This window comes from Mya arenaria, chromosome 9 (assembly GCF_026914265.1).
Source record: "Mya arenaria isolate MELC-2E11 chromosome 9, ASM2691426v1".
In the NCBI taxonomy this organism is placed as follows: domain Eukaryota; kingdom Metazoa; phylum Mollusca; class Bivalvia; order Myida; family Myidae; genus Mya; species Mya arenaria.
Genome location: NC_069130.1, coordinates 3018162 through 3162340, shown reverse-complemented (window position 1 = coordinate 3162340; position 144179 = coordinate 3018162). Strand labels below are relative to the sequence as shown.

The 144179-nt window shown below is 34.8% G+C and overlaps 6 protein-coding genes across 6 annotated transcripts; 2 read left to right on the top strand and 4 right to left on the bottom strand.

Moving 5' to 3' along the window:
* Positions 1 to 33219: 33219 nt before the first annotated feature.
* Positions 33220 to 60976, bottom strand: LOC128203354 (guanylate-binding protein 2-like). Its single transcript, XM_052904743.1, has 17 exons — positions 60928 to 60976; positions 59906 to 59957; positions 59525 to 59540; positions 55635 to 55683; positions 55466 to 55517; positions 53091 to 53181; positions 51571 to 51619; positions 50965 to 51010; positions 49766 to 49825; positions 48375 to 48577; positions 47429 to 47562; positions 44904 to 45013; positions 43735 to 44156; positions 42833 to 43084; positions 42081 to 42305; positions 37779 to 37875; positions 33220 to 35958 (listed from the first exon to the last, which is right to left on the bottom strand). The coding sequence occupies exons 4-14, from the start codon at positions 55669 to 55671 to the stop codon at positions 43008 to 43010; spliced, it is 1281 nt and encodes a 426-aa protein (XP_052760703.1). The 5' UTR covers positions 55672 to 55683; positions 59525 to 59540; positions 59906 to 59957; positions 60928 to 60976; the 3' UTR covers positions 33220 to 35958; positions 37779 to 37875; positions 42081 to 42305; positions 42833 to 43007.
* Positions 60977 to 67960: 6984 nt separating this feature from the next.
* LOC128202811 (uncharacterized) lies at positions 67961 to 70643 on the bottom strand. Its single transcript, XM_052903961.1, has 2 exons — positions 70284 to 70643; positions 67961 to 69808 (listed from the first exon to the last, which is right to left on the bottom strand). The coding sequence occupies exons 1-2, from the start codon at positions 70641 to 70643 to the stop codon at positions 67961 to 67963; spliced, it is 2208 nt and encodes a 735-aa protein (XP_052759921.1).
* A 628-nt stretch (positions 70644 to 71271) lies between these two features.
* Positions 71272 to 72585, bottom strand: LOC128202809 (T-box transcription factor TBX6-like). Its single transcript, XM_052903960.1, has 2 exons — positions 72070 to 72585; positions 71272 to 71820 (listed from the first exon to the last, which is right to left on the bottom strand). Exons 1-2 carry the CDS (start codon positions 72583 to 72585, stop codon positions 71272 to 71274), a joined length of 1065 nt encoding a protein of 354 aa, XP_052759920.1.
* A 6953-nt stretch (positions 72586 to 79538) lies between these two features.
* On the bottom strand, positions 79539 to 96232 carry LOC128202808 (guanylate-binding protein 2-like). Its single transcript, XM_052903959.1, has 9 exons — positions 96134 to 96232; positions 95704 to 95752; positions 89402 to 89529; positions 87514 to 87623; positions 85073 to 85263; positions 84009 to 84283; positions 82444 to 82668; positions 80817 to 80913; positions 79539 to 79933 (listed from the first exon to the last, which is right to left on the bottom strand). The coding sequence occupies exons 1-9, from the start codon at positions 96230 to 96232 to the stop codon at positions 79539 to 79541; spliced, it is 1569 nt and encodes a 522-aa protein (XP_052759919.1).
* A 13029-nt stretch (positions 96233 to 109261) lies between these two features.
* On the top strand, positions 109262 to 116012 carry LOC128202807 (C-type mannose receptor 2-like). Its single transcript, XM_052903958.1, has 10 exons — positions 109262 to 109345; positions 110107 to 110223; positions 110797 to 110869; positions 111438 to 111608; positions 112784 to 113059; positions 113427 to 113573; positions 113731 to 113817; positions 114009 to 114326; positions 115085 to 115255; positions 115978 to 116012. Exons 1-10 carry the CDS (start codon positions 109310 to 109312, stop codon positions 116010 to 116012), a joined length of 1431 nt encoding a protein of 476 aa, XP_052759918.1. The 5' UTR covers positions 109262 to 109309.
* Positions 116013 to 119453: 3441 nt separating this feature from the next.
* On the top strand, positions 119454 to 121902 carry LOC128202806 (shematrin-like protein 2). The gene is made up of 3 exons (XM_052903957.1): positions 119454 to 119517; positions 120646 to 120756; positions 121664 to 121902. The coding sequence occupies exons 1-3, from the start codon at positions 119454 to 119456 to the stop codon at positions 121900 to 121902; spliced, it is 414 nt and encodes a 137-aa protein (XP_052759917.1).
* The last annotated feature ends 22277 nt before the right edge of the window (positions 121903 to 144179 follow it).

The following is a 144179-nucleotide window of genomic DNA, read 5'->3' as shown; positions in this document are numbered from 1 at the left end:
ACATTTTTTTTGACACTCATGAAATAAATTACGATCTTATACTGAAATCAACAAATATACTTTATATACATTTATTTTTCAATTGACCATAGAAACAGCTTGCATAACATATACACGTGAAAGACTTTAAATGAAACCATTTTTGATGGATGAGTAGTTCCGGATAAGCAAGCCGTACTCATCAACTTTATCTTAAACCAGATTGATGGTGCTATGCGTACAGCACATAGTTTATTACAATTATCAAAATCTTTGATGAATGAAAATGTCAGCTAATAAAATTATGATCATTTGCAACAAAGACACAGTACCGCCCCAAAATGCGATTTCGAACAGTGAGTTTTTCGTCACATCAAATAGCGTAATTTACGGCTTCGATTTAATTGACCGGTTGATTTGAAGCCAATGTAAATTGTACATGTGTTGATCCATTGCACATGTATGAGCCCAACCCTTAAAGGGTTAGTTTAATCCTTCTATAAGTACCCCCCCCAAAAAAAACAAAAACAAAAACAAAACACAGCAACAACAAAAAACAACAACAACAACACCCCCCCCCCCCCCAAAAAAAAAAAAACAAAAAAAAACAACAACAACAAAACAACAACGACAACAACAACAACAAAAATCCGTATATTGTACCCAACTCCTTTGTATTGATCTTAATCTAATTGCCTTATTTTGTTATCAGATCTCCGATCTGAGTATCCTGCTGTGCAGGTTTTATTATAGAAATGGATCCTAAATGGCCCTGAGCCAATAAACAAATAAACAGGAAATTGGCCCCTACTGTGATATCAGTGCAATTAGCAGGAGATGCACAGTAAGGGAATGTCATGTCAAACATTTCTTAAAGGCCTATTTTAAGCCTTCTATAAGTGACCCACCCCCCGAATCGGGGTATAGTACACAACCTCTGTGTATTGATCTTAATTTACTTGCCTTGATCCCTATTATCAGATCTCCAATCTGAGTATCCTGTTGTGCAGTTTTGGAGTTTTCATTATAATATTGGATCCTAAATGACCCTAAACAAAAATACAGATAATTGGCCCCTACTGTGACACAAGTGCATATCCCAGAAGATGCACAGCAGGGGATTATCATGCCAAACTTTCCTTAAACCTTTCCTTTAAACCTTTCCTTTAAACTAGGCCTTTAATAGCCATATGCTCAATCGTTAACGGTGGCAATCGACTTTCTTCGATGTGTAAAGTCGATTGACAAACTGAAGATGCTGCCCTTGATCCGAAATTCAACCAGTGTACTCCTTTTGCAAGTAAACTGAACATTTCAAGTATTTGATGCAGTGAACGATCTAGGCTTTGAATCCGCCCAAACCCGGCAAGCGAATTTCAAATCAAGTGCGACAGTCATACCCTGGCCCCATTTTGTCGAAACTTCTTAAGTTTAACAGGCTTAAGTAGCTTATTTTTATTAGAAAACAACAACCTTATATGTGATTTTTGGTCATGAAAAAAACATTGATTATTGTGATAATCATATAGGTAATTACTATCATAAGTCTACTCGATTACTAACGGTTACAGAAAAATGCATGAAACATCAATATTTGAACTTAAATATAAAAATCTGCGATCTTATTTTTTGTCAGCAGTCTTATATAACTGGTTTCCATGGATTTTCGCAAAACTTGGCTCGTTCCAAGACAAAAAATATAAAGTTGTCAAGACTTTCTATCTGTAAGTGTGCAGCTTTAAAGTGTCGAAAACTAAGTCCATTGTACATACGACAGTCCTCATCTTCATCCATCGGACAGTCTTCATCGCCGTCACAGATCTGTTTGATGTTGATGCATTTCGCCTTCCCCATACACAAGTATTCACGCTCCCCACACTTGCATTCAGCCGCTGTTAAAGCACAGTACATGTACATGTTTATCGGTATGAATGAACGTCTTATCGTTTACATCATGGCGTTTTTAAAGAGCTTTAATTTTTCGTAATCTGCATACAATAACTTATCTTAATAAAAGGTCAAAATACCATTTATAGATGTCTAATAGTTAAAAGTCAAACTATCATTTGTAGATGTGTAATAGTTAAAAGTCAAAATATCATTTGTAGATGTGTAATAGTTAAAAGTCAAAATATCATTTGTAGATGTGTAATAGATAAAAGTCAAAATATCATTTGTAGATGTGTAATAGTTAAAAGTCAAAATAACATTTGTAGATGTGTAATAGTTAAAAGTCAAACTATCATTTGTAGATGTGTAATAGTTAAAAGTCAAACTATCATTTGTAGATGTGTAATAGTTAAAGGTCAAACTATCATTTGTAGATGTGTAATAGTTAAAGGTCAAACTATCATTTGTAGATGTCTAATAGTTAAAAGTCAAACTATCATTTGTAGATGTGTAATAGTTAAAAGTCAAAATGTCATTTGTAGATGTGTAGTAGTTAAAAGTCAAAATATCATTTGTAGATGTGTAATAGTTAAAGGTCAAACTATCATTTGTAGATGTGTAATAGTTAAAGGTCAAACTATCATTTGTAGATGTGTAATAGTTAAAGGTCAAACTATCATTTGTAGATGTGTAATAGTTAAAGGTCAAACTATCATTTGTAGATGTGTAATAGTTAAAAGTCAAACTATCATTTGTAGATGTGTAATAGTTAAAAGTCAAACTATCATTTGTAGATGTGTAATAGTTAAAAGTCAAAATATCGTTTGTAGATGTGTAATAGTTGAAAGTCAAAATATCGTTTGTAGATGTGTAATAGTTAAAAGTCAAACTATCATTTGTAGATGTGTAATAATTAAAGGTCAAAATATCATTTGTAGATGTGTAATAATTAGAAGTCAAAATATCATTTGTAGATGTCTAATAGTCAAAGGTCAAAATATCATTTGTAGATGTGTAATAGTTAAAGGTCAAACTATCATTTGTAGATGTGTAATAGTTAAAAGTCAAACTATCATTTGTAGATGTATAATAGTTAAAGGTCAAAATATCATTTGTAGATGTGTAATAGTTAAAGGTCAAACTATCATTTGTAGATGTGTAATAGTTAAAGGTCAAACTATCATTTGTAGATGTGTAATAGTTAAAAACAAACTATCATTTGTAGATGTGTAATAGTTAAAAATCAAACTATCATTTGTAGATGTGTAATAGTTAAAAGTAAAAATATCATTTGTAGATGTGGAATAGTTAAAAGTTAAAAGTCAAAATATCATTTGTAGATGTGTAAAAGTTAAAAGTCAAAATATCATTTGTAGATGTGTAATAGTTAAAAGTCAAAAAATCATTTGTAGATGTGTAATAGTTAAAGGTCAAAATATCATTTGTAGATGTGTAATAGTTAAAGGTCAAACTATCATTTGTAGATGTGTAATAGTTAAAGGTCAAACTATCATTTGTAGATGTGTAATAGTTAAAAGTCAAACTATCATTTGTAGATGTGTAATAGTTAAAGGTCAAACTATCATTTGTAGATGTGTAATAGTTAAAAGTCAAACTATCATTTGTAGATGTGTAATAGTTAAAGGTCAAACTATCATTTGTAGATGTGTTTTAATTAAAGATCAAAATATCATTTGTAGATGTGTAATAGTTAAAGGTCAAACTATCATTTGTAGATGTGTAATAGTTAAAAGTCAAACTATCATTTGTAGATGTGTAATAGTTAAAGGTCAAACTATCATTTGTAGATGTGTAATAGTTAAAGGTCAAAATATCATTTATAGATGTGTAATAGTTAAAAGTCAAACTATCATTTGTAGATGTGTAATAGTTAAAAGTCAAACTATCATTTGTAGATGTGTAATAGTTAAAAGTCAAAATATCATTTGTATATGTGTAATAGTTCAAAGTCAAACTATCATTTGTAGATGTGTAATAGTTAAAAGTCAAAATATCATTTGTAGATGTGTAATAGTTAAAAGTTAAAAGTCAAAATATCATTTGTAGATGTGTAATAGTTAAAAGTCAAAATATCATTTGTAGATGTCTAATAGTCAAAGGTCAAAATATCATTTGTAGATGTGTAATAGTTAAAAGTCAAAATATCATTTGTAGATGTGTAATAGTTAAAAGTCAAAATATCATTTGTAGATGTGTAATAGTTAAAAGTCAAACTATCATTTGTAGATGTGTAATAGTTAAATGTCAAAATATCATTTGTAGATGTGTAATAGTTAAAGGTCAAAATATCATTTGTAGATGTGTAATAGTTAAAGGTCAAACTATCATTTGTAGATGTGTAATAGTTAAAGGTCAAACTATCATTTGTAGATGTCTAATAGTTAAAAGTCAAACTATCATTTGTAGATGTGTAATAGTTAAAAGTCAAAATATCATTTGTAGATGTGTAATAGTTAAAAGTCAAAATATCATTTGTAGATGTGTAATAGTTAAAGGTCAAACTATCATTTGTAGATGTGTAATAGTTAAAGGTCAAACTATCATTTGTAGATATGTAATAGTTAAAGGTCAAACTATCATTTGTAGATGTGTAATAGTTAAAGGTCAAACTATCATTTGTAGATGTGTAATGGTTAAAAGTCAAACTATCATTTGTAGATGTGTAATAGTTAAAAGTCAAACTATCATTTGTAGATGTGTAATAGTTAAAAGTCAAACTATCATTTGTAGATGTGCAATAGTTAAAAGTCAAAATATCATTTGTAGATGTGTAATGGTTAAAAGTCAAACTATCATTTGTAGATGTGCAATAGTTAAAAGTCAAACTATCATTTGTAGATGTGTAATGGTTAAAAGTCAAACTATCATTTGTAGATGTCTAATAGTTAAAAGTCAAACTATCATTTGTAAATGTGTAATAGTTAAAAGTTAAACTATCATTTGTAGATGTGTAATAATTAAAAGTCAAACTATCATTTGTAGATGTCTAATAGTTAAAAGTCAAACTATCATTTGTAAATGTGTAATAGTTAAAAGTCAAACTATCATTTGTAGATATGTAATAGTTAAAAGTCAAACTATCATTTGTAGATGTGTAATAATTAAAGGTCAAACTATCATTTGTAGATGTGTAATAGTTAAAAGTCAAACTATCATTTGTAGATGTGTAATAGTTAAAGGTCAAAATATCATTTGTAGATGTGTAATAGTTAAAAGTCAAACTATCATTTGTAGATGTGTAATAGTTAAAGGTCAAACTATCATTTGTAGATGTGTAATAGTTAAAAGTCAAACTATCATTTGTAGATGTGTAATAGTTAAAAGTCAAACTATCATTTGTAGATGTGTAATAATTAAAGGTCAAACTATCATTTGTAGATATGTAATAGTTAAAGGTCAAACTATCATTTGTAGATGTGTAATAGTTAAAGGTCAAACTATCATTTGTAGATGTGTAATAGTTAAAAGTCAAACTATCATTTGAAGATGTGTAATAGTTAAAGGTCAAACTATCATTTGTAGATGTGTAATAATTAAAGGTCAAAATATCATTTGTAGATGTGTAATAGTTAAAGGTCAAACTATCATTTATAGATGTGTAATAGTTAAAAGTCAAAATATCATTTGTAGATGTGTAATAGTTAAAAGTCAAACTATCATTTGTAGATGTGTAATAGTTAAAAGTCAAACTATCATTTGTAAATGTGTAATAGTTAAAAGTTAAAAGTCAAAATATCATTTGTAGATGTGTAATAGTTAAAAGTCAAAATATCATTTTTAGATGTGTAATAGTTAAAAGTCAAAATATCATTTGTAGATGTGTAATAGTTAAAAGTCAAACTATCATTTGTAGATGTGTAATGGTTAAAGGTCAAAATATCATTTGTAGATGTGTAATGGTTAAAGGTCAAAATATCATTTGTAGATGTGTAATGGTTAAAGGTCAAAATATCATTTGTAGATGTGTAATTATTAAAGGTCAAAATATCATTTGTAGATGTGTAATTATTAAAGGTCAAAATATCATTTGTAGATGTGTAATAGTTAAAGGTCAAACTATCATTTGTAGATGTGTAATAGTTAAAGGTCAAACTATCATTTGTAGATGTGTAATAGTTAAAGGTCAAACTATCATTTGTAGATATGTAATAATTAAAGGTCAAACTATCATTTGTAGATGTGTAATAGTTAAAGGTCAAAATATCATTTGTAGATGTGTAATAGTTAAAAGTCAAAATATCATTTGTAGATGTGTAATAGTTAAAAGTTAAAAGTCAAAATATCATTTGTAGATGTGTAATAGTTAAAGGTCAAACTATCATTTGTAGATGTGTAATTATTAAAGGTCAAACTATCATTTGTAGATGTGTAATAGTCAAAGGTCAAACTATCATTTGTAGATGTGTAATAATTAAAGGACAAACTATCATTTGTAGATGTGTAATAGTTAAAGGTCAAACTATCATTTGTAGATTTCTAATAGTTAAAAGTCAAAACTATCATTTGTAGATGTCTAATAGTTAAGGGTCAAAATATCATTTGCAGATGTGTAATAGTTAAAGGTCAAAATATCATTTGTAGATGTGTAATAGTTAAAGGTCAAAATATCATTTGTAGATGTGTAATAGTTAAAGGTCAAACTATCATTTGTAGATATGTAATAATTAAAGGTCAAACTATCATTTGTAGATGTGTAATAGTTAAAGGTCAAAATATCATTTGTAGATGTGTAATAGTTAAAGGACAAACTATCATTTGTAGATGTCTAATAGTTAAAGGTCAAAATATCATTTGTAGATGTGTAATAGTTAAAGGTCAAAATATCATTTGTAGATGTGTAATAGTTAAAAATCAAAATATCATTTGTAGATGTGTTATAGTTAAAAGTCAAACTATCATTTGTAGATGTGTAATAGTTAAAGGTCAAAATATCATTTGTAGATGTGTAATAGTTAAAGGACAAACTATCATTTGTAGATGTCTAATAGTTAAAGGTCAAAATATCATTTGTAGATGTGTAATAGTTAAAGGTCAAAATATCATTTGTAGATGTGTAATAGTTAAAAGTCAAAATATCATTTGTAGATGTGTAATAGTTAAAAGTCAAAATATCATTTGTAGATGTCTAATAGTTAAAGGTCAAACTATCATTTGTAGATATGTAATAGTTAAAGGTCAAACAATCATTTGTAGATGTGTAATAGTTCAACGTCAAACTATCATTTGTAGATGTGTAATAGTTAAAAGTCAACTTCTGCTTTGCCCTTTTTAGAATTAATTGCAATGATCATGTATCATTAATATGATTTCTCTCAAAATCATGCTATTGTAGTTAAAAATGCCTTAAATTATAAACTCATAAGGTTGTTTAGTACTGAAACTTTGCATAGACGGACATGATACGTGCAACGTTGTCAACACCCACTAGCAACTGCTGAAGTAGCATACTATGATAGGACATAGAAGGCTCGGCGCAGGACAGTCGAAACGCTCTTAAATGTATGTGTAGTTCAGACTGTCTTGCGGTGAGGTTTAGTCACTTTTATAACCAAACATAACCAGTGCTAAATTGCGTCAAAAATGCTACGTCAGAAGGCAACATTTTGCTTCGAATGAAGACTTTTAACAAAGATAGCTTCACTTTTTCTTCACCATTTTAAATGAAAAATAGTGCGTTCTACGCCGCCTACGGAGCACCGGCATCGGTCTTTTGCAAGAGTTTGATTGAGAGTTTAGTTTCTTAAAACACTTCGACAAACTTAAACTTTTCACAAAACGGCCGTCTTCGGTAATCAAACGAAGGCGGGGCTCTTTAAGCGGCATAAACTGCCCTTTATTTCATTTTAAATGGTGAAATAAAAGAAAAGTTATCTTTCTTTTAAAGTCTTCATTTTAAGCAAAATATTGCCTTCCGACGTAGCTTATATGACGTAATTTGTCACGTGGTATACACACACTGCATAGCCAGGTTCGTGTTTGCTCAATAGTCAATCTATTAATAATAACGTACGGCAATCTTCCTCGTCGTCGCAAGCCGGACAGTCGTTGTTGCCGTCACAGAGTTGCTTCTTCGATATGCAGGTCTTCTTGTCTTTGCACAAGTAGTGATTTATAGGACAGAAGCAGCCGGCAGCTTTTCAAAAGGAAAATTGTCATGACCATTCACACTAACAGAACTATTTTCGATGGTTAATTTATTACAGCCAATGAAAGGAATTAAGAAGTTTTAATATTAAAATAATCATCATGTTAGTATAAGGAATACAAACATACATAAATTATCTTAAATGTACTTTGAATTAAGATGAAAGAAATCTTGCCTATCTGCCTAGTGACTTACTGTGGTCATGAAACATTGCCCAGCCACATCAGAACGTTTATATATCTTATTGTAATGATATGATTTTAGTGAATCAAAACATAACTTAATAATTATATAACATGAATAAAGGTGCTGGGTTTATAACAATAATTTCTTTATTGTTTTTATTTATAAATGATTGAGTTTCTCTGAACACATTCAGCTGAAAATGCAATCTCCTACGCAGTTATCTACCTTAATGAAGATACATAACTGCCATCACGTACGAAAAAAGCTGCATTTAAGCTATTCACGTTATTTTATTTTTTGAATAGTTGTTTTAGACGTAATATTGCATCATTTTATTTAAGTTCTATCAGATGACATTGTTTTTAAAGTTAAAATTTTTTTTTTTTAATCCAAATGCAAAAACATTTAAACGTTGAATGAGGTCATGTGACTACGTTCATAACCACGTGATATGCGTGCTGGCAGTAAACACTGTGCGGCAATGGAAGTAACCGCTGTGTTGGGTTTGTTGAAAATGGTATTCAAAGGATATTTGGAATACAATCTACATTTACAGGCACTAAAATTCCAGATAGGCAATCATTAAGTACTTTGCTTAATCATTAAGAATTTTAACTTTCGTTAAAAGGTCCGCCCACTGTCACTCATCCGCTACACGATCCCTGCATCAGATTTTGCGTTGACAATGTGTCGGCCAATGAGGTTGTATTCTTTATCAGTCAGATAACCTGAATTAAACCTTAATGATTAAGACGGGCTCGTTCGCTATGGACACTCCGCCCATTCCTAAGCATTCAGATTTAAATTCATGTCATCTAACTTTTACATATAAATGTATTGGATGCATGTTGAAATATAAATTTACAATATATTAATGTGTTACTTACGACAGTGTTTTTCGTCGTCCATGCCGCCACAGTCCGGACTTCCATCACACAGCCGGCCGCAATGTTTCCTGTCCTGGCAATTCATCATTCCCATCTTGGCGCACTGGGGAGCTGCAACCAAAATGAATAGAAACATGAACAAAACTTTAAGCTCAACTATTTTCGTGTTCACCCTCGAATAAGGAATACAATAGTTTCACCAGAAGCGCAGTCACGACCGAAGCTTATTTTCTATGATCACATTTTCTATTTCACTGTTTGTTTATATAAAATATCTATAAACTTTATATTTTGCACTCATCTTAAACAAAGCACGTATGTTCTATATCAGACGTTAGTGCGCACATGTATGGGTCGATAGCAACGACAACATTTCCGAAAGCCATTCGTTTATTATTCTGTGCGTACTGTGTTACTGTCATGGAATACCATTCCGTTCTTCAGGTCAAATGAAGCATATAATAAAATAAAATAAAATGTCCGTATAAGTGTACGGTCATAACAAATTCCAACAGTTAATACAATACATAAATATTTCACTCGTGGATACGCATTTTTTTTAGAAAAAGTACGGTGTGTTTATTTCGTCGGCACCATTGGAACTGAGTAGAATAATTAGTATGAACAATTTATCTGTTTATCTGGTTAGACACAGTTGAACTTACGACAGTGCTTTTCGTCGGCTCCGTTACTGCAGTCCATCATGCCATCACATATTTTCTGTTTGTTCACACACTCGGCTTGGCCATTTGAGTTTGCCCAGGAACTTCCGCTGCTGGATGGAGTGTATTTACAGAAAAATTGTCCCACACAGGAATCAACTCCTGAAACAGAGAAATATATTTATGTATCTATCATCCTTGTCCAGATAAAGCATATAACGAACAATCTGTTTTACGTCCTCAAGATTATGATTTCATACATAAAAGACTTACTACATTCGGAAGGTCTTCGGCTATTTTCCATCTAAAACAACTTCGGATGTATATGGACGGTTTTCAATATCAGAAATCTTTACAGTTTAACTGCGCCGCAAGTAGATCGCGTAGTAATTTCAATTAAGCAGTTTAACTTAATGACTCTACTCTTGAGAATCTTAATTATTTATGCAGTAATACACATCACTGGCAATCAATTTAAACTTAGTAATGCAAAATACATGTTAAACACTACTATTAATTAATACTATTATTTGAAATTTAAAACGAACTACTTCTACTGATGTACCGGCATACATCCGAGGTTGTTTTCGAAGGAAAATAGCCAAGGAGTTCCGAATGGACTTACTACTGTTTGCAAAAAATCCATAGTTAAGCTTACTTGTCAATCGGCTGATGAATGCACGGCCATAATGCCTTTTTGTAAGAAATATACAGTTAATCTGTACCATCCCTAAAGCGAGTTTCGGCGATTGAAATGTTATTATTTTAGGAATCGTTTTAATTGGCCGGTTTTTGTGAAACCATATTAAACTGTGCATGTATGAATCCTTTGTGTGTGTATGCGACACATTAATACGTAATATAAATCTCTGACGGTTTAAGTCGGTTTTCGTTATTTTGTGAAGTCAATTGACAAGTTACATATGTAGCACGTGATTCGACATTTACAAGGTGCATTTAGGCAGAGTAATGGCACGATCATTTAAAGCCCCAAAACTTTGAAATGTTAAGTTCCTTCGCAAACAGTGGTATTGAATCTGTCTTCCAAATATATTATTATTTATTCTTTTGTTGACTTTCTGTGTATCGCTAAAATATGATTGGAATATTTTCCTCTTAAATCATACAACTTATATATAACTTATGCGCATTCTTTTTTCATAAAAAATCAAAAACTTACTTTTATGGAAGAATGGATATGGATAATATCCCGGAAACTTGTTTCGGGGACGGCCCAGGCACACGTTGACCACTATCACCAAAACGAGAAGCGTCATCCAACCCATCTGAAAAAAACATACCTTTGTCATCATCATCATCATCATCATCATCATCATCGTCGTCGTCGTCATCATTATCATCATCATCATCATCATCATCATCATCATCATCATCATCATCATCATCTTCTCCTCCTACTCCTCCTCCTCGTCGTCGTCGTTGTCGTCGTCGTCGTCGTTCTCCTCCTCTCCTCCTCCTCATCATCATCATTATCACCATCATCATCATCATCATCATCATCATCATCATCATCATCATCATCATCATCATCATCATCATCATCATCATCATCATCTTCATCATCATCATCTCCTTCTCCTCCTCCTCGTCATCATCATCATCATCATCATCATCATCATCATCATCATCATCATCATCATCATCATCATCATCATCATCATCACAATCATCATCGTCGTCATCATCATCATCATCATCATCATCATCATCATCATCATCATCATCATCATCATCATCATCATCATCATCATCATCATCATCATCATCATCTCCTTATCATCATCATCATCATCATCATCATCATCATCATCATCATCATCATCATCATCATCATCATTATCATCACATCATCATCATCATCAGATAACTAACATATTAGTATACTAATCATGTTATTACTAAACAGTCAACGCCGGTTAAGAAAAAAATAAGTTTCCTTAATTATTTATTTAAATTTTAATCACTAAGTATATTTTGATCATATAGTTATTTCAATTATTTTATTTCCATTTAAGTTCACAATATTGTGTTTGTCGTTTGAGTTTGTTTCTTGTCACGGAGAAACATTTCCAATTTGAGAAGAAAAAACACACACACAGACTTAGAAACTGTTTCTGAAAGTTTTAAAATGAACAAAAAAGTACTAAACTAATTTGCACATTTTAACTGTTCAGTTACCTTGCATCGAATGGCGCAGATTGTAGATTGGCAAGCCGTTTATATATATATATGTGCTAAACCAATACTCTGGACGTGGCAAACATTTTGCATATTTGCATATTGCATATAACGACGATAAATGAACGAATAACGATAAAGGTTACAAATGAACTTGTTACTTATTATGTGTCTTTGCGATATGTGGAGTTATATCTCTTCAACGTGTGCTTGAATGCTCGTACCAAAATCTTACGTACAGATACGATAAAATCGGTGATGGCACAGTTTTTATATATCCGGCGCCGACTAAACGTTTAGAAGGCCAAAATAAATGCAAAATGCCACGCGAATACCTTTTTAACATAACATAACATAACATAACATAACATAACATTTATTCAGCAATAATTGATATAACATTCATAGCCAAAATGCAAAACACATGAAATAAATAATATGAAACAAATCATGATATAGTATACACTATATCGTAGTTTCAAATTCTTATTAACTTCATTAGGTTCTCGATCGTAACAAAGATGCATGCTATAAGTACTAACATTGTGCATAGTTTTTCCGTTGTCTGAAGACAAAAGGGTAATAAATTTTTGTTTTGTTGGTCAATGGCAAAAGTAAGGTTTAAAGAATTGTTTTCGTCGATAATGATATTTTGGTCATACTAAAAGAAAATGATGTTCATTAACGATGGCTTTCATATTAAAAAGGTACATATTCTATCTGTTCTTGGGATGTCTTTTTATTAGCAGTGCTAGAGCTTCAAAATATCTCACGCAATTAAACCAAGTAAAGACATAATGAAACTTCGACCGTTGTTTTCGCTATTTGGCGGTTTATAATCTGCACAATGGACATTTTGCTGTCAGAGCACATGTAAATGATTAACTGAGAATCTGTCGGCGAACCTATTGGCCTGGGCATACGCCTGTAATAAATTTTATTTGCAAGCTATGGGCCCGCATGAGTGTGGTTTGACTTTTGCCACTCAGTATGTCACATTTTTGCTCAGTACATATTTTTCAGTACATATATATCGATGTAATTCAATAAATTCTAAATGATCAATGACATGACCAGACATTGCGCTTGCCACTTCCTCACTTTCATTAAGTTTTATTGGTGAAGTTGATGTAAAATGAAGGTTGATGATCTTTGGTGTTTGTGGAAGTGGTATATTTTACTGATATTTAATTTAAAATACAACTTGAAATTTCCGGGGAAAAGGGCCGTCGACATCGCACACAATTTTGCATTAAGTTTAAGTGATAAGATAACTAGAAATATATTTTTATATAAGCTATTATTCATTACTATGCGAATCGTTCAATATAAATTTTATATAATATGGATGGAGAAAAATGGTAACACATCAATGAATATAGGATGCACAAAATTCACAAATATTTGTCTGATAAGAATATCAATATATATATATATATATTAAATTAAAACTTTAACTTCATCTTTAAACTTTAAATTTTAATACTCATAATTCCGTTTTAAAAAACGAAATCCGAGACTTAAACCTAATACGTTCCTTAGTGCAATTAATCCGAATACTTACAAGCGCAAATTATTAAGTTGTTATTTTCTCCTCGAAAAATTATAATGTCAAAATCAGGGTGAGGGTGGTCTGATAGTAGTGGTGTCCTCTCGCCTAAGAGGTTGTACCAGGTGTACATCTCATGGCTTCTCAAAGTGGGAGCCGGTACTGGTTTTTACCTAGGAAATGAACTCGATAACACTTGATTCTATCAGCTATAACAGTGTGTGTATACCACGTGATAAATAACGTCATAAATGCCACGTTGGAAGGCAATATTTTGCTTCAAATGAAGACTTTAAACAAAGATATACTATTTATTCACCTTATTAAATAAAACATGGCGCAGTCTACGCAGCTTACACAATTTATCGCGGTATACACACACTGTATAGGCTTTCGCCACAATCGAGCCAAGTTTATAAGGCATTTGTTATATCAAATGTCCCTGGTCCATGGTCCCTGGTCCCAAATGTGTCTCTGTCGCAAGGTCCGCTATCTCTTCCAAACTGTCGTTTTAGTTGATGCCAAGGCTGTAAATACTTGTCCCATACCTTGTCCACAATGTAGTGAGTACTATCAAATATGTCTTGATAATTCCCACATACGACGGTTCTAGGGGGAGTTGACAAATGGGGTCCCATCATAGGCCTTTATCAATATTTATGCATGCTTAACATTCCATTCTCTTAACAAGGCTCAGATGGATCAGAGGTAAACGTTGTCACTGATATCAATTGCTACTTCAGGTTTAGTTGTGATTCCGACTAATTTGAATAATTTCAACATTGTCAATAAAAAGTTCCGTCTGTAAATTGTTTCCCAACTTTCAATTACAAATTTCACCAATGCCAATAATAGTTTCACAACTGTCATTGAAACTTTTCACCACTATCAATAAATAAATTCACCACTGAACAGTTTTACCGATGTCAATGAACAGTTTCACCGCTGATAATGAATAGTTTCACCACTGCCAATTGGCAGTTTCATCACTGTCAATAGGAATGACGTCACCATTACGTCATATGTACTTCCGTTGTGTGGAAAATTCTCAATAAAAAAATGTTCTTATGATTGATAGACATGTTTTCACATGCTCAAGACACTGTAAATCAAAAATATCATTATTCCTTGAACTTCTATACCTTAAGTATCTATTCTTGCTTGATTTATCATTTAGAGTAGAGATTAAAGCATAAACCGTTGCCCTATAGTTGAAAGGTCATTTTGGAACAACTGTCATGGCGGACGGTGCAATTTTTAGAGTTTGTTTTTCAAGTGGAGCGATTTTTCTTAGGAAAATCTTGACCCCCCCCCCCCCTTTTTATTGGCTTTAAAGGTAATTTAAAGCTTGTACTTTAAGAATATATATGGTTATCATAGCCTGCATTCGCTCGAAATGCCTTCAAATGTTGTCTAAAAATCATAATTTTACATTGAATTATATAGGGAATAGCAATGGTGGTGTGTAACCTCAATGAACTGTTCAGCACTGTCAATAAACAGTTTCACCACAGCCAATGAACAGTTTCACCGCTGCCAATGAACAGTTTCACCACTGTCAATGAACAGTGTCACAACTGCCAATGAACAGTTTAACCGCTGTCAATGAAAAAGTTCATCACTGTCAATGAACAGTGTCACCACTGTCAATGAACAGTTTCACCACTGTCAATGAATAGTTTCACCACTGCTAATAAATAGTTTCACCACTTTCATTGAACAGTTTCACCACTGTCATTGAAAAGTTTCATCGCTGTCAATGAATATTTTCACCACTGTCAATTAAACAGTTTTACCACTGTCAATGAACAGTTTCACCACTGTCAATGAACAGTTTCACCACTGTCAATGAACAGTTTCACCGCTGCCAATGAACAGTTTCACCGCTGTCAATGAACAGTTCAGCACTGCCAATGAACAGTTTTACCACTGTCAGTGAATAGTTCCACCACTATCAATTGGCAGTTTCACCACTGTTAATGAACAGTTAGCACTGTCAATGAATAGTTTCAACAATGTCAATGAACAGTTTCACCGCTGTCAGTGAATGGTTACACTACTGTCAATGAATAGTTTCACCACTGTCAATGAACAGTTTCACCGCTGTCAATGTATAGTTTCACAATTATCAATGAACAGTTTTACCACTGTCAGTGAACAGTTCAAAGGACAATGAAAGTTTCACCACTGTCAATGAATAGTTCCACCGCTGGCAATGTATAGTTTCACAACTGTCAATGTACAGTTTTACCACTGTCAGTGAACAGTTCAAAGGACAATGAATAGTTTCTACACTGTCAATGAATAGTTCCACCGCTGTCAATGAATAGTTTCACAACTGTCAATGAACAGTTTCACCACTGTCAGTGAACAGTTCAAATAACAATGAATAGTTTCACCACTGTCAATGTATAGTTTCACAACTGTCAATGAACAGTTTTACCACTGTCAGTGAACAGTTCAAAGGACAATGAATAGTTTCACCACTGTCAATGAATAATACCACCGCTGTCAGTGTATAGTTTCACAACTGTCAATGAACAGTTTTACTACTGTCAGTGAACAGTTCAAAGGACAATGAATAGTTTCACCACTGTCAATGAACAGTTTCACCACTGTCAATGTATAGTTTCACAACTGTCAATGAACAGTTTCACCACTCTCAATGAACAGTTCAAAGGACAATGAATAGTTTCTTCACTGTCAATGAATAGTTCCACCGCTGTCAATGAATAGTTTCACCACTGTCAATGAATATTTCACCAGTGTCAATGAACAGTTTCACCACTGTCAATGAATAGTTTCACCACTGCCAATTGACAGTTTCCCCACTGTCAATGAATAGTGTCACAACTGTCAATGAATAGTTTCATTACTGCTAATTGACAGATTCAGTTTCACCACTGTCAATCGATAGTTTCACCATACTTATTGGGTACGTATGCTGAACGGTTTAAGTGTCACCACTATCAATGAACAGTTTCATTTTCACCACTTTCATTCAACAGTTTCGTTAAAGTCCATCAATAAATTAACCACTGCCAATGAATAATTTCACCATTGTAAATGAATTGATTCATTTCTGTCATTGTACAATTTCGCCACTGTAAATGAACAGTTTCACCACTGTCAATGAACAGTTTCACCACTGTCAATGAACAGTTTCACCACTGTCAATGAATGGTTTCACCACTGTAAATGAACAGTTTCACCACTTTCAATTGACAGTTTCAGGTTCACCACTGTCAATGCACTGTCAATGAATTATTTCACCACTGTCAATGAATAGTTTCAGTTTCACCACTGTCAATGAATAGTTTCACCACTGTCAATAAATAGTTTCACCACTGTTAATGAACAGTTTCAGTTTCACCACTGTCAATGAATAGTTTAACCACTGTCAATGAATAGTTTAACCACTGTCAATGAATAGTTTCACCACTGTCAATGAATAGTTTCAGTTTCACCACTGTCAATGAATAGTTTAACCACTGTCAATGAATAGTTTCACCACTGTCAATGAACAGTTTCACCACTGTCAATGAATAGTTTCACCACTGTCAATGAATAGTTTTACATCTGTCAATGAACAGTTTCACCACTGTCAATTGAATAGTTTCACCACTGTCAATGAATAGTTTCAGGTTCACCACTGTAAATAAATAGTGTCACCACTGTCAATGAATAGTTTCACCACTGTCAATGAATAGTTCCACCACTGTCAATGAATAGTTTCACCACTGTCAATAAATAGTTTCAGTTTCACCACTGTCAATAAATAGTTTCACCACTGTCAATGAATAGTTTCACCGCTGTCAATGAATAGTCCCACCGCTGTCAATGAATAGTTTCACCACTGTCAATGAATAGTTTTTTATCTGTCAATAATGACGGAGGACCTGAAAGCTTTGAACGCCATTCTTGCACATATTATTGTCCAAGATATTCGAGCTGAATTTAAACACGAGGTCTTCGTGGAAATCAGAGAGGAAATCACAGCTACTATTGACATTATGATTAAACCTCTGAGCAAAAGATTGACTCTCTAAAAAGGGAAAACGCCAACCTCCAAACTTAGTTATAGTAGCTCGCCCCGAGCACGACGAACTCGCCCATTATGTTAGCCGTATGTGCGATACCGGTACCACAGACGAGCCTTAATAAAAAGTTTGACTGCTGTCCCAAAGAAGGTGTCGAACTTTATGCTGCATACATTGACAGTTGGCACCGTGAACGTAGATCACGACCTAAATTTATTAGCCAAAGAAAAGTTATCTTCGAATTTACGAACTCTAAGGCCAGACAACAAGCATATGACAATAGAAGGACTTTCGGCGATCATGTTTTCGTAAATGACAATTTGACACTGCTGCGAATAAGCCCGTAAGTTAAAGCAAGAAAATGTATGGATTTCCGGTTGGCGGTGCTCGTTTTACTGAACAAAGAGTCTCGGGGTCAGGTGGTCAGCTCTATGGAACAGAATAAAGCCATTCGCGATGGACGCCCACTGCCGAACTCACCCCTGTTCGCCTTTTATGATGGCCTCGGTCCTTAGAGTCAATAGAGCTGATTGTTATAATATATTCACTATAAGAAAAAAACTGTTAAATTATAGCCGGGATACGTGGTTAGTACGTAACCCGATATAGAATATACGGCTCAAAGGAAACCATATCGGGTGAGAGCATCCCATATCGGGTCACCTACTAATCCAGTAACATATATCACGTCGACAACCTACTTAAATGTTTTACATGTTTCATTTATTCATCGGAATTTTCATAAAAATCGGAAAACAGACGCCATTTTGGTATGATATAAATTTGGTGACCCAGTATGGAAAAAAATTGGGTCACCGCGTGACCAGTCCTGGACCAATGGCGATGCGTCATTTATGTTGGAGGCGTGATATTTACATATATTTCAGGGCTGTAAATATTATTGTTTATTGACCTTTATTTATAACCCTGTTTAAATACTTTTTTTCACTATAAATCAATCAATATCATGACATTTTACAACTACTTTAACGAATGCCATTCATTATTTGAATGCAAAGATGTGTTTGTGAATTTTAGACTATTTCGATATCTTATTTATATAAATTAATCATTTTATTATTATAGTACGTGTTTCATATTTGAATAACATCCAAAATGATGCTTCTATTATGATATATGATAATTATTTTTTAAGGGAAGACATAAAAGAGAGTATTATTATGATTATATATCTTTAATATTAATTTGATTATTAAATTACATAATGTTTATAATGTAATATTTATGTATATAAAACAGCAATCGGTGAAAACTATACATTCAATATTCAAACATAACATTTTGTTACTTAAAAGTAAAACAAGTATTTGATTTTTTTTATTAGTGGTGGATGGATAACCTAGCGAAGTGAAATGATCATACTTGCTAACCAGTGAAGTGCAACTTATAAACCCCTTGAACTTAATTTATTTGTCAATTACTGATAGACTTTTGATATCACTACCTAGTTCGTCTTTTCTATGCATCTTATTATAGTACCTTTACACCACCATAACGTTTTTTTAATACTTTGTTCTGTTTGATCAAATTATATAATGACAATGGGAGACCACGCTTTAAATTAGTTAAGGCCAAACTTACAAGTTGCTTCCCTAGGAAGATAGTCTGTTTTGTTAATATTTTAATTTATATTAATTATATAACATTATTTTTCCTAATATTTATGAACATTTTTCTGCTAAAACATACGCGTACTATTTTCCACACAGAGACATAATATGTAACTAATTGATCAAGATTTTTTCCAGACTTCAAGCTAATACTTCAAGATCACGTTTAACTTGTAAATGTTAATAATTTGTATGCTTTTCCGATCTTCTATATTTCATCTATTAACAAGTTTGTTAATTTCAGGTCATATCACTGGTTTGAAATTGAACAAGTTTTCCAAATCAGACAATGCCCATATCCCGTGCAGTATATTCAGACAATGCCCATATCCCGTGCAGTATATTCAGACAATGCCCATATCCCGTGCAGTATATTCAGACAATGCCCATTTCCCGTCAGTATATTCAGACAATGTCCATATCCCGTGCAGTATATTCAGACAATGTCCATATCCCGTGCAGTATATTCAGACAATGTCCATATCCCGTGCAGTATATTCAGACAATGTCCATATCCCGTGCAGTATATTCAGACAATGTCCATATCCCGTGCAGTATATTCAGACAATGTCCATATCCCGTGCAGTATATTCAGACAATGTCCATATCCCGTGCAGTATATTCAGACAATGCCCATTTCCCGTGCAGTATATTCAGACAATGTCCATATCCCGTGCAGTATATTCAGACAATGTCCATATCCCGTGCAGTATATTCAGACAATGTCCATATCCCGTGCAGTATATTCAGACAATGTCCATATCCCGTGCAGTATATTCAGACAATGTCCATATCCCGTGCAGTATATTCAGACAATGTCCATATCCCGTGCAGTATATTCAGACAATGTCCATATCCCGTGCAGTATATTCAGACAATGTCCATATCCCGTGCAGTATATTCAGACAATGTCCATATCCCGTGCAGTATATTCAGACAATGTCCATATCCCGTGCAGTATATTCAGACAATGTCCATTTCCCGTGCAGTATATTCAGACAATGCCCATTTCCCGTGCAGTATATTCAGACAATGTCCATATCCCGTGCAGTATATTCAGACAATGTCCATATCCCGTGCAGTATATTCAGCTGTTTTGCCCATACCCTATCCGTCGTGAATCAACCACTGTCAAAAGTATGTCCCCACTGGTAAGTGCATAATTTTTACAGTATTCAAATGTTTCACAACTGTGTCCATTCCGTACAACTCTATTAAAAGACACAAACACCAGCTTACAATTAATGCTAATTTACTTTTTGAAATGTTAACGTGTCTCACAGATAGTTATAAATACCAGTTATCGAACATGACTACATGTTTAGATGGGTTTTCAGTTTTTAAAATATGCACAGGATGTTTATTAGCTGAATAGTCTGTTATTTCTGAAAATAGTTTGAATCTGGCAGATTTTCTTATGCCAACCTAATATAGGTTGTCATGTGATATAGAATCAAATCCTGGATCTGAATCAGACCAGGCTCCATATATTTCAATGTTACATCAAAATATCCCAAGTATTTGTTCAAAAATGTACTGTATAAAACGTCATTTTATAATTGACTTAGACGTTTTTTTTTGTTTTACAGAAACACACCTATCAAACGAAATGAACTACGATTTCACACATTGAAAGTCATGAGTATATGTTTAGAAAAGATTATTCGTAAAGTATTTCTTTTTTTTGTTTCTTTTTGACATGTCTGAGACGGTTTACGGGATATTGTCGCGGGATATTGTCGCGCAACCGCGGTCGGCCAAAGTGCGCTCGGATGGAAACGGTGACGTCAAATGGGCATACGGAGCCGCTCATGCACACCAGGCTAATAACCATGAACCTCTCGTTGGCCAGTCACGTGCACCCTCTGGTACCCGAGACCAACATTCCAACGAAGAGTACGTGACTAGCCGGCGAAACGTTACCCCCCCCCCCGCACTGCACCAGCAGTTACTGCTGCTGACAACAAAACTCAGGGGAAAGCCTTGGCATTGATTAACCAGGCACCATAAGAGCAAGGTTTTATTTCATTAGCTAACGTTGCGCTAGAGCAGGGGTCGAATATGTATATTTTACCAAGCATTAGTAGCCACTTGACATGACACTCAATTGTTAGACCAAGATGAGTGGAAATGGATAAAACGTATGATTCAATGATTCCAACAATCGAATAACGGCCTGATGCCTTTTTCGTGTACTGTTCCATAGTCATCAAAGAACCAAAGAGTTGTTGAAATACGGGCGAGACCTGAGGCAAAGAAATATGCTGTACTTGGCTGGCGCGAATATGATCATCCTCGCAATCGACTCTTCCTCCCTATCCTTTCCAAAATCGATTATGAGCTTTGGCTTTCTTCATTAGGCTGTCGTCAACAATGCAGGAAAATACGCCACTGGCAAATGTTTTGATTATTACTACAGGCAATCAGAGAGACCAATGCGAAAAAATTCGTGCAAGACATATTGCAACGCTCACCCTTCTAGGTCAAGCGCTTATAATAGAGGAGGGAATCCTTTCTATGGCGGTCCACAACCGTAGCGCAGCTCATACCGCGCGAGACCTGCTCTAATTCGTGGATACTCCCACTCAGTTTCTAGGTAGTACTTGCGCTTGCCCAAAACCGGCAGACCACGTTACTAAATATCTTAGATTAATAATTTCTGGCTATTCATCTACCAATTTCGAAAAGTTGTCGGACACCTTTTACACTACATTCATACAGCGCACGCAGAGTCACTAGACAATTGTTTCAAATATGGTTCCAGTGAGCGAAAACATTTTGACGCAACAAAATCTAAGATGAGCCAAGGAAATCCCATACATCGTTTTAGACAAAGTAAATTCAAGCAGGTAGAATGGCAGGGCTTTTTAGTGCACCTCCGTTTTCAGTTATTCATATTTCATATCGCCTTATTGAAAAATCGGGGCATGCACCCTAAATGAAATGTTGAGCACCATCTTATTACATGAAATCAAAAGGTCGTTGGTATGATGGTTGATTAAGGTCCCAATCGCTTGTTGGTTGAAAGAGAGATAAAATCAGCTTTTCTGCTCCTTTTAATAACACCGAATGACTTTAAGTCACTTGGAATGAAACTACAGGGGAAAATATTCATTGATCTTAACTTTCCAGTAGGCGTAAGTTGGGCCCCCTTTATTTTGTGGGTTTTCGCAGCGTTTCTTTATTGGCTTGTTATTAATTAGGTCTTGAACAAATGGATCGGGGTCAAAGCTTGTCTTGTATTCTAGACATTTTGTTAGTAGGTGATTTCAGAATATTAACATTGAAATCGCAAGTGACTATGACGTTGTCTACTCTTTCTGAAAATCTTTTATCTGTACCTCCTTTGAGAAGTGACCAGTGATTGTTGTTAGAATTATGGGGTCTGTATATGTATTTAGTGGGATCCAGACGCATTCAACGCCAAATACCGAGAGGTCAGGTCGTTTGCGATAGTTAAGACCGTCGTGTAAGTAGATCGTTACCCCGCCACCGACTCGATCTTGTCTGTCACAGCGGACGGAGGTTGAACGTAAAGAATGTGGATTTGATCGTAAGGGGTTTAGGGACGCAACCAGGTTTCCGTGAACATAAGAATGTCATAGGGTTGTGCTTTGATTTCAATTAGTGCAGCTCAGGTTTGAGACTTTGGATATTCAAACACATGATGCCTAACCCGGTGTTAATGAGTTCAGAGTACGATAATGTGGAGGTTTGGTAGCTAGATTCAGATAAAGGGCCGGGGTTAGGAGGAACATCGCCAAAGTGGTTAATCAGTTGCGGTACTAAGTTAAGAGCGACCGTGAACACTTTGATAAATAAAAAAGGGGTCAGTTTTAAGTATAAGATGTATTTCCAAGATTCAATTCAGTCAGTGATGTGTACAGAAAGCTAGCTTACGAAGTCATGAACGGTGTTTTCGAGGGATAACATATGGTGCCACCGACCGGGTAAGTTTCATGGGATGGGCAAGGAGTACGTCAGCATACCAGGTAACAAGGTTTAAAAAAGGTATGTAAAAATGTTATGAAAAAAAACAAAGAAAGAAAAAAACTATCATGGTGGCTTTAATGTTGGACAATAAAATGCAAAAAAAAATAAAACAAATACTAACAACAAAAATACAATTGCGAGTAACATTGATTTAGTGACAATGTGAGTGATATGAATAAGACAAAAATATACTACAGTTAGTATGTACAAAATATTGCCAGATAGACAAAAATAATAGTTTGTGAACATGAATATCTCGGTCTGGTCGTATTGCATGAATTACATTTTACTAGCCGTTCTGTTAAAAAGGTAGAGAACATACAATGGATGACGTACGTTTAAAAAAGAAATGGTGCATATTCACAGACCTACTTGGGTCAGACGATGAACGAAAAGCTTTATAATATGTACAATGTGCTACTTTTTTGCCATGCGTACGATTGAGTCAACACGGTGTTGTTATATTAGAAGTATCTCAATTTATTGAGGTTAATAATGTAACGTATGTTGCATATAAAGGTAGGTAAATGTTATTCTCGTAGTTTTTTTTATAATCTCGGGATGACTTCCCTTGTAATATGCAGCTAAAATTTAGGCACACTAATAATAATTTACAGTTGAGACAAACAGCCTGATTACTGATATTGTAGCTACTTGCTACATAAAACTATAATATTCACATGCTATATTATAATTGGTATTACTATTATTAGTAAATCGGTTGCAACCGAATGACGGACAAAAGCAACACACATTAAGATATCTTATAGACCTGTTGACCGCGCGTGGTTTAATTGATAGCTACAGTGTATGTTTTATGCATAATTTAACAAAATGCTAAAATAATTCGCGTGTGATACAGCTAGAAGCTTTGTTTTGGCATGCATGCAGTTTAATATATTCTTATATTTAAGCATTTCAAATTGACACTGATGCAAATGCAAATGCTTATTCCATTCCATGCAAAAAATTCACTAGCTAGAATCAGTGGCTACTCATCTAGAACAGTTGCCACAAACTTTCTGTCTATGATCTCCGACATTGTCTGTTAATACCCTGGCGTCATATAATGTAGGCCTAACAAGATTTCGATACTTTCGTCAACTGTATTGTTGGGAACCAGAGTTAGAACACATAGCCATGTTTCTGTCAAATTGTCATTAGAAAATATCATACACTACGATTAAGCTTTTCAAAACCGCAAATGGTTGTCAATGCAAGCTTTTCGACTCCCCAGATATTACAGAAAATTATATCATAACTCGCATACTTAATACCATTTAAAGAGGATTGCCACATTCTAGAACAAGGCTCCCTATCACCAAGAGCATATAAGAAAAACAACCTGGAGGATTACCATCTGTTGCTGTTAAATACTATGGACGTCAGTTGTTCACTGCTGCTTTCTGCTTAGCTTTATTTCGTCGTTTCTGCGTTGGTGAAAAAGTCAAATTTCATATATAACACAACAGGTTGAAAGTAGAGTTATCGAAATTGATGACATGTTCATTGTAACTTCAGACAGCTCTCTTCGCGCTCATCTAAGAGGTTCTAAATCAGACCAAACATTCAGGAGTCATAGTATCACAATCTCTTAAGATCTTAATTATATTTGTTCTGTATATACTATAAAACAGTTCATTGCTAAATATATGCGCATTTTATATAGAGCGGTGACACGTGGTCAATTCTCATGTGATCTGAAAAAGTGTTTGTTTCGACCATCGAATACTCAAAATAAAATACACTTTAGGAAAGGTGCTGCAATCGCCAATCTGGCCAACTGCCCTATATAATTACTTTTTTATTGACCAAACATGTACTTCAACGTTTTTCAATTGCCCATACAGGTTCCAGCTCAAACATGTCTGACTATAAAAAAAACAGTAGTATTTAATCACTTTTCAATCTCAGTTAATAGTTATGTTAAATGCGTAGCAAAACCACAAACTCTCTCCATAACTGGTCTATACTATAAAATCAAATTGATCAACCTACTCCTTAAAAAGCTCTTTAATTCACATGTGGCCATAATACTAAACTGTGACGAGATATGTGGAATGTGAAAATATAGGGCTAATAAACGCGTAGTGGTCAACACTTATTGTGTCCTTTCAATACAGTGGAAGTCCTAATGCCGAGCACAATGGCCGAGCTACCAGTATTGCAGTATTAACAGAGTGTCAGCTTCATTATCACCACGAAAGCCATCGGTATACAAACATAGTTTAACTATGAACATTATCACACTGATGTTGTTCACTTGCATAATTTTCACATTCATTATAGTATGGTTAAAATGTTCTATATTTTAGTAAAGTCACTATAAAAGCCAGCTGAATAGTGAGACAATAACATTTAATAATAAGTGCTGCACCAATTCAATTTGATAACAGGTTATGTATTTATCGCACTTACAAAAGTAGTTACAGCCTAACTTTTATTTCCGAAAACAAAACGCAAGGGCTCAAAAAGTCAGCATTATTATACTCCTACCACGTACTGGTATGGGCTGTATAGAAATCACCTTATCCCGACCATTCATAGTTTGTAGTGACATCATACTTTATACACATATTGGCCGTGTTGAGGAGAAGTGCTGCGTAAAGAAAACGTTATTTTTTGCATGGTATTTTATAGTAATCGCCCTATGTTTATTTTTATAAATTTGATTGAGAAGTGCAGTACACAGGAGCCATATTGTAGCTCCAGTATATTTCAGTCATAACTGCCCTTTGTTTATTATTATACTCATGTTTTTGTCCGTACCATAATTTTGGAAGTCTTGAAAATTGACTTCATATAAACATATATTACACCAAGGAGAAGTGCAGTGAACATGTACTATATGTGCAGTCCATTTTCAGTAATTGTCATTGTAACATTCAATGGAGTACACAGCCGTCTTCAGGGAGATTTCGTCATGGGAATATAAAGGGGAAATTCATACTGTTCTTAATTAGGAGGGGGATATGGCAGTTTGTGGCAGCCCTGGTTATATTATATTTATAACTTATAACATTATAGGATTTGAGGCATTGATTTCAATTATTCAAAAGAAACATTTTTTTGTATTTAGTCATTTTTGCTATTAAGAACAATTAACTAAATTGATGGTTTCGCAAAATAGGGCACTCAGTGAGCACACATCACTCCCAGTGATACTTCTTATTACAATAAAATTATGTAGTGTGTAGTGTTGGGAATAGGGTCCAGTTAAGTAACCGATTATCGAAAGTACAATCGGTTTTTGACAATACCTTAATTGTAATTTTATTCTTGTACAATAACTCGTAATCTTTAACAATGCTTATGTTATGTGTATGTTTGAGGTTATTAAGTGTTGTTGTTGCTTTCATCCAGATTGTAAACAATAACATCTGAACACTTCCGAATGCATAAATAAACTCAAAAGAGAAATTAACTGAATGCAAATTATGATAGAAAAGAAGAAAGACAGCTCGTTGAATCGATGACCGATTATGACCAAAAACAAGCGACTGTCGCCAAGTTCAGGCACATCCATTTAATTTTCGATTATAATCGATCATCGGAACATCATTAGTAGTGTATGTAGAAATCACATCTAGTTCTAGAAAAGAAATAAGGAGTACATAGTGCCACTATTTTATTAAATGCCTTGATATTTATTACAATGAAAATTCTTTGCTAGACATATCAGATGGGTTCTAGGAGATGTGTCGAAAAATGTTATCAGTCATACAGTCGTATCAGTCTATCTCATTCATCTATTCCTACAGCACTTCCAAGAAAGTAATGGACCAAAGAATAATGCAAGTGCTCTACCAATGTAGTGAATGTGCAAAAATAATTAGTGATAGATGAACAAGTGTACATTGTACTTCTATGACATAAACATAATTGTGTGTTTCACAACTTATGGAATATCTTATTTTTCATATAATATTTGTTATTTATAACTTAATGAACTATGTTAGTCAGAAACATTATTTTGTATGAAATGGCAACACATGTACGATTAAGTTTATAACATGACACATTCGTAGCCAGAAATGAAGATTTTATTCATTGTATGTAAAAATGTTAGCTTCGTTCTATATTGAGGAAATAATAGAATACAACATGGTTCAGTATTTGGAGTCTGTGGGATCAAGATCAAGATAAAGGTTATTGTTTCTATAAAAATAACAATAGCTTCACTCAAGAAGTTTAGATATGAATAATACAACTTGGCTTGCAGTTAAGACATGAGAACAATACAATGGACTTGTGTTTTAGGTCGGTGAGGTCATTGTCTAGTGTTACTAGAAATTAAAACTGAGTGTGCATCATGAATTTGTATTAAGTTTGAACATAACTAAATGGCTGTAACAACTAACTGAATCATATCCTTCACTAAAATTGCCATATCTTATTGGTTGTGCAATGCATAGAAAGTGTGTAACTGATGAAGAGTGTGATCCAACCTTTGACCTTGCGACCGACGAAATCACTAGTTCAAGCAAAGGAAGTTTTTAGTCTGTAAAATTATTAAATGATCAATTGTATTGTATACGACCATCGTTAGAAGGATCTTCTTTCTTGTGTTCGTTGCGTCAATTGTGACAACCATTACAATGCAAGGTTACACATAACACTAACTTGAAATGATCATCTATGACTGTAGATTTCAAGTAGTACTAACTACCAGGACATTCAATGGAGTACACAACCGTCTTCAGGAAGATTTCGTCATGGGAATATAGAGATTGCTACAGTAGCTGTATTCACTGGCGAGAACTATAGTGTGCTTACACAGTTTGCAGCACTTCCGGGCATGCGCTTCTTACAAAGAACACCTTACAATCCAATTCATTTCTCTCACCTCTTCCGTCTTGTTAATGATGCATGGAATTCACACTAGGCTGAAATATTAAACATTTCATGGGGAAATTTATATCTGTAGACGGCATGTCTTGGTTTTCCTGTCAGGTATGGACTTTACATTGTGGTGGACATTAAAACAAAATTATTTTTAGGGTTTTGTATAACACATAAGCCAGCAGCTCTGTCCACATGGCGAAACATGGCTTGGAGAAATTCCTTATTCATCTTTAAGACCATGAAGTGACTATAGATGTAATAGCTACTGATGACCATGTGCAGATCAGGAAAAAACCGAGAAAAAAATGGCCTTCTATTAAGCATCAGTTTCTGTTTGACACATTGCCAAGACAGTCAGAAGGAATCTGAGGAAGAAAGCTAAACAAAAGGGCTGTGAAAGGCTTTCGCCTTAAATATAATTGATGGTTAATCACCTATGGTGGTAATATGCCACATGTGATGGAAACGATGATGTCTTGGTGAAGAAGCGGTTATCCATTATTCATGATGTGTGTAACTGCCATGTATTTCCTTGACATAATGTCACTGAATGTTGTCATGAGCGGCTGGAGCCCAGGCACTCACTAATATGGTCACCAACAAGCAGCTCCTCAATGATGTTAGACAGTTGACCTAGTACTACACTGGTCAGTAGGAGAGCTAGCATGCCTTTATGTTCAAATACATGCCAAAACGCATACATTACAGCCTGGAAGGCATGCTAGCCAGAACCGAGCTGGTAGCCCTCGGTCACAACCAGTGCATCAGCAGGAAGCAGGAAACACTCGCCGCAACAGTGAAGAAAGGAAGAAGAAAAGGAAGAAACGGTTATACACTGAATTTCCAAGACTCTCAAAACAATGGATTTCGAAGAAAGTTTATGAAGAAAAAACACACGACTAAGGAGATAGTCCGATATCGAAACATTTCGAAAGTGAAAAATCTAATTGCACACGGCCGAACAGAAGAATATTTAGAGCCAATCTCAGTAGGCTTGAAAAAAACAAACAGCAAAGGAACCATAACTGAATGTCGAGTGTCTCGATTAGTAAAAGTAACCTTTCTGTCTAAAGAAATTGTATCACAAATATTATCTCGATTTCATTGTGCCCTGTAGTAATCTCTCTGTCTGATTTTATATTTTCTGGTAATAACTTACCAGCCATTCAAGATAATTACTTTCTTAACTTGATAACAGTAATAGTACGCTCTTTTGTATCAAGTAATGTAAGTCATACTTGAATATTGTCACATTTATTGCCCTTAGAAATTATGACATTTTTTTGTATAACTAATAAGCTATTCAAGATATCGAATTCATACTTTCTTATCTTCCTCACAGTAACAATAAGATTTTTGGAGACGAGTTATGTAACTCATGCTTAAATATTATCTCATTTATGGCCCTTTGTTTTTATTAGAAATTATGACAATTTGTATGATTTAGTTAATGACTAAAAAAAGGTTCAATATGTTAAGTTCAAACTTGATTCACAATAAATATCACAGTAATGATAGGCTCTCTTGTAACAAGTTTTGTAACTCTTGCTAAAATATTGTCTCATTTATTGCCACTTTTATACTCAGAACGTTTGCCATCTAGTACATGCATATGATGATTGACAAATATATTCTTGGTTATTTACTTAATAGCTTGCCTTCAAATCGAACCTCCTTTAAAATAGGCTATCATTAGAGGCCCTTATCACTCGTGGGATTGTTCAAGTTTATTATTGTATTGTTTTTAATTTTGGTTATCCGGCTAGTTATTAAAAGGCTTTAAATTGTGTTTTTTTACATTATAATTAATAATTGTGTTTCATTTGAACGGTGATTTTGCTTTTACACCAGTTGCTGTTAATTATGATTTCATGATGAGTATGTGCATGTGATGAAATGAACAAAGTTGAATGTTACCGTCATGTGTGCTAAGCATATGTGGCACATAGCACATATAATGAATGGTTAGTTGTTTCCGCTTAAGTCAAAAGTGAATTTAATCCATTTCGACACATTGTTTAGAACCATAGGGAAGTGTCTTGCCTGTAAAATTTGTGTCCTTTTCTTAAAGGTGAAGCCACATTTGAATATCAGTGTTATACAATATGAATTCATTATTTGTCTGACGTGCATAGAATTGTGATATTGCAAAGGTCATAGTCACATTCAGTTGCCAGTGCAAACTTTCCAAAGTGGTTACTGTGCATAGCATTTGTGCCCTTATGAGGAAGTTCTAGGTTCTTTACAGACTATAACACAATTCGTAACAGTAACCTAGGTTTATAATGGTATGCAAACATGAGCATTGCATTTAGATGACTTACCATGGAACATCACTTAATAAGTTTTAAGGCCCGAGTAATTGAACTTTATACACATGCAAACTGTAAATAAGAACTCTGCATCAAGGGGAATAAAAGGGACGTCGATTTGGTCAAGTAGACCATGACTTGTCTTCATTTTAACTAGAGAACCACTTTGACCAAAGACAATGGAACTTCATTGGTAGCTTTTGATGTCGGCAGGTCAAGGTCAATAGCCTTGAAAAATATGTCCTTAAATTACTTGAAAACGGTTATATATACATGTATATATATTATATGTCCACAGTTCAAAAGTTTGGCTTTGCTTTCCTGAAAGCTTATTGCAACCGTTAATAAACAATGCATTTTTAAAACATCCTTTTTAACAGTGCATACAATGTTTCTGACAAGGTGCAGGAGGGCATACTGTTTGACAATTATATTTCTTGATATGTGGAATGGCTTCTGAAAAGGTACTAGCATATTAGGTGTTTTATCTAGAAACTAGCACAGGCAACAAATGGTGGGTAAACCAAATTCTATCACATCGTATTTTGTACAATAGTGTCAGAGAATGAACACCAACTTTTGTATTTTTTGAAAATTTTAATTTATTTTAATTTTTTATTTTCACAACAGCTACACCAACAAGAAATACACAAAGGCTATGAAACTACACTGTTTTTCTTTGAACAACATGTTACAAAGTTAAACGACCTGTATATTCTATATTCATTAACTTTTAAATCAATTAATTTTCCAAATTCAATCAATAGTTTAGATAAAAAAGTATACCATAATACTGTTTTTCAAGACTGATGATTCTATCCAATGGCCTGATTGCTGTTTGCATATGATAAAAATAATCAAGAAATATAAACTCACTTACTAGTGCATAAACAGACTATGAAGTTCAGTCAGCCATGTGTCAGAAAATATGTTTGATATGGAAACAAAAACACCTTCAAACATACAATTATTTTATTTTATATATCAATATATATAATTTAATGTATATAGTATGATATAAGTATGGCAGTTCAATTTGCTGTAATACACAGCAATAGTAATTAAAAGGTTTCTTAAAACACGAAACAATGTTCTCTTCCATCTATTAAAGTTCGGAAACTGTTGGCGAACCATGTTTTCAATACAAGATGGCATAACAATTCTGTGATGTCGACCCAACTTGCTATGTCTTCACAGCGTATGCCATCAACCGAACAAAGCTGAACATAATCAACATTTTTAAAACTGCAATTTTTCTATACAGCTGGTCTCATTACCAAACGGTTTACCAAAAAACATAAAATATTTAGTACATTAGTGTATGCGCAACAGCTGCATTTAATTTAAATATAAATTAGCATCCTAAGAAATTTATTCGATACAACACGGTGATGAAATGAATAATTTAATTTTGCGAATTACATTTATGAATGTGATCGGTGCAAAAACATTATTTCTTTTGTGTTCATAATAAGAAATAAAAATCCCCAGAAGCCGTTCTATCAGGTTAATCATGAATACGGTATAAATGGTATAATTTTCAAAACATAATTACATACTAATGTTCTTTTAATCAAAACATACGTATCAGTTACTGGCACTGATAGAAACAATTGCATTAACATTGATACAGTTAATACTGCTACTCCCAAAAACATCTCGATCCAGACAGAGGGTAGAGAAGCTCGGGTGGCTACATATCCTATGAGTCTGAATTTGTTCGTTCGTTTCCTCGTCTTTGATGTTAACCAATTCATGATATTTAAGCATTTCTGAACAATGCCCAATATAGACACCATTTGTTCGTTCGTTTCCTCGTCTCCGATGTTAACCAATTCATGACAACATAAACAGTTAATATATTTAAGCATTTCTGAACAATGCCCAATATAGACACCAATATACGTTACAAACTCGATCATTTTCAACAAAAGTGCCAACACCATGACCAGGCAAACTTTCTTCATCTGTATTCTCCTCAGATTCGAAATTTCTAGCTGTGGTTCAAAGCGATATGCCTATACGTTTAACACATGTATCTGATTGATTTACATTATCAGACGAGGAATATTTGTAATTATTTGAACTGTCGTTGTTTTTTTAGTCCCTGGAAGCCATTTTGTCAGAAACGCGTTTACTGCGCATGCGCGCCTAACTGACACGATAACGGATTGTCAGCTCGCTAACGTCATCGGTCAATGATGTCTTCGTGTTTTTCCGGTATTAAACGATAATATACCTGTCATATTTATTTATCAATCTGCCAAAAAAAACAATATCGTCAATTTTTGTTCATGCTTTTGAACCTCAATTCATAGGTACATTCCGATTGACTCTCCAACCTCTTTAATCACTTGATATTTTTCAGTGAGTGCACGCCGTAACTATCGCCATAATGCAAAAGTGTGTTACCGCCCCGATAGCTCAGCGGTCGGGCGTTTTTGCGGGTTCAAACCTCTACATCGGCTATTCTTATGGTACCAGAAGCTTCATTGTCTATAGCTCGGCATTAAATGGGTAGTACTGGGTAAATAGTGTACTCAGTATTATTGAAGACCAGGAAGGCTATATCCAGAGTATCAGTGCTTTACACCGAGCACATTTAAGAACTAAGAGGTCCCTTCGAAAAGAGCAAGGGTATTGTAACTGGATCTCTTGTATCCCACTCTATTCTTATATCTGGATTTATTCGGGAATTTCAATCACTTCAATTTCAAGTCGCTTATGGAATTTAAACACCATTTAAGTCATGATGGCGTCACGGCCGGCGCAATAGGGCAATACAGCAACCAATAGGCGCGTCAGACTTTTGTTAAACTCATATAAAAACAAAATAAAAACAAAATATGGTTTGAAGGACTAAAAAACAAACTATTTAAACAGTCAAGCTTTGTCTTTTAATGGTTCAATTGTTTACAAGCATAATACAAAAATATTTTTAGACAAGTTCAGTAGTTAAAAAAAACACTTCGCAAATTTTAAGAAAGAAGAATTTATCAAATTGTGGCTAGAAAACAATTTTCTACTAGACACTTCTTATCTTCCAGTTCTCGATAAAATCATCATTTAGTCTCTGTTTTATAAGTGCGGTATCAATAAATATGCACTAAATCGTTGATTTTGAATCGAAATTGCTTAGCAATAATGCTTTAGGTTTTTTTTAGCCTAGTTTGAAAGTTTTCGTGAAAGAAGTGTGGAAAATATTTCAGCAAGAATGTTAAGTAAAACAATAATTTGGAATAACAAAGAGATAAAACAAAACGGCCACACACTGTATTTTAAAGAATGGTATCAAAAAGGCATACAATTCTTCGAACACATATACGACTACAGGGTAAATGAGTTTACAGTTTTGAAGAAAAAAGAAGCTTATACGACATAAATAAAAACGATTTCTTAAAATATTTGACACTAGTTAATATCAATCAAAACAGACCCCAAATAATTACAGATAAAATAAAGGAATCGAAACAAACAAATAAGTTTCTATATTCGACACAACAAAAAAACAACAAAATTAAGCCATCATCAGAAACTAAATGGCAATTAACATTCCCGAATATAGAAAATATTGGATGGAAAAAAATATATAATACAATCTATATAAGCTCGAATGATACATCATTACGAAATTTTCTATATAAATTCTTACTAAGAATAATATCCACAAAAATATATTTGCATAAATGTAGAATAAAAAATTCTAACTTATGTGATTTTTGAAGCGTACAAATCGAGACAATAGATCACTTGTTCTTGGACTGTCAGAAAGTTAAACCACTATGGAGTGCCTTAAATGACTTTATCAAACAGCGATCGATAAACATCGTTATAACGAAAGAAATAGCATTTTCGGTATCCATATCAAATTTAAACACACACCAATATGTAATTTCCTTATTTTATTAAAGAAATTTTATATATTCTCAATAAAATACCGAAACACTATCCCATCATTCAATGCCTATTTACAATACTTAACTCTCAGACAAAAAATTGAAGGAGATATCGCAATACAAAACGATAGATATGATTATCACACTCTCAAATGGAATGTATTAAAATTATAATAATTTTAAGATAATTAAGATACCGATTGTATACAGAACCAGAATGCATATAAATAGTATAGTTTTCTTTTTTTTCTTCTTTTTATACACAACCACATATAGTAAAATCATCACTAAGTGAAGGGGAAGTGTGAGTGTGCGTATGTGTGTGCGTGCGTGTGTGTGTGTGCGTGTGTGTGTGTTTTGTTTTTTGCGCGTGCGTGATTAGTTTTTTGATATTCTGAAAATATGAAACAATATAGATATGTTTTTGATTTATAATGTGTTTGAGATTATCATTCGGTTATTATATTATCTATGTTCAAAATAAATGAGAAAAAAAAAGAATGTTAACTAATGTTATCTGTCTATAGACTTTTGCATATTCAGGCTTTACACTTTTAGACATACGCACAATTATTTCCTTTCCTCATCACTCTGGGTATTTCTCCGTTACTATTCATTGCATTGTATATTTTAAGTAAAGTCAAATGAAATAAAAATTAATAATAAGGTAATTAAAGGCACTGGTCCAAAATACATAATATACCAAATTAAAAAAACAAAACAATACAGACTAAATAGCATTCCCATGTACACGAACCCATGAATTATTTTACAAATAAACCATGAAAACACCATTTCTCTTTTATCAGTCTAGAATCAAGGAAGACTTCGATACATGTATTCATACAAAGGTTTTCTTCCATAAGTATCTGTTGTGGTTTAGAAACTTTTTCTTCACAATTTGCTACTGATTTGCAATCATTTGGTATACAATATATGGTGTTTCAAAAACTACACCTCATTGAACTCGTTGTGCCTTTTTGTATACTCTAAACTTATTCGTATAGATTACTCACTTATAGCTAATAAATCTTTAAACGTTTCCACTTCAAGTTATTCCATGCAATGTTATTTGTGGAAAGAAATATTTTTTTTTAATTCAATGATGTTAAAAGGTTAATCCAGAGCTTCATTTGTTAAATTCGTTAATTTGTGTTTGTTGTCGTTGCTGTGAAGCCATGTAATGTGTTGACTGGCTTATATAATTTGTTAAATGTTAAACCTTTTCCTCAACTCTGTACTTGCATATGTCTACAATATATTTTATCACTTGTACGTTGCCTTTTTTCATTTTATTTTCATTCTGGAATGGTAGTAGCTGGTATCTTTAATAGTTAAAGATTGCATTCCAAACCCTTGTAAACAAATACTTTTCTTTTCGTTCCCTTTCTTTCTTCTCCAATTCTTCTATTCTGTCCATTAAACGCTGCATCGGATCTTCTAGAGTTTCTTTTTCTATTTCCCAGCCTTTTCTTTTCTTGCAATGCATTTATATGATCAATTATTTTGCTTTGGTCTTCCTTATTTGTTTCAAAAGACGCCACGTTTTCATGAAGCGTTTTTACTTGTTGTTCATGTTCCTTGTACTTAATTTTGCGTTCTGCATTCAACTCCTCTTGTTGCTCATTTAGCGCCATCTTTTGATTGTTTAAAGCTTCTTGATTTTCTTCATGCATATTTTGCATAATTTGTTTTATTGAATTTGCATGTGCATTCGTTTCTCCTGGAAACACAAAGCAGATAATAATGAAGATGAAGATGATAATGGTGAAGATGATGATGATGATAAAAATTATTATGATGATGATGATGATGATGATGATGATGATGATGATGATGATGATGATGATGATGATGATGATGATGATAATGATGTTGCAGACAGGGTTGGCATGAAGCTACATGGGCTTTTAGCTTGAGCGCATTTTTACATCAGTACGATCCCGGAACAAGCCGATAACTACCAATCTATGAAGAATATTGTGCATATAAAATATCCGCTTACTGAAAACGATACTGTTTTGGGAAAGCATGCCTGTGTTTCAGTTTGTAGCACGGCTGGGAAACTAATAAACCACTGGAATAAACTGGCTTAGGTAGCTTCGTAGTATGAGGCTTTAGGAGACATCATGATTTTCGAACAGTTTTAAAATCATGTTCAACAGAGTTGGCACTTATCCAGAAAGATCCCTATGCCCACAGCCGCCGCGAAAACTTGATATCAGGTATAGAACTCTGAGCAGATCTGAAACCTTCGAGGAAAAAGACAAGACCACAGCCAATGGGAATACATTTTGGTATGAGTTGAAACGTGAAATCGTGTGTTTGGATTAAGGCGAAGTTCAGATAGCATTATTATCACAAACTGAACTGCAAACTTTCTATCGACAGCGTTTTAGGGCTCCGGCTAAAGAGAGTTAAGATAGAGTATTTTGCAGCTTTAACGGAGCTGAAAATGGATATTATCAAACGATACTAGTTAGTGCCTGTCGAAGAAAAGCGTCCACCAGTTATTCTGGGATATGCCGGTTTCACAAAATGCCATTTGAAAAATCAACTGGGGCTGTAGTCACTTGGACAAATATGCATATGATCTACTTATGTTTATTTGTTTTCATATAACTATTGGGCACACACAGATAGGGAAAGAGCCTAAATTATTCCACTAGGAATTGTTCGAACGCATCATTAAAGCACGTCTCACAGAGCACCTTACCAACCAACCAACCAAAGGTACTTGATTGGTCATGAACACGTTGGACGTCGCTTTCGCTAGCGAAAATGTTTTGTCAAGGGAACAAAACTATTTCACGATAGAGAAATAATGTTCGGGCAAAGAATGCTGTTTGAAAAAGTAAATGAATAATAGGCAATTTGTTTGTACAGGCAGTGAAATAGATTTTCCCTGAATGATATAAAATATGTTTTTTGAAAAGAGGGCTAGTTGTTAAATATAAATCTTTCATGTTCATACAATTTAACAATTGTAATAATTCTAGGTTTGAATACAAACAGATTGCATTAGAGTTATTATTAGCTTTTGTTATGGTACGCTTTTATAAATGAATCGCCGTGAGTTACTAAAGTTGCTTAACTTTGTTTAATAAACATATGTGTTATTGAGATATGTTGCAGTCGATCATGGATTGCAGAGAAAGGGCTACATACAGGAAAGAGTACTATACGTTTTGGCTCATGTGTATATACCTTGTATATTTTGATTCAACTTCAATTTTAGCGTAAAATATCAATGAAATAAAAGTTACTCCTTTCGGCCATCTTAAGCAAAGAGCTCGGCATCTTTAATATATAAACCCAGCCACAATTTATTCACAATGATGATGATGGTGATATATAATGTTGATGAAAGGGAGGAGGTGGAGATTATTTGTCAAATTGAGATTAAAAATAATCCCCTCAATATCCATACAATGAAGTCCTATATCCCCGTCCATTTCAAAGCGTTAAATTATATTAATATAATTATTAATCAAGGGCTCAAACATAACGTACAAAGTTAACACTTTAAACTTATGAACTTACTTTTTCTCTCTTCTTCAGAAAGGGCTTCGTCTTTTTTAAGAATTAGATTTTCCTCCTGACCGAGGCTTTTCACAAATCCACCCCAAGTCAATGCGATCTGAAATTAAAGCGAAGAAAGCCCGGATAAAATATTCTGGCGAACCGTGTTTATGTATACAAGCTCTTACTTGAAAAGTGCATGTCCATTGGGCATGAATTGAAAAGAGTTTTTATTTATATGTTATGCTTATAAGACGCGGCCGAAGGCGGCGGTTTATATGGATACATGTTTGCATACTTCAAGGGGGGAGTGTTTATGGATAAATTGTATTTATTGCCTGCTGTGTGTCTGGTTGTTTATATGTACCAATAAATTTTATTTTTTACTCAGACTGTTGTCGTCTCTGCGGTATGTCGCGATTTGTAAACAGCATTGTTTTTTTTTTACCTTCACTTTACCTCGAATTTAGCTAATTTGTATGAGAAAAACATCACAAAAAAGCAGTAATCGTAAATCAAATAAATTGTACCAGGACAGGCGGACTTGTGGCAGCCAAATGGAAATCCGACCTATGTGGTGGAGTATTCGGACGGAATGATATTCGATGGAAAATCGACAAACCGAAAAATGGCCTTACAGATTTGTATAAATTTTCTTTATGACTTTAACTGCGCAGCGACGTTTCACTTAGCCCTGCACCTTCTGGTAATAATTCGATGAATATTTTCAGTATATGCTTTAAAAATGTACGCAAATATCATCAAATTTTACTTTGCTCTACTTGTCGTCACTGGATTTATAAAAAAATGTTCCCAACTCAAGAAAAAAACTAACAAAATCTTAAATCAGTATTTAAAATAAATCCATTTGATAACTCATTTCATGTCCTCGGTGTGTCAAATGCCCTAAATATAATCATTGCTTCCATTTTTTATCCTCATTTTTTATCCCCACATCAGAGAAAATAACACCCGAGCGACGAGATGGACTAGGATCATCTGCAACTGACAGTTGCTACCAATATGTAGATATAAACGATTTTTTTCATCCTATTCTAGAACCTGAAGAAGACTGAAGATCCTGGCGAGGACACAACAGTGGACACCACAACCCCTATGAATAATGATTATGTTTTATCTTGCATCAGTGACCTCTCACATTTATTTCACAACCTTAAAACCTCAGAAATGAAAAAAATAAACGTCCGGTGCTAAGCTACCTTAGTATTAACAGCATACGGTACAAAGTCCATGAAAGTCGTAAAATCCTTGATGATAAACTTTCAGATCTAGAGTTTAAACAACAACCTCTTCACTGCAAACGGATATAAGTTAAAAAGACGAGATCGCAACTGCCATGGTGGAGGACTGATGGATTTCACTCGTGCTGATCTTCCCTTTAAACGCCACAGGGGCCTGGAAAATGATCAACTTGACTGCCTGTGCTACGAGCTGTCACTTCAGAGGCGGAAATGGGGTATTCTGTTTTTGTATCGCAAACCGTCGATGTCAGATCCAGATTTGAAAATTATACTTCTAAGTGTTTGGACAAATTGTTGATAACTTTCGAACATATTATCTGCATAGAAGACTTGAATTATGACTTACTGAAAAGAGAAAAATGTCAACCTCTTCATAACTTTTGTGATAACTTTAGCCTGGAAAAGATTATCTCTGAACCTACATGTTTTATGAAAACATGCAGGCCAACACTTATTGATGTCAACCTCACCAATGCAAAGTCTTTTATTTGTAAAACTGTCAACTTTAATTGCAGCCAAAGCGACTGTCACAACCTCATAGCTACTAGTTTAATAGAAAAATGTGAACCATTTTTGAAATGTCAGGTCAAACAAGAACTTTGACAACAAATCATTTAATGAACATCTTTCTTATGTATCTTTCCATCTCGCCCATATCTTTGAGGACATGGACGATATTTATTGGGCTCACGAAGACGTTTTAAAACAAAGTATTGACGAGCATGCCCCAGTAAGATAGAAAACCCAAAAAAGAAATCCACCCCTTACATGAACTCTAGGTACCGTAAACTTATTTACAAGGCTCGTCAAGCAAGAAACAAGTAAAACAAAAATCAAAACATGGCCAACTGGTTAAACTACACTTAAGTTCAGAAATCTCAAAACAAAGATGAAACGATAATCTATAGCTGTTTATTTCCAAGAACCGTGTAGTGGTGGACCCAAATCTAAGGACTTTTGGCCGGCAATTAACCCTTTATCTCACAGAAACCTACAAATAAATCAGATAACCCAATAATACTCAAATAAAACAAAGTGAATTTGGTTTCTGGTTTAAAGCTTGTGGCCAATAAAATGAACTTGTTTTACATTTATATAGCCGTAAAATTGAAATATCTGGTACCCAGCTTAAAGATCAACACCCTAGTCTTGACAAAATAGAGGAAAACTGCCAAATATCATCTGACTTTCACTTCGACCCGGTCACCGATAAAGATATTTGGAAATACATTGACATGTTAAATCCCCAAAAAACAACTGGTATAGATCTGATTCCTCTGAAAATCATCATTGCTAGCAAAGATACTTTTCAGGTTCCCATCCGAAACATGGCCAATGAAATTATTAGCCAAGGATCATTTCCAAATATTCTTAAGCTAGCACAAGTTAACCCTATTTCAAGAAAGATGACCCCTTATTGAAAAGAACTATAGACCAGTCAGTATTTTACAAAAATGTCCAAATTATATGAACGGGTCATAAGTGAGCAACTGATAAGTCATTTTGATAACATTTTTCATCCTTTCCTGGCAGCATTCAGAACAACATTTGGATGTCAAACTAGCCTGTTAAGGCTGGTGGACGACTGGAAAAAAAACCTTGGTGAACAAATATGTACGCGCAGTTCTAATGGACCTCTCAAAAGCATTCGACTGCCTGCCCAATGATCTCATCTAAGATAAGCATGTAAACTTATGCACAGCTATCTTACAAACAGAAAGCAACGTGTCAAATTTGGTCAAATAACCAGTGAGTGGGACTCCATCCTGAAAGGCGTACCACAATATTAGGGCCTTTAGTTTTCAGCATCTTCCTTAACGACATCTTCTACTTTATCAATAATGCAGCTTTGTATCATTATGCAGAAGACAGTACTCTTTCTGTGTGTGATAAAATCCTGATGTTGTTAAGACCACTCTTGAAGAAGAAAAGAAACATTTTGATCAACTGGTTTACTTCCAATCAAATGCACACTAACCCTGACAAATTTCAAGCAGCTATGCAATTGAATATTCTTCAAAGACTAAGCAAAATTTTGACAACCAATTCTAAGCTTATTATCTTTAAATCTTTTATCAGATTCAATTTAAACTACTGTCCTGTCGTTTGGCATTTTTGTAGCAAGACCAACACAGAAAAGTTGGAAAAGATTAAATAAAGAGCTTAATATTTGTTTTAAAGATTACACCCCATTTTACGAAAATCTTCTTCATTTAGTTCACTTGCCAACTTTACATTTGAGCAGGGTAAGATACAATGCTATTAAAACTAACAATTGTCTGTATGGTATCCCACCAGTATATGTTCAAAACCTTGTATCTTTTAGGACATGTAATTTTAATCTGAGATACGAAACTGTGTAGATGTTCCATCAGTAAGAACAACTAAATATTGGAAAAACTTTCCGCTTTGAGACCAGTCAGGTATGGAACAGCCTCCCAAAGGAAACGAGGTGCTCCCAGAACTAGCTGGAATTCAGAAGGCTGATCCGCACCTGGACAGGTCCCTCATTTAAATATTCAATGTGCAAATAATACCCTTTTGCTTTAAAAAAACAGAAGAAATTGAGAATTATAAGATGTTTCACTGACTATTTTTTATCCTTTGTCTTAATGGAAAAGGGGTTTTGTTTTCAGTGGGATGGCTTTCACACACTTGACAAGATATGGCATTCAAATACCACAAAACAACTTATTAAATTAAATAACATGGGCTTAAATCTATTTTTCCAGGTCACAAGCTTATTTTTTTTTTTAATTGATATCTTATGTATGTATGTTATTCATGTCGGAAAATAGTTCATTCAGCTAATGTTTCTTGTTAACACATAACCGACTTTAATTCAAAATTCTTGTATCTTGTATCTTGCATATTGTTAAAGATTTTGAAGAACGTGTGTAAGGCTGGTCGTGAATTGAAATTGAAATACTTAGCAATCATAGCAACAACAAAAATCTTTAATCAAAAATTGTCTTTTTTCTCTGTTTTTTTTAGTTAAGTCTTAAATTATTAAACGAAGGAAAACGCAACTTCTCATTTAATCCTTTTACGCGGATATTACCTCTCTATCTTCATAATCTCGAAGAGCTTGTTCATACTCTTGTCTGACCATCTCGGCGTCTTTTTTGAATTTCCTATAACTCCCGATGACTTCATACGTCTTGTTCTGCAATCCCGTTTGCAAACTGCTGCGGGACTTCAAACTTGAAAGTACGTTTGAACAATGCTCCTCTATTGCATCACCGTTTTTAACTTGCATTGCCTGCCAGTTTAGTCGTATCTCCATCTGTAGATCAAAATTATGACTTATGTAAATAATAATACAATAAAATCTACATGGCCAAGCCCAGTAATCAAACAAGGGACAAGCTAAATAATCAAATAGTTTAACAAAAACTTTGTTAAGGACCGTTTGGAGGCAAAGTCTAATTCTAATACGACAATGAAGGAGTGAAAAAAACTCCTCTCTCTGGAACGTTTACCAATCATTCTTGTACATTGGTGCAATAATTGAAACAACAGGGAATAACCCATTTGGAAGAGAAATATAACATATATAACCTTGATTAATGGAGCATACTTAACAACTGGTTAAACACCAGCTTTACAGACATACACAGGGATGTTAAAACGGTCTACGCGCTGTCAAATATATAATTCATTTTAGAGGTGATCGAGAACCTTATCTGAGCCTGCATCAACCGTAAGGCAAATACACATCCTGTAGATGTGATTGTAATGAAATCAAACGATTATCCTTATATGTTAAATTCTTGCTAGTGTTTCTAATTTTGGAAGTAGTGTCTTGCAAACCTCGGAACATCTCTCAACAAAATTGGCAACATCTTCGACAGCATTCTCACGCATGTATTTTAGTGCTAACAACTGGGCTTCCTTAAACTCCTTATGAAGCATAGCTGCTGGAATGGGCAACAGTATACGATCCATGCGGGATTGAAACATTTCCAGGCATTCCTTCTGCACTCTTTTATTTTCGATGGTCAACATCAGGCACAGCTGCATTTGCAAGATCCTCCACATATTGTCTAGTTAGCGTGGCGAACACTGAAATATATGTGTTAAAGGTATCAAGAGAACATGAGGCAAACAAGAGTATTTTTCAAAAATCAATTATTTATTCTGGAGCAGTGATGTTCACCAAAAGTATAAAACGCATTATGTCATAGACTTAAGCGGTTTTAAATTTTCAAGAATTACTTTTACGATAATGTACATTTTCATAATCATCCACCAGTGCACATACTTATATCTCTATGGCTTTCTCAGTGTCTATGAGTTGTCATATTAGACTCTCGTTGAATTTTGCAGATATTGATTGTTTTGGGTAATCCGAATCTGAATAAGACCCGGATATAAGCACAGTGCTAACAACCCATTATTTTAGTCATACCTTTACAACACTGATAAACGATTTGGAATATTCCTAAATTGCTAACATAAAGTCAGACTGTTGTTATAAACATGCCCTTAAAATGTTGGTCTAAAACTGGAGAAGAATCTTCATGTGCAGTATTCATGTCATTTACAACCCCAATTTAGATGTTATGTAGTAATCAGTTCATTCATGAATCCAGAAGGACCATGGACAAAGTACGAATCAGTATTATTACCAGGTCAAGAGTCGTTCTAACTTTTACTGGCAGGAAATTTCCAACATACATACCGAAACATAATTGAATGAAAGTTTAACTTACTAGATCCGTTGACTGGTTTGCTAACTTGGAGTTTCTTTGGTTCCTGGTGGTAGATATAAGACGCGAACTCTGAGGCAACGTCCTGAAATTTCTTTGAAAGGTCTTGAACCGTAAGGCTATCGAGGTTATCCAACACCTCACCATCTCCGGGAACTGGGAACCCAAAACACCTCAGTTTTTCCTTCGGAAAAAAATTACTGATGCATTTACGTGGTTTGTTGAAAGCATCCCCCTTTCCTGTGTCACTTTTGAGGATCTCTTCAAGATAGTCGTCGATTGTAACCTTCTGTCCGTTCATGATCGGTTTGAGCGAGAAATCTCTCAATGCAAGCACAAACCCGGGCAGAACACATTGCAAAAGGTAATTGTCTTCACCACATTTGCCCCCAAATCTGATGTTTTTGGACATTTCAGACACAAATCTGAACCATTAAGGTTAAATCAGCATGATCACAGTTTAGTTTATACTAACTGATTCTTATTTGATAAGCAAAGACATATATTAACTGATTGACGCTAAAGTTCTTTTCCTGGGTAAAAACTAGCCCTGCGGCCTTTCCGAGTGGCAAAGAAAACGCATCCCTTTAGGGCTTGAGCCCACATCCTCTTGGGCGAGTCGCTGACACATTGAACACTCAGTCTTAATATTGATATGGCATATAAAACATGATCCTCGTATAGAAAAACAGGTTACCAGTTAATATGTGGCCTATTCCCAAAGTACGGATTGATACCTTCATATACGTGTTTAATTTATATATATTTTAAATTTAAGTGAACAACAGTAGAAAGTTTTGCAAATCAATGATTTTATTTGACTAGATTATTGTTTCTGTATAGCATGTGTTTTAGCAACATAATCATTAAGATGAGCAACATAATCATTCGAGTTAAATAAATTTAATTAATGCTTATATAGTGTGTTCCTAATCTAATGTGGATAAATTATGTGGAATTAAAAAATCCCATAGAACAGTAACAATGTTTTTTGCACTTTTGGACATTTTTCTTTACTTTAAATATTTAATGGTTATTATTACTTAGTTAAACGCATATATTAAAAAAAACTGCTAGTGAATCAATTGTGTTTTTCTTTATAGATGCTAGTTATTGTTTCTCATATGTATTTGGTGGTCGTATTAAAAATTATTTTATCATTAAAAGGATACGTGAGTTTGTCCACAGCATCCCGGTCAAACGCTCCCTTCATGTTGTACACGAGGGTGCTGCACAGCAATGCAGCAAGAGTGAAAATGCGATTGTCGTGGTTTGGATCCCCCTTGAATCATGCACATAAATCATGAAATATATTAAATTGACTTTTCTGGCAAACCTACTGGTTTTACTGTATTATAAAAGCCTTCAGATTCATTACAATGATATTACATACCATAAGAGATTTAGCTCATTCGAATACTTGACACAAACTTCCTTTTAATAATTGAAAAAAGATACATTGTCTATTGACCTAATCAAGTAATAGTTACGGACCCACTACACGAGTTTTTGAATACACCGATATCTTAGTTATGTAATTTTAATATATTTTAATACGAAACATTTATAATATGTTATTTCGTTCATAAATAATATTGCCTTCAAAAATGAAGTTGTATTCCGACATGTTCATTAGTCTGTTTCCGCTTAATTAGTAGAATAGTCACGTTTCCGTTCGTAGAGCGGTCTTATTTTCTGATGGTAGCGTGCATAGCGCGTTGTCAGTGGTAAATATCAGTAATTATAATAGTAGTTATGATTGGGATCAATTATATGTGCATAGCGCGTGTTTACAAACTTCCAACCTATTTCAAAAGTTATCGTAATGGTTGTAAATGGTTCATTTATACGAAAACATGACTTAATAATAAACAAATCGGCGTGGCCGGTAAAGAAATCCGCTTCTAGGAAGGAAAAAAAACACACAGGGAAAACATATTCGATGTGGAATGTAAGTCCTCAGTCTGGGAACAAAATCAAACGTACGAAGTCAATGACGATAAATATTCTAATGCAAACTTTTATAACGTGCATGAAGTCGGTTTAGGAGTCGCAAGAAAAGCGTCAGAAACGCATGATTGTTCTTGAGCTTGGAACCAATTACCGCTTTGTTTAAGGAGTATGCTGATGCAAAAAGGGCCTATAGCTAGTTTGATGAAGAGGCAGCCTGGTGAATCAGACAATCCATCAGCTTGAAGTGGTTGTTTCGCTTATGTGGCGAACAAAGTCTTATCGGTTAATGAAATGTTCAAGAAACATGTTCGGGATGAAATGTTTAGAAACTCGACTAGAGATGAGTTTAATAAGTTACAAATATGGGCGAAGTCACAAACCTGCAATGATATAAGCAGGGATATTTGGCTCTGGAGCATAGAACATACTACTTTGCTTACTTATTCACATGTTGCTTGTAAGGAAAATGAGGGTTATGGCCCTTTTCGGCAATTCGGAATTTGGAATTGGAAATTCGTTCGGATTAGTCTGATAAAGGTGCCTTATTTTAAGTGAGCCAGCAATATATTTATTTGCTTCTCGGTCAAATCATAAGGAGCAATGTTTCATCTCATTGAAATAAAATCCATACACAACATTTGTTTACGTATTTACGATTGATTGGCGAATATTTGAATATTTATATACACATATTCTCTCTTTCAATTTGATCAACAGCTAATTTTCGAAAAATACTGTCCTGCAAAGTGGAAGCAAAGCAAGACACCCATGCCACTAAAACACTTTGAAAGGTATCATCTACAGCAGAAAGAAATGAAAATGTATGTATGTCTATTATTGGGGGTTGCTTTAGATACTGTGGTATTTTGAAGAAAGCTACTACCATACTCCTCCCGCCAAGGAGAACTTAAACAATGCGTCCGTGCAATACTTATGTCGCCAGTGTTTTTGCAGTAGTGAAACAAATAAGTGGATTTTCCAACAGAACTGTTAACGAAATATTGTAGATACAGTTCTCTAAATACAACAAGGTCTACGTTGTCATATTTTGTTCCACAGGGAACCATCCACCTATTGTTCGAGTATTACTTTGATTTTAAAATATGCACGCTCCAAAACAGAGGTAAACAGACATTTTGGATATAAACTCTAAAGTACTTAAGAAGTATGTTCTGTGAAGGATGTATTATTGTATGGAAACTTCTCAGTAGCAACACTTAAATAAAGCACTGTTTAAATCCATATAAATAAAGCCAACAGTTATTCGAGGATGGACACTTATATAACGTACAAAACAACTCTGAAAGACCACATATGAGTTGAACCAAATTTACATTAACCACTTTCGTTAACAGTTTCCTAATTTATGCCGTGATAAGCATGCATGATTGATATTAAATATTGATCTAAATTGGATTTAGATTATATTAGCGTATCGGACTGCGTGATATAAACAACCAACATATACAGTGAATGGAGTTAAGAAAGTATGACCATAAGAGTGACCTAAATCGCATATTGAATACTTAACCATGTCTCAAATTGTGCATGAGTAAGCATTCCTTCAGGAAAACCCCACACATTTTACAAACAATGAGTGAGAAAATAGTACCACGTTTCATCCTGATGGAGTGAAAAAAATGCTTAAATCATTGCCTGCACAAGGTTTGTCGACCATCGACGGCAAAATACATATTTGACTATACGACCTTTTCCGGTGACACAAAAAAGTTGAACCTTATACCTTTTCGGGATCTCCCAATCCTTCCGTATCCAAAAGAATGAGAACGGTGTCCTTTTTCTCAGGATGAGCGACACACCAAACCCAGATGCCTTTCGTCTTTGACTGTACTGTATCGCCAAGTGCAAACCCCTTGTCTGTGTTATTGTAAACAAGCTAAATACAACGTTCACCAGAAATGTATAATGGTTCAGATGGATTCTAACATTGATTTAAGAAAATCTTCAACTGTTACGTAACTGTTACTGTTTCGAACAAACATGGTAACCAGTGAAATAAGACTGCTTACAAAAATAAGATTGCAGGTTTTCATATTATGTTCAGAAATTAATATTTTATGCATTTTTCTTAAAGCGTTATTAACGTTTTTAACCATAAAACATTAATTTTCGAACGGAAATACGAAAAACTGCGATCTCATCTTTTGTCAGCAGTCTTACAGCACTTGTTTACAGATATCAACGCAAAATTGGCCCATTCCAATACAAAAAAAGAAAAAGTTGTCAAAATGGCCAAACTGTGAGAGTGTAGCTTAAAGGTACTCCATTGATCATTTAAACATCATCAAATAATAGTTAACGCTTAAGGAGAGAATATGTATAATGCTCGGCGAACTAAATAACCTGAGTTAGATAGCTTAGGCCTCAAAGTTTGCGAAATTTTACGCTAGTTTGAAATGGCAGAGCGCAAAACACCTATAAGTATATAAAATGGTACCTAGGTCATTCATTGCACATAATCTTCATCAGCATGTCATACCCATTACCAGTATTGTAGTCGGACCTATTCATCAAGATTAGATATGATACTGAAAATGAACCTACGATATTATGACAGGCTTGTTTGACGAATTCCATAAAAGGGCAGATCATAACATTAATCTCACTTATAGTCTTCCACCTTAAATCGTACTAAATCAACTATAACGTATATTTAAATGAAACAATACCTGTGTGTTTGCCTGCAAGTAGATTCATCAAATAAGACTTTCCAGTTCTATAAAGACCGGCAACAGCCACAATGACACAGGGCTTGTCTATGCAGGAAATCTCATCCAAAACGTCTTCACTTATTTCAAGTACATTTCCTGCGCTTGAAGTTATAAGGCACCGAGGTTCTTGAAAGACCTTTGAATCGTGCATCGATAAATAACTAAATAAGAAATAATCAATTAGAACTTCTATCAGCCTGTAGTAGTTTCTATATTGAACGAAATATAAGATCGGCGCCGTGCACAGCCGATTGTATCACTAGGAAGTATCACGTTGTGTCCAAAGTACATTGGACGAACAAAATGGCGGCAAAAATGGTCTCCTGTATAGCCTAGTTACCTAAGAAAAACTCAGAGTATCGAAAAACACGTACGAAAACAGTTTCACCGACCAGGTCGTATGCACTTATCATTGGGTCCTAACTCTTCGGTAAAAATGAGTATACCCTATATTTCAGTACAAATGTTCGTTAGACACCGCGTGATACTCCACAGTGTATACTATAACAACGATGTGACATAAATATTCTTACAGTTCTTAAACAGTTTTGTTATGTAAGCTGTCTTTTTAACATAGCGTGTTTACTATAGAATCTTCAATGAAAACACATATGTTTGTGAAACATCTTAGATAAAGCAATTGGTAAAAGTAATAATTTAATGAAAGCGGTGAAAGCGTTGAAAGGTTGTTGGCGCGGCAAACGTGACTTTATTATTAACGATTCTGTTTTATACAGGCAATACAAATCGAACCAAACACACATTTTTGACTGGCCCCAAACTGTACCTGATAAGTGCCTGTCATAACCTAAGAATAGGTAATGTTAATTGATGCTTTTTAATGCATGTTTCATAACAGTAACTTATAAACCTAAATGTTCTAGATATATGCATATTGCTTTCATCTTGCAAGTTTGTTGCTAGTGTAAAGGTAATTAAATGAAACCAGACATTGGCTGACGCCGCTTTGACTATTTGTAGTATAGAAGTATTGTAGAATTTCCATTTCCATTTATTGCGTTATTATCTATAAGTATCTCGTCTGCTTCTCATCGAGATGTGTTTAAGATTCGTTGGCTTTCTTTCAATTTGCTTTTAATTGGCACTATTTCGAACCGCATAACACCTTGCGTCCCATCTTAAAACCCCGGCGCAATACTTATTTTAACATGTAAAAAAAGTAGATACCTGATTAGTTCTTCTAATTAAAGAAATTAAATAGACCGGAGAATGCAAGTGGAATGGCATAGCTTTGTGGTTTTCGACCCAACAGGCGAAATAACTAAAAATGTTTATTTAGTTTGTACCGGAAAAATCATGAGAATAAAAGTTATAATAAGTTAACTCACTGTGACGGTTTTGCTGGAAGACACTCTACCTTTGAAAATAATTCCCTTCGAAACTCTGCTCTGTAGGAAAAAACATTGTTTCGTTTAGTAAATGACTAATAATCGTGATAATTTAACAGCCAACAAAATAGGGTTTAATGAATAATCTCTCATTACCAATTACAATTTTATTACAAAAGAACAAATAACAAGATTTTGCAGTACCCGTCAAGTGACGACTCAATAGAGTATTAAAGCCACTTCCTAGTACTTTTACCGATATGTTAGAGAACTTTGATATGGTCCTTGGGTGACAGTTGGTCTCAAAAAAGTGAAAACTTTAATTTTAGAAAAAACATGCTGGTTAATACATCTAAAATTAGTTTGAAAAAATTGCCGAAAACCTGACTATGTTTGTTTATTTCTTTTTGAGGCCTCGATGCCTCTTTTATTGGCCCCGTAATAGGAACCATGGGGTCAGGGCTATCCCCATGGGCCCTTCATTCAAAAACAGTAATATTCCATAAAGTATGCATGGAATTATCAAGTTACAAAATAACAATTTTAACAAATATGTTTAGATATTTAGAATAGCTGTACCTTTATATTGTTGTATGGTTATCGACATCTAAATACCGCATATGTGTAATATATCTGAGATTGAACTATTTTTACCTTCGAAAGCAAAAGTGGTTAAAGCATAGCAACAGATACAACGTACTTAAAAGTGGCTGTTTTGTAATTTAGATAAAAATAACATTTAACTCGTATCTGAATATGTTAAGTATTATGCAGACATGACATATCAATATCTTAAAAACATGCATACATACAGCTAAAAAAAGTTCAAACAGTAAAATAGTCAAAAGTACGGTGGCTTAGAGGTGACATCTTTGAGATTCTTGTTGTCTCGTGGCTACAACTTATTTATATCATGGCCACGTCTTAGCTAGGTTTTTGCTACGATTTGCTTAACTCGTTCCCACGACTAAGCATGTTTTTGCCACATTCGTGATTCGCGGGAGCGAGTTGTGGTCGCGCCATAACTAATTATTGGGAACAAGGTAGTAAGGCCACCATACATTTCACCTCTGTGCCACCGTACAAAAGATAAAATAAGTTGAATTGGAAATGCAAGTCCTATTTAATCAACCTCTTTAACAAATATAATTGTTAATAAAAACACATTGTAAATGTTCTTAATATGAACTTGAACTCACCTTTCTAAAGTTGATGCCATCATAGAGGTTTGCATTCGGATTCCCCCTGAATATAAAAAAAAAATAAAGAACGCATAATTAAAGGTTAATTTAAGTGCAATTATGATTTCGTTAAAAAATATAAACATACTACACACACACACAAACGCGCGCGCACACACGCACACACAGACACACGCACACGCACACGCACACGCACGTGCACGCGCACGCGCACGCGCACGCGCACGCGCACGCGCACGCGCACACGCACACACACACACACACACACACACGCACACACACACACACACACATTAGTCTAGTCCTTCTAATAGATACAACTTGACATTCATATTGTATAAAGAGCAAAGAGTTATGACGTCATTGTTTATTTTAATATTGCGCTCCGACTGGATTAGAGCGACGTCATTCAACCAATGTTATTCGTGATATACGACGTTACAAATATCTGCTATTCTGTTGTTCAAACATATGTTGTCCGTTACATTTCTTTAAAAACATAAAATCAATTGCCGAAGATACCGCTTCATGGAATTTGCTCGCGTGCCCTACTGCGTTCATACATCATAATCGCAAGAAAAATCACTCCTTAAATATACGAACCAGGTTGTTTAAAAGATGGCGCTTTTCCCGCACTGTCCGTGTCTCTCATCTGAAAATATCAGTTTGTATACAATGAATGACGAGACATCATGCTTTCGATTGTAATTTAAAAATTATATTGTGTTCAGTTAAAAAATCATAAAACTATCTTAAGCTGGCTTTATGGAATAAAAAGTTGGTTACTGTTTGTGAGGATTAATAAGTGTTTTTAATGGTATGTGGATATGTGCATGTGGTAACTATCCAAAGGCCATCTGTTTGTAAAAGAGTGATATGTGTATCTAGTTTAACGAGCCCGATCTAGTTAAGTATGAATTCGGGCTTTGGTTTTAGAAAACATTTTTACGGTAAATATGTTAAAAGAATTTCTAGGTCTTACTCCATAATGTCCCACATAATTTTAGATTTGAAAGCAAATGTCTCCACTTTTGTAGAGTAATTGGATATCGTATTGTTATGTAGATTTGCAGTCAATTTAATGGAAAATGCAAAAATGGAAATTTTTCACAATTATGATCCTTAAAATATTGACCATATGCAAAACTGTCTTTGACTAGAATAATTCACTCCCATTAGGCCGAAGGTAAAACATGCTTACCGATATGGTTAAGCGAAATGTTCACGTTTTCACGCAGACATTGATACTTTTAAACCAAAGGTTTGAAATATAGGACGATAAATGTAAGCATTTGTGAATTCAAAATTGTAATTATAATAAAGCAACTGGTTGGTAGCGTATATTTGATCTAAAGTGGGTTTCTTCATTAACTTGGTAAATGATATACAGCTAGTTCAAGTTTTATTTAATATATACGCTAAAATGTGTTATGTTTCATTTAATTTTGTTCCACACTTTGCTCGCTTGTGATCCATTTCACCGTGTCTATCTTCAGTTTATCAAGTGTGTCTGCTCTTTGTCGGATAAAAATCATGTATCAGCGGGTACCATATGAAACTTTATGGCTCAATGGTCATTTTTAAGTAATCGCGCATTCTCTATATTTCGCGGCAGTACCACTTGGATATTCCTGTTGAAAACTAAATGCATGTAAAAGAAATAAGCTCTATTAATTAAAAAGTGAGGATGCATTTAATCAGGTTTCTAGATATAAAATATATTTTGCAGATATAAGGGTTTGTGCACAATTTCACATTGCCATCAATATTCAAAGGTTCAAGTAATTGCTTTGAAAGCCCTTGACAAATATTGCTATGAAAATGAGCAAGGAGTGATCACGTTAGAAAAACAACAACCCAAGAAGTTTAATCTTCGCAAGTTGTACAACTCCGCATTGCCATGTAATGATGTTCTAACTTTCACTCAATTCTTAAAGTTGTTTTCGAAACCTGCTTTGGACAAGCATTGGAATATAATTATTTTATTTCAGAAAAATTTAAAAACATATTTGACTCAGATTAACTAAAAAACAAACTGTTTTATACTTAACATGTACATGTTTTTTGCATGGGAAAGTATGTATAAACTAATTAGGATTAAATATGTCGAGACTTATGCCTACCTTGCTTTGTTGGTCAAATAATTTAAGCTTCGAGCTAAAATCACGGCAAGCAGGGGAATCAACGGGATTCTCATTTGTAGCCATTGCTGATCTGTAAAATATAACTGAATATCATAATTGTGTGAGATAACTTTATATAATTGAATGTTCTTTTCTCTTATATAAAAAACATCAACTAATCATTAAATTAATAAAGGAAGGGAAAAGCTTACGGTTTCAATACATGTTTGAAACCAGTTAAAGTTATAAATTTGATTTAATATAAAAACTTGTTCTGATCTTTTATGGTTGCTAATGATCTGCCATTTCGTGAGCAAATAGGTGGAGAAACGACAAATTCTGATTGTTTCGATAATATGATATGATCGAAATTCGTCCTGTAAGTAATTAAATGATGGTCGCTTTTGTTTTCACTATCATCACTGGTTGATTTTAAACAAGACAGATTTGAACAGTCAATACAAAAAAGACAAAATGCCAACATTTTGTTTTGTTTAAAAAAAGAAATCGTCGCATTTTGTCCTGCTTAATATCAAATGTGCGTAGTGTGTCTACTTGAATATCAAATGTTTGAATTTTGTCTTGTTTATAAAAAATAATCTACGTCGCGTTTTCTTAAATCGTGTCTAATGGTTTCAGAAACAATGCATTTAACATCAGTTTTTGAACTAAAATACAAAAATCTGCGTTTTGATTTTTCGTCAGCAGTCTTATATAGCTGGTTTCCATGTACATTCGCAAAAATTGGCTTGTTCCAAGACAAAAAATAAAAAAAATGTCAAAACGTTCTATCTGTATGAGTGCAGCTTTAACTATTGATTTTTCTTTTTTTGGCCTTATTTGGCTAATCTCTGTAGTATGAGTTGAATGAAAAACTCATTTTCAGTACTTAAGTATTGGAATGTCTCGTTTTAAAAAAAAAAACATTTAGAAATATGTGGTAAATAACTGGAGGAAAAAACCAATACTAATTTTGATCTAATATGTAATTGTGTTGTAATTATCATTCGGCCGTCTGTACAATGTTAAATATGTTTAATGGCTAAAGGTATTGCAATATGTCTGTAATTATGTAATTTAAACTCCACATTGAAAGGGCAGATATTTTTCAGATACATACAACAATGAAATGGAATTTCGTACGCTGCAATAAAATTGCAAAAATAGGAAGTTTAAACAGAGACTTGCCTAGTGATCAAATGGTATATTTGCTCATTTTATAACCTTATTCGACGTAAGATTTAAGATTTAAATCCAACAACAATGTTGCCTTTTTTAAATCAATAACGCCTTTTTTCCACACTAAATGTTGACGTGCTACGGATATCATGCCAGGTGGGATGGTTCCATATATTTGCTTAGAAGGAGTTTGAAATTCATGTAATTACTATATGGCGTTGTTGTTTTTTAAATCATATCTGCCGATGTTCGTGTTGCTAGTAGAAATTATGTCGCAGAGTCTCTCACGTCATTCAATTATCCGCTTCTGTTGTTCATTAGTTTACTATTTATCTTCATCTATATGTATTTTAGCGTATCCTCCTTAGTCTTTTTCTTCGATGAGTTTAATTCCTTGTCATCACTCGTCACTTGAAGGAGTTCGCCTAGTATCGCTCTTACTTCCATAATGACAATCTAGGTAATTCATTATCTCCCTTACTTTAACTGCGTTTATGTGCATGTGTGAGTGCCTTAAACATATAATAAGGGCAGACTATCTGACGATTTCAGACAATGCTTTAGAAGAAGAAGGATAAAAAACGCGTCTGTGTATTGAGGGCTTATATTGTTGCGACGCAGCGAAGCGATTTCGAGTATTGTCGATTGCATGATATTTACCATATAACAGAAGTACTTGAAAGAACTCTTGTTAAAACTAAGTCTTATATTTCTTGATATCATTGATCAGTTAATTAATCATTATCTCTGTTTGGTATCTCGTTCAATGGACCTTTAACTTTCGATTCATTGAGTGTAAAGTGATGAAATGAAAGATAACAATAAAAGGTGCTGATAACAAGTGTCCTCAATATTTAGACAATAATTGAGTTATTCCCCTTTGCAATCTTTCTCATAAAGGATTGTTCAACAACGAAGTAAATGTGCTAAATTGAAAAGAAAATTGTTTAAACTTTTATATTATAACATTAATTTGATTGTGATAAAATTCATTATAATCGCTTGGTGTATGATCGAACAACGGAATTATTGAAAAATCATGGAAAGGATTTACCCACCACTTATCAAGAGCCTACATTTGCTGAAATCAATCTACGATAATAATGGCACGGTCGACAAACGTAACAATGATAAGAAGGGAATACTAAGCCAACATACATACTTATGAATAATATGATTATTTTGATTGTACGTACGTTCCTCGAGATGGCGATTCTCTTTTTGGTAGAACTGTTCTAGGGGCTGGAACTGAAATTGAACAATACAAACTTGAAATAAACTTCAGTAAATAACTAACAGAGTTGCTGAATATATCTATAATGTATTCCTAGATTGTATATCCTGTTCCACAAAACATGTACTTACCAGGTCTGTTCATAGGCGGTGCTTTATTTGGGTTCATTGTCTTTCTCGTCTGAAAATGTAACATACACTGGAATCATAACATATGAAGACACGAGGGAATGCAAGTGAGACAACAACACGACGTCAAGTTACTTTGATTTTGAAAGCTCATCACTACGACTCAAATGAAGTGATTCCCGTTCATTCAATATTTTGTATTATTTAAATGCCTGAAAAGCCTAGTCCCGTGACAATAAGTAACTTACAAATAGTTCTGCGATTATTAATTTATTTTTTGTAATGCATATTTACATTAAAATTTGAGAGTATGCAAGAAAACATTGCAAAGCCGATCTTTATTTCTTCATTCCCTTCGATTTGAAAATCGCTTTTACAATTAAAATTAAAACGAAGTCCATGTCTATCCAAGTTTCTTTGGGTGCTTAACACAGATGCTGTTGTTTTTCACATTCTCAAGTCATATCAAGAAGAACAAATTCAAGTTCTAAATCATCAAAAGTCTAAAACCAGTAGTTGTCTTTAAGTCAAAATACATGTACAGTGCACACAAGTAAAAGAAAAACTGATACACTTGCTGCTTTGTTATTTTTATCGATGTCAACGCTTGAGAAAAAAAACTAATACGAGTGGCTATCGATCACTGTCATATTTTCCTAAACTGTGTTCGCCTTTGCCTCCCATGTTTAGTGACAATTATAAGCATTATATATATCTTATCTATCGATTCCGACGCAGACGGCAACTAAACAAAAGTTAAGGCAAAACCTTGATATCATTCTTTCAAAAACAGAATAAACTCATCATAACTTTACCTGCGTTTCTTTTAACTATTTTATTATTTTTATATGTTTAAACATGTTCGTAATTTTTAAATTTTCATGCCAGACAATATTTACGAAAACCCTCGATGAAAAATATAACAGCTTCTAGAATTCTAGAATGCAACAACGCTCACGTAAAGCAGACAGAGAACCCCACAAAATGGTAAGTTACCTTCAGTAATAAATAAATAAATCACCAAGTTTTAAACGGCTGCCTGTAAATAAATCCTTAAGGTTAATATAGGAAACTGCGTAGTTGTCGGTTAAGCAAAATGTCTACGTGCAATCTATCATCTATTTACATGCAGGCAAGCAAATGTTTATTGGAGACCAGCACTTGCAATATGATATTGAATTGGGTTATGCAATTATCTTTAACATTTTAAAAGTCCAATTATGTTTTAAAAGTTCAATTATATCCATCGATTTAAAGATACACTCAGAGTAAAGTTTAAAATTGGTTTGCAAACTGCAAATGTTTTCGGTATTAATGAAATATTGGCGGTTGAGATCTACTTTATGGATTTTTGGTTGTCAGAGCTTCTCTAAATAATTAAAAGTGAATCTGTCCGACGATTCCATTGGCGGAGTATGCACCTCAACACAAAAATTCAAACAGTTATGCGGTATTTAAGATTCCATTTACAGGAGAACTCTTTCGAAAGCACTCAAAATAAATAAAAAACACTTCATTTCGGACTGTTCATTGTCTGACAGCGGTAGAAGGTGAACACTGTCAGCAGTGATAGGTGCAACACTGACAGTAACGGTAGGTGAACACTGTCAGCAGTGATAGATGCAACACTGACAGTAACGGTAGGTGAACACTATCAGCAACGGTAGGTGAACACTGTCAGCAATGTTACGTGCAACACTGACAGCAATGATAGGTGCAACATTGACATCAACGGTAGATGCATACTGTCAGCAATAATAGGTGCAACACTGACAGCAACGGTAGGTGAACACTGTAAGCAATAATAGGTGCAACACTGACAGCAATGATAGGTGCAACATTGACAGCAACGGTAGGTGAACACTGTCAGCAATGATAGGCGCAACACGGACAGCAATAATAGGTGCAACACTGACAGTAACGGTAGATGCACACTGTAAGCAATGATAGGCGCAACACTGACAGCAATAATAGGCGCAACACTGACAGCAACGGTAGATGCACACTGTTAGCAATGATAGGTGCAACACTGAGAGCAATGATAAGCGCAACACTGACATCAATGATAGGCGCAATACTGACAGCAACAATAGATGCACACTGTTAGCAATGATAGGAGCAACACTCTCAGCAAAAATAGTAGCAACACTGTCTGCAATGATAGGCGCATCACTGACAGCAACTGTTTGTGAACACTGTCTGCAATGATAGGCGCAACACTGACAGCAATGATTGGCGCAACATTGACAGCACTGATAGAAGCAACATTGTCAGCAATGGTAGGCGCAACTCTGACAGCAACGGTAGATGCATACTGACAGCAATGATAGGTGCAACGCTGACAGCAACGGTAGATGAACACTCACAGCAATGATAGTAGCAACACTGTCAGCAATGATAGGTGCAACACTGACAGCAACGGTAGATGAACACTCTCAGCAATGATAGGCGCAACACTGACAGCAACTGTTTGTGAACACTGTCAGCAATGACAGGCGCAACACTGTCAGTAATGATAGGCGCAACACTGACAACACTGATAGAAGCAACATTGTCAGCAATGATAGGTGCAACACTGACAGCAACTGTAGATGAAAATTCTCAGCAATGAGTGTAGCAACACTGTCAGCAATGATAGGCGCAACACTGACAGCAACTGTATGTGAACACTGTCTGCAATGATAGGCGCAACACTGTCAGCAATGATAGGCGCAACACTGACAGCACTGATAAAAGCAACATTGTCAGCAATGATAAGCGCAACACTGTTAACAATGATAGGCGCAACAATGACAGCACTGATAGAAGCAGCATTGTCAGCAATGATAGGCGCAACACTGACAGCAAAAGTAGGTGATCACTGTCAGCAATGATAAGAGCAACACTGACAGCAACGGTAGTTGAACACTGTTAGCAATGATAGGCTCAACACTGACAGCAATGATAGGCGCAACACTGACAACAATGATAGGCGCAACACTGACAGAAATGATAGGCGCAAAACTGACAGCAATCATAGGCGCAAAACTGACAGCAATGATAGGTGCAGCACTGACTGCAATGATAGGCGCAACACTGACAGAAATGGTAGGCGCAACACTGACAGCAATGATAGGTGCAACACTGACAGCAAACGGTACCAGAGTACGTTACAAAGTTTTGTGATAAATTATATAATGTGTTTATCTTCGCAATAATACTCAAAACCTCTATTGGATCATATTGTAGGACTAGGTAATACACCTTTAAATTTCGTCATTATATTAAGAGACCAATTTTTATTTTCAATTTAATAAAAACGCGTTTATGAATCTATGACTGGTATTTATAGAGCTCTACTCATGTTAATCAACAACATTCTATACAGTTAAAAAATCTCATGAATTAGTTTTACCAGTTCCTATTTCAGAATGTCACACACGTGATTCCGGGCCGCAGATATAATACAAGAAATGATAATTAAAGATCAATGTGTGAGTGCCTTTAACATATAACAAGGGCAGACTATCTGACGATTTTAGACAGTTCTTTAGAGGTGGAGGAATACAAAAAACGCGTCTCTGTGTATATAGTATATCATTATCTCGGTATGGTTTCGCGTTAAATAGACGTTTAACTTTCGATTGATTGAGTGAAAAGTGACGTAATGAAAAATAACAATATATGGTGCAGACAACAAGTGTCATTAAGATTTAGACAATAATAATTGCAATCTTTCTAATAAAGTATTGTTAAACAACGAAAAAAGGTGCTTTATTGAAATGAAAATTGTTTGGACTTATAATTTATTATAACATTTATTTGATTGTGATAAGATTCAGTTATTTTGCTTGGTGTATGATCGAATCAGGGAATTATTGCAAAATCATAGAACGGATTTACCAACCACTTACCAAGAGCCTGAATTTGCTGAAATCAATATAGGAAATTAATGGCACGGCCGACAAACGTAACAATGATAAAAAGGGAATACTAAGTCACCATACATACTTAGTTTAAACTTTATTTGATTATACAACGATTGAGAAACAAGCTTTTGCAACTTATATTAATCACTCTCGTTGGCACGTTGTTGCGCGAAAGTGTTGTCTTGTGATGTGGGGAAAACCGGAGTACCCGGAGAAAACCCACTTGTCCGGCTTGGTGACCACTTACCAAACTCACATGCGCCCAGGCCGGGATTCGAACCCGGGTCGCCTTGGTGAGAAGCGAGTGCGATAACCACTGCGCTAACCGGACATTAGTAATAGTATGATTATTTTGATTGTACGTACGTTCCTCGAGACGGGTAATCTCTTTTTGGTAAAACTGATCTAGGCGCTGGAACTGAAAACATCGAAAATGTAGCATACACTAGTATCATTACATATGAAACACGATGGAATGCAAGTGGGCCAACAACACGACGTCGAGTTACTTTGGTATGGTAAGCACATTACTACGACTAAAATGAAGGGATTCCCGGTTATTCGATATTTTTATGACTTTATTGCCTGAAAACCAAGCCCCGTGACAATAAGTGACGAAGAAACTGTTCGATAATTTATTAAGTACTTTGTAATTCAATTAACATTATAGTTTGAGAGTATGCAAGAAAACATTGCATGGCCGATCTTTATTAATTCATTCGCTTCGTTTTGGAAAAAAAAAAAATCAGCACGCTTTAACAGTTTACATTAAAGTATTTTACTCACGAAGTCAAAGTCCATCCACGTTTCTTTGGCTGCAAATTACAGATGCTGTTAATTTTCGCATTTCAAGTCATGTCAAGGAGAACAAATTCAAGTTCTAAATCATCAAACGTCTAAAACCAGTAGTAGTCTTTAAGTCAAAATGCATGTACAGTGCACACAAGTAAAAGAAAAACGGATACACTTGCTGCTTTCTTATTTGTATCGATGTCAACGCTTGAGAAAATAAAACTAATACGAGTGGTTATCGATCACTTTCATATTTTCCTAAACTGTGTTCACCTTTGCCTCCCATGTTTAGTGACAATTATAAGCATTATATATCTTATCTATCGATTCCGACGCCGACGGCAACTAAACAAAAGTTAAGGCAAAACCTTGATATCATTCTTTCAAAAACAGAATAAACCCAACATAACTGTACCTGCGTTTCTTTTAACTATTTTATTACTTTTATATTTATTAACTTGTAAATAATTTTTAAAATTTCATGCCGAACAATTATTACAAAAACCCTCGATGGAAAAAATAACAGCTTCTAAAATTCTAGAATGCAACAACGCTCACGTAAAGCAGACGGAAAAAACAACAAAATGGTTATTTACCTTCAGAAATGAATAAATCACCAAGTTTTAAACTGTACACTGTAGCCTGTTAATAAATCCTTGATCAGTTCAGCAATATGACTACGTGCAATCGATCACCTATTTACCTACAGGCAAGCAAATGTTTATAGGAGACCAGCAATTACAATTTGGTTTTGAATAGGCTTCTTCAATTAAATTTACAAGTTCAATTATGTTTTAGGGTTCAATATTACGAACGATTTAAAGGTTTACGCACAGTAGAGTTTAAAATGTTTTTGCAAAGTGTAAATGTTATCGTTTTAATAATGATTGGCGGTTGAGATCTGCTTTATGGAATTTTGGTTGTCAGAGCTCCTCTAAATAATTAAATGTGACTCGGTCCGACTATTCCATTGACGGTGCATGCGCCGCAACACTAAAGGCCTAAAGAGTGCTATTTAAGCTATCATTTTCATGAGAAAACTTTGGAAAGCTCTCAAAATAAATAAAAATATGGCAAACCTAACGCTTCATTTGGAACTGTTCATTGTTAGTGACAATAGGTGAACACTGTCAGCAATGTTAGGCGCAACATGGACAGCAACGGTATGTGGTTACTGTCAGCAACAGTAAATGAACACTGTCAGCAATGTTAGGTGCAACACTCTCATCAACGGCAGTTTAACACTGTAAGCAATAATAGGTGCAACATTGACAGCAACGGTAGATGAACACTCTCAGCAAAGATAGGTGCAATAATCGAATCATCGGTAAGTGAACACTGTCAGCAATGATTGGAGCAACATTGACAGCAACGGTAGGTGAACACTGTTAGCAATGATAAGTGCAACACTCTCATCAACGGTAGGGGGAACACTGTATGCAATGATTTGAGCAATATTGACAGTAATGGTAGGTGATCACTGTCATCAATGAATGGAGTAACATTGACAGCAACGGAATGTAAAAACTGTCAGCAATAATAGGTGAACACTGTCAGCAATGATAGGTGCAACACTGTCAGCAATGATAGGTGAACACTGTCAGAAATGATAGGTGCAACACTATCATCAACGGTCGGTGAACAATGTTAGCAATGATTGGTGCAACACTGACAGCAATGAAAGATGAGCCCTGACAGCAATGATAGGTGAACACTAGCATCAATGATTGGTGCAACACTGACAGCAATGACAGGTGAACACTGACAGCAGTGATAGGTGCAACACTGACAGCAATGATAAGTGCAACACTGACAGCAATGATAGGTGCAACACTGACAGAAATTATAGGTGAACTCAGTCAGCGATGATAGATGCACGGCCAACGTCTCCAAGATATTCGACATAGCCTTGCTTAATAATTGTTCATAATATTGTAATGTTGTTTACTAGGTAAACTTTTATGTTGGATTGTTGTTGTGTTGATAATAAATGATAAAAAAGTGTAATCCCTCCACTTAGATTTCAAAACATATTTTTTTGGGGAACGGAATCCGGAAAACCATTTAAACATGAAGTGCAATCCGTAATACCTTTTATAAATATTTATGGTTTTATTAAAACAACTAATTTATATGATGGAATATTTTTATTTTATTTTTCATGTGAGTATATCAACATGTTATCTGTCACGAGCCGTGATATACATTTTTATTCAACGATTTTTGAAAATATTTTATATGTAAGCGATCATTTAAAAACAACTACAGCACCGGGGCGGGTACTGACTCTATATAAACAATGTACGTATATTTGCAGTTCTTTTAACAGATTTAATGAATGCCGATCTCCAATTTAAACACCGAATAATGAATGACAGGTTTAAATCATAAGAACTGATGTAAATGAGTAATCGATACCCCCATAAAGTTCTTCATTCTATTTAACCTGAGTGTAAATGAAATCAGGTAGAACACTTGAAGTGACACTCTTATTTAAAATAAATACAAACACATTTATAACGAACATAAATTTTGAGTGATAAAGCTTTAAATACTTACTAAATAATGCATTAATGGAGAATATTAATTACTGATAACAATGTCATAACCATGTATTTAATATCTGAAAATGCACAAATATTAAGCGACCCGTGAATGAATATTTACTCTGATCAACTATCGTCTAATGAGGTAGAAATACCGTGTTTTCTGCACCTTTCATTCAAATTCAACACGATATTCTTCATAAGAACCATTATTGATAAGCCTTTTTGGTATATTAAAACAATTATATTAATTATGGGAAATCTTATTTGGGAGTATTTAACTCAAAGCATTGAAAGGCTGAATGAGTTGGGCAATTAAATACATCATATGTTTAAGTTACCAAGGTAAAACATACCATGTGTAAATGATTTCAGACCGAAAACGGTGTAACACAATGCGGTCTTGCATATGCACTTGATCGTAATCCTAGGGAAATACATAGGCCACTAAGGTAGCTAGGTGAGATCACGTGGATATGACGTAGTTTGAATATTGAAGTGAGGGCCGATCGCGCGTAGCTCCGAGTCTGGTTCTTGCTTCCAAGCAAAAAGGTCTGATGTTTACTCTCAAGCTAGAGAGTCGTAGTTATTCCACAGATATTTGATGAATTGTAAATAAGATGTAGAACTTTGATGACTTGTTTCAAACATAAGGTGACACTTAACTATTGTGTCACAAACGGTCGTTGTCTGATAGGTTCATTAACCTTAAGGTTAGATTTTGATGCATTTTAAAGGGACTTTACACCAGATTGGCACCAAAAAAGTTTTTTTTCTGTAACGAATCTCAGGACAATTATTTAATAAAATGTTTTACTCCTTGATATCATAATTGTATGAAAAAAACAAAATTTAAAAAAAGTCGAGTCGGAGACCGGGTTCGAACCGGGGTCGCCAAAATTGCAGTCCAGTGTTGTATCCAGTTTGCTACGAAGGCTTACCCTTAGCGATTGGAATATTGCAGCTATATACCTAACTTGGTAATCTCACGTGATAACATCGACTAGCCAATCACGCATAGGGAATGAATTCTACTAGGCAGACATACCTAGAAATATTTTTTAATGGAAAATTACCAAAAAACTGCGAAAAAAAATTAATTGTAAACTATGTGGTATTTCAATTTGTAAGTTTCAATGCATTGTACACATCGATACCAAGTTTATTTCAGTTTTCGACAATTTACTTTTTTTTTCGCTATTTCATCATACAGCCCCTTTAATCTTTTATAATTTTGATATCATTTGAAAGGTATTTGCTGATGAATAATATTTGAATAAAATGACAGCAAATACGTCATACATAAAGATGCACTCTTACTCCCAAACAAGATTTACCACAATTAAAACAATCGTTTTAATATACCAAAAAGGAAAACAAAAATGTCGAAAACAATGGTTCTTATGAAGGATACCAATTTATTTTGAAAGAAATATGCAGAAAACACGGTATTTCTACATATAACATGATAGTGAATCACAGTTAATCTTTTAGCATTTACCAACCATTGAATATATTTTCGTTTTCAGCTTTTAAATACATTGTTACAATATTGTTATCAGTAATTAATATTTTCCATCAATGCATTATTTCGTAAGTAGTTAAAGATGTATCACTCAAAATTTATATTTATTGTACATGTGTATGTATTGATTTTGAATAAAAGTGTCACTTAAAGCAATTACAGTGTGTATATTTTCTCTTTTTTCAATTGAAATCGGGAGTAATTGGAATATTTTGTTTTCTGTGATGGCCAATAAGAACTTGTTTGTAATATCATTTTTGGTATCCCCTCCTCCACAAAAGAAAGAAACTATTTTTTCTGCACAAAACCCTTTCAGTTGCTGCTAATACAATATCGAATAACCAATTTTGGGGATATGATACCCGAAGAGCAAGTAACATTATTTGAAAAGGAGGTTTAAGCGGCTATTAAATTGATGGTTGTTCCTGTACTTCAAATCGGAAAGTAGACTGACCTGGATCGGTAGTGAAAGTATGTAAATATCCATATATCATAAACACACACTTTTTTAATTAAAAAACACATTTAAATGTCTGGATCATTATTCTTTGAGTATACGATAAGATAATACATTTGTTTATTATAGTGACATGGGTAATGAGCAATACATACAAACAATCTTGACATATAAACACAATAATACATATCCGTTCTAGTGGACCTATACGTCACTTTACAAAAGTAAATGGTGTTTCATATACCAAGGTAAAGTATTGTTACTATAAATAATGTAGCCAAATAATTTGCATTTAGTTAATACGGTAAAATATGCATGTGCAATAAAAATATACAAGAGCTGTCGTAGGAAAACGCTCGACTCTACGCCGCTTTGTCTTAGAAATAAATGCAATGGCGCCATATGTGCCTGCCAAAAAGCAATAAAAAACATATTAAAAAGTAGACAAGAAACTCCATAACAAATCGAGGTTTTCAATGACAAAATAACTTCAGCATTTGTTTTGAGATTCAGTTTCAACTGGTTTATTTTCTATGTTTAGGAACTGTGACCTTGCCCAATCCGATGAAAGTCCTCCTTTAACCCTTCCTTTAAACCAAAATTGGTCACAACATGTCAACACTAACTTAAGTTATTCAGTTTCAATCGTTTTTATATTTTTAAAACAGTGACCTTGCCCCTATGGGCCCCAAACGCAATACCATGAAAAGTGTTCATAGACTATTCCTTAATACCAAGTTTGGCCACTAGATGTCAACCTCAAATAAAATTATTCAATAATAAAGGTGAGTTTTACGGCGCTTACTGCCCGTCCGCTCGTACGCCCGATCAAGACATAAGTCATTCTAATAACCAGATTTCATTTTGTTAAAACTTGTTTAAAAATATAAAACTATGCTTGTCAAAGTCAAAGTAATAAAAAGTGAGAAAAAACAAATCAAATTCATTATGTATTTAGGGTTTATATAGAGGTATGTTCCTTATTGTGTGATGAATACTGTGTAAAGTATGAAACCCATTGAATAAACGGTATTTGAGATCAAAACATTTTGTATATCGGATACTATGGAGTTATGTAACCTATCAATTGAATGAATGGTATAGAAGTTATTAGTGAATTTTCACTTCTTTAACCGTCAATCAGGGGTCATAAATTGTATTTAGGATGAAATTGATTTATGTTACCTCATTGTGTGATGGTGCTGAAGAACGCTGTGGAGTATTTAGTGAATTGAATGAAGGGTGTTGAAGTTACAAGTGGTTCTAAGTGAATATGCCAACTTGCCCAAAATATTTAAACGGACGCCGACGCAGACGCTAACGTTAATGCCGACGCGGAGGCTTTGATGAGTAGTGTAGCTCCCATTATTCTTCGAATAAGAAAATACGTTTTTTGGGGAATACAACAAACTTTATCTTAAGTAAGCCTTAGTTATATATTTTACTATCTTCCTGATTTGAAAATGCATAAGCGAACATAACAGTATTTTTGCCCGATCAATTTTACATTTTATCTCTCTACACCTCTCAATTCGAGTGATCATATTAAATATTGCAGTTTTGGCCATATAACTGTACATGCAATTAAGCGGAATACGTTTAAGCTTAAAACCTGGTTGATTTTTACCAGTGACAAAGTTTTCATTTAAGCCATCAATTATATAGTTTGTTTTACAACACTCCGAGTTCAATTTCTGCAATTCAAGCCGAATGCCAAGGCAAGCATGACCGAACACCCATTTATCCATATACATCGTGGCAATATGTTTTCCCTCGGACAGTTAATACGGTTAATAATTTAAACCTTTCCAACATGTCCTGGGGACAGAAACATGCAAATAAATCATGGAAGAATCATTTTCACGGTGAATGCAATGCAAGTATTCTGCCATACGTCCTTTCGACAACACTAATACCTTAATCGTTTACCATCCAATGTTGAACAAGAATACCGACAACGCAAGAGGGTTTTGGCGCTCGCCTAAGAATTTCACTTCGGTTATAATCGTACTACAAATAACCTTGACAACTAACTTCAACAGATAAATGGGTTTCTATCACAGTAATAATATTCGCGTCCAAACAATTATTAATTTCTTGTCGCAATACATGATCCTCCTTTGACCAGCCGCAAACATTTGTCATTGGGATTTGAACGTTCCAGTTAGTCGGGATCCGTCCTAGTGTTCGGCGCGGGGCTGCTGGTTTTTCTGACGAATCATGGGTGAGCTGCACGATGGGTGAATTGCAGGATAGGTGTTGGGTGAGTTGTAGGATAAGTGTTGGGCGAAATGGGTAAGCTGCAGGATTGGGGCTAGTATAGCTGTAGGGTAGAGGCTGGGTTAGCTGCAGTATATATTTTGGGTGAACTAAAGGAAAAGGGTCTGGCTGAGCTGCAGTATAGGGGGCTTGGTGAACAGCAGGATATAGGGAACGGTGAACAGCAGGATAGGGTGTTGGTGGACAGCAGGATAGGGGTATTGGTGAACAGCAGGATAGGTGACTTGGTAAACAGCAGGATAAGGGTAAGACGAGCTGCACAATAGGTGTTTGGGTGAGCTGTATGGTATGGGGCTGGTTAAACCGTAGGATAATGGTTGGGTGAGCTGGAGGATAGGTGTTGGGGTGAGCTGTATTGTATGGGGATTGGTGAACCGAAGGGTAATGGTTGGGCGAGGTGCAAGATAGGTGTTGGGTTAAGCGGTATTTTATGGGGGCTTCATGAACTGCAGGGTAAGATTAAGAGAGCTGAAGGATAGGAGTTGGGATGAGCTGTATGGTATGGGGCTGAGTGAACTGTAGGATAATGGTTGGGCGAGTTGGATGATAGGTGTTGGGTTGAGCTGTAAAGTATGGGGCTGAATGATCTGTAGGATAATGGTTGGGCGAGCTGGAGGATAGGTGTTAGGCTGAGCTGTATTGCATGGGGCTGGGTGAACCGAAGGATAATGGTTGAGCGAGGTGAAAGATAGGTGTTGGGTTAAGCTGTATGGTATAGGGGCTTCATGAACTGAAGGGTAAGATAAAGAGCTGAAGGATAGGAGTTGGGATGAGCTGTATTGTATAGGGCTGAGTGAACTTTAGGATAATGGTTGGGCGAGCTATATGATAGGTGCTGGGATGAGCTGTAAACGAAGGGGCTGAGTGAACTGTAGGATAATGGTTGGGCGAGCTGGAGGATAGGTGTTGGGGTGAGCTGTGTAATATGGGGCTGAGTGAACTGTAGGATAATGGTTGGGCAAGCTGGAGGATATGTATTGAGATGAGCTGTATTTTCGGGGCTGGGTGAACTGTAGGATAATGGTTGGGCAAGCTGGAGGATAGGTGTTGGGTTGAGCTGTATTGTATGGGGCTGGGCGAACAGTAGGATAATGGTTGGGCAAGCTGGAGGATAGGTGTTGGGGTGAGCTGTATAGTATGAGCTTGGGTGAACTGTAGGATAATGGTTGGGCGAGCTGGAGGATAGGTGTTGGGGTGAGCTGTATACTATGGGGCCGGGTGAACCGTTGGATAATGGTTGGGTGAGCTGGAGGATAGGTGTTGGGGTGAGCTGTATAGTATGGGGGCTGGGTGAACCGTTGGATAATGGTTGGGTGAGCTGGAGGATAGGTGTTGGGGTTGAGCTGTATTGTAAGGGACTGGCTGAACTGTAGGATAATGGTTGGGCGAGCTGGAGGATAGGTGTTGGGGTGAGCTGTATAGTATGGGCTTGGGTGAACTGTAGGATAATGGTTGGGCGAGCTGGAGGGTAGGTGTTGGAGTGAGCTGTATACTATGGGGCTGGGTGAACCGTTGGATAATGGTTGGGTGAGCTGGAGGATAGGTGTTGGGGTGAGCTGTATAGTATTGGGCTGGGTGAACCGTTGGATAATGGTTGGGCGAGCTGGAGGATAGGTGTTGGGGTGAGCTGTATAGTATGGGGGCTGGGTGTACCGTTGGATAATGGTTGGGTGAGCTGGAGGATAGGTGTTGGGGTTGAGCTGTATTGTGTGGGACTGGCTGAACTGTAGGATAATGGTTGGGCGAGCTGCAAGATAGGTGTTGGGGTGAGCTGTATTGTATGGGGCCGAGTACACCATAGGATAATGGTTGGGAGATCTGGTTGATAGGTGTTTGGGTGAGCTGTACAGTATGGAGCTGAGTGAACTGTAAGATAATGGTTGGGCGAGCTGGAGGATAGGTGTTGGGGTGAGCTGTATAGTATGGGGGCTGGATGAACCGTAAGATAATGGTTGGGCGATCAGCAAGATAGGTGTTGGGGTGAGCTGTATGGTATGGGGCTCTGTACACCATAGGGTAATGGTTCGGCGAGCTGGAGGACATGGGTTGAGCTCTATAGTATGGGGGCTGAGTGAACTGTAAGATAATGGTTGGGCGAGCTGGAGGATAGTTGTTGGGGTGAGCTGTATAGTATGGGGCTGAGTGAACTGTAAGATAATGGTTGGGCAAGCTGGAGGAGAGGTGTTGGGGTGAGCTGTATAGAATGGGGCTGAGTGAACTGTAAGAAAATGGTTGGGCAAGCTGAAGGATAGTTGTTGGGGTGAGCTGTATAGTAAGGGGCTGAGTGAACTGTAGGATAATGGTTGGGCAAGCTGGAGGATAGGTGTTGGGGTGAGCTCCATAGTATGGGGGCAGGTTGAACCGTTGGATAATGCTGTGGCGAGCTGGAGGATAGGTGGTGGGGAGAGATTTATATTATGGGGCTGAGTGAACTGTAGGATAATGGTGTGGCTAGCTGGAGGAGAGGTGTTGGGGTGAGCTCTATTGTATGGGGCTGGGTGAACTGTAGGATAATTGTTGGGCAAGCTCGATGATAGGTGTTGGGGTGAGCTGTATAGTATGGGGCTGAGTGAACTGTAAGATAATGGTTGGGCGAACTGGAGTATAGGTGTTGGGTTGAGCTGTGTAGTATGGGGGCTGGTTGAACCGTTGGATAATGGTTTTGCGAGCTGCAAGATAGGTGTTGGGGTGAGCTTTATGGTATGGGGGTTTCATGAACAGCAGGATAAAGATTAGAAGAGCTGAAGGATAGGTGTTGGGGTGAGCTGTATGGTAGGGGGCATAATACAACATAGGATAATGGTTGGGCGAGCTGGAGGATAGGTGTTGGGTTGGGTGTAAAGTATAGGGCGGTGTGAACTGTAGGATACTGGTTTGGCAAGCTGGAGGATAGGTGTTGGGTTGAGCTGTGTAGTTTGGGGCTGAGTGAACTGTAGGATAATGGTTGGGGAAGATCGAGGATAGGTGTTGTGTTGAGCTTTATAATATGAGCTTGGGTGAACTGTTGGATAATGGTTGGGTGAGCTGGAGGATAGGTGTTGTGTTGAGCTTTATAGTATGAGCTTGGGTGAACTGTTGGATAATGGTTGGGCGAGCTGGAGGATAGGTGTTGGGTAGAGCTGTATATTAATGGACTGCATGAACCGTTGGATAATGGTTGGGCGAGCTGAAAGATAGGTGTTGGGGTGAGCTGTATAGTATGGGGCTGGGTGAACCGCTGTATAATGCTTGGGCGAGCTGGAGGATAGGTGTTGGAGTGAGCTGTATAGTATGGGGCTGGGTGAACCGTTGGATAATGGTTGGGCGAGCTGGAGGATAGGTGTTGGGGTTGAGCTGTATTGTGTGCGACTGGGTGAACTGTAGGATAATGGTTGGGCGAGCTGCAAGATAGGTGTTGGGGTGAGCTGTATTGTATGGGGGCTGGATGAACCGTAGGATAATGGTTGGGCGAGCAGCAAGACAGGTGTTGGGGTGAGCTGTATGGTATGGGGCTGTGTACACCATAGGGTAATGGTTCGGCGAGCTGGAGGACAGGTGTTGGGGTGAGCTCTATAGTATGCGGCTGGGTAAACTGTAAGATAATGGTTGGGCAAGCTCGAGGATAGGTGTTGGGGTGAGCTGTTTAGAATGGGGCTGGGTGAAATGTAAGATAATGTTTGGGCGAGCTGGAGGATAGTTGTTGGGGTAAACTATATAGTATGGAGCTGAGTGAACTGTAGGATAATGGTTGGGCAAGCTGGAGGGTAGGTGTTGGGGTGAGCTCTATAGTATTGGGGCAGGGTGAACCGTTGGATAATGGTGTGGCGAGCTGGAGGATGGGTGGTTGGGTGAGATGTATATTATGGGGCTGAGTGAACTGTAGGATAATGGTGTGGCGAGCTGGAGGATAGGTGTTGGGGTGAGCTGTATTGTATGGGGCTGTGTGAACTGTAGGATATTGGTTGAGCAAGCTCGATGATAGGTGTGGGTTGGCTGTATAGTATTGTGCTGAGTGAACTGTAAGATAATGGTTGGGCAAACTGGCGGATAGGTGTTGGGGTGAGCTGTATAGTAAGGGGCTGGTTGAACCGTTGGATAATGGTTTGGAGAGCTGCAATATAGGTGTTGGGGTGAGCTTTATGGTATGGGAGTTTCATGAACTGCAGGATATAGATTGGAAGAGCTGAAGGATAGGTGTTGGGGTGAGCTGGATGGTAGGGGGCATAGTACACCATAGGATAATGGTTGGGCGAGCTGGAGGATAGGTGTTGGGTTGGGTGTAAAGTATAGGGCTGTGTGAACTGTAGGATACTGGTTGGGCAAGCTGGAGGATAGGTGTTGGGTTAAGCTTTGTAGTTTGGGGCTGAGTGAACTGTAGGATAATTGTTGGGCAAGATGGAGGATAGGTGTTGGGTTGAGCTGTATTGTGAGGGACTGGGTGAACAATACGATAATGGTTGGGCAAGTTGGAGGATAGGTGTTGGGTTGAGCTGTATTGTATGGGGCTGGGTGAACTGTAGGATAATGGTTGGGCTTGCTCGATGATAGGTGTGGGGGTGAGCTGTATAGTATGGGCATTGTGAACTGTAGGATATTGATTGGGCGAGCTTGAGAGAAGGTGTTTGGTTGAGCTGTATTTTATGGGTCTGGATGAACCGTTGGATAATGGTTGGGCGAGCTGCACGATAGGTGTTGCGGTGAGCTGTATGGTATGGGGGCTTCATGAACTGCAGGATAAAGATTGGGAGAGCTGAAGGATAGGTGTTGGGGTGAGCTGTATGGTATGGGGCTCAGTAAACCGTAGGATAATGGTTGGGCGAGCTGTAGGACAGGTGTTGGGATAAGCTGTATGGTATGGGGTTGGGTGAACTGCAGGATATAGATTGGGAGAAGTGAAGGAAAGGTGGTTGGACTAGCTGTATGGTATAGGGCGGAGTGAACTGTAGGATACTGGTTGGGCGAACTGCATAAAACGGGACTTTGTGAAGAGCAGGGTAAAGTTTGGAGTAGCTGAAGGAAAGATGTTGGGGTGAATTGTATTGTATGGACTGGGTGAACTGCAGGATAAGGCTTGTGCGAGCTGCAGGATAGGGGGCTTGGTGAACAGCAAGGTGAGAGTTGGACCAGCTGCAGGATTTGTGTTGGGTTGACTAGGTGAGCTGTAGGATAAAGATTGGGCGAGCTGCAGGATAGGTACTCGTTGAACTGTATGAAATAGGGCTGGATGAACTGCATTATAGAGGTTGGAAGAGTTGCAGGATAGGTGTTGTGGTGAGTTGTAGGAAATGGGGTTGGGTGACCTACATGATAAAGTTTGGACGAGCTGTAGGATAGGTGCTTGGTGAAGTTCAGGATAAGGGTTGGGCGAGCTAGTTTTAGCTGCATGATAGGGTCTTGATGAGTCGCAGGACATGAGCTTGGTGAGCTGAAGGCTATGTGGGCTGGATGAACTGCAGGACAGGGCCATGGTCAGCTGCAAGATAGAGATTGGATGATTGGCTCAAAACCGTCGAGATAACCAAACAATCGACCGAACACATTTCCCCAAAAGGTTTTTCGTCCTTTAGAGTAATAATACTCGTATCCTTTTTAATATGCTAGCTCTTCAAATTGGATGTACATTTGACTTATTTTACAATATACAAACTTTAATGCAAATATGTTTAACCTGCACATTTTTGAGTGTCGACTTGCTGGTTTTTGTCATCTTGCTTCAATGTCCTATAGTGCAACGAGTTATTAGATTCAGGCCGCGAGTTACCAGGTGTCAAGACTATAAGCATGTTAACCCCCGAATGAATCTATCCTTAATAAAGTGGTTTTTATCTTCAATGCTCGCATCCCTGAGTCATAGAGTAGGCAATTTTGGACTGGTTAGTTAGTAAAGATGATGTGATATTTACCTGTGGAAGTAATATTGGCCGATGCATTATCATCATATTTAATTACTTACCAGCACACATGTGCTTCATTATATGATTGATTTTCTGTTATTTGGAATTAATCATTTTTAAGTAAAAACAGATTTCAAAAATCGAAACCGAAAGTTCATTTTTCCGAATTTATATTTTGGAATTTTGGGAAAGCATTCTACATGGGGCCGTGGATGACCCAATTGGATCTCTTCGGGCTTTTTCCATAGAAAAAACCTCGGATATTTATGGACGGTTAACTATGTCATAATTCTTTACATTTAACTACACTGCAAGGAGATCGCGTTGTAATTTCAATTTAGTAGTTTAATCTAAGGACTATTAAGAATATTAATTTTTTATTCAATAAAACACTTTACTGGGAAACAACTTGAACTTAGTAATACAATTTACACGTTAAACACTTTAATTAATTAATATTAATAGTATTGTTTTACGAACTACTTTTTCTGATGAAACATCATACATCCGAGGTTGATTTCGATGGAAAATGGCTGAGGAGTTTCGATTGTGGATTTGCATATTGCAAAACATACAATTTTGCTGCAATGAAAACTACAGGAACAAGCCCTCTCTATAATAATACTCTTACTTGTTTCAGTCTTATCTTCCTGTCCTTCATTGTTCACACATATGAAGTTAATAAACTTGAGTCAAATTAACGGACGTAGTTAAAAAGGCAGACTAATAATGGAGTAACTCTGTCCTTTTTCCGGGCAGTTACACCAGGTACCCTTTCCCATCTAGGTTTCATTGTTTTATATAGTATGTATATACAGTCTATATTATTCTTTTTTAAGAAGTCTGAGACAATTTTACTGGATATCATCACGGAAATTATGTCGTCCAAGAGCGGTCTACTGGAAACGGTGACGTCAGAAGTGCCGACGGAGTCGGCAATGTACGCGAGGCTTATCATCATAAACCCTCGTCGACCAGTCACGTGGACCCTCTAGTAGCCGCGATCAACACTCCAACAAGGATCACCAGCCGGCAACACGCTACCCCATACAGGTACACTACTTATATCCTTGTATGACATGTAGCAACGCTTACCCATCAAGGTCCTGCCTGGCCATCAGCTTGTCCGTAGCGCAGCCTAATGCGCGCAGCCTGCTCTCAAAGCAAGGTACTCATGCTCATTCTTTAGGCAACACTTCCTCTTTCCCCAAACAAAAAGACCACGTTTCTAAAAGTCTTAGTTTGAATTATCCTGGCTAGTCATTGTCGAAAAGGTATCAAACTTTCTTTTAAAATACCCTTATATAGAGCACGCGAAATTATTAGAAAATGGTTTCAAAGATGGTTTCCAGATAAGATAATTTGAGAAGTGAACATGTTTGACGTCACAAATGTTCTAATTCAAAGCCATTTATCGTTTTTGACAAAATAAAAACAGTAATTCTTTTGATGAAACCTCCGTTTTCATAATTTCTGAACAAATATCGCCTTTACGAGAAATCGGTGCTTGGGCCCTAAGCAGGTCTGGAGCACCATCTTATTGCAGATTAAAGAACTCTTTGAAACATTGGAGGAATGAATTATGAAATCAAAACGGTGTCTTGTAGTCAATTAAGGTCCCAATTGCTTGCTGGCTAATACAGATATAATTCAGCCTCTCGACTCTTTTCAAAAACACCGCATGACTTTAATTTACTGTGAATAAAATTTCAAGGGGAAATACTTATTGATATTAACCTTCCGTTTGACATAAGTTGCGCTCCTTTTTGTTTCGGGGAATCTTCAACATTTTTCTTCACTTGATTGTCAAAACAGGACAGTAACGCCATCTCTGGACCAATATCTAGACGACTTTCTTTTGCTGAAACCATTGAGATAATAGATCGTGATGTAGTGCTCAAAACATTTTAGACAGTCTGCACAACTTGGAGTTCATGTAATTGAGAGAAAAGTGTATAACCCATAAGTGTGCTGATATTGTAATTGTCCCTGTTGTTATTAGAGTTTATATGTAGGCACCGCAATTGGCACACAAAGAATCATTTTTCGGAAAGATAACTCAGCGTTAGAAACTTTGTAACAATAATTATCTGTAGTTTAAATAACGCAACCAGCACCCAAACCTATGTTTTGCAACTAACCTTGCCACCTATCATGCAGCTCGTACATCATCCTATCATACACGTCCTGTCCCTATCCTCAGCTTGCAGGCCCCGCTCTCATGAAGTTCACACACGTACCCTTCCATTTATTTAACCCAGACCCCTATCCAGCAGCTCACCAAACCCCTTACCATTCAGCCCACGCACAGCATCAATACAATTTAGCTGACGATGCTCTATATTATGCGAATCACACAGAACCCTATTCTTCAGCGCACCCAGCCCAAATCCTGCAGCTCATCTAGCACCCAACCCTGCCTCACACTTATCCCTTACCATGCAGCTCGGACAATTCATTATCCTCTTCATCCTGCAATCCAAATACCCCGCCATTTAAAGCGCATACCAAAGTATGTTTATATGTACGCATTCAAAATGACAAGAAAACACACGGAATGCAAAGTAACTACAATTTTGATACTTTTAAAAGTTTCATAGTTAAATATTTTTTCCATAATATGGACATATACAGGTGAAACAACGTCAATGCTTCAATAAACACATATCATGGTTTAACAGAATGTTGCCGATTCTCACGACGTGGATACTGCACTAAAGCCAAGTCCTTGTCGTATTTCCTCACCTAAGCACCCCCCAACGTCGAGAAGCCGCGACCAGAAGGCCGACGGTACATATTTTCTTTGGAAAATAAGAATCTAACGGACCTGAATCTTCGGTTTTTGGATACGAAATGTTGAAGACAAATGACCAGTCCATAGGAACATCGACCATTGTTATTTTTTTGTTTTACAGGAGTATCTATACGTTATATAAAGACAACAATAACTTAATTAAATGATCTGTCGAAGATCTGTTGAATCTACTTTTTTTGATTAAAACTGATATTACAATTTCAAACGTATTGTTTTCCCATACTGCAGAGTAATAATATGGTACAGTTTGCGCTAATAAATCGATTAATATCCCAACTGACTGGAGCAACGATCAGAGAATTTCTGACATTCAGGTGCTAATATATATAGAGAGTTATAGATTTTTAATAATATATAGATAATGCACTACATACACATTTTTCATTGAAGCTTTGCGAGATTTAACATTTGTTCAACCCTCTAAGACCTACGAATTTTATCTATCATTATTTATTTGACATGACACTAAAATCGGATGAAGTCAATCGTCGGTTACCAAATTTTTGTTTATATATTTTTGATTTCCCCACCCTCGTTAAATGCTCATTTGTTATTGCCAATTAATCACAATATCTGTTTATACTTTTGAATGTTTTTCTTTTCAAGGGTTTCATGTACTGGCATACAATTTTTTTAATGGAGCATTTAATTTGCAATGACCCAGAAATACTGGTTTATCAGTACATATGACATTAAGGCTCAGCTTCACCTATAAATATTGGCAAAATTTAAACAATCAAGAAAATTTCCATCATATCGTTCGTCAAAAATTTTGTTTTAGGTAGCCTAGACGATATAAACAAATTTAATTTCGGTCAGGTCTCCAATATAATATTTGAACATCTATGAGCGTTTGTATATGCGTCATGTCAATTGTTTGAGCTAGAAACTATTACAAAACTAAAACGCACACATATATCATAATACTTTATAAATATTTATTCAATTAAAACACTTTACACGGTGTTTTTCAAGCAACATAGAGAACTTGAGTATCTTTTTAACAAACAAAATAATCCCACATACGTGATTGACCGTTCACAGAAACGCCTACAGATAATTATTGCAACAACTAAAACACACATCGGCAACAATTTTATTTTCTTTGAAACCTCATGTCCGGCTTTTTTTGTTGGCAAGTCTGTAATGATTTGACCTTACGTCAAATCAAATAGCGACACGCCCATTAATTCAGGCGGACAAAGAAGAACAAAAGGGGCTTCTTAAATTGAAGATCGTGGACTAGTTTATAATATGCATAAAGAACTGAGCAATAACGCTCCGGCAATCTGGCCCCAATATCACGAAAATACTTAAGTCAAATCTCAAACTCAATCTCAACTCATTTAACCATAAAATACACAATTTATTGGAAAAAAAATGTTTTTAAAAATTTTTAAAACGCATTATTTCATTGAATATGTTGATTAAAACCTTTGTTATAGATTCCAATTGAAAACTTTGTTATGGCCAAAAAAGAACTTGAGTTCAATTCATTGCCTTTTAACATTTACTCAAGTATTTTTTTCGCTCTAAAATAAGATTTCTTTGAAATATTGTCAAAAAATTTCAGTAACGCATTCTATGAGAAAATAGGTTTATAAAAAGTATGAACACATGCAATGTTTTGAAGAATACGATGCTTGTATGTGGTAAAATGAGTTGAGATTGAGATTGAGATTTGACTTAAGTATTTTCGAGATATTGGGGCCTGTATATATTTCAGAACAATCTTACGACCGGATTTAAGTCGGGAAACTCTTAAATTTAATATTCATTAATCCGGCACCATGTGTTTCCGTTTGTCCGTCATTGTGCAATCCGTATAAACATAAAGGCGTTTTGGCGTATGGTTAAATGTAAACAATTACAAGAAAAAATCCATATATTTATATTATAAACAATAACATTGTATTAGGCTTATATATAAAAATGTCCGATAATTCATATATATAAATAATAACATTATTTTTGTTTCTCAAAATTGATTGCAAAAATTAATGTCCGACATTTTTCAATATGAATAGATATCAAGACTTTTCGGCGTATGGTAAATTTCAAAAAAAAGGGAAAAAAATAGTTTACAAATAAACAATTACAATGTATCAAGGTTCTTAAAAAGAAAAAAAGAAAGGTTCCATATTCAAATATCCTCTCACTTAAATAAGTATATATATAACATATTATTAAAATATCAACAATAACAATGTGTCCGAGATACATATTCTTATCCAAATATATTGGCTATTGCAAAAATAAACCTTATATTCATGTTCATGAAGTGTGCACATTATTTGTAGACACAGTTCATTTTCTTTTGTAATTGGGTTTATATGTTAACAATAATTCGCAAACAAATGTTTATCAAGTAACACCGTTGAATTTTGATGTTGAAAACAACAAACGGAAGGGCCGTCCATATGGATGTGTTTACATAAATTCAACAAAAAAGAGTGGAATTTCTATCGTTTATCCTCAATATTAAATGTACCTACGTTAATAGTTAAAGAGCTTTTCGAACTTTGAATAGGATATATAGGGATATACCGGCCTAAATAAAGGATAAAGTGTAAATCAGTGTAATTAGTAATAACTAAAACAATGCTCAATTGTTTAGAATATACTGTATAACCAGTATTTCAATACGTGTCCGTCTGATATCAAAATTAATTGAATCTGTCATGTTGATCATTTCTATAGAACAAGACAGTCTTAGATAGCGGTACCTAGTTTAATACACAAACATTGACAAGGGATCCTGACAGGACTTATTAGTACACACAGTTATAGTAATTTATGGATTTTTATATTTTTGATTAAAATTAACGGCCATGTCAGTAATGCAGACACTGCCAATTTCTGTTAAGTGAAATATACTAAAATAGTTCCTTGAAAACTGGTTTTCTTTTTGGCTTCAGACCCAATGTTCAAATTCTGGAACTGATGTTTTTGATGAAGATAATAAAGAAGATTGGTTGTTGTTTCAAAATATGTTCTATACATAAGCGTCGATTTTTTAAATATTATCAAAATGTCATAATACAATGATGCACTTATCATACAATAAATCATTTACATACTACAGAAACAATTTTGCAAACACGTGCAAATAGAACTACATCAGCGTCTGCACTAACTAATAGAACAAATTAATTCTAAATAAAGTATTCACTTTGCCTATTCTCTAAAACAACATTGAAAATGAATATGTATAATGCCTGCAACCATAAGGATATATCTAACACAACAACGATTCAGTCTGTGACTTTGACACCCGGACCTTTTATAAGGGCATTTTCTACAAAAGACCAAGAGTGACATTTCAACTATTCACGATTTAAAATGGTTTCAACTGCACGATTTCAACTTCATACAAGAACGATTTTAACTCGACATTTTAAAAGTAACGTTCAAATAATGGCTCAAATGCTCTTTGGACGAAAAGCTATACAACTCTTGGAAATAAACTATTATAGTGAGATGTAAGTTACACTTAAATATAATCTTAGACATGAAATTTTAAAGAAATTAAAATTTTGTAGAAATGAATTATGCATAGGACTTACAAAAGCAACACTCTTGATAAAATATCTTGTGAGAAAACTGACTTTTTAATCGGAAAAAGAGTAATTTCAACATTAAAAGAGAAAAGTACGTTTTTCTAGAATAATGTTCGAAAACTCGTGGATTCCTTAAAAAAGAAAACGTGTGTCATTGAAAAATTGCATTCCACACATTTTTAAATATAAACGGGTCTTTTCGCTCCCGTTCCTTCTTCATTTTTTCCCGTTCTTCCTTTGCACTTCTATGCATCGCATCGAGCTTTTCATTTCCTTCTTCTCTTTGTTTTCTGGTTTCAATCTGCAATACTGTAATTTGATCAAGTATTTTCTTCTGATCATCCTTGTTTGCTTCAAGAGACACAATTTTAGTATGTATATCTAGCATTTTATCTTGTTCTTCTTTATCTCGCCTTTCGCGCTCTGCATTTAGCTTCATCTGTTGCTCATCCAGATCCTTCTGTAGTTTATCTAAAGCCTGCTGATTTGCTTCTGCCATTTCAACCTTCATTCGTTCCATTGATTTTGCATTTTCTTCTTTCTCCCCTAATCATAAATGCAATTATTATCAACCATGTAAAGATAATAACTTTTTCAAATTACACCACGATTGCATTGGGAGAAACCATTTGTACTGCAAAATTATAGAAATTCTTACAAAGAGTTATGTGATTATAAGATTTAAGTAAGTCGTTGTTTGGTCGTTGACAGGAGTCGAAGTGAAAAAACAAAATATGTAAATTTGTTGTAATAAAAACAAGTACTGCAACTTACACTTAACTAAGAAACGAAACGCATTATGGATAGCTAACCTATTTAGTAAATGGACAAGCCGTTAAATTAGACTTGTTAAAACAATTGGCAACTGTGCTTGAGCGCTTTTTTACTTAAATTCAACATTTAGGAAAGGATTAATTTAATATGTTTGCCAAAATGGAACATTAAATACACGACTTGATTTTATTGAAGCAAGTTTTGTATTGAGGCGATTCCTTTTGCCTTAAACGAACCTGTCGACACATTTATATATACGGTATAGGAATATACGAGGTAAGTCATATCAATCAAACAGGGTAAGGCAAACTTTATCCGAAGGTCAAAAATCTAACTTAATATATAACCACCCTAACGACACGACTCAAAACAAAGGTCAAACATATATTACAGAGTAACTGTATGATCTTTTGTTTTAAAACTATAGTAAAATAGGGCATTGCACGAGCGGTTTTAGTTGAAATAAAGATTTTTTATATACCGCAGTAACTTTATTTCTAGCGTTTTTCTTTGGTCATTTATTATTAGTAATCAGTCAGCAAATACTCTTTTAAATTTCACCCAAATTATATTGGGCTATCAGGTAATAAACATACAAGTATTAATCAGCAGAACAACCAGTCCTTATTATAGATACAGATTTTAAATTATTTACTCTTTTTTTCATCCTTAGTAAGCTCATAGTTGTTTTCAAGGATTTTATTTTCCTCTGGAACAAGTTGGCTTGCGAAATTGCTCAAAACCACTCCGATCTGAAATAAATAATGAATTTTGTGGTGGGCACAGCACCGTTATTGGCCATGTTCTAAATAATTGTGTATATATAAATAATAAGTATTTGAAACATTATTTTAAAATAACTTGTTTTTAGTATGGACTATATTTCAAATTACCTGCTGATTATGACTGAAACCATTCAGCAAGTATATCAACGTAGTTTTTTCCTTATCATTAATATACTTAAAAAACGTTAAAACAATAATTAATTTGAAAAGAATACACAGTCAACATAAAAAAGAATACACAAGAGTCAATATGGTTTAAATCGCTCGCCGGAGTAAAGTTTTGACAGTAAACGCTACCTTTTGTGATAATAGTTTAGTTTATTTTCGAGTTGACATTGCTTGCACTTTGATAACTGATTTTTACTGTGTCTTCAAGAAAGACGATAATGCAACATTTAACAATGCTATAAAAGAACATTATCGTTTATACCAAAGAAGCCAAGGCCAATTCGTTTCGAATTTAGACAACGAATATGGAGCTATACAGTCGACCTTTAATTTTGTGTGTATATCAGAACGTACATAAATATTTATTTATCAACGGCACAAAGTTTAAGGTTTGGAATAAAAAGTTTCCGTCAGATCTTAAAATTCAGCCTACTCAACCAACCGAATCAACTGAGCTGTAAATTTACAATTTTGGTATTTCTACCTTTCGGGCCACGTGCCTGTATGCGGGAGATAAGGGTAACTTTAAATCACTTTTATAAGAAACTGATGGTGTCCCTTTCATAACAACTGACCTATGCAACCGTTTTAAACTGAAATGGCAGTTCCAGCGTTATTGGTCAAGGTCGTACAATGGAAATATTAAAATTCACCAGCTGCATACAAAGTCGGAATCCAAATGTCGTAGTTTCTAAAATACGAAGGAATGCCAAAATATCAAAAGTTATGGTACGTAGGCCATAGGTAAGATCATCGAAGAACATTAATGAAGTTCGTTTAAAAATTGTACATGGGTGGTTATCATTATACAACTAAAGATAATCTTATGGCCATACATCATTGACTTTATTCACTCTGTTGGTCTGGTTTAACAGCAAGTGATTGGATTAGTTACATCGTTCTAAGAACCAGCTAAAACTGTTATTGAATACTGCTATACAGAGCCTCAAAATATAAAATAAAGATAAGAAATTACGGTTAATATTATTCAAGTTAAATTATTTCAACAATCTGTCAAACTTTTTTTGGGACCATTTTTATGTTGTTTCATCAGTGAAATTATCTTAAAAATTACTACTAAAGAGCGCTCCAGATATGTCGATTGCACCGAGTGGTTGAAGAGGGGAACTTGTTAATATCCAAAATAGACGTCGCACAACAGAAAATGGTAACTCACCACGAGAATGTCGTGCAGAGATGAGCTTACGAAATCAATTTAATATCAAAACATTTGGCCAGAATTTGAATTATATTTATGTACGAAATCTGTATCAATAGGTATTTTTCTTGAAGAAAAACGACACATCCGATAATACGAATATAATTTACCTCTCTTGGTTCATAATCCCGAAGAGCTTGCTCGTACTCCTGCCTGACCATGTCGACATCTCGTTTGAATTTTCTATGGCCACCGAGGACGATGTAACCTTTGTTTTTCAACCCCGCTTGTAAGTTGCTGAAGGATGGCAAACCTATTATTACGTTTGTACAGTGCTTTTCTATTTCCTCTTCATTTTGACTTTGAAACTGTTGCGAGAACAAATCCATTTCCATCTGTAAATAACATAAGCTATATGTAAATAATGGTTTAAAAACGAGTCATAGATAAAAATACAAAACCGGCTCAAAATGTCAAAATTGTGAGTTTTATTAAAACTATTTAAAAACAACAACCGATTATGAATTCTTTCAGTTTCTTCCATAACAACACTATGAAATTTATTTAAAAATAGAACGATAAAATGAAATAAGGCGCTGCTTCCAGTGGCTTGAAGCATTATTGCATGACTTGCTATAGTTAAGTGATACAAAAAGCATAAAGTGAGACACAGAAGGATTGAATGAGAAATGAGTACATATTGATTTTTTCTAAAAAATCATGATTAAAAATTCAGTTGTTCCATTTATTTCACCTTAAAACTATATATTTGAAAAAAGTACCCATTTGCATAAGAAGAATATCTAACAAGCAGAAAAATAAAGAAAAGTTTTCATTGAACAATAATAATAGCAATGATTCTAATTCTAATTTGCGTATTTATTTGTCGCAAGCTGATTTTATCGCGAACGCTGAAATGGCTATAGAAATATCACAACTGGGAACCATATTCTGCCTGGTTGTTTGTCAAAGGTTGTTTGTAAAGAATAAACTAAAATGTGCATTTTTAATAAATGTATTATGATCCCCTTTATGGTCAATTGTATGGTTAAATGACGAACGGCATGGTGTTATTTTCTTATTATTAAACATGTACCGAGGACTAAATACAGCCCTTTAATGATGTTTAAAGATAAATATTTCGCGAAAATCATTTTGGGAGGGGCAAAATCCCCTTTGAACCTTAATTGCCTTCATCTATATCTTGATATGCGGACAAATACAGTCATATAAATCGTTTTTTATAAATATTTTGTTTAAAAATATTTACTGAACACGTCACTGTTTGCTTCATACGACAATGGAATATAGTTCCCGATAAAATATTTAACTATGTTCAAAGAATAAGCATAAATACATTTTTACATGCATAAACATGTAACTCGGGTATTTCAATTTCCAGGTTAACAGACCCCATCCCGAATATGTACAATTTGCTTACTTGCTGGCACGCACCTTATATTAGCAATAAATCCACACATTTTTCTGGTTACAATTAGCTGAACAAAAAAACAACAAACAAAAGCATCACTGCGGCAAAATATGAAGTAGTCCGTTTTACACATCAACAATAGAAGGACTTACATTCCAGCGCTGGAATTCAAGCCCGTATTAACACGACTTCCTTTATTCCCTAATTAACACTTGGTTAAAACTACAGTTTACCTTTATGTTTGCCAAGCTGTGCATGTCACATTAACATAAATGTACTATCTTGTAAACATGGATGACAAACCTGGGCTTCCTTTTCAACAACATTGGCGACATCCCGGACAGCATTTGTACGCATGTATTCAAGCGCAGAACATTGGATTTCCTTGACACGTTTATCCAGCGATTTTGATGGAAGAGGCAACTTTATATCATTTATTCCGGATCGAAACATGTTCATGCATTTGTCTCTAATTCTCTCATTTTCGATTTTAGCAACCAGTGCAAAAGCATCGTCAACATCAGGCAGAGCTCCATTTGCAAGAGCGTCCACATATTCTCTGGTAAGCGTGGCAAACACTGCAAAATGAACTAATTTGAAAGTCTATGGCTTTCGTAAAAAAGTTAGTTTATGCTTCAGAGAAATATTTTGGAAATACAGGCTTATATCAATGTACAATTGTAAGAAAGCATAATCCTTGTGCGCTTTTATAAACAGTGCACATGCGAGTATTTTGTTATCAACATCTTGCTGTTTTTATATATGTCGACAGACAATACAATAACGCAACGATATGAAAGCATTTACGCGGTACACCATATATCCGGTAAAAAAAATTACGACAAAATATGACACAATCACACCGGCTCAACTGGCACCAAACGTTTAGTTTAGTAAAGTGATTCGTAAATCAACGGGCGATGAACCAATCAAATATATTGCACTAAAAAGGTATAAACAGAGTGAATAGGTGTTTATTTCGCTTTAAGAACAACATGCCATCAAATAAAACTAGCACGGAATTTATGTATATATATATATATATAAAGACATTCAGTACGTAACTTTACATACGTTCGAAATCATAAACTAAATCGTGTTCTAATGTTTGTTTAAACATGTTTTAAATTACTGACTAGATCCGTTGACTGGTTTGCTAACTTGGAGTTGCTTTGGTCCCTGACTGTAGATATACGACACAAACATTGTTGTAACGGTCTGAAATCTCTTCGTAAGGTCTTGGAATGTAAGGTTTTCAAAGTTGTCTAAAACGTCAATATCTCCGGGCGCTGGAAACGCAAAACATCTTCGTTTGTCTTGGGGAAAGAATTTCCGGATGCATTCACAGGTTTTGTTGAAATATACACCTTTTGTCGTTCTATATGCCAGGCTCTCTTCAAGATACTCGTCTGATGAAATCTGCCTTCCATCTTTGATCAATTTCAGCGAGAAATCTCTTAAAGCAAGCACAAACCCAGGAAGGACGCTTTGCAAAAGAAGGTTATCTTCATCACATCTTCTGCCAAATCTGATGTTTTTCGACATTTCAGACACAAATCTGTATCATTAAGGTAAAATCATAACGACAGTTAAGTGTCTACTTATTTAATTCAACTCGGTTATGAAGACATGAATAAGCAAAATTGACTCATTCTTGATTCTGTTATCTGGGTGGTATTTAGGAGATACTAATCTTGGAGCCATATCAGCGACCTCCTTGTACATAATTAATGGTAATCAGCTATGTGAACTGTTTCAAAAAAGGGACGGATAATACGTTGTTTTATATTACTTGAAAGTTATTTTCTTAAGCAAAATAAAAGAAAACATTGACAGTCCCACTTTCCTAAACGTGAATTCTTGAGAGTATTTTACAAATACTGAACATATTTTAAGAGAATTTTGATTCCTTGGGAGTAAGTTTATGATGCAATGAATATATTTGCTAGCTTTTTACTCATGGAGGGGGATCAACGCAAAAATAATTAAATATTCACACGATATGGTGAATTTTCATTTCAACTTACTATAAAATGAATATATGCAGGCATAACACACGTTTGTTTAATACAATTATTAATGCAAGGCTCCAACGAGTTATAAGTTAAATACTGAAATCTTTAAAATATCCATATGTGAACTTCTCCCTTGTTAAAATTTCATTTCCTTTAAGGACGCAATATATAAGTTTTACCCGATAAAGTTTACGGCAATCATTACCGTTATTACCCATGTTTAATTATAGCCTAAAGTGAGAATTTAAAGTGTGTTAAATGTCAAATCATTTATCATGAGTGTTGAAACAGCATATTTCCAAAATGCTAAATGGGGTATTTTAGTAAAACCTTGCATGGAAATAGAAAATATTATAGCAAATAGTCTTGCATATTAAGGGAGCCTGGACCCTCTTATACAAGAAAGTTCGCGTCACAATTGGTATTTATTTATATCAAAGATGGTGGCAAAGATCGCAAAAGTTTACCAAATTGACAACTTGCTTTAAATTGTATGTTAATTTAAATTGTTCATTTATGATTTCTAAAAATAAACTTTCAATTAAATTCAAATTAAATTTATTCAGTATGTAAGCCATCATGGCGTCCAAACTGGCCACCGAAACAAACAAAACTGACAAAGTAGTTGTTGATGAATTTGTTGCAAACAATGTAATCTTTATTCGATCGTTAGTTCTTTATATCTTCGATAGTGCATTGGTATACTACAATATGCATATGACATACTCCAGACCATACATAAACCCAAGATGACCGCCAAAGTATAATATGTAGTATAGGTACAAAATTATCATTGAGTAAATAAAAACGTATTTTTCAATCAGGGTAATATGACCCATATTTAAAACATTTCAATACATTTTGATTATAAAGTTTAATAATTCAATATGGACTGAAGGCAATTTAAGCAGAGACAGTAACTTTGATACAAAATTAATGCATATTTATGAAAATTCCGTATGTGCCCGCGATTCGCTACGTTTCACCAAGATTTTGTGAAAAGAAGACAGATTGTTACCTGAATCGTGAGAGTAAGAATAACAATGACCACAATTTTGGCTCTCTTAAAAAGAAATACAAATGACACCAATGTCATATTGACAACAGAATCAAGTAAAGATATAATACGGCTGCCCTTGAAGGGAAGTAACAATTGCGTGGAGTATGCTTCAAAGCGTGCTTGAAGTAGGTCCAGTAACATAAAAATAGTCCCAAGAACCATTTGAACTGTTACAAATTTTATTTTATTTCAAATTCTATTTAATGAATTATGACGACTTCATAACTTTTCTGCCATTTAAATCAAACATATTTGTAATTCTAAAACAAATATGAAGCATCATTGAAGACGTAGTAGGACATTTGACATTGTACACAAACGTTATATTTACAACGACCCTCACAATAAATTACATTTGCAGTGATTCCCCTCCATATTTACTGAATACGAAGGAAATACAATTTGCTTCAAAACGTTGACTTGTAATACTAGGGTAATTTTTGTGTGACTATTTGGCAACAGAGCTTTAATATTTGCTACACAACCTTATCATAGTTGGTGTCTGAGTACTGGATAATTATGTTCCTTTAGTTTGTTTTGTTTCACTCAAGGGATGAGTTGGTGAGTAACGTTGTTTTTTCTTGTGTTTAATATGTCTGTGTTACATAGCTTTGAATGCCTTCGCATTAAATTGATAATCAAAGAATGGAATACAGCAATGAATGTCTACATTAAAAATGTTGTCAAAAATAATTCGTATCGAAAACATAAAAAAATGAAAGAGAAAGGATACGTGAGTTTGTTAACAGCGTCCTGATCAAACGCTCCCTTCATGTGGTACACTAGGGTGCTGCACAGCAATGTAGCAAGTGTGAGTATGCGGTTGTCGTGGTTTGGATCACCCTAAGTACATCAAAAAGAAGATAGAGATTATATTAAAAACACTTTGACATTAACAACAATGGCAGAACAACTGAATATGACGTCATGTGCAGTGAAATTAGCTCTGCATTATTAAGTGTCCCTTTTTCCGTTACTGATGTCAGATAGAATAAATTTATTTTATTTTATACATAAATGTTTTTAACACACACATAATATCTGTATTCGATAGTAAAGTGTTTGTATTTAGATTGGATTCGATCAATTTGGAATTGTTTTTTTATTATGTATAAAAAAAATCCAAGAAATAATCAAATTAAAATACTATAAATAAATAAAATTCATGGAAAATAATAAATATTCCTAATTGTTATATCCATAGTTCAAGGTAAAATGAAAAAGAGATGCCTTATCTAGGGCGTAGCTAGGGCATAAAAAACGTGTAGGCCCGATAAGTCCATGTGGGGTTGGGGACTTTTATTTGCACATAAAACACACTCAATTGTATTTGCAATGATAACTATAAAATCAAGTAATACACCATGCACGTAGTTTAAATAAACACCAAACTTGCTTTGGTTGAAATAAAACAAACTTTTGTGTTGTTTAAAGTGTTGTTGTTTTTTCAAAAAAGTTGTAGGCCCAGGCCTACAACACCTATATGTAGCTACGCAACTGCTTATTAAAAACACATTCAAATAGAATATATAATAATATTAGATAAAAGCTAAGACATAAAATTGTATGAAAAATAATCTATTCATTTAATAGAACATTGTTCCTCTTTTTGAAAATTCAACAGCCGTTTTTGATAGATATCTCACTAAATGTCTATTTGGTTGGATATACATAAACGTCCAAAATTGATTACAGTTTAAACCGTGGGTCGAATCCTTTCATGTTCTATGAAATTAAGTGAAATGCTCATATCGGCCAGTTTCTACTCTAAAATGGGCAACGTCATGTAGAAATACATAAACCCCACAAAGTCAGAATGAGGAGAGACCTGAGCAACTGATTACAGCACGCATGGCTGTTAAAGAGTTGGCATCACAGTTCGAGCCGTGGACGATGCAGATTCGTTCGATATACTCAACTGGAACAGCTGGAGATGTGCTCACATGTGAATATCTGCCCAACAGTTTTAGGTAAAGGGTTGGGGGCTGAGGGTCTAAGTAACTAGTATCACATATTACCCAGGGAAAACAAATCAGGCTGAGCATAACAATTTGCCCACTACGGATAAACCTATTCGTATAAAGGAGTGACGTGCATACAGAGGTTCAGCTAATGTTCATGAGTTAATAGTACCAGCGTAGTCCAAGTAGGACTCGCCTGCATTGACGGTGAAAAAAGGAGGACCCCACCAATAGTTTTATATTGATTTCAGAAAGCTCAATGGAGTCACAAGTTTGGACACAGGGGCCATGATCACCGTGATCAGCCAAATTAAAAGCTTGACTGGTACTTCACCAAAATTGATCTCAGCATAGTATATTGGCAACAACGCGTTAGTACAATCCAGGTAGATAGCAGCATTCACAACCTAATCATGGACATTTACGTTCCGCAAACGACATTCGGTATGGTGGACTCCGGAGCGACATTCAACCGTTTGAAACGGACATTGCTTGGGGCTGCTGTCAAATGGCCAACATTGTAGATGATTTACTTAGGCTAACACAAACATGGGAACACATTTGAATATGACTGTGTTCAGGGTCTTTTGTGCTCGCATTAGAAATGCAAGTGTAATAGTGTGCCGAACAAAGTTCATGATGAAAATTCCCAGCGCTTACCATCTCAACGTCCCCCAATCCTTCGGTGTCCAGAAGTATAAGAACAGTGTCTTTTTGTTCAGGGTGGACTCTACACCAAACCCAGATGCCCTTCGTTGTTGACTGTATTGTGTAACCGAGTGCAAAACCTGCATCATAGATATATTATATATTTGCTTGTTATTTAAACAAAGAAAACTATATGGATGTGCTTAGCAGTCTAATATTATCCATAAGCTAGCTTAAGAGAAGCATGATCAAAGCCCGATTGACACTCAACGAGACACACACTGACACATGTTAACATACCAGCAAATGACATATGATAAAGAACGAAAATCTGTACACAAAATCGAACCGAATCTGTAAGGATTTAATATGAGCTTTATACAATATAACCGTATACAAAATGTGCTATTTTATACAAAACAAAATCTGAAAACTGTTACATTTAGATTTCTGTTATTTTCTTAATCGGAAACGAAATGAATGAGAAAACTTTTCTTGCCCTCAAAAATATTTTAAACATATATTGCATATGAAACGCCAACCGAAACCAAAATATGAAAGCCACTCCGAAAAAAAATGACAAAGGTCAAATAATGAAATAAAACAACAACGCCACGTGTTTACAATATGTACATAATTATCATCGTATTTTCTTAATTGTTTGTTGAAATAGATGGTTATATTCTGTATAGTTGCATCATTTAAGGTGAAATGATGTTCCAAACACCTCGATAGCTATTTTTCGGGGAAGAACAAACGGAGCTAAAAAACTACCAGTGTGAAGTTACCCTTAAAATGTATATTATTTTTATTGGTTACACAAACTTGTTATTGTAAAGCTCTTTTGGATACAATAAGTACCTTTTTGTGCGTCATCAAGTCTATTCATCAAATACGATTTTCCTGTTCGATATAACCCCGCAATGGACACAATAACACATGGTTTGTCTATGCGGGATATTTCGTCAAGCACACCATCGCATACTTCAAGTATATTTTCTTCTCTTGCGCGTATTAGGCATTGCGGTTCTTTGAAAACGCTGGAATCATGCGTCGACAGATACCTAAATATGACAATGTTTAGGCATATCTAGACTGATGTATTTCAAAATATTATTTTAGGTACATTTTTGCATGTGTACCGTATCGCGCAATTGCTTTATCAACCCATCTCAAATGCGGCAGACAATACACTGCATTATGTTGCAATTTTCAACGACCATTCAGTACATATTTGGATAGTTAAATGAATTGAACTCACTGGGGTGGTTTTGGTGGAAGCGATTGTAACTTTGTTGATAATTCACTTTCTAAACTGGGCTTTGGTCTACAAAGGAAACAACAACATGATAACAGTACATCGACGCTTTGGAAAGTGACGATGATTGTAGGAAGTACGTGGTCATGTTCACATGAGCTAAGAAATTATAATTTATTGCAGATGCCATGAATAAAAAAGCCTTTTTCAGTAATTTAAAATGACCAAACAACGATTTAAAATATTGTTTTCGCTTTCCCTTTACAGCAGGTGTTTTTACCAAAAGAAATCTGGTTTTGAATGTGATACTCAACTGTTTTGTTTCTAACTTCCTCTGTAATGAAGTGCATGCGATAGGCGGCACTTGTGCAAATCAAGTATCAAGTGCTACCGCTACGAAATGTTTTTTTAGCGCGTTTTACTAATATCTAATTACAAAACGCATCTTTCGAACCGTTGACATAAACTATAGGAAATAAAGAACTGAATATGGCAATGTTGCAAGGTCTTTGATTCGTTTTAATTTTAGTTATATGCATTCGTCGTGATACATTCACATGTGTTGATCCGGTACGTGCAATTACAGCATTTCATTTTAGAGGTTAAATTCGAGAAATGCGGTAATTCGAATGAAAACAAAATCAAATTTCTTAATTAATCAATTTGACTAAGTATATTATCCAAATTAGGTTTACATTGGTTTAGTAGTGGTTATCTTACCCATTAACAATACCGCACAGTTAAAGCAAGGAATGAATAGTAAGTGGAAAGGGCGAAGCAATGTCGTGTATCGTGTATTGGGGATTGCATGGCAACTACCATTAAACATATTTTTTTGAAAGACCCTCGTTTATTATAAGTTGTACACGATAGAATGACAAAGAAACACTCAAATGGTCGTTATCTCGGATAAAGTATCTGTTTAACTTTAACGTTCAATGAACCTTTAGCATCTGATTGATTGAGTTAACAGTGATGCAATGAAATATAAAAATGACAAGTGCTGATAACAAGAGCTTCATACAGTATATGAGTTATTCAATTATTATTTTTGAATCTTTCATATTAATTAGTTTCTTTAAAACGTACTAAATGTGTTAACCTGTTCATTAAAAAGTTGTTTTGATATTCATTATATAAACGTAGAATATGAATTGATATAGAATACATTTAAAATAATCTAGTTTGTTTGCTTGGTGTATGACCTTATCTGGAGATTATTGAACAGTTTGTGATTTAAAGCTGGCTACGATTAACCTTAATCATCATTAATCACGTAACAAGAATCAAAGACTACTTCATTTTTTTGGATGTAAATGACAGGATTGACAAACGAAACGATTGGTGGTCTCCATACATTATTATGGATATGAATGATGTTAATTTTGAGTATACGTACATTTCTCGAGACGGCGACTCATTTTCTGTTAGTACCGTTTGTGGTGATGGATCTAAAATGGAAAAAGGGTGTTTTAACAGCTGATTATTATTCACCCTGAGAAAATTGCCGGAGTTGTCTTTGAGCATGAGGAATTTATGCCCAAAGCAGGGTTATAATTTCTTACTTGATTTCAATGACCAACACGTCAGTTGTTACTAAGGTATATTGCTGCTCGCGCTGTAAGTGACTGCCGAGTTATTTGATTGTTGGTAAGGTGGTTGGTCCTTGTAAAGAAAAATATTTCTATGGAAGTGAAGACATTGTGAGCTGGTTGTTGCAAGAAAGTAAGTGCTTACTTAAGAGGTTTGTGGTTGCGTAGGAAGTCATAGGTAGGTTAATAAGGAAGTCATTGGTGCCTTAGGTAATAAGTGGTTGCAAAGGTGCTAAGATAGTCAATGGTTGCTCTGGAAGTCATTGGTTGAAAAAGGGGTCATTGCTATGGCTGAACGTAATTTATCATTATTTGCCAAAGAATACAAAGGAAGTCATTGGTTGTTATGCATAAGTGTAATTGGTAAAAAAATCATTTTTTGCTTGGAAAGTCCTTGGTTGCTAAGGAAATAGGTGGTTGCTAAGGAAATGTTTGTTCGCAAAGAAAGTCATGAAAGGTTGCTTAAACCCATTGGTTGATATTGATATAAGTTAGTGGCTGCTAAACAAGTTTTTAGTTGCTAAGAAAAACCATTGGTTTCTAAGGAAACCATTATTTCCTTTGGAGGCCTTTTCCTTCTATGAATAAAGTTAGATGGTAAGGAAGTCATGGTTGCAAAATAAATCCTTGGTTGCTAAGTAAGAAAGGATTTACTGAGAAAGTCATCAGTTGCAAAGGAATCAATTGGTTAAAAGGTAAGTGAGTGGATGCTCGGGAAATATTGGTTGGTAAGGTATCCATTTGTTGCTAATGAAGTCAGTGGTTACTAAGGAAACAATAAGTTGCTTAGTAAGTGGTTGTTAAGGTATTCAGTGGTTTCCAAGGAATCATTGGTTGTTAATGAGGTCGTTGGTTGATAATGAAGACATTGGTTGCTGACTTATTCATAAGTTTCGAAGGAAATTACTGGTTGCTTTGTTAGTGAGTGGTCATCGGCTGCGAAGGAGGTCATTGTTTGTTACGGAAGACAGAGGTTACTTCTGAAGTGATTGGTTGCTAAGGAAAGAATGAATTGCTCAGTAATTATGTAGTTCTTAAGGAGTTAATTGGTTGCTAAGAAAGGCATTGGTTGTTTAAGGATTACTTGGTTGATATTGATGAATGCAGTTACTAACAACTACATAAAACTGCATACCAAATATCAAGTATATAGAAAACATGGGTTTTCTTGGGCGAATTTGGTTTTGATCCCAAGAACAAAGTCAACGTGCCAAATATCAATGGTCTGGACCTTGCGGTTTCAGAGAAAGATATTCAAAGATTTTACTATATTGGTAATCAGAAAATCTTGGGGATTGGCCAGCCTTATCCCAGAATCGCTATTTGAACAATATTGGTAAACGGTCAACACATGAGCTTACATACCAATCATCAAAGGTCTTGGATCTGCAGTTATACAGAAGAAGATTTTTAAAGTTATTTCATATCAATGTACAGAAAATTCGAGATCCTCGGGACGGGCCACTTTAGACCGAGGGCCATAATTGGAATAGGACAACTACATGAAACTACATACCAAATATCAGAACAGAACAGAACAGAACAGAAAATTTATTGTTAACTTGAACATATACAGTTCATCGTTGTTACAATAACATAACACATGGCATGGCAATAGTTGATAACTGCGAGAGTGCATTACACATATATACATATATGAACTAACAATGATTTCAACATGTTAAAAGTTAAGCATTATTATTCAAAGCAGTATATCGTAGCTTAAAAGCATGTTTGCAATACAAAGCTAGTTTTCGTAGACATGCAGCATTTTCCGAGTTTAATAATTGAATGAATTTAAACATGCTTGGTCTTGCATAGTAAAATTTAGTTATGTATTTTTTCCTAATGTCATTATATTTCAGACAAATCAAAACAAAGTGATATTCATCTTCGATATCATTATGGACACATAAAACACATTTACGTTGATTTCTTTCAATATTAACATATCTTCCTCTTTCAACATTTAACATATGAGAGGACAATCTTAATCTAGCAATAATATTCCTAAGTCTATAGCTATACAATTTATCTATATACGATGACTTATGTATAGTGCATTTTAGTTCTCTGTATAACACTAGTGAACTTAATGAGTTTATATCATTTTTCCAATGTCCAATAAACGAGTCGATTAACCTTCTTCTAAAATAAGGAATAAAATAATCAATATTAATCGACTCCGGATATAACCATACTTCATTGAATCCTGCATTTTGTAATATAGTGCGTACATTAGAACACCAATTGTTTGAATTTGCGTTATTTTCCGCATCATATCGAAGGCTTTGCAATGTATTGTATAAAATGCAATTGTCTCTTTTAAATTGATACAGTTTAAGAAAATATTTAACAATTCGTATATGTCTAGTAACATATAGAGGGTACCGTCCTAGTTCACCATATATTGCAAATATCAAGGGTCTGCGCATTGAGGTTTCAGAATTATTTTTTTCCAAGATTTTACCATATAAATATGACTGAGTCCACTAGAGCGGGGAAGCTTTGATGTCATTATTTGAACAACAACGTATAGCTACATACCAAAAATCAAAGTTTCAGCGAAGAATATTTTAAAATTTTTCCTAATAAGTATATAGAAAACATATGAATCCCGGTGCGGAGTCGGCGCTTCGTCACCAGGGACGTTTTCGGAATAATCTTGGTAAAGATCAACTACAAGGGACTATATATCAAATAGTTGGATTTGCGGTTTAAGAGAAACATATTTTCCAATTATGCAAATAATTAGAGAAAAGTCATATAGTGACGAAGTTTACAAACGAACAAACATGACTTAAATTTCATAATGGTCACCTTAGGAACATTTCAGTGAACTGAACATGTTCAAACTTTTCCAAATAGTCATATATTGGGAACTAGCCCATTTTCCTTTTAGACTAAGTTTTGATGACTTGAAGGAATTTGAAAAAGGGTATCCTAAGGAACATTGCTGTGAACTTATTTTAACTTAAATATTGCCAGCATTTTCAAAGAAGAGGATTTCCAAAGTATTTCATAAGGTCACCTTTCTGTGAAGTCGTTTTGAAATTTGGCCAGTGCTTTTTGAGGAGAGATTATTTTTCCATTTTAGTTTCCATAGCAGTTCTTCATGGAACCATTATTCTAAGGAATCTAAACGACCAACTTTCCTGTGAAATAATATTGGTATTTGCTAATTAGTATAGGAGGAGAAACTATTTGACGAACGACGTTAGTCCCCTATCTCAACAGCTCACCATTAAACACACGTGCTCAGGTAAGCAAAAAAAAACACTACTATAAAAACAATATTTCCATCTTAACAATAATCAGAAATATAAACTCTCGTTCCTGATTTCATAATTAATCCTGTACTTTGTAACTGCTATGAAAATAAATTTGAGTACATACTCATTAAAGCGTTGATGTATATAATGTGTTCCATATTATATTTCTTGTTCTACAAAACATGTACTTACCAGGTCTTTTCATAGGCGTGGCTTTATTTAGATTGTCTATCTTTTTTGTCTGAAAAAGTATAGTACATTGATATAAAAAAATATAAAATCTTGATTGAATGAAAAATACAAAAAGACGTTGTGTGGTTTGATAAGACGTCACCACGATATAAACACACAACTCGCAAAACATGTGTTGTTTATTCACTAAAGCTGGTCCAGGAATGATCGAAATACATGCTTGGTGAAGAGTCTTAAATCAACGTTTAATGCAAAATGTCGGGTATTATGATTTATGCACGAGAGCTATGTGAATAATAAGAAGCGAGCAAACATATATATTATAATAAAACAAAACGTCGACGCAGCAAATCGAAAGATTAATAATAATTAAGAATAGTTGTATATTACAATACGATAGTCTTTTAACCCAAACATATATTTAACTTACTTGTACTGGTTCCCCCTTGATTTTTCGCTCAAATATTTTAGGCGTAGCCTTAAAATCCCTGCTGGCGGGCGAATCAGTAGAATTTTCATTCGAAGCCATAATTGGTCTGCAAAGGAAACAACAAGAAATTTGATATTTAGTATTCGTACGCCTATGATTACCTTAACATACCTGCAGCTTCTTAACAATGTCCTGCCTAGTATGTCGTGATATAACCTTAATTCTATAAATTATTAACACCCCTGTTTTTATAACTTAGCGTGGCAGACGTATAATAATTATGTTGTCTGGCGTCGACGTCCGAATCGTCGTCATTCGAGACATGGTCGTCTTCTTAGGACATTTTCAAGTCAACTCTCATATTTCATTGTTTTTTAATCTATGTTTTCCAAAGTCGGTTTCGGTGATAAACGGCATCTCGACTCATAATGTCTCAGAACAATATTTCAGTTTTATCTCTAAGTTATGGTATGGTCAAACTTAAACAAAATTTACTTTGCTTGCTCTCTAACGTGAACATACTGTATGAAATGTTTTAAGGCATGCCATCAACGTTATTATCAAATGAACACTCTCCATTTAAATTGCAATCATCATACAATATCATGAAAATCATTTTTACATGATGAGAAACTATTATCTTATTCATATTTATGCCTTCTTTGTTATGTGTTCATTTCATAAACTCAGCATTATTGTCACAAATTCAATTTTCAAAAATGTGCACTATGCGAAAAAATAAAAGGAAATCACTTTGTGAAAACATCCCCGCGAGGAGCCTGCCATTTATTGCACAGCTAGACATAGCAATAGACATAAAGATACACAAACATATGGCCATGCAAAATGTCCATGATTTGGGGAGACAGACATAAAACAAATCATTGTGCTAAGCAGAAGAGCAAAGCGAAATGCAACAAAGAAATGTGCAAGTGCATTTTGTTGGTGGATACAAACTAGGACAAGTGACCTTTGATTTCCCGCACAACATAAGACCAACTTCTCGCATAACATCGTATTATTGAGATTGATTAATATAATGTTGTAATAACTTGGTTTACAGTCGTTGATTTTAACGATGAGTGCAACAACATAAGTTTTTTTACTTCTTACCAAACTAAAACAGAAATAACACACAACATAGTGATTAAAAATCGCATATGTATGCCAGTCTTTATCATTTCTTTTATTGAAGACAAAAGTGATCGTGTGAAGAAACTTCCGATGCCTTTAATTCACTGTCTGAATAAAACCAATCCTGGGTGAATATGTTCAGCTTATTTGTATTCATTGTATTTTTCCAAACCCCACAAAAAGTCAAACGGACAAGTTTAAGTATACTTCATTTAGCTTTAAATATCTCAAATCCAAACATTAGCCCTAGGGTCATATTAATGAATTCATAATAAGCAGACACTAGGTGTTTTATAAATCCGGTAATAAGGACTTCTTTGAAGGGGAGGGCGAATCCAAATACAGCAACATTGGCCATTAAATACCACCACATGCAAAATCAAGGAACGTCTTCACATTAAGTTCATCACAGTTCATCAGTCTAAAATCAAGCTGTTGAGCTGAAACTGTTTAATATTCTTATATTATGCAGCTGCGACCTTGACCCAACATCATTTCAACCAAATTCCTTAAATAAAACATTAAATCATGACAGGTAATTGCTCACTTAAGTGATAGATTAATACCAACTTTTTATCATCAAGAACAGCGATCTTGACCCAGCGACCCTTAATACAATCCCAAAGTACACATTCGCATGAGCTTGCTATATAATATGCAAACTAGAGTTATTGAGCGAAAACCAGTTTTCTACTTTTAGTGGTAGCAATATTGACCTTGCGCACAAATTCACTTGCTTTATACCAACCTCAATAACTATAACTTATACTTTACTTCAACTTTTCAGCGAGTGTTTTCTATTTCAATAAATAGCGAACTTAAAAAGGACCAAACAATAATTGAGTGGAAACCAACGACTTGACGCACACCTGCCGCCGAGACTGTTTCCAAACAATGCTTTCCATATGAAAAAAAATATACGATTCAAAATAGATATTGTCATATAAAATCTACGTAAAATAATATCGTATGAAAACGACTTTATCATGAAATGTTAGTGGCATTCTTATTCAAAATCAATACATACACATGTATAACAAACATAGATTTTGATTGAGTGATTCCCGGTCATTCGATATTTCTATGCCCGAAGTTCTAGTCCCTTGACAATAAGTGACTAAGAAATTGTGCTATGTTTTAACTTTCATACATTATTTTTCTTGCGGGTATGCGTTGCCGATATTTTGTATTTATTCATTTTTTTAAAAAAAAAACACTTTTACAATAAACATGACAATTCCACACTTACAAAGTCAGGGCATATCCAAATTTGTGTTGGGACAAGTCACTGATGCTGTTGATTTTCACAAGTCATAACTAGCGAAACAAATTTCAGTTCTACATCAACAGAAGTTCAATATCCCCGTTTTCTTTAAATCCAAATACATGTACCGTGCACCAAATTTAAATATTTTTTGCCGCTTAGTTATGTTTGCATCAATGTCAACGCTTGAACAAACGCATCAAGTAAATCGGCGTGGTCGCTTTTTAACTGTGTTCACGTTTGTCTGCTTTATCAAGATACAACGCAATATTTCTAGCATTGCGACACTTAAGAAACTTTTTAAATTACTGACCTACAATTAAAGATAAGACGAGCATTACCGCGTCACTGTCTGTTTAATATAAAAACCATAAATTTATTTTAGAACTACTTGGCAGCCATTATAACGTACGGCGCGAAGAGAGGAATTTGCTCCACACACTTTAATATTCAAAACATAAATGAAAACTTCAGGGATATGCCTAAATTTCGAAAATTAAAACAAATAAACACTGTTTTAAAAAAATAAGTCAATGTCATAAAAGTATAAACACCGCATATACAAATACAGACACAACAAAAGGACCACAAACACGTCAAAATAGAATTTCCGATAAATAATAGGATAACCATCTTAGAACGGTAAGTGAAAGACGTGTTTGTTGGAATGCGAGAACGCTTGGGTCTTAAGGGCTTAAGGGCTTTGCACAATTCAAAAATGGGTGGGGAATTCTAAAAATTAAAATATTTAAAAAAAATAATGTTTTATTTAATTTTGAACAACATTTCTTTAGGAGTAAAACAAATATCGTTTATGTAGTAAGGAGTTAACCTAATTTTACGATAGATTTTGAAAGATTTTGGATCAAAAATAATTTTATTTGTACAATGGTCACTTCAGTAAAATAGAATCTACAAATCCGATGAATAGCAATTCTAAATCTATTGTTAAACAGGTTTCGTTTTGTATTTATCGCAAATTATGACGCAATGTGAAGACAGCAGTGTGGCACTGACATCATTATTGTTAACCATGCTATGTTATGCTTCATTCTGTGCCGTAGGCCTTTATTCACAATAAGTTGAAGTTCGTTTGAGTTTCTTCTAAAAACAGACGAGTTCATCTTATTACACGTATATTTTCTCTATTTTATTACTTTTGTATATTTAAACATTTTGTTTGTGCAAAATCAAATGACTAAATCTTCGTTGAAAAATATTTCAATTTCTACGTGTTTATAAAATTATTGAAGGCAAAATAAGCAGACAAGCGTAAAGTAGACAGATACAAATTATAAAATGATATTTACCTTTATTGATATATAAATTATAATCGTTGGTCTCTAAATTATTCCTTTCAGTTTCAATATAGAAAAACTGTAGTTTTCGGTAAACGCTCAATGTTTATACGAAACCAAACAGTGCATACACTCAAATGCTTATCTCAAGAATACTCTTCAAAATTGTACATGTTCACACTAATAACCGCTCTCAATATGGTTTTCATGATTTAAGCTCATGTTATTATCTTAAATATTTAAAGGCACATCCACTTTGATATTTATGCGAAAAACTACAGAAACAAGATGTTTAAAACGTCAATTTTGACCCAATTACCTTTGTCTGCTTTCTAATTTTAAATTATTGAAAAATATTAATATAATTTTACAGTTTGGTGCTTCTCCAGAAAGATTGGAAAGGGGTATATTTTTTTCCAATTTATAAAAAAGCGAAGCGTGGATGAGGTCAGTCATTTCAGAAAGTGACATTGTTCAACGTTTTGGCAACACGTTTTACAAGTTTGATTGATGAAAGTCTCATACAATGGGTAGAGTTTTATCATGTATACATTGATTCACAGGCTGTGTAAGGTTAAAAATGGAAACCATTGATATTTGTTTGCATTTTATTGGTTGATTACTCATATTATTAACCAAAACAAAAAGCTATATTGCGTATTTGTGGAGTTTTCAAATGCCTTTCATTATATTGTAAGATATACTATTTTATATATACTTGGAATCACAGGCAGGCTTTTTAACGAAATAAATAAATGTATGGTCTTTTAAAAACAAGGGTTACACTCAACTGTAAGTTTCGTATTATCTTTGACATAGTCATATTTTCTGCATCAAGTGATTGATTAATACAATTATTATTTAAATATTCTCAATGGGAATTGTAACATGAGGAAATAAAAGGTCCAAATTAGACATAACAAACGTTTAAATCTTCCGAAAGGTGGGATAATTTCAGATAATTTACGTTTCCATTATGCCGATAATATTATACATATAGTCCGCAACTTTATGTATCACGGAATAGTTATTACAAAAGGTGGTTCCGTTCTGCTAGCAACAACAACTGTCTCCTGACAAGCTATACAATCAATATTTCGTTTGAAAAATATAATTGAATAAATTTACAAATATTACACGCGGTCATTGTGAAGAGCTCCTGAGGAACTTATTTACCGTGTCTCAAATGATACCTCGAAAAGGATTGCCGTCAAACGCATTCATGCTCTACTTGTTAAATGTGTGCTTAAAGTCAAAACAACAACACAAAATGACTTTGTTCATGCCGAAACTGGTAGGCTTCATTTGTATTCATATGGTGCGGTTTCTGTTTAAAGTAATAAATACACAAGCACACAAATATCTTGATGATGCGTATAATCTGATCATAGTAACAGTATTTACTCAGTGTTATCCAATGTCCCAGTATTTATCTATGATAGTCAACGCTGTTTACACCACCTCGAAAGTCACGATCTTAAGCCTGTATCGAAACACGGCATAGACACGAAAGAATTTGCCACTTACTGACAAACAGATGAAAGCCAAATGAGTTAATAAAACGTTATTGTATCGATTTATTACTTTTGAGGTATTAAGTATTCTATTTTAGGCGTGACATCAGGCAAACAACTTGCCATTCATTTTGTGTTAGATTACGTACAAGTTTGTTTTGTATTTTACAGCTGTTTAAACCTCCTATGCAAATTAACTTTCACATCAACCAGGGATTTGTATCACATAATAACTATTTCACTGGGAAGGACATCAATCACTTTTCGTCCACTTGGATTATACTTGTAGTTTAGAGTTTTGAAGTCTGTTTCTGAAAACATGTTGCTTAAATAGGCTCAAGACCACAGTTATCTGCCCCCCGTTGACCAAGATCCGGATGTGAATACAGAAAAAAGAGTGCTTGTGTTCAAGTATCAATATTTTATTAAAGTTGAATGAAAGAGAAGAAACAGGTGGCCTTTTTGCATAGAGCTTAACATAATTGGACACTGTATTGCAAAAACTGATAGTTTTCAGTGTAAAAAAAATGGAAAAATCATTGCCTGTGGAAATATGTAAATTGGTTGTTTGTAGCCTTATTCCGTCCTGACCTCAGGGTCATGTATTACTACTCAATTTTGTGAGAAAACGCAATGGTCAACAGTTTTCTTGTGATTAAATTTTGTGTCTTGGATTGTTCTACAGCAGCCAGTTACTTGTTATTCAATTGGGACTGTTTTAAAGTGAAAAGCCATGTTAGTGTCTATATGAAACATATAGTAAAAATAACTGTGGTCTCACGCCATAAAAACACTTCAGATTACGGGATTTAGTCAAAACGGCAAATCTCAAAACAGATATGAATTTTGGATCGTGATGATTAGGCCGATAAATGCTAATTTCATAATAACAAAGAAGAAAAGCTATGAAAATGAGTTTTCGGTCTGATGAAACCTGCAAGTATTTCGCGATTTCTGAATTATTATTGACAATCTACATACTATCGATTTTAATAAAGCATGTTTAAAAAACTAATAATTTTGTTTTGTTTTGTCCCAAATTTTGAGTTTAGGGTTTGAATTATGCGACATTCAATTTGCATGATTGCATTAGGAACTACACAAAGAACAGTTTAAGAAGAAGCAAAGACCAAAACCGCTGACGATATAAAACGTGTCACTGTGTTCTTGTTATTTACAGCATCGTTGTTAACTTTAAAAAGTGATCTTTCTTATGATGTGCATATATATTTGCATAAAACAAATACAGCTGAAACATTTCTCTCAAATAGTGTTAGAAATATTGCAGATCACAAGTTTATCCATTAAACTAACAGGGCAGTAACTATTTTCAAGTGAGCAACGATGACGTTAACAAACGTTGTTAACTTTAACATATTTCGGACAGAACAGCCTATATTAAAACATGCTTTATAAAATACTTAAGAAATATTACGCACCACTGAGGGTCATATGACATTATAAGGACCGGCCAGTCAGTTCCCGAAGGTGTGTCATATTTCACATAATATACCGAACACTTTTTTTACCATTTAATAATTTTAAAGCGCTTTAATGTGTTTTATTGAACACATCTATTAATGTTTTCTTGCGAAACATGTCCTTGTGAAAATTGCAAGCAGCACTCACCGGTTTTATGACGTCAGCGGTCCATATAATATGACGTCAATGGTCCATATTATATTTTTGGCGTGGTTTGGACCGGCCGAAACATGATAGGAACCGCTGACGTCATAAAAACTGGATTTTGATTAAAATACATTGATATACGGACCGATCAACTTTATATACACAAAGAACAGACACATTTATGTAAGGTATAATATATAAATGTAAAAGTCAAGTCAAGTCAAATTTTATTTGTAAAGAAAAGCCTTCGGCTCATAATACAATATATACAATACAAAACGTAAAATTATTTCTAGGAAAAAACAGGGAAAGGAGTTTAAGGAGTTAGACAGATGTCACATGGTGAATAGTGAAGATGAAAAAATCAGTCGTAGTCGTGTAATTGCCTGATTTATGCAAACTCCAGGTTGCCTGTCGTTGACATTATAAATTCTACATCGTAACTATATGTAGTTTTAAAAGCTGTAAGAGTGGGAGTAATATTTCTAAGCTTTATAAAATATATAAAGCAGCACAATCAAGAAAATCAGACGATTACATTCGATCTTTAAAATCTCTAAAATTTATGGTTTTGATTTAATACATATGGCGATATCAATTGACAAGGATAAGTTATTAGGTTATTGGCATGAACTTGAGTTTGGGAGCTTTTATTGATGCTGGTGTCTATTTGCTGATATAAATCTTTAAATGTTATTGTACTGGGTAATTCTTATAACAGTATCTATTGTACATATTTATGGCAATGTAAATATAATATTTTACATAGGTGTGTCGAATTGTGTCACTAGAATTTGATTCAATTGGTTTTCTTTTCCACGGGTTACCTTAAGGTTGTTATTTGCATGCATTATATCCAGTTTGTTATTCGGTTTCTTCTACTTGTTTCAACCTTCTGAACAAGTGAGACTTTGTTATGATTTACAGTTGATGCCTATTTCAATTCATATCTTCTCTTACTCGGTATACTAGCTGATAGCTGGTAATATTAAAGAAAATCAGAATTGCGTGTGTTATATTTATGTTTTATCTCGTCAATGAATAGAGCTCCTTTCATCTGAAATCAAATATATGTTGCAAAAATGGGATACCTTTTAGCTAACCAGAGCACGAAGTGCTCAAGGTGAGCTATTGTGATCGGTCTTTGTTCGGTGTCCGTCCGTTAGTCCGTCCGTCCGTCAGTCTGTCCGTCAACAATTGCCTAAAAACATCTGAAATTACCTGGCAAAATTCAATGAAGCTTCCTTGGGTGTACCTCTACAAAACAACAACAAGGGGTCACGATTGATTAACAACTACACCAACACAATGGGCGACTCCCTGTTTTGCTTTCAAAACATCTCCTCTAAGATTACCAGTCCAAATTCAATGAGACTTTACAGGAAGCTTCCTTGGGTGAACCTCTACAAAAATACAACAAGGGGTCAAGATTGATCAACACAAACAACAACAACATCAACAACAATAAAATAGAGTGACCCTTTACCCAAATACAACAAGGGGTCACGATTGATCAACAAAAACAATAATAACAACAACAACAAAATGGCCAACTTCCTGTTTTGCTTTAAAAAAACATCTTCTCTAAAACTACCAGTCCAAATTCAATGAATCTTTACAGGAAGCCCAAGGTAACCTTGTACAAAAATACAACAAGGGGTAGCGATTGATCAGCAACAACAACAATTTGGTGTTAAAATCTTGATAGTTGTGTAAAGTTTACTCTTGAAGCAAAGCCAGCAAATCTTGCTCTATGGTCTCCCTTTCTGTTCTGGTGTATATGTTAGGAAATATTATATTTCCTTATTTTCTAGAAGAACTTCATTTTTACTCAATGATGAATTAAATGATCAGATGTTTCCATTGAACTACATGTAGACCAGGGGTTAGGGTTAGGAATATGTAAAATTGTAATTGTACAATCTTATCTTTTTCGTGGTTAGTGAATACACCTTGTATAAACAAAACTGTAACTCACACATATAGATTGGAAGCGATGCTGTGTTGGATTAAAGTTAAAACAATGTTACTGTAGGCTCTTCATAAGTATTTTTATCAAATCCTCATTATTTATAGTAGTTATATATTTTATTGGATGGTGCGCTGTCGGTCGTTCCTGTGTCTTACACAATTGCTTGTGAAAATCAAATTATGCCTCTTATGTCAAAACTCGCTATGCCATGAGGTTTTCTGTGGACTTATCGAAAATCTGTCTGACTCCGCTAGGCCGAGACCTTTAATAGTTTGTTACGAGCATCATATAGTGGTCCTCTACCAAGATTGTGCATATTACGCCCCTTGGGTCAAATGTGGTCCTACCCTTTTTGACCTACTGTCTTATTTTTGAAATTACAGCGAAGAAATTTTGACCATGTTCACATTTCTGTAAACAAATAACAACGTGCGTTTATGTTGGTAATAAACTGGTTTCGGTTTTATTTCGGTTTCACAAACTGTGTATTTGTTGTTACAGTTTCCAAAACAAAACAAAGCCAGTTGTTTTGTAACAAAAACCGAAACCAGTTTTTGAAACTTTCAAAACCCCTACTGGAGGCGGTTTCATCGGGTGCATCAGTTCATTCTATCCGAAAACTAGTTTACTTTGAAAACAACATGACGGTAATTGATCAACCCCGTTTGTAAAAACTCAATGTTTTTTTTATAACAATGCCTTACAATGGGCAATTGAGCTAAATGAAAAAGGTACTATTAATGAGTGTGTGTTAATATATCAGTTTGTATGCTCCGCCATGTTGTTGAAACTGTTCACAAAAAATATATTCGTTACTTCAAGAAAAATTATCAAAACCGGTTTCGATTCTGCTGAAACCATTGAAACTGGTTTGGTATCAACAAAAACGCCCAATGTTGTGGTTGGATGACCTTGACTGTGCCTGCCTACTTTCTTATTTATGAAGCTACAGCAATAATATTTGGATCATGTGTAGAGTTTTGAAAACAAATATCAATATTGTCCTCGGATGACCTTGACTGTGACGTTTTGACATACTTCCTTATTTTAAGGCGCAGCAATTACATTTTGACCATGTGTACAGTTTTGAAAACAAATATCAATGTTGTGGACTACCTTTATTGTACCTTTTTGACATCTTAATTTTGAAGCTACAGTTTTGAAATTTGGATCATATGTAAGCTTTGAGAACAAATGTCAAGCTATATTGATTACAAAGGTTAACCTCTTTTACTCAGGTGAGCGATTTAGGGCCATCATGGCCCTCTTGTTTTGTATCATTTATCCCAAAGACTCATCGTCATTTCCTTTTATGTCGGAGTTTTTCTATAGTATTTTCTAACGTTAACTATTTTTCTCGATAGTCTTGCTTATTTTAGGACAAGATTAAAGAACTTCTGTTAAAATATCTATATTTATGCTTAATGATGGTTATTGCTTTTTTCGCCATGATTATCTTCGAGATCTAACTTCATATTCATAGCACCATATTAGAAGGGTTTGTATTGGTGCACTTTTGTTTTATCCAGTAATCTCTTTACCCATAACTCGTTTTATTTCACATATACATTTATGGAACTCTGAGGCCATCATATTTTAAAACGTCCAAGAGTATTGTTATTTGGTCTTGACGGGTATATGAATTGAAGTGATAATGTCATCAAGGATATTTATAGGTAGAGAAGGTAGAACCGCCATTGGATAAGATTTGAAAGTGCTTAATCCTCATCCTTATCCTTATTCCAAAAGCGTCTGTTATCGGTGTTGCCAACTCTTTAAGACAATGATTGAATGTTTGTAGCATAGGAAGAATATTATTTTGAATCACATTGCTATTGTTCTTAATCTTATTTCAAGCGTTTTGGATTCATGATTGTTGTTTTGAGGCTGATCTTAAATATGCAATATATTATGATTTTACTATGGCGTTAAGGCGTAATAAGTCCGCTGGTCATCGGCAACTATCCATAATAAAAAGAATAGTTTGGTATGTTTTGTAAAAACAATAAAACTAAGCATAAAACGTCAGCGAAGTAGAATCCGAGTTCTAGCGGTCAAGATTAACGTTTGGAAAATTGTCAAAGTAATATAAAGACAGCAATATTTATGCGAAAAGCTACATAAACTAGCAAAAAGTTTAAACATATACCCGGTTTAATGGCACAGGGTAAACGCAAAAGACATAGAACATAAAATCACAGACAAGAAACACAGAAGAACAACACAAAACTCCACAAGCAGCACAGTGCATACATACTATATATAAAGAACTAGGTATGTTTATCAAGGATTGTTAGGTACCGCCTTGGAACGGTCACTAAAATGTATATTTACTTGGGGTTTAAACCAGTTTATCTGCACAAACCTCACTCTTATCCCAACAATCCTAAATACAGATAAAACGCAAAAGGTAAATCTTATCAAAGTATGCATTAACTTGAGGAAACCTAACAATAAAACAAATAATAATAAACCTATAGGTAAACCGCATATAGCAACTCGCAAAAATTAATATTTACTTGAAAAATTGCTACCTTTCTGTTGACATATAGAAATACACCGCACAGCACTTCAAATGAGTCTCCGGCATATTTTTTAAAGGGACAATAATGTTTCTTGTCAAGAAATCCTGAAACCAAATGTTTAAAGTAAACTTGAAAACAAACAGTTTCAAACTTTAGAAATCCAGATGAAGACACGAGATTTTGAACAAGTGGAGAATGTTACGGCTCGGGATTATTCGAATTGATAAAAATAGACACATGCGATAAAACAAAATCGCAAATGACCTTTAATGTACGATGTTAAAGAGGAAAGAAGAGACGACTAGTTCATGATAATTCAGATAAAGACACTTTATTTTGAGCAAGTGGAGCATGTTATGGTTCAGGATTATTTAAATTGATGCAAATGGACACATGCGATAAAACAAAATCGCAAAGGACGTCTAATGTACGATGTTAAAGCGGAAAATGGAGACAACTAGTTCATGAAACGGGAGTACTAAAGAACGACGTGGATACAGAAAACATGTACACCGCTTATGATGTGTCGATCACATTACCTACCAAACTATTAGAAACACCCTCAAAACAGTAACACTATAACAGCTGCAGACTACAACGCGAAAATAGCAAACGTCTAGACAGATCAATATGTACCAAGTAATACTATGTTATCATTGTCATAGGAAAATATAATGCCTTATTACCATATTTTAGTCTGATAAATCATATTGTCTTTTCTGCATAATTATGTCTATCGAATACGGTCTTGAAGTTTGCTACATCTTAGGCCTAAACAACGTCATGTGGCAGATAATTTCACATATTCAACACGGTAAAAACACAGGTGTAAGGCGAAGGTGTGTCTATATTTTGGTTTCGTAAGCAAAACTGAACGATATCTAATCAATGACTTTTGTAATTTAAAACATAAACTGTTCATGACTGCAATTATCACATTTCAAGTATCTTGAATGTTTGTATAGTTTCATATCGTTATGTCCATGATCTAGGGAAGGTAGTTTCCGTTCAGTTAATTGAAGATCTTTGATATATGCCTTTGAAATTGAATGCACTTATCTCATCTACTTTGTTAAGCATTATGAAAATAAATTGACTTTTGTCTGTTTTTAATAATTCATGTTGTTTTTGGTTAAATACGTTATAAAAGTAATGCAACAATTACATGCTTATTATTCGTAATAAATGATCTACGGCGCTGCATCACGCCTTGACGTTACTTTTGTCATTTGCCTTCTTTAAAACCCATTAAACATTCTTAATTTAATTTAACTTTGATTCATACAAGATAAATATCATTGATTTGAAGCCTCTTAATATTTCTAATGTTACTTTAATATACCTTTTTGCGTACTTAAACAATATTCAACGGTGTCAACTTTCAGATAGACATGATTTTAACCTTAAGAAATTCTCTTTACGAGGTTACATATCATGATGTAAAAATATCTGAATAACCTGTGCCTATCATTTCAAAGAGACTTTTTCCAAAACAAATGCCGAAAATAATATAAATAATCAGTTGTTTATTAACAAGCTGTGTAATATGCCGTCTACGCGTCGGTCAATAACTAATAAAATTGCTGGTCAATATGACAGCATAGTTCACAGTTGATGAGTAAATGAACGTATATTATCGACACTATGACTACATAAGACGCATACCTGATTGTTTCTATATATAAACACTTGAAAGATAACACAGAGCACACCTAAATTCATTCATTAGACAGATTAGAAGAATGACACAACTAGATTGTAACATAAGATATGTAAGTAGCACAATGAGAGTAATACTTATTTTCTACTAGTGACTCGCGTGTCAGCGGACTTTCCTTGCATGTGTTGCCAGATACCGATGGATGTATACTCTGGGGTAAGCAACTTTTTTCATAACTAACAAAATTACATGGTAATACGTGCATTTGTCACAGACTTTTGAGGGTTATACAACCCGGATGAAAACTGAAGTTGCTCCAACTGTTACATTGTAACATGGTAATTACAGGACACTGTGTGTTTCAATCACTTTTTGGTCCTTGTATATACTTCATGTTTGGTCGTACAATTCATATGCTTCAGTTCAACTAAAAATTAATATCTATTTGTGCTCTGGTCTCTTTCGTATATTTTCGATTGTTGGAATCCAAGTTAAATTTTATGCCAATGAATAGAGAGTTTCTCATTACCCCAGACAGCCATCAACAAAGCAAATGTACATTATAATCATTGGGGTTTCCATTTTTGTTAAACTAATTTTTCTTGTCAACGGAATAAAATTACATAATTTGTTAAATTCTTCTTATTAAACCTAAATAATAGAGTGACGTAATGGTATAAGAGTATGATGAAGCTAGCATAAAATATATTTATTCTAATACAACACGAGTCTGTAAGAGTTCGCATCTTCAAAATGAAATGTCGTATAATAAAACACTTGTTTACTAGTTACAATTGTATAAGATCTGATAGGCACTAGTAGAAAGTCACATAAAAACTAGCGCACTAGTCATAATTATTGTAGAATAATATAAGCACTTATGTTTATGAATTATTTTATGAACCTAGTTTTGCCTTATGTGATATAACGACAATGAAAAGCCCGATTTAAATGTGATTCCTTGCAAATGTCTTTAGCCGTCGACAGAGGGAGTGGTATTAGGAAGACTTTGTGACAATGGGATCGATCTTGACTGCAAATTATTGGTGAATGTAACGGTTAACCAATGGGCAGCTATTTTATATCAGCACCAGGTAATATCAACTTTTTTCGTCAGTGTATCCCTTTTTATTGCCATAAAGCCAATTATCGTGTTCTTATAAATATTTGTTTTGTTTTGTTTAAGACCTGTAGAAACATATAGGTTGTTTTGGATAGACAGAATATGAGATTGATAATCGAATCAAAATGGATAACCGTAAAATCCAATCGAAGTAAATCGAACGGGTGTTTCCATACTAAATATTTGTATTGAACGTTGATTTATGTTTATTTCAACAACCTCTATGACTTATATATTACAATATTGACACAGATAAAAAATAACACTGTTTTATATTCAAATTGAACATTTTGGCACCAATTTAATATAGCAATTTATGACTCAACACTTGTAAGTGATAATATACACGTGTATCTAATTTTTCAAGTAATATTTTTAAATCCGATGAAATTTATTAGAAATGACTTCTTTCGTTTATCATCGATGTAGGACGTAGTTTTACATTTCAGATCAATGGTGTTAAAACGTAAACGTTCATTCAAGATGAAAGTATTTCTAGTTAATCGTTCACTAATTTCTTATTAAACTCCACATTATTGTTCAGGTTGCATATATTCAAGACCAGGCGGGTGTAAAGCAGAGGGACTGTTATGCAATTCCGATGCTAGGCGAAAGATGTACGTCTTCAAAGTAATCTAGTTAATCTTCATTACTTTCAAACCCTAGATAATATTAATAGGAAAATCAATTATTTTTTACAAAATCCTGTTTAAAATTTATATATAAAATATTGCAGATGTCCTATATCGTACGTTTCCACGTTGTAACATTTAGTTCTTTGGATGTAAGCCGATAAGAGACGGCTAGCGGGTATTCGTCCGTCATAACAATATTGTTATTTATAAGTAGGAGTAAATTAGCAATATCTTGTATGCATTTGTATTAATCAACTTCTTGAATACATGTACAACTAGCATGTAAAGAGAAAAGTTTTGTAACTGAATGATGTTGTTTTATATTTTTGCATTTTGAAAGCATTTACTTCCTCACTGTCAAAAGTTACAGAATTCTGCACATGTCAACAATAGTATAACGCCTTTTACAATAATATTTTTTAATTTAAAAAAGGGTTCATAGACGTTATTTCTTGCTTTTAGCTAGAATAGTAGTCATTTATTTACGTATACTTTGATCAGAGGAATAGAGTTTATTTGGCTTTTCATACATCTACGATCGAAATTGAAGTAACGACAGGTCTTACAATACAAACATCGGCAACAACTCCCGCCAGTAAACGTAAACTGACAACTGCAACCACTCCAAGCACAACAGCAACTTCCATGACATTACCAACGACAACATTGCAGTCACTGACAACGACGATAGAAATGAATTCTTCTACAGCCCAAAATGCCTGTAAGTTGTTGAATAAAAACTATTGATGTGTACTCTGATTTCATGGCAACGCCTGAACATCGCCGTTTTCGTTATAAAGTTACATATATTGAACCGACAAATTTTGAAAACCTTGAAGTAAACGCCCATTAAAAACTTTCTATATTTTCCATACATCATAAAGCACAAAATCCGGTTATTTATTGATCATCGAAAGGATAAAAGTAAATATGGGAAATCTTGACTATGTGTGTATTATCTTTAGTTTTGTACTGTTTGTTTCCTCGTGGCTCTTTACAGGTTTTAAATTTTAATGTTTGATTATGGGGCTTGCCCCTGCAGTTGTGGCATTATTGTTCTAAGAAATCTTAAAGAGTAAAGCACAGCTACGTATGGAAATTACGATATCCGTTATTATACAATTCTCAAAATAAATTAAGATATACATAGCCATATGTAGAAACTATTATTATATCAATGGTATATGAAGTTATCCATTATATTCAAGTTAATTGATTCATAAAATCGTACCCTACCTGATAGTGGTCTATAAAGCCATCATTATAGCTACCAAAGATTGACGACAAATGGTGTAATACTTAAGGACACGAAAATCAAGAAGACATATTTATTTGTTGCCGAACTAGTCTCACTTCTCTTTGAATTAAACACTTATATAATATTTATACATTAAACATTCATACTTGAAATGGACTTCGTGAACGCAAAATTAATGTTTTTCATTGTGGTTTTTTGTGTTTTTTTTGCAGAAAAAAGATAAGAGTTAGATACAGTTTAGAAATTCTGACTCCTATTAGCTAGCATTTAACTTTGATATCCTTTCTCAAATCGAGTTAATATGCAATATTTGTGTTTCTCTCTATAACATGTTTTAGGCCGCCATACATATTTTTTTAATGAAGCTGTATCAGCATTATGCAAGCAAGATAAAAGATAAATCCATTTTTAAAGAATTACTACAGTTCTATGCAGTCAAAGAAGTAATTAATCATTGACAATAACATGTAATACATGCAATAACATGCAAGATTTCAGACATGAAAACAAATCGAACTATGGAAACAACACCCGCAAGCCCTTCTAACATACATTATAATAATAACATTATAAACATAATGTTGCAAATAACAATTTTATTTTATAGGCAACACAACTGTTTTTGTTTTATTTACCAGTAAAGTACGGCTGTACTACTGTTTACCCCCACTATGGATACACCGAGGCTGGAACACTGTTCACCATTAACAACACGTGCTACGAATTGAACGCTAATCTACACACTTGGAGAACTGCAAATAGCATGTGCAACAGCAAAGGCGGTTCATTGGCATATATTGACGACAGATTTGTGCAAGACACCATGTTCAACGTTTTGAAGAGCAACTTAAATAATAATGTTTGGATCGGACTAAACATTCTACAACATGTAGGCGACTTTCAATGGGCATCAGGTGATGATTTATTTACAGTTTTCATTCTTGCTAACTTCATGAGGCATACGATTTTCGACCTTTCGATCGCTATAATTGATGTTTGCCGAGAAAAGCACAATTGACACAAATTCGATGTATCATTTATCCTACCGATATTGTTTTACTAAGGTTACGGCAGACCCTAATAGCGTTACGATTTCAATGATTGTCTAAATTGTAGCCCGTTTGTTTAGACGGCTTCATATTGATACTCAATCCCGTTTCCTGGGAATACACCAGTACCAGTGTGTACGAGTCAATCCCGATACAGGCTCGAATGAAAACCTATTGGTTAAACACGTTAAACATAACTCAGTTTTACAATTAGTTCTACACCCCCTTGCAGGCGAAAAGTTGTCCTACACACTTTGGCACAGCGGCTATGTCGGTTATAACGACAGCGAGGACTGTGTTGTCATGATGGCGTCTACTCCGGAAGGTGCTTGGGAGGATAAGCCCTGCGCACAAATGCATGGCTATATTTGCCAGTTTGGTATGTGATGCACTAAAAGATATCAATTCTTACAGAATTCCTTTACAGCCATCGTCTGTAAAGTGTTGATCTGATTCGCAATAATCGATTGTACTATAATAAAATAACGCGAAATGACAAAGTTACCATACGGAAAACGTATGTTTCATGTATGCAGGAGGTCACTCAAAATACCAAACAACATCAACAACACGACCTACCACAGGACTTACCGATATTCCGATTGGCTCAGTGTTTAGCGATGGTATGTCGAAAAAGATAAAACTTAAGTATATTTTATGGTTAGTTAAATTATTAATGAGTCTAAAAAGGGGGCTCGATGCATTTTTATCTATTGTACACACAAAGGTATTCTTAACTGTGTTTCCAAGAAATAAAATATATGGGTAACTTCTTCAATTAATTATTCTTTAAAAAAGTGTCTATCAATTTTAGGTAGTACACGTTTGTGCTCTAGCAGTGTAAGATCTTTTTCAAACCAATACGGAACTGTGTTGGCCCAGTACGGCCACAGCTGCTACGAGTTACTTAACACCGAAGTAACATGGACGTATGCAGAGACGCTTTGCACCAATGGAGGGGGACACTTAATCCAAATAAGTGGGCAGCTGGAAGAAACTTACATCCAGCAATTTCTCCTTCGTCATGGTTCCCCTGAGGTCTGGATTGGTCTAAATGATAGGCAAACTGAGGGGCACATGCAGTGGTCTTCAAGTCAGATATTTGTTTCACAGTGTGATGGTTTGCAAGAAGGTAGGCCAGTAGCATACATACTTACCTTGCCTATTCTCTGAAATAGAAAGAATGAAACAATTGTACTTCAATTTCTCGTTTGAGGTAGTCATACGTGTATAACATTGTGCTGAAGTTTGCAAGTACATGTATTTGCAATTTCAAAAGGAAAACCACAAAATCAAAAGTCAAATATAAAATGGTCGAATTTATGTGAAAGCAATAGTAATTCATGTATTTTTTGGTGGGTTAACACCCTCACTTGGGTCTTGGACAATATCTGATATTCTCGTGAAAGACGACCATCTCTTTAGACACAAGTTTTGAAATGGATTTTAAGTAATGGTTATAATTCTGGCCTCTTCAGTTATCAACTGTGGAGAGCTTAAGAGACTCCCGTTCCATGCATTGCCCAGTCAATATACTTGATTTCCTATATTTGGAATTCAATACTCACCAATTACAAAAGCTAAGTAAACAATTAAGTATTCAAAATTTGGTTTTCTTGCTTATAGTGGTGTTCAACCTTTGCCAATAAACAGGGTCTATTATGTTTAAATGTTCGACTACTGAGCTTGTTTCTGTAGTTATTCATATAAGTAATGACTTTATTATCTCCTGTAATTGTGTAATACCTATATCTTCAATTCCAAACGTGGAAACTGTTACAACGACATGTTGCAGGCATATCAAAATTATATTCTATATAGTGTTTTGTAGCAGACTTCTACTTAGGACGTTGATTGCACACTTTTAGAGAAGGATGATTTTGTTACTAGGCGAACCAGTAAACTACGAGCACTGTATGCGAGGTCACATGGACAACATTGTTGGTAGAGATCATGAGGACGGTGTTGTCATGTTTCCACAACGAGGCGGACACTGGGACGACGTGCCTTGTGAGCTGCAGAATGGAATTGTCGAGAAACATGTTGGCATTTGGGAATACAGTAAGTATTAGTAATATAAATGATGTGGACTGTTATAGCTCATGTTGTCCAACCGCCGAGGACACTTGGACGACCTACCTTATATACAATTGTTAAAGGGGACAACTAATAAATTAGTATTTGTGAATACGATAAGTATAGGTGATGGCCTTTTCTCAAGGTGGTCGATGATTGGAACCCACATACGATGACCTTTAAAGGTACATTGTAACCGAAATCTTCCCTATGATATTGACCCGACGGCCACTTATATAAGCTCTTTGGTGTCTTTTTAATTGTAGTATATAAATTATTTGTGTTAGTAGTTTTAATCAGCCGAAATAATCAACTCGTTGAGGCGATTTGTAATCAGTTGTTTTTGTTTGCAGTTAAGCATCAAGTTTAAATCCTACTATTACATACAAGATAATTGTACTAGATAATTGCATGTAAATAAACAGGTTTTTAGTATATGCCTACAAAATGAAAGTTAAATGTAGATTGTCAAAATAGTGCAAACTATTGTTTGCGAACGGAACTTCATTTCGGAAATGACGGCGCTGAAATTGTGCCCCAGGCCTGTGCTCTATGACATTCGTTTAAATATTGAAAAATATCAAATTGATATTTTGACTATTCGAAGAATATCATGTTTATTTTACTGAAAAACCTCTGCAAACCATGAGAAATATATAACATAACATACTATACAATTCCTTTACATATTTATGTTTGTATTTCAGGGATACAGACTTCCGGATCAATCATTGGGAAATGAACTAATGTCTCAACAGGGTTGATTGTTATCACAAATTGTTAATAAAACATAATTTGGGTATCCTTGCGCTTTACACACTAATACTACAGTATTAACACAGTTAAACGTTAAACGTATTGAACGTCCGATAATTCACAGTACTGACGAAGACATTTTAATAACACATGGAAACAATAGATTAAAATTATCAATATTTTGTATAGTACGTATCCTAAGTCTTTTTCATAATAAGTAGTAAAAATAATACTTTTGCATAACATAGCCTTTAATAGTGATTGAACTTAACACTACGGCAATTTATTGCAACAAGTTTCTTCATTAAACCATTTGAAAGTTAGTATTCATATAAATGACACTCGCTCTTCAATCACATTTGCTATAAACTTGTATCAAATTGTACGAAAAGTACGGAATTTTTTGTTTTATTAATTGGCCAGAGCAGTTGTTTATTCGACTTATTCAACAGCATCTATTCATACTAATGTATATATAACCTAAACAAAATATAAGGTGACAAGATAGTCAATATAAATAACACTTCAAGTGTAGCTATGAAAAAAAGAAAATGTTCATCTATGGCAATATTGATAATAATTGAAATAGAAAGAAAAAAGCTGTATAATATATTATATAGTTAGTGAGATGTATTATGTAAATGCGAATGGTAAATGATTTTAACAATCGGTATATAATTTGCTGTAACAAGGTCATTGATTAACGATAATTTAAAGCAATGTTTAAGTCACCAAAGAAACTACTGGTGGTCTGTTTTCAGAACTTTATTAAGAACTAGATTGACAGCGCAAATAACAAAGGTGTTCAAACAAGTGAACCCAGACTAAATTGAGTTCGTCTGTTTTTCGAAAAGAAGGAAAGAAAGAAAGTCGGGGTTTTGTGATTGCTTCGGCTTCGTCGGCGTCGTAGTAACGCAAACACTGTAACAATTAAAAAAAATCTAGATACAAATGTTCATATAAACAATGTACACATGTTTAGCAAGGCCACACATCTTTGGCTATAACAAATGTGGAGTTATGTCCCTTGTACGATAAAAACAGACGATCTTTTGCTTTTGCTCGATCACTCTTTAAATATAATTGATATAAATCATTTATATAAAGATTTATAATTTTTATTCTGGAAATTATATATTATATTGTATAAGCCCATGCTGGAAGTGTCATAACATCACTGGCAATTGAATCATTACTATTAATTAAAACTATATCATGGAACAACTAGTCATAGCCAAGTGTGTTAGCCTGGTTATATTATTGTTCTATTTTTTATTCTCTGTTAGCCCAATAATTAATTATATATTGTACCGCTTCTAATTTTACTACCAAAGTAAGTAATAGAAACTGCAAACGCTACCCGAGTTATTGAAATATAACACGAGCGCAAAGCACGAGTTGTATAAGTTTCATCATGATGGTTGTTGGTGAAGTCACTGATGCAGTATGTTGTCAATGCCAACATTCAATATATACCGAACGTATAAATGAATAGTATGTTATTTATCCAAAACCTAGTGGTTGAACGGTTAATCTCCGCCTACTGCTGGTTTCCGTTCCAGAGTTTATGTATCAACGAAAACGCAGACAACTTTGTAACAATGGCAATTACCCTGTCAATTTTAACTGGGGAGTCAGTACTGCGTTTTGCTTTATATGAAAACTTTATTTTAATAGAAATAATGATATATGCATGACTTGGATACATGTTTAAATACGAAGGTAAGCCATCCTACATCAGGATGCAAACAGGTGTAAGTGCATTTCATATATAAAATCAACATTACTGTTTATGTTTAATTTGTTCTTACGTATATACCATAATGGTATTTTTGAATGACACCATAACGACGCTACTATTCTAATATGATATTAAAGGGAGGTAATGAAACAAAATTTGACAATGATTATACAGCAATGGTATTATTTTGTTTCTAAAATAAAATAATGCCTATTTAAAAAAGCTAAAAACTTAAAATGATATATTCAAACTTAATATTTTGTAACTTTGTAGTGAATGTTTAGCATTTTTTTGTATTCACCTTTAACACACACGTGGTTAACAAACGGTCCGGTGCTCATTGAGAAAATTACATTTTCAGTTTGAAATATGAATAACTTATAAGTAAAACGACAACAAAGAATAACAAGAATTACATATAAGAATAATTAAGCGATTGTATATGCGGTCTTTGACCTACTGCCATATGCGTTGTTTCAAACATTAACTGTACTCTACTTTTATTTAGTTTGATGTATGACTAGCTCTGTAATTTCAATTCAGTTTCATTGACAATCCTGTTCAACATAGACACCATATTTAAGATGTATACAACTTCACATCTGGTCAATTCTACAAGTTGTTTGGTGTCAATTTATAATATATATAATATATGCATTGATCAGAAACAAAGTATATTCGTAAAATTCAAGCATGAACTATTTGCCATATTTTCAACATACGAATAAAGCATTTTTGAATAGGTCATCGGTTTAAAGACTTCGCTTAAATTGAATGATATATCATACCTTTTTTAAAAATGAAAATTGATCCTATGTGAGCACTTCTGACGTGTGTTCAGATATAACGCGGCTATAATTTCGTTAGGTCGACATCAAATGGTATTGTAAAGTGCATTACGGTTTAAAACACATATAAGACTTCCCAGTTTGATAGGGAACATATGAACAATAATTAAAACAAATATTAAAACAATAAACCAAATAAACGTGTTCATGTAGATCACTTATTGTTGAACAAGGATCGATTTTGGTATAAATTGCAACAAATGAAAGACGATGCCGTTGTGGTTCCCAATTTTAGACGTTTATTAATTGCAAATACCCGGAGTTGATATTAGTAGAGAATTGTTTTACGAACGAAAATCTGTTTTGCGTCAATATTCCAAATATTTTCTCCTGTCAGTTTTATCACACAAAACTACGAACGTCAGGACATTTATGTGACTGTGTGAATGACCTGTCATGGCTTTTATTACGATGGAGTTTCAAATAAAATAAAACAAATGGCTAAATTTATGCTATTTAATAACACCACACGTATTGCTTATGGTTAGTACTGTAATGAATGTCAAAATAAAGACAGCAATCATTTCAAATGAATTGTTTTTGTTTAAAATCAAAGAGTGTTCTCTGGGCATTTAAAAAATCAACTCATGACAAGTGATTTGTAACATACACAGAAAATATGGGGTCTGTCATTTTTGTCCTATTCAAAAGTACTCTTAGAACGATAACATAACCAGATTGATAAATAGTTTACTGTTTAGGCCAAATGGTCCGATTTGTATTACCTAAAAAAGACTCTAGTAATCTATCAAAATAAAATCTAGCACTATAAAAACTAGCCTTATTACAGCACATTCATCAGTAGGAGTAATTTCCTAACAACCGTAACTTCGTTACCATGAAGAACCTGGCGCTTGTTTTCGCTGTTTGCCTTGTAGCTGCTCTTCTTGTAGACACTGAAGGTAAGTTGTTGACTGGCTTATGATAACTTCATACTTCCATGTACACTGCTTGATATGTTACTGCTTATGAATACGTTGAAGAATTTTTTTGGCAACAAATAAAAAACAGTATTTAATTTTAAAACAGCTGTGTTAAATGTATGTTAACTATTAAATTGTATGTTTCATGTTTGTATTTGATTAAAGTTTCATTAAAAAAGATACACTACGATTCTGGGTTTAGGGCTTGTCCCTGTTGTTTCAATGTCAGTCAAGTGAGTAATGTGCATTACGAAGGCAGTTCAAAAAAAGAACTTTTCGATTACTTTTCAGACGTTTTAAGATAAATTATTTGACAGAATAATGTGTGTTTTGCTTTCACCGGACATGAGTAAAATATTGAATTTGCACTGATTTTTTGTAAGATAGACAACTCATGATGCTAGGATGTCATACGCGGTTATATTTTTATAAATCATACGTGAATAAGTATTTTACTTTCATAAGTTTTTTTCCTTATATCCTAGTGATTTAGCTGCATAATGTTAGAAAGACAATTCAACTTGATTAAAGTATTTTATGACGTAAGGGTCTTATTTTCGTTTTGAATAATTTAAGTACATTTTATTACAAGCTTAAATATAGAGTGGCATTATAATATATATGTAAATCAGTGTCATTCAATTAGTTGATTGTTAGTCAAGATCTAGTTGAAATATATCAATAAAGAGATGCAGTCGAGTGGGAAAAGAAATAAACATTCGGAGCGTTGAGGCGAAATTAAACCAATTGCGATTTAGTAACGCTCAACTTGTCTTTTCTACTTTTCAGCATTGAATTATTCAAAATTACTAATCGCGTCTGTTTTAAAGATGAACATATTTGATCGATATTTTCAAGAAAATAATTATTACTAGAGCAAAAAATGTATTTGAGTTTTATCTAAAAAAATGGACTCAAAAACTATTTATGTATTTGATTCAGTATTCTATAAAATATAATCCAAATACTTTAATAGGGATATTTTTGGAGAGAATGTGATTTTTAAAAGAGTACTTGAAGTTTTAAAGGTGTATAGTTATTACTGACCAATCAAATGTCAAACTGTAGCTATGCAAAATATTGAACAATAATAATGTCGTATTTCAGCTTGGTCAGGGGGCCAGTGTCGATGTGGAAAGTGGTGCAGTAAGTGGGAATGGCCGCGGGGACGGTGTGGTAAATACGGCGTAGTCTGCTGCAAGCGCTGGGGCTGGGGCAGTAAGTTTTCATTATAATTTGTTTTAGTCTTTAAAGCCGGGAAAGTGTACTTTATATATAGCGATGTTATTTTATCTGATCTTTCGGGATTAGTGATTGTTTCCTTCATGCTTTTCGATGAAATATGGAGTTTTATCAGTGAAATAACGAAGTGAACATATGAATTTGATATTTTCAGTGCAAACTAAGGAGTGAAAATAAACACTTTAACAACTACTTTTAAAATTCATTGCAGTTACATCCCTTTGAGCGAAACTAAATATGTCACTTTTGAATACAAAAATATTGCCAAAAACCATTTGAAATTAAAAAAAGTTGCATAAAATTAAATAAATTTATATTTGGATACAAAAATCACTTACCGTTAATGGTAACGTCTTCCTAAACTTTGAAGCAGAATATTCAAACATGTGCATTCATGCAAACTAATTACAGACAAAAACAACTGCTCGAACATAAATACGATGTTATTTAATCGTTCAAATATATGTTTTTTATTTGTTTTGTCGTTGTTATACGTGATACGAACTTCCCAGAAAATTCACACAACACTCTACAGATTATTTGATGATTTGTTCTACCCCACACACGCCCTAAAGCTTGTAAACAACCTAGTATGGTATTCACGCTTGACCTGGAAAACGACATGTCTTCAAGCAAATAGACTGGTCTCTGACAGTGACGAATGACTGAATACCTATGTATCATGCACAATCTGCCTCTTGGTTATAAAGACACATTCGTGCTTGCTATATAGCGCACATGCTGGTTATCTTACGTTACGGCACAAGCATGACATGGAGTGGCTTCGGTGACTATATATATAACGTCAAACCAGAAATAAATGGATAATATAATTGTTTTTTATAACTTAAGGAAAACTGAACCTATTTTGAACACTTATCAGGTTATGGGGGAGGCTATGGCGGATACGGTGGTTACGGCGGATACGGAGGTTACGGTGGGTACGGAGGTTATGGTGGATACGGTGGTTATGGCGGATACGGAGGTTATGGCGGATACGGAGGCTACGGTGGATACGGAAGCTACGGTGGATATGGAGGTTATGGCGGATACGGAGGTTATGGTGGATACGGTGGCGGATACGGAGGCTACGGCGGATACGGATATGGAAAGAAATATTAAATATGATGGTGTGTAAAGTTTTGATATAAGATTTTTGTAATATTGCAAATCCTAGCTCGGGTTTTAATAACACTCATGTATTGTGTCAAATAACGACCATACACGAGAAGAAGTAATCCAGCATATTTTAATATTTTACAACATACTTGTAGCAACATAACCATTAAGCACATGTCTTGGATTTATGATTTGAGTTTAGAATTGTATACAGACTTTTCAGACATAAATCTTTATTTACATGATTTATAGTGTTCATTTAAAGCTGCACTCTCACAGATTGAACGTTTTGACAACTTCTTTTATTTTTTGTCTTAGAACGAGCAATTTTGCGTAAATATCTGAAAAAAACAGTGATAAAAGATTGATGTCAAAAGATCAAAATTTCATATTTCCTCTCCAAAGTTGATGTTTCATGCATTTTTATGTGATCTGATCGTTTTTCAACAGTCTTTCATCACTGGTTTGCAGGTATGTACGCAAAATTTTGCTAGTTCCAAGACAAAAAATTTGGAAAAACGGCAAATCTGTGAGAGTGCAGCTTTAATGCATATATTTATTCATTTCAGATATGTTAAAGCATGGCCATATCTTTGATCGACTGGACCGTTTAACGACCGTGATTCTTGCATTAACACATTTACACTTCTATGGTAAAATACTTTGAGTAATAAACATGCTAATGTTAACTTCTACATCTGAAATGTATTTGCTTGCTGATTCCTATTATGTAAAATAAATATCCGATGATAAATTATACATTAGTTGTTACAGTTATTAATGTTGCTCATTATTTCAACGAAAATTTTACAATAATGCTTTGCTATGCAATCTTTGAATGTCTGAAAAACTGTTTTCTGCACACAAGACACTTTCAAATGATATCAAAATAAAATGGGGGCATCAGGTCTCAAGTTTTCAAAATGTACGTATGTGTGGGTCGGTCGGCTACCGCTAGAGTCTTTAAACGAGTACATCGTGCATTTATACGGATGCGAAACAGTGGCATCAGCTCTTTTAAGAACTTATAGAAATCCGTGATTTAAGGTGACAACATTGTTGTTTCCGTCTAATTTTCGACACGTAATAACGACCAGGTTCTACCTGATATTTCATATTTCTGAGAAAATCCGGATTAGTGTGTATACATGGTTTAAACATCAGGCATAAGATAATATGAAAACACATTTTAACAAGCATATTTTGTAATAAAATCTTGACATTAAACTTTTTTGAAAACATAAGATAATATGATAACATGCAAACAGAACATTTTCTCTGTTACCATTCAAATTGCTTAAATTGCATGAAAAAGGTTTTAATCGACAATTTAATCGTTTTTTCCATGAGCAGATTTACTCGAACTTATCAATGTTTGACCACATACACATTTATTCATTTGAATTCATCAAGACAAACTAAGTTTGAAAAGGCAATGATAAGAGGACAAATATAAGTACTTCACAACATTAAATTTTAATATTATTTGATAATACATCATATCGCAATTAACACGTTAATGCAATATGCCTGAATAAAATGCATAAAAAATGTAATATGCATTAACATTATCAAGAACAATTTCTTTGTACAGAGTTATCTACTACCCAATAACGTTTATATCACGTCGACAACCTGTAAACATTGATGCCTTTGTTAATTAATAGCTACGTGGCCACCAATTTCCCAGTTAAAAAGCTAAAAAATATCGTTAATTTTTGTTACAGTACACAAATCATATGTTTTCGCTGTTTTGATCATTACAGACAATTAAGTTAAACATAAGAATGCATAAAAATATGTTTAGCATCAACGTATGATCTGTTCCTTTAAGCTCTGCGTACCGACTGTACACACCGTATTGGTACTTAGCATTCGAATGGCATTATTCACATACAGTGAAATAAATGCATCGAATATAACCCTGTACGAGCATATTGGTACATATGCAACCATTTCTCCCAGACTTGTCCGTGTAAAAACCGAATTTTCGTGTGTTTTTTTTAAATTGATAACAACAAAAAACTATAAAAAGTATTTCGTTTTACTTATAACAAAACGGTTTCCTCATTTTTTTCAATTGCTAACACAGAAATTTAAATCAAAAACAACAACAGTTAAACAGATTTTTCTCTTTTCGTTTTACAAAACGTTAAACGAAAAATGAAAAACGTTAACGCTGCAGTTCAATATATAGAGGATATATTTTTTTGGTCATGTTACTTTTAGCAACGCGAAAGTAGTTCCGAGATTACACATGATACGGAATCAGAAAACGACAGTATCATGATACGGATTTTTCAATACGGCGAGCTGTGTTTTCACTGTTGGATATGGAAAAGTCAAGTTATCGAATCTTATGAAAGTGCCTAGGGGATAGTAAAATTAAAGAGTATTTGCAAATTCTCTTAACCATGGCTAAACGCAGTATATTAATATATCCAAGCATGATTTGTTTTTGTAATGTAACATAAATGTTTCACTATATCTTTATGCGTGTTAAAAATAGAAATATCTACATGTAGTTACACTAATCTCCTAGTCAATACTTCCACATTACCTTCCATGACCAGCATTTGGCAATGGACAGTGCACCAATATAGACAAATGCAGTTTGACGTATTTTTAAACGATATCCTGCAGTACATGCAGTACAGACAGTACGTAGCGCAACCACATCCCGCTGGATAACCTCTCCTTAGGCTGCAATTGCAATGCTGGAAACAACCAGGAAACATGGTCAAGATGGAATAGTCGTGCTAGGGTGAGTGGATTCGTTTTCCCCGGTTTTGATGTTTATCGATCATTGTGAGGGAGGTAGTGCTATTTAAACACAGAACAGAACGTTTAACTCTTAAACACCGAATTTGCACAATACTATGTCTATATCGAGTATGACATTCACGATTGATATCAACTGCGCACAAGATTCATTGAAATGCGATCACACTCTTCCCGAAGAGCAATTGTCTATTCCTGAACGTTGTGTAGCTGCTGCAGACACACCCTCACCAATCCCCCGACCCCCAGACACAGAAGAGTAGACGTGGACGTGTAGAAAGTTTATGATAAGCCGCACTGTATGAGAATGTGCGCCGCTTGCTGAAACATTGACCCAGGGCGTTTACGTACCATACGCACGACTACTGGTTTAACAATCTGGCAATTTATCTTCGTCCAGTCAAGGGTCTCTTGGACGAAATAGAGGTCTGATTTGAATAAGTAATTGATTGCCACCAATACCATCACATCACCGCCACCGTAACGTTTATATAGCAATACGCAGTAACATGACGCCGCCTGTATACACGCAGTCTCCCATCAGTGTTGGAGATATCAGTCGTGATTGATTCGTCACTGTATATCACGAAACGCCATCGGCCATCACCATTGTCGACCGCCCATTGACGTCGAACGCAATGGTGATGCTCCGTAAGAATCATGCCGCGATACGGTCTCCTGCCACGTATGCCCCGCTCTAGAAGCCTGTATTGCGGTTCATTCCCCTACAGCCTACAATAAGGTTTGACGTTGAACGCGCAACGCGCTGTAACAATCCAATCTCGGAATTGACGTGTTTATGTAATTGTCCTGACGTGCTGACGTCATGCATGGTGCACCTGATCTTGGCCTGTCACTTCATTTTTCGTTTACTCGCTGAACTAAGCATGCTATTGTCGAACGAGACACATTAAGACGTCTAGCGACGGCTATTTGTGGAAGTCAACACTCTAGCATTGTTAAAATCCTACCACGATATGCATAACTTAGTATAGGCCTAGCAATATATAATTAAAAGATCAAATATTTAAAAAAAAAAAAAAAAAAAAATCACAACTTTTGTCGAAATTTGTCCAGTTAATCACTTTCAGAGTAAACATGTCATATTTTAGTGTTCAAAAATAGCATGGCGTAGTTTTATAAGTAGCACGTAAATTTGTTTTGTCCGCGTACCAGAAACATGAAATAAATACATTAATTAGAAGTTGATGCATGTATTGTCCGTCTGTTTTGTTCGTCGTATTGTGTATGTCGTTCAGTGTCTTTAAGGTCGTAGGCAGGTTTATATGTTATGTTTTACCATATAATGTATTGGAAAACATATTATGATGCATGTGGGAGTCATTGGGAGGACGAAAACCAAGTTAACACTCTCAAACACAGTGCAATTCTTTGTTATTTGTTAGTTTTACTATTTCGGTCCTTATCAAGCAACGCTGGTATACGCGTTAAAAAATACTGTTGTGCCAAGAAGGTGCCATAGATCCGGGCGTTGCTCTGGTGGAACTCCTCGACCTATACTTCGTCGCCCGCCTGTAGCTTCACATAAATAGCCGCGTAACCGCAATGGGTGGCGTGGTACTGGCTTTTTGAATCGGTTGTCGTCGCATTAACGACCACGCAATTCTTTATCAGCTGCGACCACGATTGCCCAAGTGTACCGTATAAAGTGTTTAGAGATGTATATGTAGACTACCTTTTTTTATAACACATGCATGTCGAATGGGATGTAGCTGGTTCGTCGTTACACAGCGGGAAATCTTACTGTCCGGGCAATACCGATGATAAAATTCCTAATTCGCTTTTGAAAGGCCTTTTCATGTTCCTTTGTTACGAAATGTTTATGTGTTTTGTATATTGCTTTTTATAGAAGATTAGATCAGAACTAAACGGCAATTGTAATATAACAGGTCATATTTTAGTATGTGAGCAAATCTAATTTCTAGTGAGGATTTTTATTATGCATCGTAGCAGTATACGTTTGTACACGTTTAAACAAACTTCTTCATGTACAACAAACAGAGTATGTGCAATGAGGTAGGTGATCATGTAGCGACTGGTATCGTGAGCTCTGAAAGCCTCTGTGTTTCTACTGTATATAAGTTAGCCTTGTCGAATACAATCTTTTGACCAATCTAGACGTGCTCCACTCTGTGATCGGGCACAGCTGAAAATGCACACCATTCTTCTTGACAACGCTCTGTAATTATAGATAATCTGTTAATTTCAGAATAAGTATGTTATTCTACACCCAGCCATGGCATGGCAATAAGGTGATGATGACGTAAACTAATATGTAGAGTGTTAACAAAATAGTTTATCCCTGTAAATATAGACCAGGTTTTTAACTCGGAATTACGGCTTGCGGGTGGAGGAAAGGATGGGTGTCCAATTGCTCCTTTTTTGTCCAGTTTTTCATCCACAGACAGTCCAAGAACAATAAGAAACAAACTAACAAGAATATAAGTATCTTCCATGGCCGAGAGTGTAAGATAGGTTCATTCCGACCTGAGCGTAGGGTGTTTTGCGGAAACGAGGTTTACCGAGTTTCCGCAAAACACCCTGCGCGAGGGTCGGGATGAACCTATCTTACACGAGCGGCTATGGTAGATGCTTTTTCTCCCACCTCAGATAAACAACATTAAGTAAAAATGTATTTTTTGCTGGAACTCTTTTGTGTTTAGTGAAAATTGCTCATGGATATGCGATAGCACGTGGTTGTCATAGATATGCGCGCAATGATCCAGTAAATGTTAATAGTCAAATAGGTCTTTTTAAATAGTTCTAAGGAGAATGAAGCATTATTTCTTGAATGGTGCGTGAAAACTGTTTAATGGGGACATTTGAAGCGAGAAATAATTAATTAACGTTCTAAATATTACCATAAGACAAGATTTCCTTGATGCTACCAACGACAGTCTTCAACAAGGGAGGTAATTACAATGTTGTGACCATTAAAAAAGGAGTTCCATACGGGCATTTTATCTTCGCCCGTGGGCAAGATAAGAATATCTAGCATCGTTAAATTATTGGATCTACTTATCTGAGGTGGGAGAAATAAATCTCTTCGCTTCCAAGTACCTGCTCGATACAAGAAATGGATGTTTCTGACCGATGTACATGTCATTGAAGAGTGTATACGAGTATAAGAGAAAACATGGTCAGCATGGTGATTAGACTATCATCCATGGAAACCTTAAATGTCTATTACATTGTCATGTTAACAGGTCAGAGAATTTCGTTTATTGTGTTACGAAAAGATGATAGTTCAACATCATGAAGCAAACAATCGCGAAACAATATACTAAGTAGCCAGTTTTTTCATATTAAAACAAGTGTGTTTTCATTTTAAAAATTCGGTAAAAATGATTCGAGATTAACCTTTACTTCAGTGCATTTTATTAAATAAGTCTGGAGAAAAAACCCAGTATTAATAGTAATGTTGTATCGTCTCATTTTTATTTCATGGACTAGCTAGAGGGTTTACTATACAAAGAACTGTACAAATTGAAAAAAGATGCGACATTTTAGCAAACGAATATTGCGGTTTTTATCTTTGACATTTTCAAAAGGCAAGGGGCGGGATCGCAAAGACCACCCTCATAGGATTCCGTAGTGAATGGTTAGCAAAATTGTTTTTATAATATACCAAACACAAATCCACTCTCACTTCTTATATTGATATATCAACTAGTATGTCAACTAGAAGATTTGGGGAAAAAACGTAACTGATGTTGGAAAAACTGGTGACCAAATCATTTTGCATGTCCTTTTTAATACGAACTAAACCGATGCTACATTGCACTGTTGTCCGTTTCTATGTTGTTTGCGTTATCATAAAAAGTATATTGTGTAAATCTACCTGTATGCAATAAAATATCATTTAAATTATCAATATAACATATTTTGCTTCCGTAACAGGATCTTTACAATAGAAATTAAATAAATTAATCACTTAAATTGTGTGTGTTTTTTAAGTTTTGAGCCTGGATCCTTGTCCTTCCCTGCAGCTTGTTTCGATTTTTGTTCTTTTAATATTAAAGTGACACTCTTATTCAAAATCAATACATACACTTGTAAAACAAACATACATTTTGTGTGATAAACCTTTAACTTCTTACTATAAAATGCATTTATGGAAAATATTAAATACTGATAACAAGCTTGTAACCGTGTATTTAATAGCTGAAAACGCAAAAATATTAAATGATTTGTGAATGCTAAAATATTTACTGTGATCTAATTTAGCCTCATAAAGTAGATATACCGTGTTTTCTGCACGTTTCTTACAAATGTAACTCGGTATCCTTTATAAGAACAATTGTTGTCGACATTTATTTATCCTTTTTGATATATCAAACCATTTGTATTAATTGTGGTAAATTTTATTTGGGAGTAAGAGTGCATCTTTAAAATATTATTCTTAATCAAAACAATAGTTTCATTTAAGGCAAAATCAATTGCGAATATACATCGTGAACCATTGATTATTAGCATACACTTGTAAAAAGTAAGTCATTGGACGTGTCAATCAAGGTGCTCAATAGGTTAATAACAGATTAAGACATTGTGAATCCTCTCGTTTTTGGATTAATTTGTACATTATTCAATACATACTACGATAATCTAATTTGAAATTTTTGGCTATGCATGCCATTGTGTCCGGCAGATCACTTGATTTGTAATACTTACATAGGGCAACAATAATAACCTTTGCAACATTGACTAATGCTATGGACTTAACGGGTTAAACATCTGAATTAAGCAATTAAGGTTAGATTGTTTAATAACTTAAGCTGATTACTGAAACGTATGTTACTGTTTCATTTTATCATATCTTGAAGTACGAATTCATTTTTTTCTTTCAATTATTTACGAAAATGATTAAGTCTTTCTTCTTAGATATATTTGAAAGATCACGTGTTCATAAATAATTTAATACCCCTTCAATGCCATGTCATTGTTTTTTCAAAATATTTGTCTGTAAAATATAGTGGCTGATTTGCCATATCCGAATGGGTTGATAAGTTATCAATAAAATAGCAAATTAATCAATTTATCGGCGGTACTTTTCTTTATCAAAGAGGTCCATACATGTACAGGTTATGTTTTTTTTCCGTTGATTTTGGAAACAGAAACAGGTGAAATACGAATCCACTTCAAATGTATTTTGATTGTCAAAATATCAAACCTTTTATCAACTCATAACAAATACCATTTGAACCCTGGCTGGTCATTAGCACAAAAGATAATAATGATGATTAAATCCAAATTTAGAGTTGAATTACTGTTTTAGATATGGTTTTATCCATAGTATTGCTTGGGCGAGTGGTTCAACGGAGCATCCGGCGTCTCAAATGCAGTGTACCTAAGGATGTATAGAAATACATGAATATACACTGACAAAAAGCTTAATCTAAAACGAAGCGACATATTGGAGTACAGTTTGAATCATTATTTTTGAAATCTGGCTTAATTTTGAATTATAAATGCGCCATATGGCGGTGCAAGAATGTGACAATGCACCAGTTGGCGGTGCAAGAATGCGAAAATGCGCCAGTTCGCGGTGCAAGAATGCATAATATTCGCCACATGGCGGTGCAAAAATGCGAAAAATGCGACCAGTTGGCGGTGCAAGATGCGAAAATGCGCCAGGTCGCGGTGCAAGAATGCAAATTATGCGCCACATGGTGGTGCAAGAATGCGACAATGCACCAGTTCGCGGTGCAAAAATGCGAAAATTCAACCAGTGGCGGTGTAAGATTGCGAAAATGCACCAGTTTGCGGTGCAAGAATGCGAAAATGCACCAGTTAGCGGTGCAAGAATGTGAAAATGCACCAGTTGGCGGTGCAAGAATGCGGAAATGCAAGAATGCGACAATGCACCAGTTGGCGGTGCAAGAATGCGATCATGCACCAGTTGTCGGTGCAAGATGCGAAAATGCGCCAGGTGGCGGAGCAAAATTGCAACCATACTGCAATAAATATTTTAATTCACAATTTAGGAAACAAAACAGCTAAGAACTTGTGAATTATTCCCATTGTGAACAAGAGATCCGCTGTACGATTATTGTTATCTTTGAGGATACAAATGCAATATATTTGAAAGTAGTATTTCAAATGCTTCTTATTAATCCCGGATCCAATCAATACGTTTAACTCGGATATCCGACAAATTATGTTAACATTGATATTTAACTTACTATTAACGTGTTCTTATGTGGCTTCTTTACTTTACAAAGACAGTTCATTATTTATAATTGAATTGTAAATACAATATGTGAAATATAACAAAGGATGAAATAGTTCGATGAATAAAACATGCCGACAATAAATCTGTTTAACGTTTGTCGAAATCACTTTGGAGCGCAGTGAGTATTTGTTTTTACATTATATGTTTGTTCCAATATACTATTTTCAAACATAAGATATAGCAATAGTGTGTTCACCTTTGCTCAATAAACCTGAATTTTAGTAATAAAAACAAATGAATGAGCAGTTTTCTTTTGAATGTTTTGGGTTACCGCCTTTGAACGATTTGGAGATATTGAGTTGAAACATTTAAGGGTTATCGCCTTGAATAGTTTGGCGTTACCGCATTTAAACAGTTTACTGCCTCGGAACGATGTGGGGTTACCGCCTTTGATTGCTTGGGGTTACCGCCTTTGAAGGTTTGGGGTTACCGCCTTTAAAGGTTTGGAGGAACCGCCTTTGATTGTTTGGGGTTACCGCATTTAAACAGTTTACTGCTTCGGAACGATGTGGGGTTACCGCCTTTGATTGTTTTGGGGTTACCACCTTTAAAGGTTTGGGGTTACCGCCTTTGAAGGTTTGGGATTACCGCCTTTGAAGGATTGGTGTTACCGCCTTTGATTGTTTGGGGTTACCACATTTGAACAATTTACTGCCTCGGAACGATGTGGGGTTACCGCCTTTGATTGTTTGGGGTTACCGCTTTTAAAGGTTTGGGGTTACCGCCTTTGAAGGTTTGGGGTTACCGCCTTTGAAGGTTTGGGATTACCGCCTTTGAAGGATTGGTGTTACCGCCTTTGATTGTTTGGTGTTACCGCATTTGAACAGTTTACGGAACGATGTGGGGTTAATGCCTTTGAAGGTTTGGGGTTACCGCCTTTGAAGGTTTGGGGTTACCGCCTTTGAAGGTTTGGGGTTACCGCCTTGGATGGTTTGGGGTTACCACCTTGGAAGTTTTGGGGTTACCGCCTTTACAGGTTTGGGGTTACCGTTTTGGAAGGTTTGGTGTTACCGCCTTTGATTGTTTGGGGTTAATGCCTTTGAAGGTTTGGAGTTACCGCCTTTGATTGTTTGGGGTTACCGCCTTGGAACGGTTTGGGGTTACCGCCTTTGATTGTTTGGGGTTACCGTCTTTGATTGCTTGCGGTTACCGCCTTATAAAGTTTGGGGTAACCGCTTTAGAACGGTCAAAGACACATAGAGTATAAACATATATTATGCATTTCACAATTGCCTGTAACGCGGACGCTTTCTTTAAGTTTGAAAGTTGGAACGCACAGAGAATGAATATCATCAAACTAGCAATAAATAACGGAAATATTTTTATTTTTTCATCATCATCATCATCATCATCATCATCATCATCATCATCATCATCGTCATCATCATCATTGTCAGCACCATCATTATCATCATCATCATTGTCATCACCATCATTAGCATCATCATCATGTCAGCACCATCATTATCATCATCTTCATTGTCAGCACCATCATCATCATCACCATCATCATTGACAGCACCATCATCATCATCATCATCATAGTCAGCACAATCATCATGATCAACTATGGAAATGATCGCGTTGGGAATTTAAATTATAATATGATTTGTATCGAAACAAGATTATATTTCCCATGCTGAAGATGATGATCATGCTGATGGCTACTGAAAATAAAATAACACTACTGTTCCCTTTCTTGCTCATATTACACCCAAAATGTCTACACTAAATCTCCAGGGCCCAAATATTGTTACATGTTTGGGAGGTAAAGTCCTCAAATATCTGTTGTTTTATTCTTCACTCTCATTTTGGACCCATAAACGAATTCTTGTTTTCATAAAATAAAGCATTGCCTATCTTATCTTCCTTTTGAGAGATTAACTATACTATAACTATAATAAATACTTATGAACGTAATGAAGCTGTATGAGATGGAAGAGGAAGTACACCAAATGACATGAATATATGAACTGACCAATTTTTACTAAGGAACGCATCCTTTTTGCTTTTATTTTGGAAGCATCTTGAAGATTTAACGTTCTGTCATGACGGTGTTCAGTGTACTATCATGTGAACATTTGACCAGATTCTTTGTTTATATCATTTAAATGACCCGGCTTGATGTATTGAGGGAAAATTTGAAGAAGAGTCTTGTAACCACGTTCTTTCAACCTGGCAGGATTAAAACAAATACCAATTCTCTTCAGAATTTGGTAATAATAGTAAATACAGAGCAAAAAATACTAACTCCCATAATAGTATATGTATTGTAGTTTCGGTAATTCATTTAACATACCATTACTTATTAATAATACACATGTTACTATAAATAGTAACATTTTACTATAGAAATTCGTTCCCGCAATACTGATTATCGGCTCCGCCCGTGAGATTATCACGGCACGTTAGGGCGATTATGGCATAATTGCTTGACGAAGACAAAAACGTGTACACTGACGTCATTTTCACGAAAATAAATAATGACACCTTCCGTGTTTCTGTAACGAGTGCTACCCCAAACCGTACCGGATGTTTACATTCGGTAAAGGTCATTCATTAATCAGTGAGACAAGGAAATGTTTTGTTGAAACGTTTTGTTTTACTTTTTTCGCTGCGAAATGTAAATTATTCCAGCGAAATGGCTAGGGTCATTCAAACCGAGATTCTTATTAAACTGCTCCTAGGCTTGATCGACCCTAGCTGTGCTCACCTATTGAAACGAACATCACAATCAGCCGATGTAAAACAGGAAATATGTGAAGAATGGAAAAATTGCAGTCTTATTCTGAAAACACGCACAAAAAGGTTTGCTATTTTGAATTCCGGTCACTTGTTATTTTTCGCAGCTAATGCCATTCAAAACCATTTTATTATATCTCAGTTTTAAGACTTTTAGAATAGATGCTAATTATATGACATATCCTTCATTATTCCGCAAAATCATGTTTTAAACCATTTGAAATCATTGAAAATGACAAAACATATGTATTATACAGGATATAAAGCCCTCGGGCAATTATTCCTTCCACTGGGGCAATTATCAACCAAAAGCCATGGTCAACCATGTATTATTCTATAAGAAAACGTAACCCTTTCAAATGACGCCATAATTACATAGGGTTACCGGGAATCAATCTTTATCATTGTTGCCAATGACTTCTTGAAATGAATAAAAGCTTATTTGTACATCGGATGCTTGAATGGTCTCATATGTGAATCTAACGTGTAAAGTTATGTGTCGACTCCCACTGGACGTTCTCTCAAATCAGCAAACCGTACATTTACAGATCGACTGAGAAATTATCATTCATCTCGACCAATATCTCACCATGTTAGCAAGATAACTGTTTGGTTGACCGATAATCTGTAATTGCATATATACGTCATGGAAACCACTGTGTCTGACACATTCGAAACCATAACCTGTATGAGGCGTGTATGGCAATGTATAGTAATGTTCCTTCAGCGAATATGTTTTTTGACATTGTTTGTACATGAGTTTAGAAATTGCAGATTGATAAGATTTTATTAAAGAATTACAATTACTCTTTTTTATTGCCATCGCACTGTTTAAAGTTATTGGATGTATCCATATCGTATAAGATAAAATAAAATTTGCAGTTTTTGTGAAAGTCCGGATACCTATGTTTAATGCAATGCCTTTATTTCGGTTCTTCGGCATCTGCAGACGACATTTTACGGCACTGTAAGTATACTGTATCATAAATACTATCGTGGTTAGTTGAGATAGGGTATATTCATATGTTTTGACAAAAAGTTGTATTAATTTATCCTTAGTCTTTCTTTCACAATATTGTGTATTTTGTATTTGGTACGGTAAACCAAAGTGCCGGAGGATTTTCACTTGTCTAGCTGAGTGACCACAAACTAAACTCACTCACCTTGACTCGAGCCTGGGACGTTTTGGTTAGAAGCGAGTTCACTAACTTTTGTACTAGCCGGACAACATTTTTCATTAGATATCATGATCATCTTTTTGTATATGAGCTTTTAATAAAATTGTTAGTAACTGGAATGTAAAAGTTGAATTGAATATTGAGATGTTATTGGGTATTTTTTAAAGAAATACTTCATGACTTCCTCCATGACCGATTGGACAAATATTGCTCTATAATAACACAAATACCTATGTTTCGGATCAGATTTGATACCACATAATAATGGTTCCAATTATATACATAAATGTTCGCAATTATCATATAATTAAAGACCTCTGGCTGTTTTGTCATTTCAAAGTGGATCAATTGATTGTTGTCATTTGCGAGTTATTTTCGCATTCGTGTAGCTATTAGATTGTCAATGATACCATTGTTCTTCTTTTAAGCTGTAGAACAATTTAATAATCAACATTTATATGATAGGGCTGTGAAAACATGAGACATTTCAAATAGGAAGCATTCAAACATAAGGAATTTTAAACATGAGGCATTCAAACATGAGACATTTCAAACATAAGGCATTTCAAATAGGAAGCATTCAAACATGAGGCATTCAAGCATTAGGAATTTTAAACATGAGGCATTCAAATATGAGACATTTCAAACATAAGACATTTCAAACATAAGGCATTTCAAATAGGAAGCATTCAAATATTAAGAATTTTATACATGAGGAATTCAAACATGAGGCATTCAAACATGAGACATTTCAAACAGGGGGCATTTCAAACAGGGGGCATTGCAAACATGGGGCTTTTCCAAATGAGGCAGTTAACACATGAGGCTATTCAAACATCATACATTTCAGACATCAGGCATCACAAACATGAGTCCTTTTTAACATGGGTCATTTCAATTTTGAGATATTTTAAACATGGATCATTTCAATTTTGAGACATTTTAAACATGGGGCAGTTCAATTTTGAGACATTTTAAACATGGGGCAGTTCAATTTTGAGACATTTTAAACATGGGGCAGTTCAATTTTGAGACATTTCAAACATGGGGCATTTCAATTTTGAGACATTTTAAACATGGGGCAGTTCAATTTTGAGACATTTTAAACATGGGGCATTTCAATTTTGAGACATTTTAAACATGGGGCATTTCAATTTTGAGACATTTTAAACATGGGGCAGTTTGAACATAAGGCCTTTCAAACTTGGGGAATTTCAAACACGAATGAATTTCAAAACTGAGGCCTTACAAACATGAGGCATTTTGAACATCAGACATCACAAACATGAGTCATTTTTAACATGGGGCATTTCAAATTTGAGACAATTTAAACATGGGGCATTTTGAACATGAAACAATTGGTAAATTGAGGCCTTACAAACAAGAGTCATTTAGAAGATCATACATGCAACTATGAGACAATTATACACAAGAGGCAAAGCAACAATGAGTCATGTCAAACATGGGGCATTTCAAAAATGTGACATCAAATATGCATCTATATTTCATGGATTTAATGGTAGGTGTACAAATAGAGAAACTAACGATAAAAACATTTAATTAAAGTTAATCGATAGTTTTCGAAAGAAGAATAGTTTTACATAATCATTGAAGTTCGTTGAATATAAAACACACGTTTGACATATATCGTGGTACTTCTGTCAACCTGCGATGTGAGCTGTTTTTGGGCTATTTGATTGATCTTAATCGATTGTATTTGTAGTTATATGTTGTAACGGACCCATCATTAGTTTATATTACAAGAATTGATCCCCAAACTAAGATAGTTTTTTTTCTAATGCCCCATAAACAATAATGTTGAAAGATAATGCCACATAGTCTCGGTATTATTTGAAAGGAAATTTCTTGTTTATATGTTACACGAACGTCATTGGGTCATGCATGAAAGTATCATAGCAGAATGACCAATTTTGGAATATGAAAAGGCCAAATATATATATATATATACATGTAATATAGTTATATAATCTGTTTCTGCATGTCACCCCTTCGAATGGTACGGGAATAAAACGAGTCCACCTTGCATCCAAAATTCATAAAATTATATATATTAATCGGATACAATACGATTGTTTTATTAACAATGCGTTTATGACAGGTTGGTACATGTACCTAAGAGAGTTTTCCACAATTGCCCAATACAGCCGCAAAGTAAAATAAATAGCTAACTGAATAAAGACAAACCTACAAATGCCTTACAGAGCTGGGATGCTCGAGCAGTTTGGCGAAAACTGTTTTGAACAGTTCTCAAGAAACCCAATGTTTTATCCGTTATTGTTGCATTTTGAGTAGATTGGTTTGCAAGCCGGACAACCAAAAAATCCTTACATTCCAAATGCTGAATTTTGTCCGGTTTTTGCACCGTACTAATTTGTTTAAACGATTGCGAATATCTTACCCTGAACCGTACCATCTAATGTGAACGATTGATTATATCTTACCCTGAACCGTACAATCTAATGTGAACGATTGATTATATCTTAACCTGAACCGTACCATCTAGTGTGAACGATTGATTATATCTTACCCTATACCGAACATCTAGTGTGAACGATTGATTATATCTTACCCTGAACCGAACATCTAGTGTGAACGATTGATTATATGTTACCCTGAACCGTACCATCTAGTGTGAACGATTGATTATATGTTACCCTGAACCGTACCATCTAGTGTGAACGATTGATTATATCTTACCCTGAACCGTACCATCTAGTGTGAACGATTGATTATTTCTAACCCTAAACCGTACCATCTAGTGTGAACGATTGATTATATCTTACCCTGAACCGTACCATCTAGTGTGAACGATTGATTATATCTTACCCTGAACCGTACCATCTAGTGTGAACGATTGATTATAACTTACCCTGAACCGTACCATCTAGTGTAAACGATTGCGAATATCTTACCCTGAACCGTACCATCTAGTGTGAACGATTGATTATATCTTAACCTGAACCGTACCATCTAGTGTGAACGATTGATTATATCTTAACCTGAACCGTACCATCTAGTGTGAACGATTGATTATATCTTACCCTATACCGAACATCTAGTGTGAACGATTGATTATCTTACCCTGAACCGAACATCTAGTGTGAACGATTGATTATATGTTACCCTGAACCGTACCATCTAGTGTAAACGATTGATTATATCTTACCCTGAACCGTACCATCTAGTGTGAACGATTGATTATATGTTACCCTGAACCGTACCATCTAGTGTGAACGATTGATTATATGTTACCCTGAACCGTACCATCTAGTGTGAACGATTGATTATATCTTACCCTGAACCGTACCATCTAGTGTGAACGATTGATTATATCTTACCCTGAACCGTACCATCTAGTGTGAACGATTGATTATATGTTACCCTGAACCGTACCATCTAGTGTGAACGATTGATTATATCTAACCCTGAACCGTACCATCTAGTGTGAACGATTGATTATATCTTACCCTGAACAGTACCATCTAGTGTGAACGATTGATTATATCTTACCCTGAACCGTACCATCTAGTGTAAACGATTGCGAATATCTTACCCTGAACCGTACCATCTAGTGTAAACGATTGCGAATATCTTACCCTGAACCGTACCATCTAGTGTGAATGATTGATTATATCTAACCCTGAACTGTACCATCTAGTGTGAACGATTGCGAATATCTTACCCTAAAGCGTACCATCTAGTGTGAACAATTGATTATATCTTACCCTGAACCGTACCATTTAGTGTAAACGATTGATTATATCTTACCCTGAACCGTACCATCTTGTGTGAACGATTGATTATATCTTACCCTGAACCGTACCATAGCGTGTAAACGATTGATTATATCTAACCCTGAACCTTACCATTTAGTGTAAACGACTGATTATATCTAACCCTGAACCGTACCATCTAGTGTGAACTATTGATTATGTCTAACCCTGAATCGTATCATCTAGTTTGAACGATTGATTATAGCTAACCCTGAACCGTACCATCTAGTGTGAACGATTGATTATATATAACCCTGAACCGTACCATCTAGTGTAAACGATTGATTATATCTTACCCTGAACCGTACCATCTAGTGTGAACGATTGATTATATGTTACCCTGAACCGTACCATCTAGTGTGAACGATTGATTATATCTTACCCTGAACCGTACCATCTAGTGTGAACGATTGATTATATCTTACCCTGAACCGTACCATCTAGTGTGAACGATTGATTATATCTAACCCTGAACCGTACCATCTAGTGTGAACGATTGATTATATCTTACCCTGAACCGTACCATCTAGTGTGAACGATTGATTATATCTTACCCTGAACCGTACCATCTAGTGTAAACGATTGCGAATATCTTACCCTGAACCGTACCATCTAGTGTGAATGATTGATTATATCTAACCCTGAACCGTACCATCTAGTGTGAACGATTGATTATATCTTACCCTGAACCGTACCATCTAGTGTAAACGATTGCGAATATCTTACCCTGAACCGTACCATCTAGTGTGAATGATTGATTATATCTAACCCTGAACTGTACCATCTAGTGTGAACGATTGCGAATATCTTACCCTAAAGCGTACCATCTAGTGTGAACAATTGATTATATCTTACCCTGAACCGTACCATTTAGTGTAAACGATTGATTATATCTTACCCTGAACCGTACCATCTAGTGTGAACGATTGATTATATCTTACCCTGAACCGTACCATAGCGTGTAAACGATTGATTATATCTAACCCTGAACCTTACCATTTAGTGTAAACGACTGATTATATCTAACCCTGAACCGTACCATCTAGTGTGAACGATTGATTATATCTAACCCTGAATCGTATCATCTAGTGTGAACGATTGATTATAGCTAACCCTGAACCGTACCATCTAGTGTGAACGATTGATTATATATAACCCTGAACCGTACCATCTAGTGTGAACGATTGATTATATCTTACCCTGAATCGTATCATCTAGTGTGAACGATTGATGACCATAAACTTGAAAATTTTACAATATATTTTCCAAACGCCCGATTATAAAAATTGTTTACGGGATTTCTTACGAGACGGAAAAGCTTCAATTGTATACCAACTTCTTTTTTTACTGTACTTAATCGGTAGTGTTAAAATCTACGCCAGCATAAAAACAGAGAGTGTAAATGTTCAACGCTGTGAAAGGCAAACAAATCAGTCGCTCCTGGTCTTAATGGAAATTTATACAGTGTCGGACTTTCATATTATTTTATGCAGAAAAGAATGCACGCTACTAAAGAATCGATTAGAATAAAAAGAAACAACAAGGCGCTGTTTTTGTAAAGACCTTGCAACAAAATACCTAGTTAACGAGCTCGTCCTCGTATAAGCTTCAATATTCTGAGATGTCCCTACCGAGTAGTACTTTCACTTGTACACCTGCTAGATATATCATTTAGGTATGGACTTAAAACTATATCATAGTGTGCAACCAGGTATAATAATATATTCACCATAAAGTTCCGAACTTTTCTTTAAAGTTTTGAGTGAAAATATTATTAATAGTTGATTGTTTTTATAGAGAAATCGTGTACTTTAAAATTGCATGTCTCTCTTGGGACATTTTATTTCGGAACAATAGAACCTCCACCGTAATATTTGTCTACATCCGTAAACGTATTGGAAATATATGTTTATACGTACGAGAAGAAAATACCAACCACTTGTCTCTAATTCAAATTATTGATTCAACTTTGTCACTTGCATCAGCTATTTTCTGTATGGTCCCATTAAAGGATATCTGTGCTCAAACTATACTAGAACATTGCAGGAGTTATGAGTGCTCGGGCCAACCGACTTTCGCAAGTAGTTGTATTGGACTGGAAATCTTAGGAGCATGCTGTTGTTATAAATCGAAGACGGAAATCTGTTGCAGCTAATATAGCGAATTATTTCATCGGGAATGCGTATTTCTCTATTTAATCTAGGTCTGCGACGTCGCAGTTGGGGAATATTAAGGTTGGTATTATATCAATTAGAGTTTTTAGAAAGGCTGAAAGTAATTACAATTCTAGGATATGTTTTATGAAAAAAATAAAAGCACAGGTATTATTTATATTATAATAACTTTTCTCCTTAAAGATTTTTTTATGTTCGATGTTATATTAATGTGTTTAAATACATTCAATAGTATGAACAGTATTTTGTACATTTTGTTTCATAATCTTGAAAATGCCTCGTTTGTATTCAGATCTTCAAAGTATGCAATGCGTCATTATACTATATGTACAACGTACTACTAATAATAACTATACAAACAGGGTCTCACTTGATTACGTTTTTTTTAATTTACTGTTAAAGATGAAATTGTGTACATGTGATATTTTTTTGAGAAAAGTATAAAGGTCATTCATATATTGATTGTATCATTTACAATATTCAGATGAGTTAAACACTTACGCGAAGCTAGCGATACGTATTTAGTTAAAAATGGCTGTGTTATGTCATTTTTTGCGTCTACGCGACATTGGACCTTAAAGGGTTTTTTGTTACCATGATAAACAATTGCTTTCAGTTATTTGGTTTTAATGGTATGTTAAATTCATGGTAGAATTTATTATGATCGAAATTTGTAGCAATATTTGATTTGATAAAAGAATATTTTGTATGAAAATAAATATATCAATCGAAAAATACATTGAATGAACAAATGGAGATAAATAGTTAAATCAGCAAACAAACAAGCTGAGAAATAAATAATAAATTCATAAAATGAACGTTTAACAATTGAATTTATCATGTTTAAGTAAATGTTTTGGCTTCTTTAGGATTCCACAATAAAACGCAAAACGCATTTAGATAAATTATTTAGACACTTTGTAGACATATCCAATTTCACGTTTGCGTCATTTATGTATTAGTATTCCACTCTGTTTGTCGTATTCAATCATGTCTGGGCCTTATTTTCTGACTAAGATAAAATGTTCTGTTATTCTTTCTGAATTAAGCACATTCTTAGTCTAGACTGTAAACACGTATACAACTGTTCCTTGTTTGTTTCATCTTAACCATGTAGACAAAGTGGCGGGACGAAGTAAGACATTTTAAAAGATAAAATAGTTTATATTGAAGGAAGATATATTCAAATATCTTTTTATAGCTATCGGTAAAATTCATTCAATAATTTGCCTTTTCGCTAGTTAGAAGAATATGCAGAGGAAGTTGATTCATTCACATGTTGAAGCACTATAAATGAACTATAAGCACACCAGTTTTATTTTGGTTAAAACATGGCTTATAATGTAGTCATCATCGTAACATTTCAATCGAAAAATGCACTAGTATTTTGATGCCTCTCGATATGTTTGCAAATAGGAAGACTAATAATAAAATGGAAGGCTTAATTAAAAGTTAGGGACATCGGATGGTGGACAACATTTTAAACATATGAAGATAATAAATTTATAATTTACAAAGCGGTGTCACGCCGCATAACAGCATCGCCGCATACATGAAATCGACCACGTTTATGCGGTGATTTTCAACGCATAAACAGGACACTTTCTTATGTGGCAAAAAGGCACACTGTCGCCGCATAAAAAAACCCAATTAAAACACATACTAGTACAAAAGTGATTGATAAAGCTTCATCAAGATCGGACTTAGTTTTTTGTGTCCACTTAACTAAGCTTTGAACTAGACTTTTGAGAAGTTGAGAGTTCTGACAAAGATTACGCAAGATCGGTTTAAATGTGAACCAAATCAATTTATCTTTCTGCAAAAGCGTTTGAAATGACGTTTAGCCCGTTTAATGGCCGGACTATATGTTACGACAACGCATAACACCGTCATTTGGGACAATCAGAAAATTGAACCGTCGTGTGTAGTAATATTCTCGCCATTTTGTCAGACTGACGGGCATGTACCCTTGACAATGCGCACTTTCAATGCCATTTCAAACGTTTCTAGAAAAGTCAATTGTTAACAACGGACAAACAACAGAAATCCAACAATCCTCACAGCCCCACATGTGCTCTTTGTGCTCAGATGAGTTAAGAATTATTTCAATGTCAAGAACCACTGGTTATTGTGCGATTGTGAAATTTATTCACGTCTATGTTATCAGCGTTTATCTCTGGTTACCAGGGCAACGAAAGGAAAACTTTTGAATATGATATTGTTTCCAAAATTTTCAACACATTAGTTTTGGGCACTTGAACAAGATGACTCAGATGATTGATATAGGGTCATCATGGACGACTTTCTTTCATTGATTGTGTTTTTATGCACTAGTCATTTATAACCAAGAAAATGTAGATGTGAACACTCCAAGGGGAGTAATAATTTATTTTCAATTTTGGCTCAGCTTTAAAATATTACCTTAAATTTGACCAATTTGCCTGCATACTTTTCGCGTATTTTCTTCAAAATGACAGTAATATGATACACCCTAATCTTAATCATCGTCATAATTAACAACATCATCACAAACACCACCATCATCTTCATCACCACAACCACTACCACCATCATCATCCCCCCAACCATCATCATCATCATCATCATCATCATCATCATCATCATCATCATCATCATCATCATCATCATCATCATCATCATCATCTTTCAAAATGACAGTAATATGATACGCCCCAATCTTTATCATCATCATAATCAACAACATCATCACAACCATCACCATCATCTCCACAATCACAACCACCACCATCAACTCCACAATCACAACCACCACCATCATCTCCACAATCACAACCACCACCATCAACTCCACAATCACAACCACCACCATCATCATTCATACACCAATGAATAAATGTAAGTGACTCTGGAGACTCCAATGTCACAAGATTTCGGACGGATATCATCATCATCATCATCATCATCATCATCATCAACGTCATCACCAGCGTTTTTGTTGAAATATTAGAACTCTATTTATTCGCTTTATAATAAATGGTTTAGTTCATCCTCTATTATATGGCAAAAAAGCACAGTTGCGCCCCATATAATACAATGTTTTGAAAGCACTAGCTAACATTGTACCTTGTCTGTCTGTCTGTTTTGTCATTCGTCTTTCCATCCGATTGCCATTGTAACGATTTATAGCATTTGTTCGTGCGTTCATGCTGTATGAATGCAGTTAAGCGAGCGGGCAAATGACCATTAAGCGCTGTTACTTATATTTATACTTTTAATAATTATTCATTACGATTAAACGAAAGTTTTTTTATGAAGGAAATGTTACCGACAATGTACATTTGTATGAAAAATAAGCTGATTTTTGCAACATTGCATA

What these genes read in the sequence shown, in the direction of transcription:
- LOC128203354 (XM_052904743.1), bottom strand. Translation starts at nt 55,671, where the DNA reads ATGAACCCAAATAAAGCACCGCCTATGAACAGACCTG. An exon ending in TATTTGACCAACAAAGCAAG is followed by an intron (nt 51,620 to 53,090) that starts GTAGGCATAAGT and finishes TGATATTTTCAG; the next exon opens with ATGAGAGACACGGACAGTGC. An exon ending in GATTGGGAGATCCCGAAAAG is followed by an intron (nt 45,014 to 47,428) that starts GTATAAGGTTCA and finishes GCATGATTCAAG; the next exon opens with GGGGATCCAAACCACGACAA.
- LOC128202807 (XM_052903958.1), top strand. Translation starts at nt 109,310, where the DNA reads ATGTGTTGCCAGATACCGATGGATGTATACTCTGGG. An exon ending in TCCGATGCTAGGCGAAAGAT is followed by an intron (nt 110,870 to 111,437) that starts GTACGTCTTCAA and finishes TCGAAATTGAAG; the next exon opens with TAACGACAGGTCTTACAATA. An exon ending in GTGTGATGGTTTGCAAGAAG is followed by an intron (nt 114,327 to 115,084) that starts GTAGGCCAGTAG and finishes TTTTGTTACTAG; the next exon opens with GCGAACCAGTAAACTACGAG.
- LOC128202808 (XM_052903959.1), bottom strand. Translation starts at nt 96,232, where the DNA reads ATGGCTTCGAATGAAAATTCTACTGATTCGCCCGCCAGCAGGGATTTT. An exon ending in TCAAGGGGGAACCAGTACAA is followed by an intron (nt 95,753 to 96,133) that starts GTAAGTTAAATA and finishes ATACTTTTTCAG; the next exon opens with ACAAAAAAGATAGACAATCT. An exon ending in GATTGGGGGACGTTGAGATG is followed by an intron (nt 87,624 to 89,401) that starts GTAAGCGCTGGG and finishes TGATGTACTTAG; the next exon opens with GGTGATCCAAACCACGACAA.
- LOC128202811 (XM_052903961.1), bottom strand. Translation starts at nt 70,643, where the DNA reads ATGGTGTACACAGCCCCATACCATACAGCTCACCCCAACACCTGTCTT. An exon ending in CGCCCAACCATTATCCAACG is followed by an intron (nt 69,809 to 70,283) that starts GTTCATGCAGTC and finishes CCTATCTTGCAG; the next exon opens with CTCGCAAAACCATTATCCAA.
- LOC128202806 (XM_052903957.1), top strand. Translation starts at nt 119,454, where the DNA reads ATGAAGAACCTGGCGCTTGTTTTCGCTGTTTGCCTTGTAGCTGCTCTT. An exon ending in TCTTCTTGTAGACACTGAAG is followed by an intron (nt 119,518 to 120,645) that starts GTAAGTTGTTGA and finishes GTCGTATTTCAG; the next exon opens with CTTGGTCAGGGGGCCAGTGT. An exon ending in CAAGCGCTGGGGCTGGGGCA is followed by an intron (nt 120,757 to 121,663) that starts GTAAGTTTTCAT and finishes AACACTTATCAG; the next exon opens with GTTATGGGGGAGGCTATGGC.
- LOC128202809 (XM_052903960.1), bottom strand. Translation starts at nt 72,585, where the DNA reads ATGGCCCTGTCCTGCAGTTCATCCAGCCCACATAGCCTTCAGCTCACC. An exon ending in TTATGCAGTTCGCCCAACCA is followed by an intron (nt 71,821 to 72,069) that starts GTATCCTACAGT and finishes CATACCATACAG; the next exon opens with CTCACCGCAACACCTATCGT.